Raw genomic sequence first — 144,179 nt, 5'->3', positions numbered from 1 at the left:
ATCTATTCTTAAACTATTGCTTTATATATATATATATGTATATTTATTTCAAGATTCATTTTTTTCTGATTTGTACTTCAGCAGTTGATTTTGAAATTCCAGAGTGGGATATTTTAAACAAAAATGTAACATGCAGACCAATTTAAAATCATAAGACACAGTTAGACTTTGTATAGGAGTATACAACCTCCACATGCATTGGAGCAATAAGCTATAAAATTATTGACACAGATTTCTATTATAGTATGCCTATTTTATTCCAAGTTCTACATCTTGGTTGGGGGGGGGGTCTTTGCATAAATTGAAGACCAATGATGTATTGTTTCCCTGACTGTTGTATTTTCTATGCCCCTTGTGTAAGTACTGGTCAAGTAAATCAATAAGCACAGAATACATTAACTACTGTATAACAAATGTGAATCTTGTAGCTATATGTGTAAAATCATTGAGGCTTCTCATGTAATCACTTAATCCCATTAGCTGTCTAAGACTGTACAGATGCTTTAACTCAGGAATATATTGGAGTTAAAAAAAAGTCTTTTCACTGAGTGTTCAGAAATACTTATTCACATTGCTGTTCTTTTTCAAATAAGATGCAAAAATAGTTGTCTCACAAATGTAGTTAAATATTAACATAAAAAAGAGGGAAGGTGGTGCTTGGAAATAAATTTTGAGAGTGATCTACAGAAATTTCTATTTCTGGCTATGATAGAGTTACTAGAATAGAATTTTCCCACTTATTGGAAACAAGTGAAACGCTGGACAAATAAATGAAACAAATGAAGCTCACTTTGAATGGACAGGCAACTCAGTACCTTGATCCCTGAGAGAAGGCGAAAAAAAGAGGTGAGGTCTGGATTTATACCTGGAGGCTCTTCCTCAAATTTGTGCAGAGAGAAGTGACCCAAATGGAACATAGTGATCTTGCTGAATTGAGGAGTAAAAGATCCAAGTTTGGGGAGACTGAAGAAACTAGACCCTGTAGAGCAGAGCATTGGAGAAGAGGATGGTAAAGAGAAAGAGCTCTAGAAATATGCAGAGTTCACACTGACTCTTTGGTGAATAACATAAAAAAATTGGATAATATGTGTCATGAGTAATTCTAGACTATAAGAATGCTAATTTTTTCCACATAGAAGGAAATATTAGCCAAAGGAATCTCAGATCACCCCCCACAGAAGAAAGAAAAAGAAACATGGTACAAATGTGAGTAATTATAGATTTTTGTTCTATCATTTAATGAGGTAGTAAAATATAACTGACTTTGTAAAACAAAATAATAATGTATTGAGAAGTTTATATTATATGGACAAGTATGACAATAGGACTAAGTATGGATAAAATGAAAATATACTTAATGAACTTCTTAGACTTTATGGGAAGTGAAATAATATTCATGGTAGACTGTAAAAAATTAGAGGTTTATTTTGTAGACCCAGAGAAACACATATACACAAAAAATATAATGAAAAAGAAATTCAAAAGCAACACTTATGATCTCACAGTTCTGTAGGTCAGAAGCCCAGGTGACTCACTAATTTTCTATAAAAAGCTTAATCAAGCTTTTTGGCAGGATTGTGTTCTTTTCTGGAGGATCAGAGGATGAATTCACTTGCAAGTGCATTTAAATTTCTGGAAGAATTCAGTCCTATGGATTTGTATATATCTACATACTTAATACCTATCATCCATTTTTCATTCTGTCTATGTATATCTACCTATCTATCCATCCATCCATCCAATCTATTGATTCTGGTTCTCTGAGGGATCATTTCTCTGAGGGATCATTATATTTTATATTTTCAGCATGTCTCAGTTCAACTAAATCTTCTGTTCCTTAGTTATACCAGCTGCATTTTATTTATTTATTTATTTTTAAATTTTATTTTATTTTTAAACTTTACATAACTGTATTAGTTTTGCCAAATATCAAAATGAATCCGCCACAGGTATACATGTGTTCCCCATCCTGAACGCTCCTCCCTCCTCCCTCCCCATTCCATCCCTCTGGGTCGTCCCAGTGCACCAGCCCCAAGCATCCAGTATCGTGCATCGAACCTGGACTGGCAACTCGTTTCATACATGATATTTTACATGTTTCAATGCCATTCTCCCAAATCTTCCCACCCTCTCCCTCTCTCTCAGAGTCCATAAGACTGTTCTATACATCAGTGTCTCTTTTGCTGTCTCGTACACAGGGTTATTGTTACCATCTTTCTAAATTCCATATATATGCGTTAGTATACTGTATTGGTGTTTTTCTTTCTGGCTTACTTCACTCTGTATAACAGGCTCCAGTTTCATCCACCTCATTAGAACTGATTCAAATGTATTCTTTTTAATGGCTGAGTAATACTCCATTGTGTATATGTACCAGCTGCATTTTAAATGCTCATTAGTTACAGGTGGCTAGTGGCTATCATGATGGTCTAGAGCTAGTGTTGGCAAACTATTTTCCGTATAGGGCCAGATAGTACATATTTTAGGCTTACTAGTTTGCATGATTTCTGTTGTAATTACTCAACCCTACTAGTGTAGCCAGGAAACAGCCACAGACAATATGTACAAATAGGTATGGCTGTGTTTCAATAAAACTTTATTTACCAAATCAGGCAGCAAACCAGATTTGTCCAGCCAGGTACAGGTGTCATTTACCTGCCCATGCTCTAAAGGAATCGAAGCAATTTTCTGTCTCTAGTATGCTATGATTAAAGAGAGCTTTTGCATTTCATTAAATGCTTCCTAGAAAAGTATCCTTTCAAATACCAAGGCAATTTTATTGACTTTATCTTTTTCTTAAATATCAAAGAGATCAAAAGTTTACAAAGACTAAAGAAGTTCAGTTTTATATTAATAATTTGGAATACTTAAAATATTAATGTAGTCATGATATTTAGAAAAAAATTAGAACATTTTAGTATATTTTCCTTCCTTTTAGGAGAATTTTCTATGAAGAATATTTACACAGTATCATGTCTGTTTTCTTATTGCTTTAGTCAAAGCATATAACAAATGCAGGGCTTCATAGATTCATAAATGGTTCTAAATGAAAGCATGGAAGAAGCGCAGGTATAAGTTCCTATGGACTTTGAAATCTTCATATAATCTGTAAGCACGTACTGCTTCGCATTCGGACTTGAAGACAAATTTTGACATTTTTGTTATGCTCCCAGTGAAGGTGTAGATGGGCATATGTAGGTATTGGAGTTTGTTCTAGTTGTATCAGCTCCTGTGTCAGAAAATTAGTAACCAGAATATTCTGTCCTAATGTTTTAAGATCAACCTAACTTTGGAAATTTTAGGCAGGAATTGTGCCCAATGTCAGTTGGGAAATGATGTGCCAAATGAGAGAAGTCCAAATGATTTTTTATCTTCAGAGCCACTGTGAACTCTGCAATGTGCAGTGAGAATTTGCTTTGGGATGACTTCCAGGCATTAACCTTGGCAAAATCAGGCAGTGTTTAGACAAAACTGTTACCAGGATTATTTTGTCTGAATGGATGGTTAGGTCAAGTAATTAACTAATTAATTAGACATTCAGTCAATCTTTAAGTCATTTAATTAGTTAACTTGATACTTAAAATGTGAGACATATTTGCTCCTAAGGGTAAGACATGGTCATAAAATGTAGTTACTGCCTTCTAAGAGCTCTTATTCTCTTACTCCTCGGCCCTCTCTCTCTCTCCCATTCTTTCTTTCCTCCTTCCTTCCTTCCTCCCCTTCAAATGTTCTGAACAGTGTTTGTGTATGTGTATGTGTGTTTTAATACAAGATATGATTAAGGTTCGCACCACTGTCTTTTGTGATTATGTTAAGGACCCTATATTTTGGGTCCTTCTTCAGTCTTGGGTCCTACGAGTTTGTGATAGATTTCTTGCATTCTTTCCTCTAGATCTGAGGCACTTTTCATATTCTTACATTTTCATATCCTTGGTAATGTAAATATTTTGATCTTTCTTCCAATTCTCTCAAAACTTATATGAAAGATTTCTAACCATTCTGGCTTTTCTTTTTCCCCCTTGTCTTATTGCTGATCATCTAAAATATGTCTGTTTAAAGTTTTAACACAATGTGGGATATACACAAGTCTCCCACTGTGTGAAATTATAAACTCTGACTGATAGGACCTGCTAAGCCATAATTTTCACTGAGCCTATAGCCCCATTTTTGATAGAGACTTAAACTTTATGTTATAAAGAGTATTTTTTATCCTATGTTGCCAGTGGGACGCTGAGCAAGATGAAGTTACTATGTTACTAGTTCTGAGTTTCAGTATCCAAAATATTATTTCTTCACCTCATCATCCATTCCTAACACTTTTGAGAAACTTCCTTTGATTAATTTCTTTGTGTATAACTGTTTTCTGTGATAATGCTGCCTCTCATGTTTAAACAAATCATCTTTCCTATAAAGAAGCTGTGGATCCCTCATTTCCCTGATCTCACCCCTGAATTCACTTACAGTGGAGGTGATAGTGTCTGTACAAGTGGACAGCCTCCTGTCAAGCCCTGTGTCTCTTTGAGGGCTTTGCTCTAGAGCTGTGAATGAATGACAGTCAATAATCATGGTTTTCCAGGAAGACAGAAATCTCACACTTCCAGAAGTGACTGTCAACAGATGATCAGTCTGTTCAGTTCAGTTCAGTCACTCAGTCATGTCCAGCTCTTTGCAACCCCATGGACTGCAGCATGCCAGGCCACCCTGTCCATCACCAACTCCTGGAATTTACTCAGACTCATATCCATTGAGTTGGTGATGCCATCCAGCTAGCTCGTCCCCTTCTTCTCCTGCCTTCAATCTTTCCCATCATCAGGGTCTTTTCCGATGAGTCAGTTTTTTGCATCAGATGGCCAAAGTATTTGAGTTTCAGCTTCAGCATCAGTCCTTCCAATGAATATTCAGGACTGAACTTCCTTTAGGATGGACTGGTTGGATCTCCTTGCAGTCCAAGGGACTCTTAAGAGTCTTCTCCAACATCACAGTTCAACATATGATAGACTGGAGTTAATAGATAAATGCTCTGCTGCTGCTGCTAAGTCGCTTCAGTCGTGTCTGACTCTATGCGACCCCATTGACGGCAGCCCACCAGGCTCCCCCGTCCCTGGGATTCTCCAGGCAAGAACACTGGAGTGGGTTGCCATTTCCTTCTCCAACTCATGGAAGTGAAAAGTGAAAGTGAAGTCGCTCAGTTGTGTCCGACTCTAGCAACCCCATGGACTGCAGCCCACCAGGCTCCTCCATCCATGGGATTTTCCAGGCAAGAGTACTGGAGTGGGGTGCCATTGCCTTCTCCAGATAAATGCCCTAGATTCCCATAACTCATATGAAGATATCAAAACACATTCTACAGACTCCTGCTGCTGCTAAGTCGCTTCAGTTTTGTCCAACTCCTAGGAGGGGCCCATTAGGAATGAGCCTTCATTGTCCACAATGGGGACTTGTTCAATAGCCCATCCACTATTGAATACACTATTGATTTTTTTCCTTCCTTGGTTCATTTTCCCTATTCCCTTACTTGTGCTTTCTGAGATTACATCCCAAATAAACCACCTAACATCCAAGACAATTTATCAGGTTAGGTTTGGGAAGAATTCTACCTAAGACCTTTTCTTTAATAGCACAGAAGAACACATGTGTCCCTGACACTGTACACTCTCTGACTACAGGGCTGAATGAGTCATCCAGGAGAGCACCTGACTAAGATTCAGCTACTGTTTACTTGTCTTTTCACATCTCTCACTGTATAAGGCACTGTACAAGGTACACACAGAGGGGGATTTCTCTTCAGTTTTCTGAGGCAAGGTTGAAATTACCTAATGACATGATCATTTGCATTGGGTAAAATACATTCACATGCTTATCTCATTGATTCTTCACAACACCTTGCAAGGTCAGCATATTTATCCCCATTTACAGATGGAAATAATGAGAGTTGGATTAGAGGACTATAAAAGCCCAAGTATGACATACACTACAAAAGACCATGTCAGTAAGAAAAGAATCTTTGAGGTTAAACTTCAAAGTCAATGGATGCTTCTAGATACCATTCAGGGTATGAAGCGGTTACTTAGAAACTGAAAGTCCTAGGGAACACTTTATTTTTATTAGTATGACCACTTTATGGGCTTCCCTAGTGGCTCAGACAGTAAAGAATCTGCCTGTAATGCAGGAGATCTGGGTTAGATCCTCAGGTAGGGAAGATCCCCTGGAGAAGGGAATGGCAACCCACTCCAGTATTCTTGCCTAGAGAATTCTATAGACAGAGGAGCCTAGCAGGCTAAGGTCCATGGGGTCACAAAGAATCAGACACAAGTTAGCAACTAAACAACAACAGATATACTATTGAGACATGAAATTAATCTTTTTTTCTATCACCCACTCTCTCACTCATGACCACTTTATGTCATCCCATCATAAGGAAAAGCAAAACATCTTTTTCCCTGAAGTTCAATAAGGTAGTGATCATACAACCTCCCTCATCTTCAATCTTAAAAAAACAAGAGGTGGAGGGAAAGGAGGAAAGACCCTGAGGTAGATGTAAGTAGCCATGTTTCAAGCACCAAAAGTAGGCTCACTTCCAACTATGAACAACTCTTCACTCAGAATATTACTTCTATCTTTAAGATATTTTACCAGTTTTGTTTACTGCTTCAGATCTTCACTGTTTTCCCTGGCTTTTGAAATTATCTTAAACATATTCCCTCCTACCTGTCAGGACTTTTCTTGTTATCATTTGGTCTCAACACATGTTGTTTTTAAAGTGAGACCAATTCTCTCACCATCACTTTTTTTCTGCTCATCCAATGCCTGTATCCTTTCATTCAAATTCTACCCAACTTCCTGCTCCTGCAGTCATTCACCTTGCTCTGCTCCCAAAGAACCCACTACCCCATCCTCCTGGGACCATCTTCCTTACCTAAATTGTTACCAACATGTATTGGTTTTCAATCCATAATAGAAAAGAATAGGTTTTCCAAGCCCTTATCTGCTCACTCACTATAGTGTAATTGCACAATATAGGCAAAGCAATAAGGAGAAACTCCAAAGTGGAGAGATAACCTGCTATAATTCTGAGACTTTTTTTCTTCAACCAGGAGATCATTAATCAACTCTGTTAATTGTTTTAGGCCTTAAATGAAGGAGAGAAACAGAAGAAAATTCCTTTGAAGGCCCCAATTTCAAACATATTTTCAGTCACAGAATAGATGAGAACTCACCTTCAAAGTGTATAATACTCATTCTTCACCAGCATTGTGGAAAAATCACCTATATATGTCTAGGATTAGGTTTTATATCTTCCCTTGAGAGGGATTCTATGGAAGAACTTTGAGGCTTTATGAAATAAAGAATGTTGTGATTGTTTTATCAGCACTTGAGGCCAAAGAAAAGATTAAGCATTTTGTGTGGTTGGAATGCAAATAAGGGAACTTTCCCTGAAACTGTTCAGGTTGTGAATCTGGTCCAGTTTTAAGAGAGCTTCTGCAGCATCTCCAATGAGCTGATCTAGAGAGTTGTCTTGAAATAAGTTGGAAGCAGTTCAGAGTTTTGGTTCAGAAGCAGTTCAGAGCTCTGTCAGGAAGAGAGAAAGAGAATCAGCCATTGAGCTGAGCAGATTATTGAATCAGGCATTTGGAAAGGAGCTAAGGGTGGAGCAAGACAGAAAAAAGGGCTGCTTCTTAAAAGAAGGAGCAGAAGTGCTCCCTCTTTTTTTGCAGCAGGGCCAAAGATGCCCTTTCTGCCAGGGCTACTGGATAAATGCTGGCTTCTTTTCTTATGGAAAGTGAAAGTGAAGTTGCTCAGTCGTGTCCGACTCTTTGCGACCCCATGGATGGTAGCCTACCAGGCTCCGCAATCCATGGGATTTTCCAGGCAAGATTACTGGAGTGGGCTGCCCTTTCCTTGTCCAGGGGATCTTCCCAACCCAGAGATTGAACTTGGGTCTCCTGCATTGCAGACAGACGCTTTATCGTCTGAGCCACTAGGGAAGCCGCTTGCTTATGGAAGGATTGCCATTACTAAGGTTATCTTGGGTATTGCAAACAAAACCAAAAACAACTGCGCTCCTCATAGCTCAGGAAAGGCCTGAGGGTAAGCTACATGGTTGGTAAGGAACATGATTACCAGATGAAAGCCAAGAACTGTCAAATGAGGAAGAGGCTTAAAAAGGACAAAACAAGACTTCACTCTGTAAAGGTAAAGATTACAGGAGAATGGCCAGCCAAAGAACGAATTATAATTTGCAACTAACGTGTCCCAGGCAGGGTTTGTCAGATGCTGGGACAAACATGGTGAGTTGGTCAGACCATGAGATCCTGCTGTCCCAGGGATTCGTGTTCAAAGAATACCTGAGTAGGAAAGGATTAAGAGGTTACTTAGTCTAGAGGCAAAACCCAACAAGAAGACTGAAGATATGCACTGTTTGTTTCTAAAACTTGAATGTGAATGCTAAGTGCCTTTACACTAGGCATGCATAACACAGTTGCCCTTGTTCTAAGCCCTTCTTGTGTTCTTGAGCCTTTGAGCCTCCCAAAATGCTTTCTTGGCACTGAAAGCATTTGAGTTTGCAACTCCTGCACATCTCCTCATTTTACAGATGGGAAAACTGAGGATGAGAGAGATGAAAGGATTTACCTTTGTTTTCACTGCTGAATGGGAACAGAGGCAAGACTAGGACCTGGGCTTCCTTACTCTCATCTAACTCACTCACACCAGAGCTGGTAGCTTTCTGTGTAATCACAGACAGTGAGTCAAGTCCCCAGTATCTCTCTTGGGTTATTCAGATTATCAGTTTCAGAACAGTACATGACCACTATCTTTTGCTTTAGCCATTCAGTGCCCCTCCTACCCCTTCTGTTGCTTTTGTGTTTTCCTTTTCCCAGGTGAGTAAGACAATGAAGCAATCTCAGACAGGCTTTAGAATGTTTGGAGCAAACTGAGATGGACTGCTCCAAAAATCAGTTACTGTTTCAGCTCCACTGAAAAGCAGCAACATGATAGTGACAGCTGTTCAGATCTGTTCCTTCTCCCCACCCCTGCACTAAATTCCTCATCCTAGCCTCTTTTCTACTCTGTAGGCTCAGGTCCCACCAGCTTTTCAGCCTTAACGTTTGGATAATCACCCTGATGTAGACTAGGGATTGCAGCCACCCTTCCTCCTCACAGCATCACCCAGAAGCCTTCAGCACATAACGATTTTCAGTTGCAACTGACCGGGATGAGAGTATCGTTTTAATTGTTATTGAATAACTGTAAATTAAGCAGGGCAACAGAGAAGACAGGAGGCAATGGGGATGGGAATTGTACTTCTGTTCGGTGGCATAAATTTAGGACTACTGCAATTGTACTGTGACTCCAAACACCAAGAATTTATGATTTCTTTTTTATATATACTGGGACAACTTCTAGAGTCGATTGCATTTTCTTTCTAATAGTAGGTTTAGTTTGTTCTCTATAGAAAAATGACAGGGCAATAAAAGAGGTCCTTGCTTTACAGCACAATAATCTTTTAGATAAGACCCAGTCCTGAGATTTAATTGCTTTTATGCTGGTAGAGAGCAACAGCCAAGCAGAGGGAAGACATAGAGTGGTTGCATCACAGCCTCCAGCCAACTTGCTCAGAGTCTGAGAAACAAAGGAGGGAGGAAACTAACACTTTAGGTACTAGAAAAATCCACAGGCTTTTCACCCATTCATTGTCAGCCAAGTGCCCATTGTTGGGCAAGGTTCTTTCGGATACTAAGTAAAATGAGAACAAAACAGGAAAACAAACAAACAAACAACACTGGTCTTGCATTGTATGTAATTTAGTTTGAAAAGCAGAAAAGATGTCTAGAATCAAAGACTAGGTTGTGTGGTTCAACCAAATTGATGTTTCTGAAGAAGGGAAAGGAGGTATGAGTTAGAGGAATCTAGGAATTTCTTATACAAGTCGGGTATAGAGAGAAGATGTGAGCAGATGGAAAGGAGCAGGGAAGGAGCAGGTCTCAGAAGGTGAGCCGGTGTGATACAGGTGAGGCTGGAAGGATGGAAGGAACATTGAAGGGACTCACTAGTCTGAAGCAAGGGTCTGTGTCACAATGTTGCTGATAGTTGGCTATAAATGGCAGTCACTCAAAGAGCAGCTAAAGGCTTTCTGCAGGTCCTCAGCCTGATTTATCAACAAAAAAAATAGCCCCCTTTCAGGGACACAAAATAGGTCTTGTTGTCTGGCTGAAGAAGAGAGCTAGTGAGGTGGAATATTGACACTTGGCCACCAATCTGTGCTTTAATCTGCTTGATGACCTCTGAAGTCATCTATCCAGGTGCAAAGCCTTTCCTTTAACCATGAGAAATGTGGTTTGAAATGCCAAGGGGCTTGACAGAGGAGACATAGAGATGAACAGTCACTGAATGTGACTGATGGCCAAGGCTTTTCTGAGAAGACAGAAAAAAAGACATGATGAGTGGAGAGGGGAAGAGGGTGGAGGTGGCAGAGAAAGTGGTACTTTTGCTGGTGGGGTGGTAAACAGTAGGAAAAGACGTCCAGAGAGGCCTCCTGGTGTGATAGGAAGAACAAGGGTCTGAGGTTCTGATTGATCCGAGTTTAAATCCTGTCAACTTCTGGGGATCAGCAAGTTCCTAGCTTTCCAATAAAGATGGCAAAATTCATGCTAAATTGGAGAATTAGAGAGCATGTAAGTAAAGCATCTGGCACAATGCCTGGCTCCAATAGGCACTGAATAAATGGTAGTAATTATTAATTTAAAGAAAAATACAGTAACATCACAAAGGAGCTTAACCAGCTTGACAATGTTGACAGCTTTAGTGCTGATGAAAGAGGAGCTGAGGCTCAGTTGTGAAATTATTGAAAGTCTCTTCTTGTTCTTCATCCAGTGATTCCCAACCAGTTTAAAATCATGTCAGGGTTTCCTTCTCAGGGCTATGTGATACATCTGTAGTTTTTAATCTGCCTAGAATCTATTTTTTATTGTTATCACTCTTTAATTATTCTTAGAGAAAGCATCTCACTCTACACTTAGTCTATAGAGTTTGTGGAGAGTGGAACCTAACTCACAGCCGCAGGACAAGCATTTGATTTCTGCGTAACTAGTCAGAATTGTCTGTCCTCTGTCATCACCCCTCCAACTATACTCCTTGCCCTTAGAAATTAACTGTAACTCACCAATCAATCCAATCAGAGTAAGTCAAATGTCTTGTTAACTATTTGGAAAACAAGCCTTCTACTGGGGTAGCTGTGAGGCCAGACAGAAAATGGAGAGCTGCCTGCCTAATGAGAAGAATGTGCCAGAACAAAGCCACCTAGAGACAAGCAGGGAGGAGACACGAGAAAGAGTCTAGATATTACTTTAGACTTCTTCCCTAGTAATATAAGTGAGCATGGGATCAAAGATGTCAATGGATTTAGAAGAGGTATTTAGCTCTGCTGTAGGCTTGAGAGATCATTAATAAGCAACAAAGAGGAAATTTTTGTAGAAGAGGAATGGAGGTAAGATCCAAATACAGGTTTGTACCAGAACGTGGAGGACTCTGAATCAAAGTCTATACATGAACACAGCAAATGTGCCAGGCACTGTTATAAGTGCTTTGGGTATCAAAATTACCTTCAAAAACTCTTTGATAAAGTTTTTAATACCATCTCCATATTAAAGAAAAGAGAACATTGATTCACTGAGAGGCTAAGTAAGTAGTTTCGAATTACATAGCAAATAGATACTTGTGTTGGGATTTAATCCTAGGCCATCTGGATTCTGAGTGCTTGCCTTAAACAGGGTGTTGAGCTGTCTTTTCAAAGGATCTTTCAGATTTTGGGCTCCCTGTGGTTTTGAGTTATATGAATGAACACATTTCCTTCTTGCCTTCAGCCAGTTAGAGCTTGGATTTTGCCACTGGCATGCAAAGGAGTCCCCAGTAATTCACTTGCACACCCAGTGTTCTCTCTGCCTTTCTCAGAGTCCCAGTCTTAGCCCAGACCCTCCTCTTCACCTGCTGAGGTCAGAGCCCAGATGTATAGACTTGCATTCAGAGTTCACCACATTCTGATACAAACCTGTATTTGGATCCTATTTCCACTCCTCCTCTACAAAAATTTCCTCTTTGTTGCTTATTAATGAGCTCTCAAACCTACAGATAAATACATCCTCTAAGTCCATTGACATCTCTGTTTCTGTGCTCACTCATGTTACTATGGAAGAAATCTGAAGTAATATCTCACAGTCTCTGAAAAATCGATCTCTCTTTTAGTTCAATAAAGAAAACATGTCAACAACAACAACAACAAAAAAAATCGATCTCTCATTCAATAAATTTAGTCACTTCCCCACCCCTTTTTCTCCTTTGCAAACAGGAATGAGAGACTGCGGTCCATGCCCCACACCCCTATGTTCCTTGTTAGCTTTCAAGTAGTATTGAAACATTTTAAACACATTTCCTCCTTGCTTGTATATTCCCTCCTTGTTCCCAGCTGTGTGGAGTTGTTGGTATGCTGGTCTCTAGTGAAAGAATGACAATAATAGTTGGTTAACACAAGGACAGAAGGAAGGAGTCTAATATGAAAAGTAGCTAATCTTTGATGAGAGAAAGCTGATGTTTCTAACTGCTGTTAGAAAAGGCTGCATTTTCAAATCAAAATCCCTAGGATCAAGACAGATTTCTTGAGCATGTTCATGGTCCTCTGCTTGACCACTTTGTTGGAACTTTGCCTTACCTCAAAGGTGTTCAGGAAAGGAATCTGTTAGCCATACATTTGAATTGCCTTCCCACCCTCCTGTGTCCTAAAATGACCCCAATCCTGAAGTAGGCTGAGTTTTTCCCCTAAGGTGCTGGCTCATAAACTTCATTCTCGGTTCATAAACTTCATTCTTAGCTTCCTCATTTTCTGCTTTCCCCATTCCCTGATCTTCCCAAACCTATCTGCCAGCATACAAATTTCAACCACAAACTGCTTACAGCTCCAAAAGAATGAACAACAGGCTAGGGAATAAAAAAAATACAATTCAAGACATTGTCCTAGGGAAGATATGCTGTCCTCACAGCCTATTTCCAGAGAGAAACAGTTGTTGTTTCAGATGATTGAGGAGGAAAGACCTTGGATTATCACAGTGCTGAAATGGAATTTCTGCATGAGGCAGAATAAAAATCCATCTTAAACACAGTCTGCCTTCCTGATAATCAATTATGGCAAGATCCCTGTATCACAGCAGTGTTGACAGTCTCCTTGGGAAATTCAATATTGGTGAAAAACACAATGGACAAACTTCAGAATCTGACCTTTAGGACTGCTGACTGGACTGCAGTGACTCAGTTCTATAGCAGCTTGAGACGGTGGCCAAAAAGACCAGGGGAAGCTGCTCAGTTTCCAACTCTAGAGCTTATAAAGTGTTTGGAATTCTTGGGAAAGATGTATAGAGTTATGAAAATATTTTATACTTTCCCCTAGCATACCCAGAGTATACATAACTAATTTCTCCTGTGGTTTTCTGTAACAGAGTGAATGCACCTTTATGAATCATTTGAACAACTCTAATACATTGATGTGACTGTCTTGAACTCATATCACAAGATTGGGAAGAGAACTTATGTATCTTGAACATTACCATTCTATCCTGAATCCTAAGCCTTTAAAAGTATATATGTCTTTTTAATTTCAAAGGTTTCTGTTGACCTAGCCAATTACATTCTGTTGATTGTGAATTATTTAATTGAATTTTCTAGTTCTCTGGTTCCATCACGATTAGAAAAGTGATTTTTTTCTTTCCAGTTCACTTGGTGGGTAAATGTCGAATCACTTTCTGGAGACATCACTGCTTACTGCCATTTGGAGATTTTGCCTCCAGGCTCCACTTTAGTTTCCTGTTCAGTTATCCCATTTACCAGTAGTTTGGCCGTGTAAGGCTGCTAGGACACAATGTCATCTCCAGGTACAGAGTTGCAGGTAAAAAATGATGCATGTGGTTACTATTTCAGTTAATAATGAGGATGTCATATACACTCCACTCATCTTGGCTATTACTTCTTTGATCCAAACATCCTAGTGGGATCTTTTACTTATATGGTAATTCATCTTACATCCAAATTCCCAGTACTTAATAACAAGTCAGTCATTTTGTTCTCCAAAGAAAGAAGACCATCACCTATCACCTATTTCTGGGAATTAGATAATTAAGTAATATCTTTCTGGGAACACCTTACTAAACCTCTTTATTTATTCCCCACTCCTCCTGAATTACAATCTAAATCTAACTCTGTGAAATAATTTTAATTGCTTGGAAAGAAATAAAGTGTAATTCCTGGGCTATTTTAAATAGCAATTTGCTATATGAGAACCATAATAAATTATACTACTTACACACTTTACCCCATTAGAAAATAGAATGAAGAGAATGGAAAACTTACATGGAAATCTAGATGAGAGTATATATAATATCATTGAGTTTATGATTTCCACTATAGAAACAAAGTTAATAATTGGGAGTAATTCCTACTGTCTTCTAGTGGGTGCTATAACCAAGGTTAGACTTATTCAGGTCAAGAATAACTTTGAAAAAACAAGGGTGTCATCCTTAAAATCCTCATTCTTGGAATTTATTGAAGAACATTAAAAAAAATACAAAACATAGGTGAGTTAGCTTCACTTTCCATCAGTTTGTTATAGTGTTAAGCAGCAATTATATGACTCATTTATAGAGTACACTTATCTAAACATCTTTATCTATATTTTTATTATGATGGGTTATCCTAGGCAATTTTCAGTGCTTTGGGAGGGGGCTCCTTTTTCAACCCAAAACTACTTGCAACTTCAAAGGAAGGAACAATAGTTGAAGGCAAAAATAAACATACATAACAACAGCAACAATATACAACCCAACAAGATACACTCTGTAAAGTAAGTGCGCTCAAGTTCATTGAAAGACTTTCAACATAACCTTTTTTTTTTTTTTTTTTAAATCACTATGTTCTAAGGCCAGGGACCTGAGTTTATCTTCTCAGTAAATCTTTACCTCATGAGACTATATTCTTTTGTTCTCAGTGCTTCAGAAGGATATTTTCAACTGGCTTCTCTTCTGGCTCATTAATCCTTTCTTTAGCTGTATCCAACCTGTTATTAAGCCAATTTATTGAATTCTTCGGAGAAGGCAATGGCACCCCACTCCAGTACTCTTGCCTGGAAAATCCCATGGATGGAGGAGCCTGGAAGGCTGCAGTCCATGGGGTCGCTAGGAGTCAGACACGAATGAGCGACTTCACTTTCACTTTTCACTTTCATGCACTGGAGAAGGAAATGGCAACCCACTCCAGTGCTCTTGCCTGGAGAATCCCAGGGACAGGGGAGCCTGGTGGGCTGCCGTCTCTGGGGTTGCACAGAGTCGGACACGACTGAAGTGACTTAGCAGTAGCAGCAGTATTGAATTCTTAATTTAAACTGCTGTGTTCTTCAGTTGTAGAATCAATTTCCAATTCATTCAATTTTTAAAAAATAAATTTTGATTCTTAGAAAAAAGTATAAATTATGGTCATGTATTATTTTGAACATATTAATCAAAATTAATTTAAAGTCCATGTCTAATAACACTACTATCTAGGTCAATTATAGCTCAGTTTCTATTATTTATTTGGTTTTGTAAGCCTGGTCTGTTTCGGGTAATTACTTTTAATTGAATGTTGAATTATACATGTAAAAAATGTAGTGTCTCTGATGATGTTAGTTTTTTTCTTTTTTTTCCAGAGAGGACAAAGAAGCAGCAGAGGGATGGATAACCTTAATGTAGTTAGGGACTTCAGGCTGCTTTGCAGTGTCTGTAAGTCTTATTATAATACTGGCTCTAAGGCATTTCTAAGGGATAGCCCTGCAGAGATACAAACTGGGAGCCTGTGTTATTATCCAAGGTTCTCCTTCTTTGTGAGTTCTGAACTTCATTTTTGTCTTCCTGCTTCCCTGGTGGTTTAGCAGTAAAGAATCCGCCTGCAATGCAGGAGCCACAGGAGGGATTCTGATCCCTGGGTCGAGAAGATTCCCTGGAGCAGGGCATGGCAACCCATTCCAATATTCTTGCCTGGATAATCCCCATGGACAGAAGATCCTGGCAGGCTACAGTCCATAGGATTGCAAAGAGTCAGACACAACTGAAGCAATTTAGCATGCATGGGACTAAAATAGGATAAGAATTTCTGCTCTGATATTCAGCCACTTTCTTCTTGGCTTCTGCTAAGCTCTACATGCAAATTTGTTGAGGGGAAACTTATGCCAATGTGAGGCTCTCTTGTTTGTGTTTTCCTCCTTTTGGGACCTGGATCCTTCAGTCTTGCCTGCCTTGGCTACCTTGAACATCAGTCTTCTCTGCTCAGCCCTATGAGTTTTCCTAAAGCTTTTTTAGCTTTTTTGTATTTTATAACTATTAAGCAATACTTTCTGCCTGGTGGTAAACGTCTTTCCTCATTCATAAATGAGAGAAGCCCTGAAGAAAAGAGCAACACCTAAAAAGTTAGGCTCACCTTGATAACATTTCCTTCTCTCCAGGTCCTAGTCCCTCAAGTCCTGGCTGTCTCTGAGGCCTTTGATCAGGTTTCTTTTTCCTTTAATCTGGCTTATATGATTGGATAACTGCTGCAAGCTTTTCCATTATAGCCAGCACAGAAGCCTCTTCATGCAATTTGGAAATACAGTTTTCAAAAGGAGTTAGGAAACAAGTGTTCACTTCCCAGGTGTCCAATTATTTTGACCAAGGCTGTGTCTTTCAATTACAAGTTAAAATACCCTGGCTTCTTTAGCATATTCTCACATACTTTTTGCATAACTGTGATACCATAAAACAGGAATTTCTCTTGTGCCATGTCTCCTGTCTCTTTATGTTTCCCAGCCTCACATCTCTTTCGATGTATGCTGGAGACTTCAAGTAATAAAGTGAAAGAATAGGCATCTATCCAAGTGTGTTTTGCAGAACTCCAGGATATTAATAATAACTATGTGTAAAATTCATTTAGGATCATAATAAAGTTTATTACTCAAATTTTCCTACATATAACAAATTTCCCTGGCAGAGTTTTTCAGAGCTTTAAAAATACTATTTTGAATCATGATAAAGAGTGTTTACTGTTTCTCAAACTTCTATGATCAAGTAATATGTTCCCATAAGTTGTCCTGAAGGATAAACATCCAAGGGAAAAGCTTTGGAAAACATATTCTTAAACACAGTCTGTACTATTAGTTTAAGATAAGGTTACCTTGAAAACTATCAAAGGCTGAAATATCCCTTAACTATGTAAAGTGCCACTTTTAGTTTGCAGAAATTTAGGCAGTCAGAGTCTTTAGTGTTGAGTGAATTTTTGTAGTTCATTATTATTTTTAAATTGAATAACTTTTGTTAACATGTATGGATGCTACTTCTCAAATAGTAAAAATTCAAAAGATGCTTATTTCCTTTAGTTCATAACTTCCCTTAAACCAAACAATTTCTGTGAAATAAATGATATCCACACTTTAAATATTAACAGATTCAGGCTATAAATTTTAAATAACTTTTCAGGATGTTAGAAACGTCGCGTGGTAATGTTGGGTTTGACTTAATATTATCTAATTCTAAAGTAAATGCCTGAATACTCTGACTTGCACACTGACAGACTGAGAAGTTCTGGAAATGGACAAAGAGAAATTGTGGGATAGATTTGGGAAACAAACATTGAGAATATCAATATTATATGTTAGAGGTAAAATGTGTTGGTGATTGGATCTTTCCCAACTAGCATTTTTAGTTACCCATGAGGTAGAAAATTCCAGGAAACAAGAATGTATATCTTGATGTTAAAAATGATGAAATATGAGAGCTAATAGTTCCATGGTGCTTATTTTATAGGCAAGACACTAAGTGATTTATGCATACATATTAACTCAATCTTTGAGATCACTCAGATGATGTTAGTAATAATTGTGATGTACAGAAATTGCTATCAATTATTGGAAATTTATTTTGTGGTAAGCAAGGAATTTTATATGCAGTGCTTCTTTTAATCCTAACAATGCATCAATAGACACAAACTATTTTTCCCAAGATGATACTAAGGCATAGAGAGTTAAATGGGAAGTCTCAGTATCAGCTGATTAGTGATCCAATCCAAAATGTATAAAACAAACTAGTATTTACAATCATCATACTATATTTGAGTTAAACCTTGAAGACTGTGTTAATGGGGAAAATAATCTGTGAAACACCACTTAAATTCTATGCCTTTTTATGTTTTCTCATTTAAAGTTCCATAAAAGATTGATGACCAGCACCTACCTAAGCAATTATATTGGTTTGTATGATTGTTATGGTTAAATAATAAATGTTATGAGATCCAGATAGAATTAATCATAAGGAAATAGTAAAGACATGTCCCAAAGGCAGATTTTGCAATTTTTAACTGACAAAATTACAACTAAACTCCCCAAAGATAATAAATGTAATTAATTTCCAACATTGGTAGGCATAGGATTCAACTGAGAATGGCAAACTTGAGAGTAGAAAAATAAGTTTATAGTGGTAGAAATGACAGTACCGTGTTCCCTGTATTTAAATTGCACTGTTCTCTCATCACCAAACTCTACCACTTCTAGCCAGCTTAGAAAAGAGGATAATACTTTAAGAATTTTAAGAATTTAAGTAATCCCTAAGAAGTGTTCAGGACAATGCTTCCTCTGGATCTTTGTGAAGCTAAGGGTGGAAGCTAAGAAACTCCATTAATGAATAAACCCAAGGCATGGTTGCTCCTCAAAAACAGTGCTCAGACAAGTTTCTGTTAGATTTTTGTCTTGATCCCAGTTATCTGCTGCCCTCCCTAGGAGAAAATTATATATCCCCACCAACTGCTATGTGACTTGCAATGCTTTTCTGAAGGATGAGTGTATGTGTATGTCCCCATCCTAATGGTGTGGAGCATGGTGATCTGACTTGCTTTGATCAATGAAACGTAAGTGGTTTGACTGTACAACACTAAGTGAAAGAGTTAAAGCTTAGGCAGGCAGTCCAAGGCCTTTTAAGAAGGACGTGAACCTTCTAGCTCATGCTTTTCTTAAGCCTTGGGCTCAGTGATCAACGCAAAGAAATAGAGGAAAACAATAGAATGGGAAAGACTAGAGATCTCTTCAAGAAAATTAGAGATACCAAGGGAATGCTACATGCAAAGATGGACACAATAAAGGACAGAAATAGTATGGACCTAAGAGAAGTAGAAGATATTAAGAAGAGGTGGCAAGAATACACAGAAGAACTATACAAAAAAGATCTTCACGACCAAGATAACCATGATGGTGGTTACTCACCTAGAGCCAGACATTATGGAATGCGACATCAAGTGGGCCTTAGGAAACATCATTATGAACAAAGCAAGTGGAGGTGATAGAATTACAGTTGAGCTATTTAAAATCCTAAAAGATGATGCTGTGAAAGTGCTGCAGCCAATATGCCAACAAATTTGGAAAACTCAGCAGTGGCCACAGGACTGGAAAAGATCAGTTTTCATTCCAATCCCTAAGAAAGGCAATGCCAAAGAATGCTGAAACTACTGCACAATTGCACTCATCTCACACGTTAGCAAAGTAATGCTCAACATTTTCCAAGCCAGGTTTCAACAGCATGTGAACTGTGAACTTCCAGATGTTAAAGCTGGATTTAGAAAAGGCAGAGGAACCAGAGATCAAATTGCCAACATCCACTGGATCATTGAAAAAGCAAGAGAGTTCCAGAAAAACATCTACTTCTGCTTTACTGACTATGCCAAAGCCTCTGTCTGTGTGGATCACAACAAACTGTGGAAAATTCTTTAAGAGATGGAAATACCAGACTGCCTGACCTGCTTCCTGAGAAATCTGTATGCAGGTCAAGAAGCAACAATTAGAACTGGACATGAAACAACAGACTGGTTCCAAATAGGAAAAGGAGTACGTCAAGGCTGTATATTGTCTCCCTGCTTATTTAACTTATATGCAGAGTACATCATGCAAAATGCAGGGCTGGAAGAAACACAAGCTGGAATCAAGATTTCTGGGGAGAAATATCAATAACCTCAGATAAGCAGATGACACCACCCTTATGGCAGAAAGTAAAGAAGAACTAAATAGCCACTTGATGAAAACGAAAGAGGACAGTGAAAAAGTTAGCTTAAAACTTAACATTCAGAAAACTAAGATCATGGCATTTGGTCCCATCACTGCATGGAAAATAGATGGGGAAACTATGGAAACAGTGACAGACTTTATTTTGGGGGGCTCAAAAATCACTGCAAATGGTGACTTCAGCCATGAAATTAAAAGATGCCTGCTCCTTGGAAGAAAAGCTATGACCAACCTAGACAGCATATTAAAAAGCAGAGACATTACTTTGCCGAAAAAGGTCTGTCTAGTCAAAGCTATGGTTTTTCCAGTAGTCATGTATGGATGTGAGACTTGGACTATAAAGAAAGCTGAGCGCTGAAGAATTGATGCTTTTGAACTGTGGTGTTGGAGAAGATTCTTGAGAGTCCGTTGGGCTGCAAGGAGATCCAACCTGTCAATCCTAAAGGTAATCAGTCCTGAATTTTCATTAGATGGACTGATGCTGAAGCTGAAACTCCAATACTTTGGCCACCTGATGGAAAGAACTGACTCATATGAAAAGACCCTGATGCTGGGAAAGATTGAAGGTGGAAGGAGAGGGGACGACAGAGGATGAGTTGGTTGGATGGCATCACTGACTTGATGGACATGAATTTGAGTAAGCTCTAGAAGTTGGTGATGGACAGGCAAGCCTGGTGTGCTGCAGTCCTTGGGGTCAGAAAGAGTTGGACATGACTGAGTGAGTGAACAGAACTGAACTGGGTGAGCATGTATCTTACCCAAGAACTGGCCTTTCTTTAGTTCCGGAGCTAATGATCACACAGCACAATGTCTTGCTCATGGAAATGCTTTTCTTAGGCTCTATATTAATGATTATAATTGTAACAAATCTTGCCTGGGAACCTGTTTCTCAAGACTTGTACCCCTTATTACACAACAATAGTGTATCTTGCCCAGAAACATTGCCTGGAACCTTGTTCTCCCTGGCTAATCTTGTGCCAAAGTTATCTCAGGATGTATGCCTTGGGAAAGGCTCTTGTGGAACTCTTAGAACCTTGAGGTATTATTTTTATCTATTCTCAGCAGATAGTTTAAAAGTATATAAGGCCCTGCTTAAATTAGTGAGATGGGTATGTTCCTGCCCTCTTCTGATATCTTTGTCAGAAGCTTTTCCTGTCATTTTCACTTTAAATAAAATCTACACAAAGCTGTAAGTGATTGAGACTCTCTTTGGTTGCGGAATTAAATCTTCTCCTTCATAGATCACGAATCCTGCGGTACTTTTCACCATAAGCTATCATAAATGAGACCTCTAAGTGCTATTTGGACAATTTATCTGTGAGAATACATTCCATTGGTAGGGCCTACTTCTGCTTGAATCTAAGGTAAAGGTGATACATGAAAGAGAATGGCAGGGAACTGACATGTAATGTGAATAATAAATAAACTCTGTTGTTGTAAGATATTAGGATCATAATGTTGTTTCAGGACAGAAAATAGCGAAAGTTGACTGCTGTAAAATTACTACATATGGAAATCCTTATGACTTTTCTCATTTAGTTCAGTTCAGTTCAGTCACTCAGTTGTGTTCGACTCTTTGCGATCCCATGAACCACAGCACGCCAAGCCTCCCTGTCCATCACCAACTCCCGGAGTCCACCCAAACCCATGTCCATTGTGTCGGTGATACCATCCAACCATCTCATCCTCTGTCGTTCCCTTCTCCTCCTGCCCTCAATCTTACTTAAATTATTTAACTTGAAAGAACAGACACTATTTGGTAAAAATAAAAAATCATACGTCTAATTTTGAATGTCTCTAGGGTTATCTTTAGGGAAATGATTAAAAAGAAAATGTATAAACTTAACACAAACTTAGCAATTATTCCTAAGGATAAGAATTCACAATTGTAAATGTTGGATATCATTGTAATTTGGTGTTTTGAAAGATTCTAATGACCACTATAAACAGGAATATATTAGTGATGTCTCTGGAAAAAAAAACACACACACAAAATTAATAGGATAAATAGAAACAACTGTATATCATTAAGCAATTACTTCTTACTTAGAGCAATAAATTTATTGGAAAAAAAACTCCAGCTCAGATTTTAAAAAGTGCTGTACATATCTAAAATAACTTAAAAAGCAGGAGATATGTTATATTCTGGAGATTTGTGTTAGGTGACTCAAAACTTGACACTATAACTGTACTAACATTGAAGACACACATGAAAACTTAAATATTTTTCATGGAAATAAGAATAAAAACTATTCCTAAATTAATATCTTATTATTTGTAATATGTATAAATATGTATGCATAATACATTAATAAGTTAAATATTGTAATAGACATTGGATGTAAGGTTTTAAACCATTTTGAGCAGATAACCTGTAAGAGATATGAATGAAAAAATTTTACTTGGGAAAGTAAGAAATAAGCTAATATCGGGGGTAAAATTATATCCAAGAGAAGGATCATACTGCTCAGATAAAGGGATATTTTATTCTTGGTATCATGGAATCTATAATAATGCTAGTCCTGTATTTCACCATGCAATAATTAGCCCTATTAAAAGTATTTTTTGCATGAGGAATGAAATTATCTTATTCTCTATAAAACACACTCCCTGTTTCTCAGACTGGGTCATCTGGATCTTTATATTTGTTTCCTCAGTCTTTAATGCCATTCAAATTATCATCTGTAGCTTAGATTATACCAGTTTTAAAAAATGATGTTTTCCCTTGGGTAGTGGGAGATGCATATGTATTATGCATATGTGGAGAAAGTAGATGAGGGTGAATGGGCATGAATTAAGAGTTTTTTCTTGTCAAATCAGCAATTCCATGCTGATGAAGACATTTTGAAATGATCTCCTTCTACAGAACTTGGAATATCAACACCCACCCTAGATTGTCTTGCTGGAGCTACTGAGAATTTATATTAGAGTGGGTGACTTGGACTAAGGGAAATGTACTTTTTGGAAAATATGATGGATCATAGGACAAAACTAACACTTTGGGTAAGGAATAGGATTTTCAAAAGAGTGGTTAAATATTTGCCTGTGAAAATTTGCAGACGTGAGGACAGAGTGAAATATTTAGGAACCAAATTGAGCTCATTTTTACATACTTTATGAATGGCTTACATTACTGGCTCTTGGACAGATGAAATATTGCCACAAATTCTTTAATTCTCCCAGGAATATATGAATCTCCTCTTGAATCTAGTAACATCTGTGGCTGCTTTGACCTATTGAATCTGGTGGACATGGTCTTGTATCAAGTGCTAAATGTAGGACATAAGATACTGGTGGCTTCCACTTTGTCCTTTGGAATGCTTGAAACAGAAGCAGACAACTGCCTTGCGAAAAAAAAAAAATAATAATATTTTGAGTTGTCAGGCTGTGAAGAAGCTCAATCTATGCATGAGTAGAAATGCCAGAATAGACTTCAGCTGTTCCAGCCATGCTAGAGCTGATGTCAAACATGATTGAAGAACATATGCTCATGTGACTCCAGTCTCAGCCCCCATCTTACTGAGATGAGGGACCTATGAGGGACCCCAAGCAAGAATCCCCCTGCTGAACTCAGCGTGGTGCTTTCTGATGACCTTGGGGAGTGGCATGGGGGGGATGGGTGGAAGGGAGGCTCAAGAAAGAGGGGATATATGTATACATATAGCTGGTTCATGCTGCTATACAGCAGAAACTAACATAACATTGTAAAGCAATTATACTTCAATTAAAAAAAATAGCTCTGCTGAATGCATCAACTCTAGAAATCTGTGTTGTAATTAAAAAAATATTCAATAACTAATGCAAATCATCACTATGCTGCTTAATTCAGAAACTTGGGAATCATACTTGACACCTCCCTCATTCATACTGCTCACAATGTATTCAAATCTCAATGTATTCCTGAGCATAACAATATATACATTTATATTTATACTTAGATATATTTTATATACATATACACACATACAGACATACATACATATACACATATTTGTGTATATATAATGAATAAATGGAATTTTGAAGTATATCTCAAGAAAACAGATGCTATATTTTCACACTTTTGGAAATCATTTATGTTGCTTAGATTAAACCAGAATCTAGGATGTATCTTATAAATACATTCTGCATTCAAAGGGTATTTCTGAAGCTCAGAATTTCACCATTAAAAGCCAAAATCAATTTTTAATAAATACATAAGAAACCAGATACATTCAAAGATAATAAGAGGTTTAGGGTAACCTGTTATGCATAATCAGACAAACCAAATAGGACTTATTTTTACCTAAGGCTATAGTAAGAGTCATAATTAGCATATAAACGAAAGTATATTTTCTTTTTTGTTTTCTTTTAGTTTTTCCTAAAACTTTTGTAGTTACACAAATGAAATTTGGGTGATAGTGTTGTAAGGAGAAGTGAGGTATGGGCTTTGCCCATAATTTGTTAAATTCTGAGTGGATGTTGTCACCAGTCAGCAAGCAAGGTAGAGAAACAAAGGGGTAGAGTATGTCACACGGATAGTAGCTGTGGTTAAGCAAGTGACCCTGCAACATGAAGAAAACAACCTCCCTACCTAGCCATCACTCTCTACAAGTATATTAGAAGGATATAATTTAAGGGAAAGGAAAGTTGACCTGAACACATTTGTGGAGCCCGCTTTCATACCATGTAAAGGGTCTATTACTCCAACAGTAGAGAAAAAGAAAAACAAAAAACAAAAACGCATCCAGTTATCTGCATGCTTCCACTCTGGTTTTGTATGTATTTCCTGAAATGTGATTTGGCTTCAACACTACACCAGAGAGCACAAACTGAATTTGTAGGCCTTGTTAATATTACATTTAAAAAGCAGTCCTAAAAGTATGATTATCCTAGATTATAGGAACAAATGTAATGATGAAATTCCAAGCTTCAGCATAATTCTTAAGTACACAAATATTTACAGGAAGTATCTTAGTGTGGCTGATTATGTGTTTTCATCTAAGCAACATGAAGGACCCCTGAGTTGTGAAACTGTATCATCTAGTCTCAAGATACAAATCAAAGTTTCATTTATTCACTATATATATATACATACAACATGTTCATCATGCACTGAGAATTGAAGAAATGCATGGTGGATGGGGAGGATAAGGGAGAAATCAAGTATGATTTCCAAATTTCTGTCTTAAGTAGCATGAGGATTATTTACACCATTGATAACAATTATAAAAAAACAGAGGATATTACATTCTGTGACTGGAGAGATGGTAGGTTCAGTTTGTACATATTAAATTTAAAGCTGCCCGCTATGCATCTAAAAGAAGAAGTCATGTAGTTAGTTTGCATAGTATGGATCTAGTTAACAGGGTAGATGTTTAGACTGTATAGATTTGGAAATTTTCAGTCATTAGCAAAAGATGGTAATTGAGGCCATGAGAAAGATGACATGCCTGGGATTATACAGAATTTCTAAGAGTCTCAGTGAGATTGAGTAGAAATGGGAAACCAGCCAAATAGTTAAGTATGCATTATTACAGAGGTGGGAAGAAAATCAGGAGTACTGGCTGTCAGAACAAGAGGGAGAAGAGTTTTTCTAGAAGGATGATGTGGTTGATAATGTCAGATATTGCTAAGTTAGGCAAGTAAGGAAAAACACCTGTTGGATTTAACTATGTAAATGTCATCAATGATTGGGAAGGCAACAGTTTTTGTAGAATAGTGGCACAAATCCAGATAAGAGCTAGTTGAAGAATGTATAGAATATACAGAATTTAAAGCAGAGATGATAGATAACTCTCTGGAATGGTGACTATGAAACAAATAAAAGTAGGGAAGGTATTTAATGGGGTGTATTAGGTTGAAGTGGTTTGCCATTCCCTTCTCCAGTGGACCACATTCTGTCAAATCTCTCCACCATGACTCCCCCGTCTTGGGTTGCCCCACGGGCATGGCTTAGTTTCATTAAGTTAGACAAGGCTGTGGTCCTAGTGTGATTAGATTGACTAGTTTTCTGTGAGTATGCTTTCAGTGTGTTTGCCCTCTGATGCCCTCTTGCAACACCTACTATCTTACTTGGGTTTCTCTTACCTTGGACATGGGGTATCTCTTCACGGCTGCTCCAGCAAAGCACAACCATTGCTCCTCACCTTGGATGAGGGGTATCTCCTCACCGCCACCCTTCCGGACCTTCAACGTGGGATAGCTCCTCTAGGCCCTCCTGCGCCTGCGCAGCCACGGCTCCTTGGACGTGGGGTTGCTCCTCCCCGCCACCGCCCTTGGCCTCAGGCTCAGGGGCATGGGGTAGCTCCTCCCGCCCACCGTCCCTGGCCTTGGGCTTGGGGCTTGGGGTATCTCCTCCCCACCTCCGCCCCTGACCTCAGACGCGGGGTAACTCCTCTTGTCGCGGCCCCTGACCTTGGACGCGGGGTATCTCCTCGCTGCCATTCCTGCGCCATCGCAGTCTGGTACTCTTGCCGCTGCCCCTGACCTCGGATGTGGGGTAACTCCTCCTGGCCGCCGCCCTTTGGGCATGGGGTCCTCCTGGCTTCTGCAACTGACCTCGGACGTGGAGTGGCACCTCTCGGCCGTGTTTGGCGCGCCCGTTGCAGCCGCCTGCACTTTGGCGCACCCGTATCAGCCACGGGGACTGGAATGCAAAAGTAGGAAGTCAAGAAACACCTGGAGTAACAGACAAATTTGGCCTTGGAATATGGAATGAAGCAGGGCAAAAACTAATAGAGTTTTGCCAAGAAAATGCACTGGTCATAACAAACACCCTTTTCCAACAACACAAGAGAAGACTCTATACGTGGACATCACCAGATGGTCAACACCAAAATCAGATTGATTATATTCTTTGCAGCCAAGATGGAGAAGCTATATACTGTCAACAAAAACAAGACCAGGAGCTGACTGTGGCTCAGACCATGAACTCCTTATTGCCAAATTCAGACTTAAATTGAAGAAAGTAGGGAAAACCACTAGACCATTCAGGTATGACCTAAATCAAATCCCTTATGATTATACAGTGGAAGTAAGAAATAGATTTAAGGGCCTAGATCTGATAGATAGAGTGCCTGATGAACTATGGAATGAGGTTTGTGACATTGTATAGGAGACAGGGATCAAGACCATCCCCATAGAAAAGAAATGTAAAAAGCAAAATGTCTGTCTGGGGAGGCCTTACAAATAGCTGTGAAAAGAAGAGAAGCGAAAAGCAAAGGAGAAAAGGAAAGATATAAACATCTGAAGGCAGAGTTCCAAAGAATAGCAAGAAGAGATAAGAAAGCCTTCTTCAGCGATCAATGCAAAGAAATAGAGGAAAACAACAGAATGGGAAAGACTAGGGATCTCTTCAAGAAAATCAGAGATACCAAAGGAATATTTCATGCAAAGATGGGCTCGATAAAGGACAGAAATGATATGGACCTAACAGAAGCAGAAGATATAAAGAAGAGATGGCAAGAATACACAGAAGAACTGTACAAAAAAGATCTTCATGACCCAGATAATCATGATGGTGTGATCACTGACCTAGAGCCAGACATCCTGGAATGTGAAGTCAAGTGGGCCTTAGAAAGCATCACTATGAACAAAGCTAGTGGAGTTGATAGAATTCCAGTTGAGCTATTCCAAATCCTGAAAGGTGATGCTGTGAAAGTGCTGCACTCAATATGCCAGCAAATTTGGAAAACTCAGCAGTGGCCACAGGACTCGAAAAGGTCAGTTTTCTTTCCAATCCTAAAGAAAGGCAATGCCAAAGAATGCTCAAACTACCGCACAATTGCACTCACCTCAAACGCTAGTAAGGTAATGCTCAAAATTCTCCAAGCCAGGGTTCAGCAATACGTGAACTGTGAACTTCCTGATGTTCAAGCTGGTTTTAAAAAAGTCAGAGGAACTAGAGATCAAACTGCCAACATCTGCTGGATCATGGAAAAAGGAAGAGAGTTCCAGAAAAACATCTATTTCTGCTTTATTGACTATGCTAAAGCCTTTGACTCTGTGGATCACAATAAACTGTGGAAAATTCTGAAAGAGATGGGAATACCAGACCACCTGACCTGCCTCTTGAGAAATCTGTATGCAGGTCAGGAAGCAACAGCTAGAACTGGACATGGAACAACAGACTGGTTCCAAATAGGAAAAGGAGTACTTCAAGGCTGTATATTGTCACCCTGCTTATTTAACTTATATGCAGAGTACATCATGAGAAATGCTGGGCTGGAAGAAGCACAAGCTGGAATCAAGATTGCCGGGAGAAATATCAATAACCTCAGATACGCAGATGACACCACCCTTATGGCAGAAAGTGAGGAGGAACTAAAAAGCCTCTTGATGAAAGTGAAAGAGGAGAGTCAAAAAGTTGGCTTAAAGCTCAACATTCAGAAAACGAAGATCATGGCATCTGGTCCCATCACTTCATGGCAAATAGATGGGGAAACAGTGCAAACAGTGTCAGACTTTATTTTCTGGGGCTCCAAAATCACTGCAGATGGTGACTGCATCCATGAAATTAAAAGATGCTTGCTCCTTGGAAGAAAAGCTATGACCAACCTAGACAGCATATTGAAAAGTAGAGACATTACTTTGCCAACAAAGGTCCATCTAATCAAAGCTATGGTTTTTCCAGTGGTCATGAATGGATGTGAGAGTTGGACTGTGAAGAAGGCTGAGCACCGAAGAATTGATGCTTTTGAACTGTGGTGTTGGAGAAGACTCTTGAGAGTCCCTTGGACTGCAAGGAGGTCCAACCAGTCCATTCTGAAGGAGATCAGCCCTGGGATTTCTTTGGAAGGAATGATGCTAAAGCTGAAACTCCAGTACTTTGGCCACCTCATGCGAAGTGTTGACTCATTGGAAAAGACTCTGATGCTGGGAGGGATTGGGGGCAGGAGGAGAAGCGGACGACAGAGGATGAGATGGCTGGATGGCATCACTGACTCGATGGATGTGAGTCTGAGTGAACTCCAGGAGTTGGTGATGGACAGGGAGGCCCGGCGTGCTGCGATTTATGGGGTCGCAAAGAGTTGGACATGACTGAGAGACTGATCTGATCTGATCTGATTAGGTTGAAAAGCCATTCTACTATTTTGCATTTGTTGGCTTTTTAATTATGAATCCTCTCTTAGATCTTCAGATCCAAGATGTTGAGTTTTATATAACATGCAAAACACCAAGTAGAGTTTGTTGGCACAAAAGAATAACCCAGTTCAGTTCAGTCACTCAGCCCAACTGGAATTCCATCACCTCCACTAGCTTTGTTTGTAGTGATGCTTTCTAAGGCCCACTTGACTTCACATTCCAGGATGTCTGGCTCTAAGTGAGTGATCACACCATCGTGATTATCTTGGTCGTGAATATCTTTTTTGTACAGTTCTTCTGTGTATTAGGGGTGGTGGTGAGGAGTTACCCCTCGTACAAGTAAGGAGCAGTGGCTGCACTTTGCTGGAGCAGCCCTGAAGAGACACCCCACGTCCAAGGTAAGAGAAACCCAAGTAAGACGGTAGGTGTTGCAAGAGGGCATCAGAGGGCAGGCACGTTGAAACCATAATCACAAAGAATAACTAATAGTGTTTTAAAAATTATGTGTTTGTCTCAACAAGAATGAAATATGCTTATGAACTGGAACTTACATTCACCCTCTTGAGTTTTTCCCCCATAGTTACTCACATGTTGTTGTTTAGTCTCTAGGTCGTGTCCAGCTCTTTGCGACCCCATAGGCTGTACTTCTCCAGGTCCTCTGTCCAGGAGATTGCCCAGGCAAGAATACTGGAGTAAGTTGCCATTTCATTCTCCAGGAGATCCTCCAGACCCAGGGATCAAACTCAGGTCTTCTTGGCAGATGGATTCTTTACCACTGAGCCATCAGAGATACCCAGTTACTTGCATACTTCTTGTTATACTCTGTCCATTCAACTACCTCCCTAGAACAGCTTCCAGACCTAGTTTAGTCTGGCAATTTGATGTGTCTGCTTATCTTGACCATGGTGATCAGGAATCTTATTCATATGATCTTCTTCCTCATTCTCTTGCCCTGTTTTAAATGGCTTCAGCTCTGCAGTAGTCTAGCAAATAGAATCTAATACAGACATGTGTGTGCATTTTAATTGTTACCTTTTACATTGTCAATTTCTGTCTTCAAAAAAGCTTTTCAGAAATTTGCTGTTAATTAATATCAATTGTATTGATTTATTATTTTCAGAAACTAAATTTATTGATCAAAATCAGGATACAAAATTTCTTTTTCAAAAAAAATTTTTTTTTAACTTTTTCAATATCCATGATACCTTAGAGACTGAGTGACGTGAATGACATCGCTCGGTCGTGTCCAACTCTTTGTGGCCCCATAGACTGTAGCCTACCATGCTCCTCCATCCATGGGATTTTCCAGGCAAGAGTACTGGAATGGGTTGCCATTTCCTTCTCTAGAGGATTTTCCTGACCCAGGGATTGAACCTGGGTCTTCCAGATTGTAGGCAAACGCTTTACCGTCTGTGCTACCAGGGAAGTCCATCTTAGAGATTACCAATAGTGATTTACTTTCTTTGTAACATAGGCAGAACACTTTTTTCTTTTTTGGCTGTGTGGGTCTTTGTTGTGGTGTGTGGGCTTTCTCTAGTTTAGGTGTGTGCTTAGTCGCCTGTGGGATCTTCATTCCCCAACCAGGGGTCGAACCTCGGTCCTCTGCATTGGAAGGCGGATTCCTAACCACTAGACTACCAGGGAAGTCCCCCAGTAGTGGCTTTAGATTTGACATTTGATTCAGTATTCAAACATAACTTTTCTGGAATTGAAAATGTAAATTAAATGAAAATGGGTGGATGCTTCCTTTGTATCTCATCACCTATTACAGATCTTGAATCTCTCATGAACACCAGTGACAATGTTTATTTTAAATTTACTCTTTATGATGTAGATATAAAATAAAAGCTATGTAATTTAATTCTTCTTAGTGTTATTAATCTCATAAAAAAAGCAGAAAGGGACTCAGTTTAGGAAAGCTTGTATTTTAATGGCACAGTTACAAAAAATATTTAGTACACTGCTTCCCACGTTAGAGCTTTTATAATCATGGTGTTTCACACTCTTACTATAAATTATGTTGATTATGTGTCTCCCTTCTTTTGTAAATCTATTGGTCACAAATTTTATTTTTTGGTTGCAATCATTTAATATAAAAATATTTTGTAGTGTGTTTATGGCATACTTATCAAATTAGCATTTAAATATTTGTTATAGTTTTATGATGCAAAATTGGACCTGTGATGATTTATTATACTATAATCCTACAAGAAAGTTTCAATCCTTTCTGGGTTTGTGACAGATAGTTCCCTGGAGTATATGCTGGAAAAATAATGATATTCATCAAACTTGAATAGAGAAGAGAAATTTTAGAAAATCCTCATGAGGAATGGTGCTAAATCAAATTATTCATAATGATTTCACTTAAATATGTATTTGCATTAAAGTCTTCAGCATGCATCCCTGTGACCATAAACTCAAAGCAAATGATAAAATTCAAAATAAATTGCAATCCTATCAAAATGTAAACACATATATTAATCTGATGGCTGAAATTATATTCCTGAAACTAATTTGGCAATCTTTAATTTGCTAATAAAAATGTATTTTCATATTCTGTATTTTGCTTGAGACTTGACTATTTTGATTTAGAGCATGGTGGACCACAAATTAAGTCATCTTCATTATTTTTATTCTTTTTTCATAAGTTATCAATTGTTTTATTTTTAACCAATATTCATCATTTTGATTGTCAATTTGCTGGTGTATAAAAATGTGGCATGATAATAAACACTATTTTTATATAAAATTTCATATTGTCCAATTACTACTAAATTTTTGCAAACTAAATTATTTTATTTGGAAAATAATTCCAAAAATTATATGTGGAAATAATTACAATAAGTATTATTATAGTGGAATATAATAATTGGAATATAATGGAATATAATAATATATAATAATTATTATTATAGTGGAAATAATTATAGTGGAAAAAGTCTGTTTTATCATTTGGGGTAAAACTTGTTATTGCTTTTCATTGGCCAGAATTATTCTAGTTAGCTACTTTCTTTACATTTTACTTGCTTAGAGTTTTTCTTAGAAGTGACTGTCAAATTTATCAAATGCCCTTGTAGCATCTAAAAATGGTGTTTGTGGATATGTGTTTCTAAGTAATTGTATCACATGTGTAAATTCAAATTCAGGCAGTCACCACCAGAATTAGGAAATAGAACTGCCTCATGACCGCAGAGATCTCTTTTCTGCCACCCCTCTACAGTTGATTCCATCCCACTCCTGTTACCCTGGAAAGTACCATTCTGTTTACTTCTCCATAATTTTGTCATTTAACTATGCTATATACAGGCACTTCTTATTTTATTGCAGTTCACTTTAATAGAATTTGCAGATACTGCTTTTTTTTTTTTTCAAACTGAAATTTTGTGGCAACCTTACATTGGTTTATTGGTGCCATTTTTCTAATGGCATTTGCTCACTTTGTGTCTCTGTATTACTTTGATAATTCTGCTGTTGCTAAGTCGCTTCAGTCATGTCCAACTCTGTGCGACCCCATAGATGGCAGCCCACCAGGTTCCCCCGTCCCTGGGATTCTCCAGGTAAGAACACTGGAGTGGGTTGCCATTTCCTTCTCCAATGCATGAAAGTGAAAAGTGAAAGTGAAGTCGTTCAGTAGTGTTTGACTCTTAGTAACCCCATGGACTGCTGCCTACCAGGCTCCTCCATCCATGGGATTCTCCAGGCAAGAGCACTGGAGTGGGGTGCCATTGCCTTCTCTGATTGATAATTCTAGCAGTATTTTAAACTTCTTCACTATTATTGTATTTGTTATGGTCATCTGTAATCAGTGATCTTTGATGTCACTATTGCAAAAAGATTACAACTTGCTGATGGCTCAAGGGATGGTTAGCAATTTTTAGCAATAAAATATTGTTAATTAAGCTATGTACTTTTCTTAGCCATATTGTTATTACACAGTAGCTTTACCATAGTAGTGTAAACATCACTTTTATATGCACTCGGAAACCAAACAATTCATGTGACTCACTTTATTTCAATATTTGCTTATTGTGGTGATTTGCCACTGAACCTGCCTTATTTCTGAGGTAAATACAATTATACAGTATATACTTTTACTGCCTGTAAATATAATTACACAGTATATAATTTTTTTCAGATTGGCTTTTTTTTCCCACTCAGCATAATGCTCTTGAGTTCCTTCCATGCAGTTAAAATACATCAATAATTTTTTTTTTTTTACTTTGCTACATACTATTCTATTTATTCCACTGTACAGATTTGCCACAGTTTAACTATTCCCCTACTGAGGGCAGTTGGACTGTTTCCACATTTTGACAATTTTACAAATAAAGCTTTACAAATAAACTGCAACGTTACAGGTTTTTGTATAGACATAACTTTTCATTACCTTCAATAAATGCCCATGGGATATGATCGCTGAGTTATATGGTAAATGTATGTTTTGTTTTACAAGCAATTTCCAGTTTCCTAGAGCAGTTGTATTGTTTTATATTCCCGCCAAGAATATATCAAAGATCCAGTCATTTTACATCTTCACTTCATCCTCACAGCATTTGGTATTGTTGCTATCTATTAGTTTATCAGTTTTAATAGATATATAGCAATAAATAGATATATAGCGATAAATCCTGAGAAGGCAATGGCACCCCACTCCAGTACTCTTGCCTGGAAAATACCATGGACGGAGGAGCCTGGTAGGCTGCTGTCCATGGGGTTGCTAAGAGTCGGGCACGACTGAGCGACTTCACGTTCACTTTTCTCTTTCCTGCTTTGGAGAAGGAAATGGCAACCCACTCCAGTGTTCTTGCCTGGAGAATCCCAGGGACGGCGGAGCCTGGTGGGCTGCCATCTATGGGGTCACACAGAGTCGGACACGACTGAAGCGACTTAGCAGCAGCAGCAGCAGCAATAAATGATCGTGATTTCAAGTTTGTATTCCCTGAATGGCAAAATATGTTAAGCATTGTATATTGTAACTTAAGTATATTGTTTCAACTTATTACATTTGTTGATATTGTTGAACTCACCAAAATGTCACAAGAAAACTTGATAAAGAAAAACCATTCATTTAAGCTCACTGGTGTAAGGGAGAAGACCACTTATTAAAGATTAAGCAGTGTTTCAGAAGATATTTGTCAGAAGTGAGATAATTATAAAACTTGATGTCTGATTTAATGTAAAGGTGTAATGATGATTGACATCAGTTATATCTTAAAATATAATAGTCATGGATTGATAGTCATAGAAAACTAAGGGCTTTAAGGTAAGTTTGGTAAGTAAAGTGTCATTTAATAAGTAACTGCCCAAGTCACCAAATCCTTTCTTTCATAATTATTTCTGAGGGAATTTTTTCAGGCAAATAGAGAAATAATTTATTGGTTTATAGTCTTGTATTTCCTGGGCCAAATTTTCTAGGAACAAATAGCTTAGTTATGTAGGTACAGATGGTCTGGTCTTACCTGAGTCATGGTGACACACAGGGTCTCAGTTCTCAGAAATGAAAGTGAAAGTGAAAGTCACTCAGTTGTGTCTGACTCTTTGCAACCCCATGGACTGTACAGTCCATGGAATTCTCCAGGCTAGAATACTGGAATCATTCATCTCAGAAATGAACAATATATAAATTTCCTGACATTTTGACTACTCTTTGAATCCATGAAATAAACTCTACTTGTCCATAAAGTATTTCACTTGTTATGAATTATTAGATAATATTTTTGAAAATATAATTGGATGTATTGCTTTGTTGTTCAGTCAAGTCATGTCCAACTCTTTTGCAACCCCATGGACTGTAGCCTGCCAAGCTCCAGTGTAGATGGGATTTCCCAGTCAAGAATACTGGAGTGGATTGTTGTTTCCTTCTCCAGGGAATCTTCCCATCCAGGGATTGAACCTGTGAATCCTGCATTGCAGGCGGATTCTTTACCGTTGAGCCACCCTGGAAGCCCAGATGTATTGCTTGCATATTCATAAATGCAATTGATCTACAGTTTCTTTTTTTTTGTGTACTGCTGTCATATTTCAATATTATGAGTGTGCTGACTTCAGAATATGAACTGAGCTCTTAAACTTTGGAAAATTATGGTAGATTTTAAAGAACCTTGAAATTATCCTGTCTTTAAAGGTTAGATGAACTTTATCTAAAAACCCATTTGCTTACTGTGCTTTTTCACACAGGAGATCTATATTCACCTCTCACTTTTTTTTTTTTTTTCCCAGTGTCAATGGCCTAGTCAATTTCCCACTTCTTCTAGGGTATATTTTTTGTTCTATCTCTCATTTGTTTTTAACATATCCTTTACTTTTATTGTAAAGGACATGTATTATCTGTTCTCAGGCTTGCTCCCTCTTGTCCCATCATACTTGATTTTAGGATGGGCACAGTGCCATCCTGAAGAGAATAAAGTCAATTTTTGATTCCCTGTGTCTATAAACTGTTGCCTGTGTAAAAATGGAGAATACGATTAAATTCTCTAAACCTCAATTTTTAGCATTAGTAAATGTAATATAGGATGTTGGGCAGCACCCAGGCCATACTTTCAGGACAGAGGCACTCCTTCCCCCATTTGACAATGATGCACAGCTTGTTGTAGCCATGATTTCCGGGAAACAAATCCACTCAGAGGACAATGCAGATAGTGGAGTGCAGTTTATTACACCACCCGGCCCAAGGCAGAGTCTCCTCATAGCCAAGGATCCCAACCAGTTTTTGTGAAAACCTTACATACCCTAAGTGTACATGTCCAAACCCACCTTCCTCTAATTCCCTGAAACTAGTCTGAACAAAGGAAAAGAAAGGTACAATCAAAGTTTACCCATGATTCATATGTCTTAAGCCTAGGTAGTTAACAGTGGACAATTATCAATAGGCCTGTGGTCATACCCCAATAAGCATAATAGAATGTATGATTCTATTCGGTTACACAGATAATTAACGTATTATTTTAGGCAGCAGAGAGTATAGGTACGAGCCCTGTGGCTCTTCTTTCAGGGGGCCTGGTTTTCCAGTTGGTATGTTGTTTCCATAGATACTGGGCATGTAGCTCAAAGTCCACAGTCCAGCCAAAGAAGGAGTCCTGCTTTCAAGGCAGAGCCTGTCCTGTCTGTTTCCTCCTTCAACCTGAGTCCCTTTGTAGGAACTGCCCTCAATCACAGGGAACTCACTGCCCTTGTGAGTGGTCACTGTGCAGATACAAAGTCCAGATAGCTTTGATTTAATTCAAGACAAATCTAAAGAGTAGCCTCACTCTGGAGCTCCCCCTGGAATTAGTGAGGCTTCTGTTGTAAATGCCTGAAAGTTCAACTTTTCTCCTAACCTGTCCTGCTAACCTCACTGACTCATAGATATTGTTCCTAGGAAAGTGCTCCAGGGAACCTACTGCAGGCAAATTTCCTTATCAGAATATGTCTCCTACCTTACTCTACCTAAACCAACTGCCTCTTAAAGTTGTTGTGAGTTTGCAGTGAGGTTTTAGATATGCAGTGTTTGTAACATGAACACTTAACAAATGCCCTTATTTTATAATGGGATGTTAAAAAGGGAACTTCTCTATATTCAGGATTTTAGTTAAAGCAACAAAGCTCAGGATTAGCTTTGTGAGCTGAGCAATTTATATTTTTAAAAGTAAGTGCTAGATATATCCATGCAGAACTTACAAAAAAATATCAGAACTGGTTCTGCCTTGCTCTGCCACAATAATAAAATTCTAGCCTATGGAAAACATTAGATTACAGGCTTTGATTTTTTGAAAGGAGTCTGTACACGTATAGATATATTTGATTTCCCTTCTTATCCACTAGTCCAAGGGCTTTTCCAGTGGTTCAGTGTTAAGGAATCTCCTACAATGCAGGAAATGCAGGATATATGGGTTCTATCCATGGGTGAGGAAGATCCCCTGGAGAAAGAAATAGTAACCCACTCAAGTACTCTTGCCAGGAAAATTTCATGGATGGAGGAGCCTGGTGGGCTACAGTCCAAGGCAAAGTGTTGTATAGAGTCAGACACGACTGACGCAATTTAGCATGTGTGCATGCGCTGCTGCTCCAAGCATGTACAAGAGACTCAGGGAACCATGGTGAAAGAAATTTGGGAAAAACTTACATGTGTCCCAACAGTTGTGAGTGTAGACCTGAACCCAGATCCTGGGACCCACTTTTCCCACAGAGAATACTGAAGGAGGGAAGTAGGCTGGAGCTGTCTGGAATGGCAAGCCAAGGAAAGAGCAGATAGTGTTGGGCAAGCATCACTTCTGCCATTTGCCAGGCAAAGAGGCATTTGTTACCAATGCAGAAGCAACTCCTACAGAGCACTTGTGTGCCTAGCTGATGCAGTGGCTTGCCTGTATGGGTAGAGATTTATAGTAGGAGCCTGTGGGCGTTGGTATGGATATAGTCAGGACATACAAAGGAAGCTTGCAATGGCTTAGCCCCAAACTGCAATGCTTCTTCAAGGAATTAGCAACAGAGAAGGTGACATCAGAAAATAATTTCCAAAGATAGTAAAAACATGCTCATAAAAGATGTTTGTTTCATGAAAAATGGATGTTAGCCATGGAAGAAATTATAAACAACCAGATTATACAGACTCTTATTTTCTCTAATCCCATCTTTCTATGATATAATCCTGGAAGAAGTAGTAACCAGACCATGAGAAAGAGTTTTTATTTTTATTTTTTTATTTTTTTTAAATTTTATTTTATTTTTAAACTTTACATAACTGTATTAGTTTTGCCAAATATCAAAATGAATCCGCCACAGGTATACATGTGTTCCCCATCCTGAACCCTCCTCCCTCCTCCCTCCCCATTCCATCCCTCTGGGTCATCCCAGTGCACCAGCCCCAAGCATCCAGTATCGTGCATGGAACCTGGACTGGCAACTCGTTTCATACATGATATTTTACATGTTTCAATGCCATTCTCCCAAATCTTCCCACCCTCTCCCTCTCTCACAGAATCCATAAGACTGTTCTATACATCAGTGTCTCTTTTGCTGTCTCGTACACAGGGTTATTGTTACCATCTTTCTAAATTCCATATATATGCGTTAGTATACTGTATTGGTGTTTTTCTTTCTAGCTTACTTCACTCTGTATAATAGGCTCCAGTTTCATCCACCTCATTAGAACTGATTCAAATGTATTCAAGAAAGAGTTTTTAAGGCTATCTGTAAATCATTTGATATTACTCCTGTCAAAAATGGCATCTAGTTGTTTAAGAGAACTGGGCTGGGGAGTGGGACTATTAGATCTCTGGGATCCTCCGTCTCTGAATCTTACATGAAGAAGATGTAAAGGCTCTGTGATGTCAGTGGTGATGCTCTCTGGGTTGTAGGCTATATGTTACTTTAATTTTCTTTTTTTCATTTATTTGCATTTTCTCAATTTCTATCTTGAATAAGTATTAACAGAAGTAAATAATAAATATATAAAATATGTAAGTATCTATAAAGATAATAAAATAAAACCACTTTTTATCTTAAAAAAGTGGTGTCTAATTTCCCCAGCCTTGAAACAACGAGCCAACCTTATTAAATGTGTTGCATTTTCTGTATCCATGTTTTAACTGTGATACAATGTAGATGGATCATTATTATCAGTTTTTCTTTAAATAAGAAGGTAATCACATTAAAGTTATTATCATAGTAAGCTTGTTACTATTATTTCAGCTACATTGTTTTGCTTTCTATTTTCTTGTTTCAATTTTCTTCCTATGCATTGTGTAAACCAGGAGTACTTTTCCTCTGGTAAAATGATACATCATAGATGAATTTTCATTCTTCTTATGGTTATATTTAATACTTTATAAAACATTTAATCTATATTTCTTAATTTATCACCACTGAGGATGAAATTATCATTTCACTATGTGGAAATGATGTACGTATTAGGCACACTAGTGTTTACTTTTAACTCCCATTCATAAGCTTCTTATCAACTTCGCTTCTCTCCAGTGTTGATTCTCTCTTTATTGCTAATGATATTACAATTTTGCTGTGGCAATTTTTTCCTTTCCTTAAAGTCTTTCTTTCACTAGGTCATGTTTATTTGTGATTGTAATGCATTCTCTTATCTTCTATTTTTCCTTGTTTTACATTAGCTATATTTCATTTTCATTTCTTTAAGATCACAAATAAATTGCTATGAGATGCACTGCTGAGAGATGGACTAAATCTTTTACAAATGAAGAATTCTCATATCTCTTTTATGCCTTGTTCAAATTTTTCTTTCATTCCATAGCCTCTTAAGTTTCAATTCCTTTGTTTTTTTGTAGCAAAAAGTTGTCTGAGACCATTCCTTTTGCCTTAAATTATAGCTGCAATAGATAGATAAGCACTAGCACATTCTAAATGGAGTTTTTAGACAAGTATCTAGAGGACTGGTGTAAATATTTTTGTGGACACACCCAAAGGTGATCCCCAATACGTTACACTATTTTATATTCCATACCCCAGGTTTGAGTGGAATCTGTGACTTGTTTCTCATGAAGACAAAATAGAATAGGTGATGGGATGTCACTCCCTTGGTTAGATTACATTATACATCAAAGGGAGTGAATGTCATCTACATATGTTATATAAAAGTATGTAAAATGCCATTTCTAAGGCTCCATCTTAGCCAACTGCAGAGAGACACTCTTATCTAGGCTATAACAAGGCAAATATTCATATTGAGAACTACCTATGAGAAGGGTCACACATCAGGGAGCTGTGGGTAGCCTGTAGCACTTGGTAACAGGCTCCAATCAGTAGCCAGTAAGTAGCTGGGGCACTCAGCTATAATTACAAGGAAGTGAATTCTGACAACTGTCTACAGAGCATGAAAGCTGATCGTTTTATAATTGAGCCTTCAGAGTAAAACACAGCTTATACAACACCTTGAGAGGTAATCTTGTAATACTCTGTGCCAAGAACCTGTTAGCCATATCTGGACACCTGACCTGTAGGGAATCGTGAGATAACTAATAGATATTGTTTTAAGCTATGAAATTTCTGATAATTTGTTACACAGTGATAGAAAACTGATATATCTATTAATAGTTCTTTGTCAGTTACTCAATTATCCATCTTCAGCCATTTTTATAAAGATGAAGAGACTAGAAACCAGCCAGAAGTACTGAGATAATGTGATGTAACAATACTTCATGGGTGTAAGCCTTGGGCTTTATCTTCCTCCTCTTTATGGTAAAGGAAAGAAAAATTATTCCAACTACAATCAATTCAAGTGAGGAGAACTTCCAAAAGACTACCTGTAGAAATTGGGAGTTTCAGAAAGAATTGAATACTGGAATCTCTTGTCCACACACACACTGAAGGACTGCAACTAACTGACTCAGGCTGTGATTAAAAAACTTACAAACAAAAAAATCCCAACAACTTCTTGAGAGAACCTTTCATATATCCTTGGAATTTAGAAAACTATAAAACAAAATGACTGCTTTTGCCCTCCCTTATAAAAGTATGGCTTCTGGCTACAACAGTTTAGGAAGAAAAGTTTTGGGAGAGGAGTCATTAGCATCATAAGGCTTGCTGATTATTTGGTAAGGCAAGAATCTCTTGAGTTTTCCATGGAGGTTATCCATTACTTAGTTATCTTGAAAGTTACTCAACCCAAAATGGTTACTCAAAATGAAAAGTGCTGAATGGTATGAGGTTATGGGCTATATTATTATGAGCAGCACTTATATGGGGACTGTGAGGGAGTCACTCAGAAAACTTACCCCCAAGTCAGGAAACTATATAGTTCAGAAATCTATGTGTTGCTTCTAAATAAATCCACAAATGCATAACACAAGATAGCTTAAGTCAGGTATTTAGCTTCTGCCCTAGGGCTTCCAGATGGCACTAGTAAAGAATTCACCTGCCAATGCAAGACACCCAAGAGATGCAGGTTCGATCCCTGGTTGGGAAGATCCCTTGGAGGAGGAAATGACAACCCATTCGAGTATTGTGGCCTGGAGAATCCCATGGACAAAAGAGCCTGGAGAGTTACAGTTCATGGGATCACAAAGAGTCAGACCAGACAGGACTGAGCACACAAGCACATAGATCACTGACAATGTTACATTAATACCAATGGATTTTTCTCTCTTTTCCTATGAAACCTCCTTCCACTAACTTGGCCCTGGAAGATTCAGAAGCAGAAAAAGAAGAAGGAAAGGCACATGACAGATTGTTTTCTTTTCCAAAGAAATTCCCTAAGTCCTGAGTTGGGCTTCCCAGGTCACTCAATAGTAAAGAATCCGCCTACAAATCAGAGAACATGCAGGTTCAATCCCTGGGTTGAGAAGATCCCCCAGAGAAAGAAAAATGGCAACCCACTTCAGTATTCTTTGTCCTGGGAAATCCCATGGACAAAGGAGTCTGGCAGACTACTGTCTATGGGGTCTCAAAAGAGTTGAATATGACTTAGAGACTAAATAGCAACAACAAACCCTGAGTCAAAGTGATAGATTTGGGGTAGAAAAGAAAAGTTTGCCTTTATGGGAGTTATCTTTTTTAAATTAAACTTTGCTAGACTTTAATTTTTTACCCTGAGAGTGAACAGTCAGAAATTAAATTTGTTTATAGTATTATTAAGGGACAGAGAAAGGAAATATAAAAGGACATTGTCAGGGGCAATAGCTAAAGATAAGTAGAAATAGTCTTTTCTGGTATGTTCCCCATCATGTACAGCCATTGCTGTAATCTTATGCTTCTTTCTCCCTCACTTATGTATCCCTGGATTAGGGTAGATCTCTTAGACTGCTATTACTAATCCCTACCTCTGATATCCTCCCCAACCCCTCCTCAATGTGGAGAGTTTCTTCTTTCATTCTTTCACTCCTGCATTTTTTTTTTTTTGACTCTTTCAAAGAGAAAATTGAACTGGGAGATGGTATAATTACCTGTCACCAATTCAGTTATTAATGTATCCTGAAGCAAGTAAAGAGGAACTATGATTATGAGCAATCCTAACTAGAGAGTATCTCCTCTGCATAATTATTTTCCCTTGTGTTTATTAGAAATTATAACACTAAGAACAAATTTTTAAGCTTTAGAGTTCTGTAAGTTTATCTTGTATTCAATGTATACTGTTGGGTAATTCTGATATTTTCCCTAGAATTTTGTCTGCTAGAGTTGGGGGCAATACTACATTCTGGGGATGATGTATAGTACTCCTAGAGTTTGGAGTTTTCTGGCTTTAGAATATACTGGTTACCTTAGTAAGCATTGGCTCAGTCAGTTCAGTTCAGTCGCTCAGTCGTGTCTGACTCTTTGCGACCCCATGAATCGCAGCATGCCAGGCCTCCCTGTCCATCACCAACTCCCGGAGTTCACTCAGACTCACGTCCATCAAGTCAGTGATGCCATCCAGCCATCTCATTCTCTGTTGTCCCCTTCTCCTCCTGCCCCCAATCCCTCCCAGCATCAGAGTCTTTTCCAATGAGTCAACGCTTCGCATGAGGTGGCCAAAGTACTGGAGTTTCAGCTTTAGCATCAGTCCTTCCAAAGAAATCCCAGGGCTGATCTCCATCAAAATGGACTGGTTGGATCTCCTTGCAGTCCAAGGGACTCTCAAGAGTCTTCTCCAACACCACAGTTCAAAAGCATCAATTCTTCGGTGCTCAGCCTTCTTCACAGTCCAACCCTCACATTCATTCATGACCACTGGAAAACCTATATCCTTGACTAGATGGACCTTTGTTGGCAAAGTAATGTCTCTGCTTTTCAATATGCTATCTAGGTTGGTCATAACTTTTCTTCCAAGGAGTAAGAGTCTTTTAATTTCATGGCTGCAGTCACCATCTGCAGTGATTTTGGAGCCCAAAAAAATAAAGTCTGACACTGTTTGCACTGTTTCCCCATCTATTTGCCATGAAGTGATTGGACCAGATGCCATGATCTTAGTTTTCTGAATGTTGAGCTTTAAGGCAAATTTTTCACTCTCCTCTTTTACTTTCATCAAGAGGCTTTTTAATTCCTCTTCACTTTCTGCCATAAAGGTGGTGTCATTTGCATATCTGAGGTTATTGATATTTCTCCTGGCAATCTTGATTCTAGCTTGTGCTTCTTCCAGCCCAGCATTTCTCATGATGTACTCTGCATGAAAGTTAAATAAGCAGGGTGACAATATACAGCCTTGACATACTCTTTTTCCTATTTGGAACCAGTCTGTTGATTCATGTCCAGTTCTAACTGTTGCTTCCTGACCTGCATATAGGTTTCTCAAGACGCAGGTCAGGTGGTCTGGTATTCCCATCTCTTGAAGAATTTCCCACAGTTTATTGTGATCCACACAGTCAAAGGCTTTGGCAGAGTCAATAAAGCAGAAATAGATGTTTTTCTGGAACTCTCTTGCTTTTTCCATGATCCAGTGGATGTTGGCAATTTGATCTCTGGTTCCTCTGCCTTTTCTAAAACCAGCTTGAACATCTGGAAGGTCACAGTTCACATATTGCTGAAGCCTTGCTTGGAGAATTTTGAGCATTACTTTAGTAGCGTGTGAGATGAGTGTAATTGTGCAGTAGTTTGAGCATTCTTTGGCATTGCCTTTCTTTGGGATTGTAATGAAAACTGACCTTTTCCAGTCCTGTGGCCACTGCTGACTTTTCCAAATTTGCTGGCATATTGAGTGCAGCACTTTCACAGCATCGTCTTTCAGGATTTGAAATAGCTCAACTGGATTTCCATCACCTCCACTAGCTTTGTTCGTAGTGATATTTTCTAAGGCCCACTTAACTTCACATTCCAAGATATCTGGCTCTAGGTGAGTGATCACACCATCGTGATTATCTGGGTCATTAAGATCTTTTTTGTATAGCTCTTCTGTGTATTCCTGGCACCTCTTCTTAATATCTTCTGCTTTGTTAGGTCCATAACATTTCTGTCCTTTATTGAGCCCATCTATGGGAGTGAATCTGGTAAGATCTTTCTATTGTTAGTTCTAATCCTGCCATCCTAAAATGTAAATTGTGGGAGTGGGTCTACTAAGATCTTTACAAACTTGAGACATTCTTTTGATTTATTGTAATAACCAATTAAAAAAGTATACGGCTCCCTTGCTAAGACTAGCAAGGGGGACACTCTCCGTTCCCCTTCTGATGTCTGTGTCAGAAGCTTTCTCTGTCCCTTTTTATACTTTAATAAAACTCTGCTACACAAAAGCTCCTGAATGATCAAGCCTGATCCCTGGTCCCGGAGTTAAATCTTCTTTGGAAGATAAATCTGACACCGTTCACCATAAGCTATCAGTAGGTTGCCATATCCTTGTCCGGGGGATTGTCCCTATCCAGGGGTTGAGCCCACCTCTCTTGCATTGCAGGCCAATCTTTTACTGCTGAGCCATTGGGGAAGCCCTTGTCCCAGGCTCTTGCTCCTCCAAATTAGGAAATTCTCCCTTAGACTTCACAAATAACCTCCCATGCTGAAGGAAAACCTTAGTATTATTGACAAGTGACTGAGCATAAGCATAAGCACTACTTTATTAATCAGAAGTAAGACCGACTGAACCTAGTTGGATACTCCTGGTTTATATTCATTTTCATGGTATAATAAATATGATAAAAAGTATAAATAAAGCTCCATTTATTTTCAAAAATAACTTGACTGCGGCTAGATAATTTATATAGTTACCCTATTGAGAAGTTAAGTCAAACATCATTCCAAGCTTTTTATTTCACAAGCTAGTCCTTATACTTAGAGGCTCATTGTTGCTGATTCAGAATGTTCTCGATTCTTGATGAATGAAAGGGCTCCAAATAGAGTGAGAATGATCTCATTTCCCATGCCCTGCTCTTATCTCCAGATGTTGCCCTCCATCACTTAATTTAGAAAATAATGTGTTAATTTTTTTAGGAAAAGCATTTGAAAGTTAGCCCATGGTGACTTCTTTTTCAATTTGTTTGCACCTACTCTATGGGTTGACAGAATCCTTGTTTTATGAAAGAAAGCTTCAATGAATATTTTCCCATCTCATTTTTCCCTCTAGATTTTACAGAATTTTCATTTTCTCTCTAGGAAAATAGATTCTGTGTACACAGTGAATGTAACTTATAGACCTTGGGGCTTGTAAGGGAATTTCAAGATCTTCTAGTTCACTGGTTTACCTGGTTAAAAATCAAAGTACCTAGGGCATATTCCACAAATTGGTATTTTCAGAGTCCTTTGGTGCTTTTGATGAATAGAAAATTTTGGAAATCTTTGGACTGGTCTTACTTTTCAGGCATTTGAATGGCTTGATTAGCTATATATACATATATATTCAATTATGCTTCAATCTGTAACAGAATCAAATAAACAAAATTTGGGGTTAGATTTAATCCTGTTTCTTACAGGATTCCATTCCTTTCTGCAATCTTTCTTTGAAACTTTATATGTATATAAAAAATGATGGCTGGAAGTGTTTTGTTTTAATTTGTACTCTGTCCTCATCTCTGGGCTGCAATCTAGATGGCTTAGAGTCAATTTTCTTTTCTTCTTTTAAGTGTCACCAAGCTTAAATTGTTTTCTGCCCTTCTAGAAGATTTCTCTCCCTTAATGCTATGGAGGAAGATGAACAACTCATTGAGCCAACAGGAGTAAGAGTAGTAGGATTAGCTGGGTTTTGGAAATGATATATGGTTGAAGGGTGTAAAATCAACAGAGATTCATATCCTGAAAGACTAGGTAGACTATTGTAGCTGCTGCCATTATTTTTTTTTTTTAGTTCACAAGTCTGCAAGAAAAGCATCAAGATCAGCTGTAACTATATTTGAATTCTCTGGTTTTGTTATCAGCAAAACTGATTAACATTGCTTTCCACTCTGTGTGGCATTTTTAAGGGAAGCAGAGGTAATTAGATAGCTATGCAGAATTATTTGAGGAGTCAAATGAAGTTAAGTGAAGCCAATGACTAACGAAAATATAACACTGATTATTTTCACCTAATTAACCTCTGAGATGCTCTGATGCCTGGCCAAAATATGAAATTGGTAAAAATATATATATGAAGTGAAGTGAAGTGGAGTCACTCAGTCATGTCCAACTCTTTGCAATCCCATGGACTGTAGCCTACCAGGCTTCATCCATGGGATTTTCCAGGCAAGAATACTGGAGTGGGTTGCCACTTCCTTCTCCAGGGGATCTTCCCGACCCAGGGATCAAACCCGGGTCTCCCGCATTGCAGGCAGACGTTTTACTGTCTGAGCAACCAGGGAAGCCCCCCACCCCCCGCCAAGAAGAAAAAAAAAAAAAAAAAATATATATATATATATATATATATATATATATTTCTTTTTAATCTTCTCTTCATTTCCTTTTTACGACCAAGCATTGGGGGATTGGTTCTATACTAGTCTTCTTTCCTCAGGTGTAAGCAAAAATCTATCTTACTGGTCATTTGATTCAAGGATGGCCTGCCCCTCAGTATCCGTTATTGGCAGTTGATTTTAGATATGAGTGTTTTGTAACTGTATATGAATTTTACCCCTGAGCCTATGGTGTATAGAGAATGGGGGAGCCATCCTGGCATTGGACAACTTTCAGAATTTAGAGTTGCACTGTGCCTAATCAAACATCAGACTATTTTGTTTATGCATTACTAAAATTCAGGCAAATAATTTATATCCTCCTCAAAGCATAAGTTTCCTCAAGAATTATAACTGAAACAGTGTCATTCTCATTCTAATGAATCAGTATAAACATAACACCCCGAAGGTTAATGGTAATTGCAAAATGGGTAGAAGTTTAAATAATTCAAAATGTTCTGAGTCAGATTCTAAAATGTCTGGATGGTTATTTGCTAATATGTTTATAGCTTTTTAAAGCTTACAAAGAGCTCTAGAATATAAACTCTTATTTAAGGCTCATCACAGACCATGAAGATGAGTTCTATGATCTTTATTTTATAGATGAATTAACAGAGCTGAAGATGATACCTTAGGTTCCTAACTCAAGACTTCTGGCTCCCAGTCTATTGATTTCTCCATTTCACAGATCATTCAATCACCCTGTTATTATGGTATGTATGCCACAATACATAATACATATTTCCAACACTGTAGTTGTTTAGGATGGCAAAGAATATATTTGACCATCAGTGAAGCACAGGTGATATTGAAGAAAAACTTCTGGACTAAGAATTAAAAATATATGCAACAATATCTGGGTTCTAACTTCTGCTATCTACATGTACTTGAGTAGGCTGTGTAAACACCTCTGAAATTCACTTCTCTTTTATTTGAAAGTGATTCTGAAGATTTCTAAAGAATCATGTTTTCAGGTTTCTATAGTGATTTTGTTCTTAAAAGAAAAGTTTAGTACTCATGATTGTGCCATAGGACTACAAGCAGAGTTCAACAGGACGGTTCTTCTGCCCCTCTAGGCATTGACTGGGGTCATTATCTTGGCTGCATTTAGTTAGAAGTGGGGTTGGGCTGAGAGATCCAGTAAAGTTTTCCTAACATGTTTGGTACTGAGTATTCTTCCATGTGGTCTCTACCTCTGTCTTTGGCTCTTTATGTGTAATGCGTCATCATTCAATCATCCTTCCTAGTCTTTTTATTATGTGCCTAACTTCCGAGGGAGAAGGAAAGGAAGATGTCATTTTCTTAAAGGTTAGGCCTAAACTTGGCACACATCACTTCCTCCGCATTCTGTTGGCCAAATCAAGTCTCAAGGCCAGCCCAGATTCAAGGAAGGGAAAATAAATGTTATCTCTTCATGGGGGAAGAGTAGGCATACATGAGAAAAGAAGATATACATGACACACTTTAGAAATCATACCACCATCAACCTTACATGGATATTGTAGCTATTCATTAAGAGACTGAATGTTGCATTTGTTTAAAACATGGGTAGTAATTGGGTACCTGTTACAGGAAAACTGTTCTATGCTGTGATTATACAGTTGTAGACAAAGCAGGTGTTTTTCCTTCCTTGTAATAGTATAAACAGTGGCTCTCAATCAAATAAATAGTCAGAAAAGCATTTAATTATAAACATAACAAGGAAAATTATAAAATGCTAAAGCACAATACCCTTAGACTGATAGGTCAGGAAAAGCCTCTGAGCAAGCAATATTTGTGTAGAGAGCTTCAGTCCAGGTTGGAGTTAGCCATGTGAAAACAAGGAAAAGAACATTTCAGGCAGAGCCCACAGCACCTGGGATGACTGAATGCTCAATGTGGCTGGAGTGTACAGGTCCAAAGAGCGGGGCATGCAAATGACCCTGGAGACACAGGCTAGGTCGCATTGCTATTACTGTATGAATGTTCCTCAATTTATTCAGATGTGGAAAGCCAATTCAGTCAAAGATGTATCCATGCAGCCACATTATAGCATGGCTGAATGTGACTGAATAAATGAATGCTCAAGGAGTCTCTAGCTTTCTCCTTTCTGTTAAGGATGTTCCCACAGTTATAGACAGGTATGTGTAGGCAGGAAGAAGAAAAGAAAAAAAAAAAATTCAAAGTTAGCAATTCAGTAACTTATTTTATAAAACAAGTTCATTTCTCCTTTCTGAGCATCTAGAATTCCTAATGTTACTCTTATGACTTCTACATCATTGAGTTTGTGATCTTACCTGTAAATTCAATCTGCACCAGGCCTGCAAACATAAAATTATACAAATTAATACCTTAATTGAGTTGACAAAGTCCAAATAAAAATGACTGCCACTTAAATTTTAATTATGTGAGCAAAACAGAAACCATGTTCTAAATGTAATATTTGTTCTCAAGAAAGCAAAGCTCAAAACTAAATAATAAATTCAAAATCAAGCAGTTAGAACAGGCTCTAAATCATCACACATCTTGGATATCTCTGCTTGGTACAGGAAGAATAAGCTTAAAAAGATACATTGCCTCCTGAAAGAGAAAAATAATCTGCTAGATAGCAGTTTGCACCAATTCACCACCTATTTACTGCATATTTATTGTGTGCTTAGCCCCATGCAGTGTATTTAAGGAAGATACAAAGAAATGTATGATGCTCTGAAACTCACAGCATTGTTGAATGCACAAAAGCAGTCTCATCAGAAAGTCAAAATGGCAGAATAATGTAGCATGAAGAATATCATTTGTCAATATAACCAGTTGTATTGACAAAGCATCCCTGAACTTTAGAGGCCAGTCCCCATGTGTAAAAACAAATAAGATCGACTAGATCCATTGAGGTATGAATAAATAGCCACTACAACCAGGCACTGTGATACTGTTATTGTCTTCCCAGCATTCATTCTCCTCATCTTCTTTCCACCTGTGGTTATGGATATATAACCCGGAAAAAAAACAGCCTGTGTCTTAGGTCTTTCGATTCAGTGATTGAGTGAGCTGGACATATGCTTGGAGTGAATCTCAGCTCTCACCCTGGGGTGCAGGGATGTATTCTCAATCTCATAATCCAAGAATTGCTGATGATTACTTGGGAGACACAGAAAGATATCTGCTTGAGTTGTTGTTATTGTTCAGATGCTAAGTCATGCCTGACTCTGCCACCTCATGGACTGTAATACACCAGGCTCCTCTGTCCTCCAGTATCTCCCAGATTTTGCTCAAATTCATGTCCATTGAGTCAGTGGTGCTATCTAACCACTTCATCCTCTGCTGCCCCCTTCTCTTTTTGCATTAAGGTCTTTTCCAATGAGTCAGCTCTTCACATCAAGTGGCCAAATTATTGGAGCTTCAGCTTCAGCATCCCCTCTTCCAATGAATATTTAAGGTTATCTGCTTGAGAATGACTGAGCGAATGTTGACCTAAGATTTGAGAGGTGGAAAAAGAATTGCTTGAAGCATTTGCATTGCTTTATTTTAAAAGTTTTATTTATCCTTAGTAATCTAACATAAGAAGACTACCACCTCTTGAATGATTCAACTAACCGAGGTCTCCCACATTGCAGGCAGATTCTTTACCATCTGAACTACCAGGGAAGCCCGAGAATACTGGAGTGGGTAGCCTGAGAATACTGGAATGGGTAGCCTATCCCTTCTTCAGGGGATCTTCCCAACCCAGGAACTGAACCTGGGTCTCCTGCACTGCAGGCGAATTCTTTACCAGCTGAGCTACCACATAAGCCCTGTTTAGTCAATGCTGCTGTTGTTGTTCCATCACCCAGTGGTGTTCAACTCTTTGAGACACTCTTTGTTCAGTCAATACCTACTTTCAATTATACTGGTGAGAGCAATGGTCAAATAACCCTAAAAATTCCTATCATGCTGAGAATTCATGACATTAATTGCTTCCAAGACTCACTTCTGGCATCAGACCTGACCAGTATCTCTAATTTGAAACCGATGATCATTTGATGAGTGGAGTAAGTTAATCGTATTAGCTGGAGTGGAAAGAAGAAAGAAAAGATAGAAGGAAGGAATGAAAAGATGTGAAAGAAAAGAAAGAAAAGCATGTTTAATTCCTAGCTACATAATAAAGAATACCATGGATATTACCCCTCAGTATACTTACATAGACCTAAACATCTAATCTGTAACCATAAGCAACACATATGGGTTGTTTAAACAGGATAGAATTACCTGTTTGTTAAACAACAATTACCCTGTTGTTAAAACGGAGTATAATTTTAACTGTATGGTATTAGTGTTTAAAGAGAGATTTCATGTGATATTCAACTGTGTATTGGTTGAACCTAGCACAGTATTGGGGTTTCTGGTTAAAGAGATTTCAAGTTTTTTTAACAAATATGTCAGTAATGAGCAAGGGCTGGCTGTCAGTACTTTGTATTGGCTTTAATGAGAGATCACAAGGGTTTGAAAACAAAACAAGAGAAACATGGTGAATCTAATACACACATACATATATGAATATATGTATATATATATTTGCCTGTGCAACAATAGATAAAATGCTGGAACTAAGATTACAGAAGTAAGTCTGGCTATTTCCAGGGAGAAAATTGGAAAATATTAAGCCTCTGTTCTATTTGGCATTCAACAATGCCCAGGAGTAATAGCTTTGTTGCTCTTGACACTTTCTATATTTTTTTCTTAATTAGTTATTTTTTTACACTTTCCATGGAAGGCAGGATCATATTATTAGAAGTTATTCACAATATACCAATGAGATGATCTGTCCAAACAAGGAGAGGCCCACGCAGCCCAGAAGATATGCGACCTTACTCTGAAGAGTGTCACATTGCAGTACATTTTTAAAATAACTTTTTAAAACAATTCAAGTGATACATGTATTGCTTGCAATGATAATATTCATATTTTTTTCTTGATGTAACACTTCATAGTTTCCAAAACACTATAGATGCTACTAATTGTTACCATAAGGAAATACCTCTATTGATGATCTCTGTGGATATAGGCATATGTTCTTCCAGTCAGGAACTGGGAGAATGTAGATTTGTTCTAGACAAATAAGAGTGATTGCCTGTGTCTCCCTACTCAGAACCAAAGAAAATATGGTGACAAAGGATTGTAATAGCATGTTTGAGTCACTGAGGATTCCCACTTCACAAAGGTAAGCTATTAAGAGCCTCAGCTCCCTGTCAGCCCCACTGACAAGCTAAGTCTTAGAGGCTACAAAAGTATGCCTTCAAGGCAAATGGTAAAGTTACTGTCTAAGAGTCAAATCACCAAGTATAAGCTCAGAATGGGAAGATCAATTAGATGGAAATATCTCTGTGGCTAAGAGACATGGAACATATCCAAGTCCAATTAATATAACCAGGTTATCTATTCAAGCTGAATACCACTAAAGCAAGTGGTGATCTAATCAATACCATTTAGGCCTTCCCTAAATCTATTCAAATTTTTTATTGATTACATTTTTTAAGTGGTAGGCATCACAATATTAAGAACTAGTGATGCAAAGGGATTTGTAATACATTAAGAGAGATATGTATATAAAAATATACATGTATATAAAGATATATGTATAATGACAGTGCCATGTAAGTGTGTTATAATAGAGACATTTGCAAAGTGTGTTGAACTAAGCAAAGGCAGCTAACACTTTCCTGAACCAAAGGTAGTCAAGAAAGAGCTTATGGAGAAGTCCATTTGAGCTGGTTCTTAAAGACTGAGTATTGCAGAGGTCATCATAATGGTAATAGGTATTGAAAATGTCTTACAATGCATACATTTTTTAACATAATAAAAATCATACATTTTCAGTAGGTTTGAAGAGAGAGGATTGTTAATATCTTATATACCTCTGTGTACCAAAGGGATCCTTTTGTGGAGAGTCTTTTAAATGTATCATTTGTTTTAAAGAGTTTTTTGTGATAAAATTATTTTTCTAAGGATTTTAGAAAAACCACTAATGTCTCCCACTGCACTGGGTATTAGAGCTGGAGAGGAGCTGAGAGACCTGCTGCTCAGAGACCTGCCTGGCAGCTGACACAGTGAGGATGGCAAAGCAGGAGTCCAGCTGAGACTGTGAGCTTCTCTCTCTTACTAAAGACAGAAGATGGTCTTGGGGACAAACTACCATCGAGATACATGGAGAGAAAGATGAACAGGTAGAGGGTGGCTGGGTAGAGAGATGGATAGGTGACTGATAGGTAGGTACCAAAGAAGATAACTGTAAGTAAGGGTTACTGCTCTAAAGAGTTGATACTGTAGTCCAAGTAGGCAGCAAGCCTCAGAGGTGTTGATTAGGTAGGAAAAGTACACACTCAGAAGTGACCATAGAAAAGTGAGTTTTGATTTAGGTCTGAAGAATGGTTGGGTGCACTGAAACTTGTGGCACAAAAGTAAGTTTAAAGAAAAATAAAAAGAACGTTGCCATGGCAAAACTTTAGTCTTAGTTTGAACATAAAGGTGCTATTTTTGCACAATGTTAATGAAATGTAGCAGGTGTCCTAGAAGTACCATTGATTAGGGAACATTCAAAGTTTGGAAAGTGGCAAGGGATATAAATGGTTCCGTACTGGGAGCTGTATAATACACTGTTGAATTTCATAATAGAATCCCTTTGGTGTACTGAGGTATGTAACACATTAACATTCCTTTCCCCACCAAATCTATTACACTTGAAGACCATGACAGTCTTTAAAAATCTGGGATTGACAGATTAATATAAAAAAAGCAATTAGTCCTTTTACAGGTGGGAAAAATAGGGAAAAGCAGTTTAAGAAAGAAGAGAATGTGCACAAAAGATTATGGAATGCTTTGGAGACACTGAAATCAACTGAGTGTGTAATTTGAGGGAAGAAATATTGCTTAGTACTTTGGCATGGTGGGAGAAAGTCTTTACCCATGAGGCAAAGATAGTAGTAAGGTTATAAGGTTATAAAGATTACAAAAAGAGGACTAATATGAGCAAATGGTGCAGATAAAAAACTCACTTCAGCATCTTCAATGGAAGCTTGGTTAAGGAGGAGAGATGGTTGAAAGAAAGCTATTTTAAGGCAGCAAATATTTATATATTTCAGATTAAGGGAATGGACAAGAGATGTTGAGGCACTCAGAGAGTACTATTGCTCACAAGAAGGAGAAGGAGAAAGAAATAATTATACAGGATCCTGATGAGAGATGGTGTCATAGGAGGAACGGCTCACGGTAGGAGTGGTGGTGGTGTGAGGTTTGGCACCAAAGCAGGGAGTGAACAGGCAGAACATACCCCGCCCTTTCTCTCCTCCCATACTCCTGTCTCCTGCTGATGCTTCCCACTGGTGAATTTAATTTTAAACTAACCAGAAGAGCTGCCCAGATGATTTATTCATGTTATCAGCCTCTTGGGACACAAACCAAGGTAGAAAGAAAGACCATGAAAGAAAAGGGCCAGTGGTAAATGGAAACTAGCAAGAACAACAGATTGGGAAGAAAAATTGTTGACTGGCTCTTCCAAAGACAAAGAGATATTTCATTCAAGATTTTCTAGTTCTTGTAGTTCTGATCTTTGGTTCTGATTTTTTTTTCTTCCAAGCATTATTTTAATAAATTAACCTGACTTTTGGGATTTCATGATAGCCAGATGTAAGATGTATAATTAGCCAATGCAAGCCTTCCTACTTCCTGTTGTCAATAAATGTATTTATAACTGGTTCATCTATTAGGCTTTTTCCAAGATCAGTTAGTATGAATTATTCCTTAAGAACTTGGTCTCCTCTGGGTACTGATTTTAGACATGACCCTTGAGTGAGTTGGCTTCACCAAATTAGTAAACATCTATAAGTAACTTGTAAAATTATAATTTGGCACAGTGTAAAATCAGGACTCTCATACAAGCATAAAATGAACACATGAAATTAATGAGGCAATCAGAAAGATATTGAGACTAGTTGAAATGAGAATTTGAGAAACTTGGTACTCACAAGCAATTTAATAAAGGGATATTAGGAAAAGACAGGAGAAGGCAATGGCATCCCACTCTAGTACCCTTGCCTGGAAAGTCCCATGAACAGAGGAGGCTTGTAGGCTGCAGTCCATGGGGTCGCTAAGAGTTGGACATGATTGAGTGACTTCACTTTCACTTTTCACTTTCATGCATTGGAGAAGGAAATGGCAACCCACTCCAGTGTTCTTGCCTGGAGAATCCCAGGGACATGGGAGCCTTGTGGGCTGCCGTCTATGGGGTTGCGCAGAGTCAGACACAACTGAAGTGACTTAGCAGCAGCAGCAGGAAAAGACACTTGGACCTGATACAAACAATGTAAGTCTTAGAGAATAAAAAACTTCAATATGAGAAGTTATTTTTACAAAGACAAAAATTATTTGTCTTTGTAAACCTTCCAATGAAGCTTTACTGAACTAAAAGTTGAAAGTTAATCTTGGCCTTACAGAATGGTGAATGTAGTCAAGAGAGCATCAATCAAAATGCAAGCCCACCACTGCAGTGAAAGAACATCCAATATTCTCTTTCGCCTAATTCCAAATTCCAGATACATTTTCTTAGAATATATTTAAGAATCTGTTAAGCTTCCTTCTCAGATTTCTTTATTTTTAGAAGCCTTTTTAGGAAAACCAAGTCATTACAGTTACATGGAAATTTCAGATTTACCTGAATGTGATGAATTCCAGGTTACTTTCTGGGCAAAAGAACTTGAGAAAATAGAGTGAGGAGATAAGGAAAAAGGGAGAGAGGGAGAGAGACAGGTTGTGGGGGGAGAGGAGAGATTATAGAAAGTTGATCCTTTATTTTATGTTAAAATGTGTTATTTTGTTTTTGAAATGATTATATTTATTTCAAATTTTAACTTATGCAGTGTCTCCAATTAAATTTCGCTGACTTTTATTTAAATACCTGAGTTCAGTTCAGTTTAGTCACTCAGTCGTGTCCGACTCTTTGTTACCCCATGGACTGCAGCACACCAGACCTCCCTGTCAATCACCAACTCCTGGAGGTTATTCACATTAATGTCCATTGAGTCAATGATGCCATCCAACCATCTCATCCTCTGTCGTCCCCTTCTCCTCCCACCTTCAACTTTCCCAGCATCAAGGTCTTTTCAAATGGGTCAGCTCATCGCATCAGGGGTTTCAGCTTCAGTATCAGTCCTTCCAATGAATATTCAGGACTGATTTCCTTTAGAATGGATTGGTTGGGTCTCCTTGCAGTCCAAGGGACTCTCAAGGACCTTCTCCAACACCACAGTTCAAAAGCATCAATTCTTCAGCGCTCAGCTTTCTTTGTAGTCCAACTCTCATATCCATACATGACTACTGGAAAAACCATAGCTTTCACTAGACAGACCTTTGCTGGCAAAGTTATGTCGCTGCTTTTTAATATGCTATCTAGGTTGGTCATAACTTTTCTTCCAAGGAACAAGTGTCTTCTAATTTCATGGCTGAAGTCACCATCTGCAGTGATTTTGGAGCCCCCCCAAAATAAAATCTGTCACTGTTTCCATTGCTTCCCCATCTTTTTGCCATGAAGTGATGGGACCAGATGCCATGATCTTAGTTTTCTGAATGTTGAGTTTTAAGCCAACTTTTCCACTCTTATCTTTCACTTTCATCAAGAGCTTCTTTAGTTTTTCTTTGCTTTCTGCCATAAGGTGGTGTCATCTGCATATCTGAGGTTATTGATATTTCTCCCAGCAATCTTGATTCCAGTTTGATTCTATGCTTCATCCAGCCCCATATTTCTCATGATGTACTCTGCATATAAATTAAATAAGCAGAGTGTCAATACACAGCCTTGAATCTAGGCTTCAGTTCAGTTCAGTTCAGTTGCTCAGTCGTGTCCAACTCTTTGCAACCCCATGAATCGCAGCACCCCAGGCCTCCCTGTCCATCACCAACTCCTGGAGTTCACTCAGATTCATGTCCATTGAGTCAGTGATGCCATCTAGCCATCTCATCCTCTGTCGTCCCCTTCTCCTCCTGCCCTTGATCCCTCCCAGCATCAGAGTCTTTTCCAATGAGTCAACTCTTTGCATGAGGTGGCCAAAGTATTGGAGTTTCAGCTTCAACATCAGTCCTCCCAATGAACACCCAGGACTGATCTCCTTCAGAATGGACTGGTTGGATCTCCTTGCCACTCCAAGGAACTCTCAAGAGTCTTCTCCAACACCACAGTTCAAAAGCATCAATTCTTTGGTGCTCAGCCTTCTTCACAGTCCAACTCTCACATCCATACATGACCACTGGAAAAACCATAGCCTTGACTAGATGAACCTTTGTTGGCAAAGTAATGTCTCTGCTTTTGAATATGCTAGCTATCTAGGTTGGTCATAACTTTCCTTCCAAGGAGTAAGCATCTTTTAATTTCATGGATGCAGTCACCATCTGCAGTGATTTTGGAGCCCAGAAAAATAAAGTCTGACACTGTTTCCACTGTTTGCCCATCTATTTCCCATAAAGTGATGGGACCAGATGCCATAATGTTAGTTTTCTGAATGTTGAGTTTTAAGCCAACTTTTTCACTCTCCACTTTCACTTTCATCAAGAGGCTTTTAAGTTCCTCTTCACTTTCTGCCATAAGGGTGGTGTCATCTGCATATCTGAGATTGTTGATATTTCTCCCGGCAATCTTGATTCCAGCTTGTGCTTCTTCCAGCCCAGCGTTTCTCATGATGTACTCTGCATATAAGTTAAATAAGCAGGGTGACAATATACAGCCTTGACGTACTCCTTTTCCAGTCTGTTGTTCCATGTCCAGTTCTCACTGTTGCTTCCTGACCTGCGTACAGATTTCTCAAGAGGCAGATCAGGTGGTCTGGTATTCCCATCTCTTGAAGAATTTTCCACAGTTTATTGTGATCCACACAGTCAAAGGCTTTGGCATAGTCAATAAAGCAGAAATAGATGTTTTCATGGGACTCTCTTGCTTTTTCAATGATCCAGCAGATGTTGGCAATTTGATCTCTGGTTCCTCTGCCTTTTCTAAAACCAGCTTGAACATCTGGAAGTTCATGGTTCACATATTGCTGAAGCCTGACTTGGAGAATTTTGAGCATGACTTTACTAGTGTGTGAGATGAGTGCAATTGTGTGTTAGTTTGATCATTCTTTGACATTGCCCTCTTTGGGATCACAGTAGTTAATCTATAACCCAGGTGGCTAAATGACTAATGTGTGGGATATGCTGGACAAGAGGATGATTCACATCCCAGGCAGGGTAAGGTTGATAGCATGGCATGACAGAATGGCATGTTATACAAAATTTATAATTTTTTTATTTCTGGAATTTCATTTAATATTTTTGGACCATAAACCATAAAACATTTTGGACCTAAAACCATAAATTAGGGGGAACTACTATGCTACTGTTTTTAAGACGTTGTCTCTAGTAGGTAGTGAAGAGTTTAAACTATTAAAAATCTTCTAGCTGCCCCACAGGATGCTATATTTGTGATACCTCATGTGAGATTATTTCTGTATCTGTGGATGACACACTGTGGGATTGGATTGTGTTGAGTATGGGGCACTAGAAATCTTTATTTGAAGTCATTGATAATGAAAATTAACTGTTAGATAACTTTTAGTCCTTTGAAATGCTGATCAAAAATATTTTCTTTAGAATTTTTTAAAATTTTAGTTTTACTGTCTATTTAGCTATCAACATATGTGTATATAGACAGAAATCATTTTATTTTTCTTCCCTTGAATTTTAAAATTATTTTATCACCCCATGCATGTAGTTTTTTTTTTTTTTTTTTAATGAGTTGTATTACTGCACAATACCTCATTTTTTCCTGTGATATTTCTTTTCTTCTCCTTGGTGAAGTCCTGTAAGTCATAACATTAAATTAATGGAACACTCTACTTTGGTTCCAGACTTTTATCAGTTCAGTGGTCAGCTACTAAAATTCTGGAGCTAAATTTTTAGCAGCACCCGTATCCAAGTGTATCAAACCAAATTTAGAACCGGGTTTCTCCTTCTGATAGCATTTGGCCTTTAATCTCCTGAGTATATGTGAAAACCAACATGTTACTTGGAATCAGAATACATGTTTGTGAGTTGGCCTACTTACTATAATTTGTTCATAACCTCAAAATGAATACTACTGGGGTTTACCCAGTCATTTGTGAAGACATGCACAGAGTGGTAAAAAATTTAAGTTGTCTGACACATAGGCTCTTAGCTAACACTAAATAAGGCAAAGTTTTGCCTTTCATTTGATTTTCATTCAAAATGACCACTTATGGAGACTGTAGCAAACATTGCAGTATAGTGCAGGAAACGCTAGTTCTGGGCCAGTTGAATACCAATTCTGGCCACCTGTTAGAGGATGACCTCTAGTAAGTCACTAAACATTTCTGAACCTCATTTTCTCTTATAAAAATAAAGAAAATAGAGTGTACTTAGATAATCGTTTTTAGGATTTAAAATTATAATCCGTTACAGATGTAGATGTAAATGTAGATGTAGCTACAGATGTAAATACAGGAAAAAAAAATCCCCTTTAGTATTCACTAATTCATTGTTAACACTGACTTCATGGAGAGTAGCTACTGCAAATAATGAGAATCAACAGTATCAGACTAAATTCAATCAAAGTAGTTAAAGAAAAATTTTAATAGGGATTCCAGTGTCATCTGAGAGCAACAGAGACTAGAAAACCCAAGAGAAAAACTTAAATCTATTATAGATGCTAAGAGAATTTAGTAAGGAGGCTGGGTCAAAAAAGTATAAAGATCAATATCCTTCACATACACTAATAGTTTTAGGATCTAAAACTATTTTATTTTCCAGTAAGTGTTAGATTATTTCAGGAAATAGCAGGAGCCTGTAATCATTAGAAGTAGTTAGAGGTTTGACCTCCATTCCCCTGACTCCTGCCCAGCAAGTCTGACAGATTTTTTTAAATTTATTTTTTTATTGAAGGATAATTGCTTTACAGAATTTTGTTGTTTTCTGTCAAACCTTAACACTGACAGATTTTGATGGTAAAGAACAATAAGTCCTTTTCAAATTTAGATGTTTTACTGCTTATACGGACAATAAAAACACAGAAAACAAAAGTAACAGCTACCTATGTCTCCTGCCCCATAGGACACCACCAAAACTAAAGGAAATAGATGACAATACAACTTGAGTGCTAGCTGCAACCTGTTGCTGACTGACTGCTACCCAGTTTTATAGTTTGCAGCTGTACTGTGAGGGTGAAGGCAAGACAGAACTCTTCATATGTCATCAGAACCTGGGAGAGGATGAGAAACTATCTCATAGATTGATTCCATAATAAAACACAGGTAGTGAGAAACGTTGCTTCTCATGTGACTCTAGAGGTAAAGAACCTGCCTTCCAATATGGAATATGTAAAAGGCAATGGTTCGATCCTTGGGTGGGGAAGATCCCCTGGAGGTGGATGGCAACCCATTCCAGTGTTCTTGCTTGAAGAATCCCATGGACAAGGAAACCTGGCAGGCTATAGTCCATAGGGTCGCAAAGAGTCAGACACGAATGAAGCGAATTCACACACACAAACACATACACACACACACACACACACACAGAGGTGAGAAATGGCCTTGTAGCAGTTCCTCACGAGATCCGGATGCTCTCACGTTCCAGAAGGATCACAGGACATTCTGCCAAGATAAGCTGTAGTTAGGCCCTTCATCACATGGCTTTTGTGGATTTATCCAGAGTTATCAGGTCACTAGCCTGGATCAGTTCCTGTTACCTCATGATTTTTGACAGTGAACTTAAGTCTTAGATCAAGTTCTGACAAAGATATAAACAGTTACTAGCAATAAGTCAAAAAGTTGTCATGGTACTAGTATTGTATCTCAAAGCAAGAAGCAGTCTGACAAATATCTACTTCAGAAGGCTCACTGTGAGGTGGACAGGATGGCGTTCTAGTGGGAGGGCCAGTCAATGGAGTCACTCCATGGAAAGGTACATTAAGGAAAGGAACATGAGGTGAATAATACCCTATATTTCAGGGACGACAGCAAAATTTTGGGAAACTGGGCTCACTTTTCTTGGGATTCTCTTATCTTATTTGTGCTAAGGCAGTAGGATTCCTTAAAGGCTTTACAGACCTATCATATTTCTTAAACACCATTTATCTAATTAGGTAATACATATTTCTGACATCTCTTTTACTAATCCATAAAACTTTAGACTATTTAAATAATAATATTCAAAATGATCAATTAACATCTTTTGAATACATATGTCTGACTATATATCAGTATTAATATTATCAAGTACTGTATAGTGGAGATTATTATCAAGTATCCTATGGTGGAGATTAACTTACACGCACAAAGGCATGCACAAACATAACTCAAGTACATCACTTGAGTACACTATATCTACTTGAGTATACTAAAGGAAAACTATCAAACTATGTAAAAGATAGAAACACCTAGATAAACTAAATGCAATGGAAGAAAATACCGCCCCTCCCCCAATAAAAGACTACTCAGGAATTTACTTGCCAAGAGGTAGACAAAGGAAGAAACTCAAATGTTGCTGAAGGATGTAAAAAGTCTTGAAAATAGAAAGATATATTATACTTTTGATTAAGAATGTTAATTATCATAAAAATGTCAGCTCTCTCTAAATCAGTCCATAAAATTAACATGATTTCAATAGAAATACCAATAGCAATTAGACAAGATGACTTTAAATTTATATATGAAAAAGCAAAAAAAAAAAGTTAAACCCAGGATAATTTTCAAAAGGAAGTGTAATAGGGGATAGTCCTATTAGATATTATGCTATATCTTTTGATTAAAGCAGTGATTCATCAGTACTTTTAAGAGACAGATCAATGGAGTACCCTTCAAATTTAAGAAAGTGAAAAAATGTAGGAATTTTTTATATGATAAAGTTAATATAGAAATCATAGGTGGAAAATGGGTGATTAATTTAACTAGAAATATGCTTTTTTAATAATTTATACAAAAAATAAATGTTCAGGTGCTTTAAAGACTTAAATGTGAAAAGTAAAGCAAGGTACAAGAAGAAACATCAGAAAATTTTTGTCTTACATTGGATTGGGAAAGTTCTATCTTTTTGGAAATTTCTTTTTAATTATGGAGTAAAATAGAGGTCATAAAAAAAAATCATAAATATAGTTCTAAAATTATCCTCTATAGCAAAACACTAAAAAGAAAGAAACAAAAATTCTAGTTCATATAAAAGAAAATAGAGTAGCTTTCTTAATAAGTAAAATTTTTTTCTATAAAAGAATAAGAACCAATAACAGCAACCCAAGTTAAAATGGGCAAAAGACTTTGGTCAGTGAAATGTAAAATCAATGGTCCTTAAGAATGTAAATATGAAAAAAAAAAAAAAGAATGCAAATATGCTCAAACTCATTCATAATATGATGAATATGTTAAAACTACATTGTTTTTCTATTAGCAAATATTAAAATATTTGCAAACACATGGTGTTGGTGAGGATATAGAAGATAGGCACTTTTGTATATTTTCCTGGGAATATAAAATGGTACTATATTTATAGAAATGATTTGGCAGTATCTATGAAAATTTGATGCAAAAGCAGCAATTCCACTTCTAGGAATTTGTTCTATGTGCATAGACGCATAAATATGTGCATATATTCATTGCCACATTGTCTGTAATGGCACAACATTAAAAAAAACCTAAATACTAGGATTGATTAAATAGGTTATGGAATGTCTATGTAATGGTAGTGACTGCTTTAAATAAAAAAGAAGAGGGAATTCATCAAATATGGATTTAGAAAAATCTTCAGAATGTATGCTAAGTTCAAAAGCAAAGTACAGAAAGGAATATTGTACATTTGCTAAAAAAGGGGGAAAATATACATGTTCACTAGGGTAATGCAAAGAATGTCTGCACAAAGATTTGAGAATTTGACTCTGGTGGTGACTCCTGGAAATGGAAATGTAGTTGCTGGGAGATTCGGTTGAAGGGACATTTGCATTTTTATTTTATACCTTCTTGTACCTTTTGCTATCATGGTGTATATCTGTTCAAAAAATATATTTCTTTTAAGCATTTAAAAAGCATGTGTGAAGATGTGTCAGTCTGTCTGTCATGGAAGCAAGCCACCAAGGGAAAGAGTCATATTTAAAGTTTAGAGAAACAAGGTGTCTAGCTAGGTAACTACCAATCAGGAGTAGGGCCAGAAAACTGAACAAAAAGGAAGTTTAAGAGCTAAATCAAGGAATGCCAACTGTCTGCTCCAGCATCAGCCAACCTTATTTTAAGCAACATATATGGCTGTCTCCAGGCTGTGACTCAGCCTGTCTTGGCAATTTGAAAATCATTTTAATAATCCCCTCAAACTTTAAGGCACTAAAATCAATAGCATTTACTGCATCTGATTAATTCATTCCCACTCACCATCTACTAGCACAGATGTTTTTCAACTAATTTTAGTATCAGATTTTTTTAATTAAAATGTTTTACAGCTTCTCAATATCTACATAAATAAAATGAAGTTGTTCTGCTTCAGTGAGAGAAGTGTCGTGGAGGCACACTGGTCCATCTCCTCAAAATTCCTTGCTCAAATACCCTTCTTTTCAGCCCATTAACCTTTAGCCTCATTAAGTAAAGCTAGAAAGTCTTTGTTTCAAGGAGAAAAAAAGAAGTAAAGATAAAGTTAAATAGACATTTGGTGTTGGTGACATAAGTGTTCACCTACAGGTAGCAAGACAAGTAGTGAGATGTTCTTTTTTTGTGGGCAGAGCTGAGGTCAATAGGGATAAACCTTTAGAAACCTGGAAGTTTTACAGGGAACTTATCCTATCTTGGAATGTCCAGATTTTATATCCACTTAATATGCAGCCATGACCTATACCATGAAGAACAATAGAATCGGATCATCCTTCCCATCTTTCTTTTGGTGGCTCAGATGATAAAGAATCTGCCTACAATTCAGGAGACCCAGGTTTGATCCCTGGGTTGGGAAGATCTCCTGGAGGAAGGCATGGCAACCCACTCCAGTATTCTTGCCTGGAGAATTCCACGGACAGAGGAGCCTGACAGGCTACAGGCTACTCTTCCATGGAGTTGCAAAGAGTCAGACATGACTGAGCAACTAACACTTCCGCTTGTCAGAATGATGGCCCAAGGTTGAGGAGCTTTTCTTTTCCATCTTATTTGCTTCATAGGTTCATGTTGCCCATATTCTTTATACTCTCTCAATATTGACAAAATATTTTATTTAATAGTACAAGATTTCAAAGATCTCTGTAAATGCTTGTACAGACTACCAACCTATGTGCGTTTGTGTATGTATATACATGTGTGTATGCACCCATGCACACAAGCACAAAAGATTTCCTGCCCTTCAGTCTTCACATTATTATATTCACACCCATAAGCAATATTTCTTTTTTTATAAATAATATTTCTATTGTACTCCTGAACCAGAGGTTTCAGTTCAGTTCAGTTCAGTCTCTCAGACATGTCTGACTCTTTGCGACACCATGAATTGCAGCACGCCAGGCCTCCTTGTCCATCAACAACTCCCGGAGTTCACCCAAACTCATGTCCATCGAGTCAGTGATGCCATCCAGCCATCTCATCCTCTGTCGTCCCCTTTTCCTCCTGCCTCCAACCCCTCCCAGCATCAGAGTCTTTTCCAATGACTCAAATCTTTGCATGAGGTGGCCAAAGTATAGGAGTTTCAGCTTTAGCAACAAACTTTCAAAGAACACCCAGGACTGATCTCCTTTAGAATGGACTGGTTGGATCTCCTTGCAGTCCAAGGGACTCTCAAGAGTCTTCTCGAACACCACAGTTCAAAAGCATCAACTCTTTGGTGCTCAGCTTTCTTCACAGTCCAACTCTCACATCCATACATGACCACAGGAAAAACCATAGCCTTGACTAGACAGACCTTGTTGCCAAAGTAATGTCTCTGCTTTTGAATATGCTATCTAGGTTGGTCATAACTTTCCTTCCAAGGAGTAAGCATCTTTTAATTTCATGGCTGCAATCACCATCTGCAGTGATTTTGGAGCCCAGAAAAATAAAGTCTGACACTGTTTCCATGGTTTGCCCATCTATTTCCCATAAAGTGATGGGACCAGATGCCATGATCTTAGTTTTCTGAATGTGGAGCTTTAAGGCAAATTTTTTACTCTCCTCTTTCACTTTCATCAAGAGGCTTTTAAGTTCCTCTTCACTTTCTGCCATAAGGGTGGTGTCATCTGCATATCTGAGGTTGTTGATATTTCTCCTGGCAATCTTGATTCCAGCTTGTGCTTCTTCCAGCCCAGCGTTTCTCATGATGTACTCTGCATATAAGTTAAATAAGCAGGGTGACAATATACAGCCTTGACGTACTCCTTTTCTTACTTGGAACCAGTCTGTTATTCCATGTCCATTTCTAACTGTTGCTTCCTGACCTGCATATAGGTTTCTCAAGAAGCAGGTCAGGTAGTTTGGTATGCCCATCTCTTTCAGAATTTTCCACAGTTTATTGTGATCCACACAGTCAAATGTTTTGACATAGTCAATAAAGCAGAATAGATGTTTTTCTGGAACTCTCTTCCATTTTCGATTATCCAGCAGATGTTGGCAATTTGATTTCTGGTTCCTCTTCCTTTTCTAAAACCAGCTTGAACATCTGGAAGTTCATGATTCATGTACTGTTGAAGCCTGTCTTGGAGAATTTTGAGCATTACTTTACTAGCATGTGAGATGAGTGCAATTGTGCGGTAGTTTGAGCATTCTTTGGCATTGCCTTTCTTGGGGATTGGAAAGAAAACTGACCTTTTCCAGTCCTGTGGCCACTGCTGAGTTTTCCAAATTTGCTGGCATATTGAGTGCAGCACTTTCACCAGATTAACCAGAGGCTTAATCACTATGAAATGTCATGATTAGTTGGAGTATGGAGGCTCAAGAATCTGATACTTTCTCCAAACTGTTTTCTGTCCCACTATGCAAAGTTGAGCAAGATATTTGAAGTTTGAAGCTGTTTCAAAAAGGGGACTGTGCATGTATTTACTTAGTAGAGTTTCTAAATATGATATGTGACAAGTCTAACATGTGGCATTGTTCAATAAATTGTTAATCTATTTGTTGTTAATCACCTTTCCAACAAAGGTTCACATAGTCAAATCTATGGTTTTTTCAGTAGACATGTACAGATGTGAGTGTTGGACCATAAAGAAGGCTGAACTTCAAATAATTGATGCTTTCAAATTGTGATGCTGGAGAAGACTCTTGAGAGTCCATTGGTCCGGGAGATCAAACCAGTCAATCCTAAAGGCCAATCCAGTCTGAACTTTCCATGTCTCTTCTCACCTCCAGGATTTTGATTAAACTTTGCCTCTGCCTAAAATTCCATCAGCCTTTCTTCATTGTCATATACTTAGTGTCTCTCAACTTCTAAGTTGATTCAAACCCCCTTTAATGAATCTGGGAAGATGGATGTGGGGGGAGATGAAGAGGAATGATGAGAGGGTTAATTACTTCCCACTACCTACATCTCCCTTTCATGTAGAGTCCTGATAGCTCTTTAGCTCATTTGATACATGAGCATTGATGTATTTAAGTCTAATAGTTTTAGGATTGTTAGTTTTATGCAGGAATTGAGATTGACACTTTTTTTATGACCCTCCTTAGAAAGTGTGAAGAGTGTCTAGACTAAATCTTCTTGCTAAATTGATTTGGGTTTAATGTATTTAAATAACTGCTTGTTTCATATTAGTTTTTACTAATTAGATTAACATTTTAAAATGATTGAGAGTTAGTTTTTATCTTTCTGTTTGAATTCCTGCTACTTATGAGGCATTTAGTAACAAACTTTATGAGGTTTAGTCCAGTGACTTTTGAATTTTTATATATACAGATTTTTCCTGAGGTCACTTTTACAAAGCACAAGCTGGTTTCTGTTTTCCACAGTATAGTGTAATCAGTTCAGTTCAGTTGCTCAGTCGTGTCCAACTCTCTGGGACCCCATGAACTGCAGCACGCCAGGCCTCCCTGTCCATCACCAACTCCTGAAGTTCACTTGAACTCATGTCCATTGAGTCAGTGATGCCATCCAACCATATCCTCTGTCGTCCCCTTCTCCTCCTGCCCTCAATCTTTCCCAGCATCAGGGTCTTTTCAAAATGAGTCAGCTCTTTGCATCAGGTGGCCAAAGTATTGGAGTTTCAGCTTCAACATCAGTCCTTCCAATGAACACCCAGGACTGATCTCCTTTAGGATGGACTGGTTGGATCTCCTTGCAGTCCAAGGGACACTCAAGAGTCTTCTCCAACACCACAGTTCAAAAGCATCAATTCTTCAGTGCTCAGCTTTCTTCACAGTCCAACTCTTACATCCTACATGACCACTGGAAAAACCGTAGCCTTGACTAGATGGACCTTTGTTACCAAAGTAATGCCTCTGCTTTAATATGATGTCTATGTTGGTCATAACTTTCCTTCCAAGGAGTAAGTGTCTTTTAATTTCATGGCTGCAATCACCATCTGCAGTGATTTTGGAGCCCAGAAAAATAAAGTCTGACACTGTTTGCACTGTTTCCCCCTCTATCTGCCATGAAGTGGTGGGACTGGATGCCATGATCTTATTTTTCTAAATGATGAGTTTTAAGCCAACTTTTTCATTCTCCTTTTTCACTTTCATCAAGAGACTCTTTAGTTCTTTTTCACTTTCTGCCATAAGGGTGGTGTCATCTCCATATCTGAGGTTATTGATATTTCTCCCGGCAATCTTGATTCTAGCTTATGCTTCCTCTAGCCCAGCATTTCTCATGATGTACTCTGCGTATAAGTTAAATAAGCACTCTGAATGATACTCTTGATTACAATGAACCATGAAGACTGGTCAAGTTTTAAAACAATACTTTTAAATTTATCACTGAATGAGGTGATGAGAATGTAAGATTTTTGTAGAGGCCAAGATGAAGTGAAAGGCAGGAATCAAGGAAGTGAAAAGTCAAGGGAACAGTATAAAAGACAGTACAATTACTTACACAATGATATCATATATTTAATGTAATTAATGGAGACTCTCAAGAATGTGTGTGTGTGTGTGTGTGTGTGTGTGTTAGTCCCTCAGTCATGTCTGACTTTGCTACCCCATGGACTGTAGCCTGCCAGGCTCCTCTGTCTGTGGAATTTTCCAGGCATGAATACTGGAGTAATTTGCCATTTCTTCCTCCAGGAGATCTTCCCAACCAGGGATCAAATCCATGTCTGTTACCTCTCCTGCATTGGCAAGCAGTTTCTTTACCACAGCATCACTTGGGAAATCCTGATGGGAAATACATTAATCCATAAAACCAATATTTGTACTCCTTTGTTTATGACAGTAATGTACCTATACATAAAATGATAGTAGATTTGGACAAATGCAGCATAGCACATGAATACATATGAATGAATACAGCACAACAGAAACACAGGAAGAAGCAATTTACTCTGTGAAATGTAGAAGCAATGGGGGTTGGGAGAAGGCTTGCTTTAGATCAGCTTCCATCTAGAGCCGAATTCATTGCAACAATGCAGTTGAAATGTATTTAAGTTTCACCAGACCCATAAGAGTCCTAATGACAGCTTCTTTTATTCTGCATTAGTATGTCTTTGCTTTCTCGAATATCAGTTATAGCCACTTCATTTTCATTTTACAGGCAGACACTCTGCTAGAAAATTTCCAAGTGGCAATTTATGGTAATGATATCTGGTTGCAATGCTTAGCATATGGTGAATTTTCCATAGTACAGTACTTTCTCTGGTCCTTGCTATGTAATAGTCATGAAACTATACACAATGTTACTTGACCAGGTGGACCACAATGAGAGCAGGGAGGGGAGAATGGACTCTTTGTATTTTTTTTTTTTTCCTTGCCAGGAAGTTAGAGTTATCATTCAACTTCCTTCTCCATTACGCATTTCTAAGCTTTTTTAGTGGTCTAGTTGCTAGCCAGCTGAATTTTCAAAACTCCTAATGAAACCACCAAGACATAGAACTCAAGACATTTGGATGATCTTTGAGTAAGAGTCATATGTGCATGCTACATTTCTGTTTCTCCATTGAACGTTCTGTTTTGCTTACATATTCACTACAGCAGCGTTTGCCTTAACTGAATTTTGTTTCGGACTCTAGCACACTGGAAATTTAATGTCTAGTAGCAAATTCACTATCACAAAATTATTATATAACAAACAATTTGCTTGTCTCATGGAGTTCATTATGAAGTGACTCTGTAAATTGTGCGAGAAATGAAGGTGGAGAATATGTGGTATTACTTTTTCAGAGAATATTTGTTTACAAGCATCTCCCTGGAAATAAATGATGATTTTAGACTTTCGTTAACTCTTTTGGGTCAGCAGGGTACTATTTAGTGCACCAAACAGTTACTTTCTAATTTTCTCACTGATGTATTTCCTTTCTGACCTAAATGTACTCATGCAGTCATCCAAAGTTTTTATTAACATGTATGTGGAAATTTTGTAATTTTTTTCAGCATGAAAATATTCTTCTTTTCTAAGACTGCTTCTTTTCCTCTGAAGAAAAGCTTTCTTTCCCTTCTCTACATCTTTGCTCTTCAATGTAACAGAGCTCCAAAGAAAAAATTCAAGCCACTTATTCCTGCCCATTAACATCTACAAAAAAAAAAAAAAAAAAAGATTGCCCTGTGATCAAATTCAGCAATGCAACGTTAATCAAGGATAGGTACTTCTCTTTCCTATGATGAAGGGCAATGGCAGAAAAGATATATGTGTTTGGTTCTTGTTTATAACTGGCCTGGGTTAGCACTGATTAACATTAAAACTGATAAAGGAAATCACCTGGGACAAGAGTTTCTAAAGAGATGATGCTTTTGCTTGGTTGTTCCTCTGTTTGAAATAATAAGATTTGACATGCCAATTCTGTATGCTGTATGCTGGGGGTCATGGGGTCATATCGTGTATGCTGGCAGGTCTCTGGGGTCATTGAAAAATAAGAGTTACTTTTCTTTCTATCTGCCTAGTCTTCTTCTATAATTTAGCAATAAGGCTGCTAGATACCTTTCTCAAATTACTTCTAATCACAGCAATGGCTTCCAATCTCTATTCCCCTTGTCATATGACCCCATGACAGGTTACTTGGGCCACTCTTATGTACACTTCCAAGGTTATCAGCAATCCTAGAGTTAAATTCTCCTGTTCTCTTAAGAAAGCTAGAAACTGAGCTGGATAACATAGGTATAACTGAAATCTGTCATTTCCATAAAAAAAGTACAAAGGGAATAATTTTTTTTTATTTTTTAACTTTCCTAAGTGAGACATTACTTGATAACTCCTTGCAACTGATAATATCATATCATTGTTTCAGAACCCAGTACTGGAGAAGAGAAGATTTGATTGATGGGATAGATATAAAATTTAAATTCCTCTGATTCAAAATTGTGGTGTTTCCTCAAGCCTGTGTATAGTCGCTGCCACTTAAATTGTTTAATGTAGTCTTTAATTGCCTAGTGTCCTCCTTGAAGTGTTTGCAATACCAAGTCCTTCATGAACCTATAATTTTTATACATTGAAGGACATGAAGGACATTGATTATAATTTACATATGTTGTAGGCACGCAGTGAACTTTAATTCTATTGATAAACTCACTTTACTCTGTTACCTGATTCCCTCTAATATCATATTAATTCCCTCTAATGTTATTAAATTGTATGTACAGGTCTTTAAATCCACTCTGACTAGTAATAGAAGCTTTATATTTTTAACCACAAGTCAAACTTAAGTTCCCCTTTGAAGCTTTTAATCATGTACCACATTTATTCCAAAGCAATGGCCTTCCTTAAAAGACATGAAATAATTCAGACAGAAAGAGGAAAATATGAAAAACTTTTGATTATTTTAAGAAATATTTTAAGAAGTATACACACACACACACACACACACACACACACGTATATCAGGGCTTCCCTGATAGCTCAGTTGATAAAGAATTTGCCTGCAATGCAGGAAACCCTGGTTCAATTCCTGGCTCAGGAAGATCCTCTGGAGAAGGGATAGGCTACCCACTCCAGTATTTTTGAGCTTCCCTGTGGCTCATCTGGTAAAGAATCTGCTTGCAATGCAGGAGACCTGGATTTGGTCCCTGCATTGGGAATATCCCCTGGAGTAAAGGCTACCCACTCCAGTATTCCAGCCTGGAGAATTCCATGGATTATATATTCCATGAGGTCAGAAAGAGTCGGACAAAACTGAGTGACTTTCACTTTCAAATATACATGTATATAAATATATATCTGACACACAATGTTATATTGATTTATGGTGCACAAAATAAGGATTTGCCATTAGTATACATTGTGAAATGTTCACCACAATATGTCATTACCATCTGTCACCATACAAAATTACAAAATTTTTTCTTGTGATTAAAAACTTTTATGATTTCTTTACTGCTAAGCTTTCACGTTGGCAATACCCTATTATTGACTGTAGTCACCATGCTATAGATTATAGCTCATGAATTATTTATTTTATAACTGTAAGTTTGTATCTCTTTATCCCCTTCACTCATTTCAGCCACCAGCCAACAATCCTCCACTCTGGCAACCACACATGTATTCTATGTATCTATGAATTTTGTTTTGATTTCTAATATTTGATTGGTTTATTTTTCAGATTACACTGTGTCAGTGATTATATGGCATTTGTCTTTCTCAGTCCAACTTGGGACTTCCTTAGTGGTCCAGTGGTTAAGACTCCACTCTTTGACTGCAGGAGGCAAGGGTTCAGTCCCTGATCAGGGGCCAAAAATCTCACATGCTGAACAGTATCACCAGTGACTCAGTATGACTTATTTTACTTGGCATGATACCCTCAAGGTTCATCCACATTGATATAAATGGAATAAGTTGATTCCTTTCTATAGCTGAGTAGTATTCCATTCCATCCTTATTCCATCCAAAAACTAAGATCATGGCATAAAGTCCCATCAGTTCATGGCAAATAGATGGGGAAACTATGGAAACAGTGACAGACTTCCTTTTCTTGGGCTCCAAAACCACTGCAGATGATGACTACAGCCATGAAATAAAAAGATGCTTGCTTCTTGGAAGAAAAGTTATGACCAACCTAGACAACATATTAAAAAGCAAAGACATTACTTTGTTGACTGAAGACTGTCTAGTCAAAGCTATGGTTTTTCCAGTAGTCATGTATGGATGTGAGAGCTGGACTATAAAGAAAGCTGAGTGCTGAAGAATCGATGCTTTTGAACTGTGGTGTTGGAGAAGACTATTGAGAGTCCCTTGGACTGCGAGGAGATCAAGCCAGTCAATCCTGAAGGAAATCAGTCCTGAATATTCGCTGGAGGGACTGATGCTGAAGCTGAAGCTCCAGTACGATGGCCACCTGATGCAAAGAACTGACTCATCAGAAAGACCCTAATGCTGGGAAAGATTGAAGGCAGGAGGAGAAGGGGACGACAGAGGATGAGATAGTTGAATGGCATCCCCAACATGAGTTTGAGCAAGCTCTGGGAGTTGGTGATGGCCAGGGAATCCAGGCGTGCTGCAGTTCATGGTGTCACAAAGAGTTGAATACAACTGAGCAACTGAACTAAACTGAACTGAGTATTCCATTGCATATATGTATCACATCATCTTTACCCATTCATTCATTGATGAACATTTAGATTGTTTCCATATCTGGACTACAGTAAATAATTCTGTGATGAAAATAGGGGCTGTTTATATTTTCAAATTAATGTTTTTCTTTTCTTCAGGTAAATACCAAGAAGTAAAATGCTGGATGATATAATACTCCTATATTATATTTTCAAGGAACATCAGTTATTATACACTAAAATTTTCTCATGGGAATAAGAAGCTGTAAACTGGTGAAGAATGTGAGGACCCTAGAGCCACCCCAGTAACTATGGATATTTGACTAAGGCAGAGAAAGTAGTTCCTGGACATGTTTTCTGAAAATGCTAAGTTCCTTTTGCTCTGTCCGATTGGGTGAGATTTGGCTGAAGGATGGGTGGAAGGTCCCTTTGTCCACCTACTCAAATCCTACTATGGTGAACAAATGTGGAGAGAACACAAAATGGCATTATCTATTCCAAAGTATTGTTGTGAGGTTGATAAAAATACTACATTTACTATTAACATAAAGCTCTCTACAAAATTAGCTATTGGTTTATATGAAATAACTCAGCAAGTAATTACTTGATGTTGCTTTTACCACTCCATTAATACTAATCAATGATTAGAATTAACATTAGACTTATATTCTTTTCTGATGGTGTCCAAAATGTCATTTGCCCAGATAAAGTGTATCAAAGGCATATTTACTTACAGAAGATTCAACTCAGGTAATGAGAAGTGATCCCTAAAAATACTGATATATTGAGGTTTAGGAAATTTACTCTGATTGTGTCATGATCCTGTTGATGGTCAGTACTGTCAGTTTTATTCTGCAATGCCAATGCTTATTCACTTTTCTCACGTATTTTTTGTTGAGTATTTTTGACTAGCTGCTGGTGGTGCTATGGAGAACTATACTCTGAAGAGTACAAATAATTTACAAATCACAGTGTATTCATTGGTTGCTATCTTAACTTCCTAACACCGCCACCTCATAGAGCTTGGGGAAATAGGGGGGAGATAGAACAAAATATATAAATTTTGCTTAGGCTTTCCTTCCATTAAATGATGTGTTCTGAAGAGAGCGGAAGGTAGGAGATAATATTGATCTTTAATTGTGAATGTTATAAACAAATACCATTTGTCACTCACAAGTGAATAGTTTCAGTAACTCATATTTTCCAGGGACAGAGAATAGAGATAATTATAAAGTCTTCATATGTTTGAATTCAACACGTACTTGTGAAAGTGAAGGTTGCTCAGTCATGTCCAACTCTTTGCGACCCCATGGACTATACAGTATAGTCCATGGAATTCTTCAGGCCAGAATACTGGAGTGGGTAGCCTTTCCCTTCTTCAGGGTATCTTCCCAACCCAGGAATTGAACCCAGTTCTCCTGCATTTCAGGCAGATTCTTTACCAGCTGAGCTATACATGTATGTATGCTTTCAAACATATTTAAATTTTATTATTATCTTCATTAGGCAAAGACTCACCCTCTTTTCTATAGTTATTTCTTATGATTTCTTTTGCTAGTTTCTTTTCTTTCTTTTTTTTTTTTTATAACTAAAGTGAGAGGATTCCATTATACTTCAGCATCCAGTTCAATCCTGGCTTTCTTAGAGAGGTAGAATAGAGTTTGGAGTTGTAGATAAACTTGGCATTATACATGAGAATATCTAAGTCACAGGAGTGTCATCACTAACATGTAACAAAAAGAGACAGAGGTTGGAATCCATTGCACTAATAGAGGGAATGTGAGGGAGCTGTCTTGTATCCAGCCTTATGGCTAAAGCACAAAGAATACCAGGAAGATGGGAAGAAAAAGAACACTTATGCTTTAGAAGGCTTGCCAGCATACAGGCCTCCTTCCAGAGGGACATGCCAAATCCCATGATTTCCAACAGGGATAACCAAGTACAAGTTCTGTCTCCTTAGAAGCTCTTACTCTAGGTAATTTCCATCATCAGGTACAATTTTAGTCAGTTCTAACCCAGGCCATCTATAAACAATGAGCCAACACATATTTCTTTCCAAACATGGCCCTTCCTCATGGGAAAGAGAAGTACCTGTCTTTAATAAACATTATATAACTGAATTTGATCATAAGGCAATCTCATTGTTCATAGACTCTAATAGGACAAAATAAAGGGCTTGAATTTTGATCTTAGAAGCTTTGTTACATTGATGGAAAATGAAGAAGAAAGAAAGCTTTTCTTCAGAGGGAAGAAAAGGAAAAGAAAACAACACTGTCAATAGAAAAAGCCATCAGCAGACCTAGATTCAGAAGCATCACAGATGTTGTTCAGTCACTCAGTCATGTCCAACTCTTTGAGGCTCCATGGCCTGTAACACATCATGCTTCCCTGACCTTGACTATCTTCTGGAGTTTGCTCAAACTCACATCCATTGAATCAATAGTGCTGTCCAACCATCTCATCCTCTGTTGCCCCCTTCTCCTCCAAAGATGTGGAACTGTCAAAAATAAAGCTTCATATACCTGTGATTAATATTTTTAAGGGCCAAATTGGAAAAAGATGATAACATTTATGAACACTCATGGGGAACTGAGCAGAGAGATGAAAACGCTAAGAAAAAAAATAAAATGGAAGTTCTAGAAATGAAAATTCAATAAAAAAAAATTGAAAAATGCTTTTCAAAGCCCATCAGTAGACTTGATGCAGCTGCAGAAAGTATCAATGAATTTGAAGTATATCAATAGAAATTTTACAAAACTGAAACTTGAAGAGAACACAAAGTGGGGAAGGGAACAAATCAGGGCTCTTAAGAGTCATGAGATGTAAGAAATGCCATACGACCCAGCAATCCCACTGTTGGGCATACACACTGAGGAAACCAGAATTGAAAGAGACATGTGTACCCCAATGTTCATTGCAGCACTGTTTACAATAGCTAGGACATGGAAACAACCTAGGTGTCCATTGACAGACGAATGGATAAGAAAGCTGTGGTACATATACACAATGGAATATTACTCAGCTATTAAAAAGAACACATTTAAATCAGTTCTAATGAGGTGGATGAAACTGGAGTCTATTATATGGAGTGAAATAAGTCAGAAAGAAAAACACCAATACAGTACATTAACGCATATATATGGAATTTAGAGAGATGGTAACAGTGACCCTATAAGCAAGACAGCAAAAGAGACACATATATAAAGAACAGACTTTTGGACTCTGTGGGAGAAGGCAAGGGTGGGATGATTTGAGAAAATAACATTGAAACATGTATATTGCCATATGTAAAAGAGATCACCAGCCCAAGTTTGATGCGTGAAACAGGACACTCAAAGCTGGTGCACTGGGACAACCCTGAGGGATGGGATGGGAGGGAGGTGGGAGAGAGATTCAGGATGGGAAACACATGTACACCCACGGCTGATTCACGTCAATGTATGGCAAAAACCACTACAGTATTGTAAAGTAATTAGCCTCCAATTAAAATAAATAAATAAATTAAAAAAAAAAGAGTCATGAGATAAAACTGCCAAATATATATATACTTGGAATACCATAAAAAGAAGAGAGAAAAGGGGGAAGAATATGCAAAGAGATAATGGCTGTGAATGTTCCAAAACTAAAGAAAGAATTCAAATCACAGATCCAGAAACATCTGAGAATACTGAACTGAATAAAACTTAGAAAAACTCATATAAAACTCGGAAACATACTCAGGAACATAATATTCAAATTGATAAAAATCAAAAATAAAGAAAAAAATCTTGAAATCAGAGAAAAATAAAAATGAATTATGATGCATTCTGTAATTTGCACAACCCTGAAATGCAGTATCCCAAGTGAATGAAATGGCTTTGCAACTGCGTGATTTTATTTATATGGCATTCTCAAATTTATGCCAAACTCTAAGCACAGAAAACATAAAAGTGGTTTCTAAGGGTTAGGGTGAAAAGTGATGAGAAAGGCTAGAGAGGGGTGGTAGGAAGATCTGTGGGTGATGGAAGTTGTGTATATCTTAATTATGGTGGTGACTGCATGACGGTACATACCTGTCAAACTTGCAGAATTGAGGAATGTAAATTGGAAAAGCCAGTATGGGAGTTCTTTAAAATACTAAAAGTAGGTTTCCATCTAATCCAACTATCCAAATCCTGGGCAAATATCTGGAAAAAATGAGAACTCTAATTCAAAAAGATACATGTACCCCTATGTGTATGGCAGCACTATATACAGTAGCCAAGACAAGGAAGCAATCAATATGTCCATCAACAAATGAATGGATGAAGAAAATACATAGGAGATGGAATATTATTCAGCCATAAAAAAGAATGAAATAATGCCACTTGCAGCAACATGGATGGGCTTAAAGATGAACATACTAAGTTATGTCAGACAAAGACAAATATCATATGATGCCAGTTATGTGTGAAATCTAAAAATAGTGTGCTTGACTGTGATATGGACAATCTAGCCTACAATCAAGGCGCTATCACTAAGGATGATGCAGTTCAAATTGTTTATTTTACTAGTTACAGAACTGAGTTTTGGAGAGATTAAATAACTTTCTTAATATGCAATATGAGTAGGGAGCTGGCTCTGAGAATCCATCCTGAAATTTCTGACTCTGTTATGTCATTAAGCAGTTAAATTTAAAATCAAAGCCATCTAAATTTTGATGGGGTCAAATTCCCTGGTACTTCTTTCTGGCCCTGTATTTGCCACCTACCACTCTGGGAATGCTATATTTCCTAATCCCCTAATGGTGTAGGGAGCCTTCATAGCAAGCACCGATGCTCTTTATTTTTGAGAGTCATGCTTGTAACAAACATTATGGTAATTAATGATATAAATGCAGATTTTTATGTCTTTGCTAAAATAGCTAGAGATAACACATTGTTAGTAGAAATCAGAGATTTTACCTTGTAAAACGTGGAACACTTTTTAGCATGCTATATCAAAAATCATTCTTTTCACCAATAAAAGAAAAAATAGTTGGCCGTATACATATGGTGATTTGAAAGAAACAGGGGGACATCCTAACGCCATAACAATGTTTCCTAAATAGTGGTCCAGTCTCTGTACTCCTGGAATGAGAATTCTGTGAATAAGAAGTTTCATTTCAGTGCTGCTAGTTTCTTTCTTACAGGAGGATAATGTTATATAATTTCTGTTGTATTATTTATTTTTAGTTTCTTTCCAGACTCTGTGTGTCCTAAGCATCTAAGCCATCCTGTGGATGTATAATTTTCAATCTAGTCTTAACTGCCAGATTCTTGCCTCTCTCTGAACCTAGCTTACTCCATTCCATTTGAAAGTCAGGGTGACATTAAAGCCTAATAAATTTTGGTTCTATCAGTGGCATAGCCCTGTAATGTGGGTAAGTTACTGAAATTGTGTAAAGTGAGTTAATAATATCTCATAAAACTTTCTTGAGAGTCTACTTAAATAAGAATGCCATCATCTAGAAGCTTTTCTCCCTGACTCTTTGTCTTAAATGTCTGTATTTTACACAGTTGGTGTTGCACTTCTGTGCTATCTGCTAGGCGTCTTCCATTTGCTTCTCCAAACCAGCTTCTATACTTCTCCAACCTGACGTTTTCCAACCTGGGGAATTCATTAATGGACTACTTTGCCATTTCACTATACGTGTAGAGTTTGTCCAATGAGAGGCTCCATAGAGTGGAGGTTGGGATGACTATGAGGTCAGTGTTTCTTTCTTCAGCTCCTTTGACAGGCTGAAGTGAACTGACTGTGTCTTTTACCAAAGATCAGAGCCTGTACTAGGAAGCCTTTTGCCTATTCCGTTTGTGTCTTAGATCTGGTAATGGCTCCTTCTCCTTGCCCCTTTAGAGCAAAGGTGGTCACCCTGCTGTAAGTAGCCTTGGAATACCACAGTATGTCATCTTGATGTCAGTTTTAATCTTGCCCATACTTTTGTAAACAGTACCTTTTAGGCATGATTGCTCCTGAATAACTCAAATATGGTATTATTCAAATAGTATTCAAATGCTCAAATTATCTTTCATCCCCACTGTCAGGCTCAGTTTCAGAAATACTCCAGGAACCTAAAAAATGGAGAAGAGAAAACTAGAGAGGAGGCACAGTGCTGTGATAACTCTGTCACTTCTCCATCAGGGATCAGCCCTCTATGGGGAACATGGCAAGAAAATAGATCAGAATAAAGATACATGCTTTCTTAACAAAAAAATAAATAAAGCCAATTTTTTTTCACATGGAAAAGTGTCTAAAAAAATGAAAACTAAATTACGTCACTTCAGCAAATTTGAAAGGTATAAAGAAAGGGAGATATTATTTATTGTAATGTAAACTGAACTGACAAAAAATTAAGAATAGTTACTTCTTAGGTGGTTCCTAGAATAGATTTATTAATGAAATCTTCCACCTGTATGGAGGGAGTGTGATGACTATATTTAAGGGGAAATATTCTCCTTAAATATACCAAAAATAATGTTTTTTTTTAAAATTATAACTAGCAGAAGATACAGGCCAGAAAATACCTTTTCAGTATTCCAATGAGAAACCCTCAATATTCAGGATGCATAAAATGTATAAAATAGAACACATCAATATTTTAGGTCACCAGATTTTTAAAAACTTCTTGATGTGATGTAACATTTGAATTGTTTATTCCTTTTAAGTGTCGGTATCCTAATCACAAGAATATGCAAAATAGGTCACTAACACCTACCACTCATGTCTGTTTTAAGAAATAACTAAATTCCATATGTACAGAGCTTGGCACAAAAAGGCATCACAAAAAAAGAGAAGAAAAAAAAAAAGATTTTCTTTCTCACTTTTTTGGACCAAAACATTTTGAGTTTGTTTGTCTCTCTCTTTACCACTACTTCCCTGGTGACTCAGTGGTAAAGAATCTGCCTGCAATACGAGAGACACAGATTTGATCCCAGGGTCAGAAAGATCTCCTGGGGAAAGAAATGGCAACCCACTCCAGTATTCTTGCCTGAGAAATCCCATGGACAGAGGAGCCTGGCGGGCTGCAACCCATGGGGTCACAGAGTCAGACACAACTTAGCAATTAAACAATGCTTACCGCTACATTTTGCCTCAGCTGTTTTCTTCTCCTAGACTGACCCCATTTCACATTTCAGTGTTTATCACAAATCTATATTCTACCAATCATTCTAGGAAGACATCCCAAAGACCACCTCACCCTTGAAGTCTTTCCAGATTCTCTTACCTGGATCCTTCCCTGCATTGTTTACTATTTGTTTGTAACACTGAAGATGTTACCAGTTACTAAATTAAACTAGAGTTGTTTTTAAATCGTTTATCTTCCAAAATACAAAATAAATTTTAGAGTTCTCACCAAGATGTTTCCTTGAGCATATGGAACTTAAAAGAATTATTTAGGTTGGGAATATAGATCTAATAAGAACAGAATAGGCCAAGATGTGGTATTAAAAATAACCTATATTTTTGAATGGGGAATGAGAAAATAATGCTGATAATCCATTACTGATAAGTATTCATCATCACCAATCACGGAGCAAATGAACCAGACACTTTAGAAGTAAGTATATAAAGTTGTGAAAGATGTGTGGTCTGTTTTGAAGAGGTTTATGTGATATGATTTTTTTTCTTATAGTAGAAGAGGATTTGCATTAATCCATCCACCTTCCCTTTCTGGAGATTGTCAGCATGTTTGCATATCAATTGCTTTGTGTTCTGAATACCATTTACAGCCATGAATTTTGTATTGATCACTGAACCACACAGAAGCAAACCCTAATCTCATCATCTTATTTGTAACAATCACTATCCCTTAAAAAAGAGAAACTTAATTCTCCTCCTTCCACTTCCAGGTACATATACCTCTGGGAGTATACTATATATACCAAAGTACCAGGGAATGACAGAGGATGAGATAGCTAGATAGCATCACTGACACAATGGACATGAATCTGAGCAAACTCTGGGAGATAATGAAGGATGGGGAGGCCTGGTGTGCTACAATTCATGGGGTCTCAAAGAGTCAGACATGACTTAGTGATGGAACAACAACAACCAGAGTAAAATGTTAATCCAAAAGACAAGCATAATTTATTTTCTAGAATGTTAGGTAATTTTAAATAGTAATTTTACATTAAAGTCTAGATACAGTATGGACTAGAAAGTTACAATAGTACATATCTTAAGACAAAATATCAGCGATCATGGAAATTGAACACTTATACTGGCTATCTCATCTTTTTTCTCAAGAGTCTTAGTTTACAAATAAATTCTCTGCTGCTCTTAGGAATTCTTCACTGGGAGAAAGTGAGTATACTTGCTTTAATTGATGATCAGATTATTAGGCCAGTGAGTGTTCAATTTGGACTTGCATCTGCCAGTCATCTGAAGGTCACATTAAAACATGGTTCCTCCACCAGCACAGAGTAGAGCGAGGAGAATATTCAGGTTTATTATTTGTGGATCTGGGATCGTGGGTTAAGGGATTTGGCTTCTATGTAGAGCTCTCAGAAGCTATGGAACATGTCATCCTAGGCAAGTTGAGTCAAGCCTGCTCACCCATTTCTAACTAACTTTTAAGACGTGCTTTTAGATTGACTAAGATGATATTTTCTAAAACGTCTGCACAAGGCACTGTGAAGGCATCCTCAGTGGCTTAGTCTTTCAGAAAATCAATGTCAGAAACTCAGACCTAGTCATCTTGTAATATCAAACTACATCACTGTCCATTTCCAAACCTACTTTGCGAGGATTTAATATTATTTTGATGATGTTCTATTATATAAATATTGTACAGAAACACCCCCCACCAAACTTGAGATGCAAACGGAATAAGCTGTATGCTCTTAATCTTGCCCATTTTATTTCATTATTTAGATGCTCTCTGCTTTCAGTTTTCTGAATTAAAGACCATTTCTTTTCTTTCACTCTGCTTCTCTGGACATTGCTGGGCCTTCCCCAGTTTGGACATTCAATGGGCTCTTACAAAAACCCTTACCATAAGCAGCAATCATAAAATTCAGAGCAAATGTAGAATTTGACATTGCCCCTACTTAGAAGACAAACTTCATGTATAGCAGAGGGTAACTGATAACTGCTTGAGGCAATCATAGTCATACCCCAGTTGTATATTTGGACATAGAGTTTATAGAATAGTGGTTAAACATGTGATCTTTAATATTAAACAGGGCCAGGCTTAACTTTACCCCGTGACATTTAATAAAAGTTTAATTTGGGGTGAATTATTTGAGTAAATCAAGTTTGCTAATCTGTAAAATGGGTACAATGGGAATGCTGATCTTATAAATTTGTCATGTTAATGAAATGGGACCATACTTGTATGACACAAATATAGTCTTTATTAATATGATGTTAGTGTTCTGTTTCCAAACATTCATCATTTTCTTTACTTTCTTCCTGTTTCTTCTTTGTAGGGCTAAATTTTGTGATGATTATCCTGAAAATTTTTCTTTCAGTTTCTAAAATTCTATTGTCCTACCTAGCGGGGACCTCTTCACACCTACTTTGACCAGCCTCTTTGGACACTAGACTCCCCTGTGCATTCTAGTTTGTTTAGATACTCTGATTTTGTTATCAGCTTCATTCCATAATCTATAATACACTTTTTTTCCATACAAATTGTTTTTTGTTTTACTCTCTCACCTGCACACCAGTCTAGTCACTTTGTTAATTGTGCATCTTGGCTCTTAGTAGTAGTGTTAGTTGCTCAATCGTGTCCAACTCTTTGCCATCCCATGGACTTTAGCCTGCCAGGCTCCTCTGTCCGTGGGATTCTCCAGACAAGAATCCTGGAGTGGGTTACCATGCCCTTCTCCAGGGGATCTTCCTGACCCAGGGATCAAACCTGGGTTTCCTTCACTGCAGGCAGATTCTTTATCATCTGAGTCACCAAGAAAGCCCAAAGTGTTAGCTGCTCAGTCGTGTCCAAATTTTTATGACCTCGTGGGCTGTAATAGAATACTGGAGTGGGTAACCATTCCTTTCTCCAGGAGATCGTCTGACCCAGGGATTGAACCCAGATCTCCAATGTTGCAGACAGGTTCTCTACTGTCTGAGCCACCAGAGAAGTCCATCTTGGCTCTTGGACTCTTCTTACATACTATCTGTAGCTGTATGCTACAAATGCCAACTCATGGACTGTGAAATCTGTCTAGCAATCCAGGGTTTCATGACTCCTTTATGCCTTCTTCTCTTTCTTGAGACTAAAGAGTGCTAGGGTTAGTCACTCAGTTATGTCTGACTCTTTGCAACCCCCATGGACTGTAGCCTGCCAGGAGTCTTCTGTCTATAGAATTCTCCATGCAAGGATATTGGAGTGAATAGCCATTCCCTTCTCTAGGGGATATTCCCAACCCAGGGATCGAACCCAGATCTCCTTCATAGCAGGCAGATTATCATCTAAGCCACCATGGAAGCCCAGAAGAGTCAGATATTATTTTTTCCTATAGAAGAGTGTAGTTCAATAGGAAAAAAAAAATCAGACTGAAAATCATTAGCTTTTCAACCTTCCTTAAAAGTCTTCAAGACAAAATTTTCATCTATCTTGGCACATGCCAAAATGATTTTATTCTTCACCTCGGTTAGAATACATAGGCTTTTCTTCTCTTCAAAGCTGACTGATTCAATATTAGTATTATGGATGACACCTAAGGCAAGAAATCAAGTTGTTTTATGCCATATTTGTTTGCTGATTTCTAAGAAGTCTTTATTCAGAAATTTATTTGAAAGCTTGAGAAAAACTTAGGGTAGATCTTAGGTGGATAAGAGCAGCACAGAGAAAGGAGTAATAGCCTCTATTCATAATGAGAAGCCAAGATAATTATTTTATAGTCTAGGCCTTGATAACTATCCAGAAAAAATATTTATTACAAACTTTCTGCTTTCAGAACCTGTTCTAGTACCTAAGGCATTGATGAAGAATATCAGCAATTAGATAAAGATCCCCTTAAGATGAAATGGTACTCAAGATTAATAAGAACTATAAGTAGAACAGTTTCATTCCTTGTGATCTGAGAGGTAGAAGGAACTTTCCTCATATTCCTAGTTAAAATATCGACCTACTCCACTTGGTCATATATCAGTTATTTATACCTCAGATTCAAATTATGGGAATATATTTCTTCCAAAAGGGGCTTTCCCCCTTTCAGATTACATATAATACTGAAAGGAGCGAGCATCGTATTTATACTATTCTTATGCTTTTCTGATGGGTTAATGAATTGCTATTGTGCTCTTCAGTCTGATGGACAATTCAAAGCAGATAAATATAGGCAAGGAGAGAAGAAAATAAGAGTATTGGACATCTACATGTGAGTAGAAAGGTGAGTAGAGAGGAAATAGGAAGGCACTGAAGGTAAACTAGGTTTATTTCATCATTTGGGTAGTACGTTTTTCTGCATCAGTTTAGTTCAGTTCAGTTGCTCAGCAATGTCTGACTCTTTGCAACCCCATGGACTGCAACATACCAGGCTTCCCTGTCCATCACCAATTGCCAGAGCTTGCTCAAACTCATGTCCATCACGTCAGTGATGCGATCCAACCATCTCATTCTCTGTCATCTGCTTCTTCTTCCTCCTTCAATCTTTCCCAGCATCAGGGTCTTTCCAGTGAGTCAGTTCTTTCCATCAGGTGGCCAAAGTATTGAAGTTTCAGCTTCAGCATCATTCCCTCCAATGGATATTCAGGAATGATTTCCTTTAGGATTGACTGGTTGTATCTCTTTGCAGTCCAAGGGACTCTCAAGAGTCTTCTCCAACACCACAGTTCAAAAGCATCAGTTCTTCAGTGCTCAGCTTTCTTTATAGTTTAGCTCTCACATCCATACATGACTACTGGAAAAACCATAGTTGGCAAAGTAACATTTCTGGGTTTTAACATGCTGTCTAGGTTTGTCCTAGTTTTTCCTCCAAGGAGCAAGCATCTTTTAATTTCATGACTGCAGTCACTATCTACAGTGATTTTGGAGTCCAAGAAAAGAAAGTCTGTCACTGTTTCCATTTTTTCCCTTTTATTTGCCATGAAGTGATGGGACTGGATGCCATGATCTTAGTTTTTTGAATGTTGATGTTTAAGCCAGCTTTTTCACTCTTTTCTTTCACTTTCATCAAGAGGTTCTTCAGTTCCTCTTTGCTTTCTGTCATAAAGGTGGTGTCATCCACATATCTGAGGTTATTGATATTTCTCCTGGCAATCTTGATTCCAGCTTGTACCCAGCCTGGCATTTCGCATGATGTACTCTGCGTATAAGTTAAATAAGCAGGGTGACAATATACACCTTGACGTACTTCTTTCCCAATTTGGAACCAGTCCATTGTTCCATGTCCAGTTCTAACTGTTGCTTCTTTATCTGCATACAGATTTCTCAGGAGGCAGGTAAGGTGGTCATGTGTTCCCGTCTCTTTAAGGATTTTCCATAATTTGTAGTGATCCACACAGTGAAAGACTTTGGTGCAGTCAATAAGGCAGAAGTAGATGCTTTTTCTGGAATTCTCTTGATTTTTCTATGATACAACAGATGTTGGCAATTTGATCTCTGATTCTTCTGCCTTTTCTAAATCCAGCTTTAATATCTGGAAGTTCTCGGTTCACATATTGTTGTAGGCTGGCTTGGAGAATTTTGAACGTTACTTTGCTGGCATGTGAGATGAGTGAAATTGTGAAGTAGTTTGAAAATTCTTTGGCACTGCTTTTCTTTGGGATTAGAATGAAAACTGACCTTTTCCAGTCCTATGGTCACTGCTGAGTTTTCCAAATTTGCTGGCATATTGAGTATAGCACTTTCACAGCGTCATCTTTTAGGATTTGAAATAGATCAGCTGGAATTCCATCACCTCCATTAGCTTTGTTCATAGTGATCCTTCCTAAGGCCCACTTGACTTTGCATTCCAGGATGTCTGGCTCTAGGTGAGTGATCACACCATCATGATTATCTGAATTGTGAAGATCTTTTTTTGTCTAGTTCTTCTGTGTATTCTTGCCACCTCTTCTTAATATCTTCTGCTTCTGTTAGGTCCATACCATTTCTGTCCTTTATCGAGCCTATCTTTGCATCAAATGTTCCCTTGGTATCTGTAATTTTCTTGAAGATATCTCTAGTCTTTTCCATTCTGTTGTTTTCCTCTATTTCTTTGCACTGATCACTAAGGAAAGCTTTCTTATCTCTCCTTGCTATTCTTTGGAACTTTGCATTCAAATGGGTATATCTTTCCTGTTCTCCTTTGCCTTTCACTTTTCTTTTTATAGCTATTTGAGGCCTCCTCAGACAACCATTTTGCCTTTTTGTGTTTCTTTTTCTTAGGGATTGTCTTGATCACTGCCTCCTGTAAAATGTCAGGAACCTCTGTCCATAGTTCTTTCAGGCACTCTGTCTATCAGATCTAATCTCTTGAATCTAATCCCTTGAATCTACAGTCAGTTCCACTGTATAATCCTAAGGGCTTTGATTTATATCATACCTGAATGATCTAATGGTTTTCCCTACTTTCTTCATTTTAAGTCTGAATTTGACAATAAGTAGTTCATGTATATCAAATAATCATATTAAACAAGTTTATTATATTCAATATTTTATTAAAATATATAAAAGTGAAAAGAATTCAAAGAAAGTCCCTGCAAACTGTACTCATTTTGTGATGGGGAGGAAGTACTGCTATTAGGGTGGCAAAACATTTTTGTGTTAAACTGACAGGGACTGAAGAAAAGAAGAATCAAACAAGAAGAAGGAAACGTCTTCTTCGGCTTCCAGCCCTGAACTTCCCTCTAACTACTCCTGTTGGCACAGCCTATCAAAGAGCCAGCTGTCAAAGCATAGATGTGGTTGCAAAATTCCAGATAAGAGATAACAAAGGTCATCTCTTATCATAATTGACTCACAGGATCAATTCCACAGCTTCCTATTTTATACAGTTCAGCTGACTAGGACTTGGTGCAAACACACAGCAGGCAAAAAGAGGATATGATTCTAATGAAGGCATAGTTTTATTTCAATATATTATTAACACCAGGTTCACATGTGCTCGTTCATTTTCCAAAATAAAATGTTATTCACAGTGCAAGTGAAATTCAAGACGAATTCAAGAAATAGCCATTTCTATGCACAAAAGATTAAAATTTACATAGTCCTACAACATCAAAATTACATTTATTAATTATGCACCATGATATAAATGTTCAAGAAGAAATACCTGGGAGAGAATATGTTGGATCAACACCATGAAAACAACCATGATGAGAAGTCAGGGTTCATTTCAAAGACATGCTGCACACAGTTGCTTTCACACTGTGTTTTATTGAATTTCTTTGTCTTTGTGATATAACCTGCCTAAGAGAAAAAGAATAGAGATAAGTAAACTTTTAGATTTTCTTTAAGCCCAATAATTATATTTCTGTACATTATGGCACATCTAGAAAATGCTCCCAAGTAATTCCTCTGTCTGGTTACCTCAAGTCATTATCAAATCTTTGAAATGGACTCTCAAGGTCTATTTCACTTTCTCTGCTTTGTTACTAAAACACAGAATGAAGCAGAACAATGCCTCAAACTGACAGATGGTCAGTAAATTTTGTTAACTGGCACTTGACTGGATGGCTAGACGGAGGAAGGGTAAATGAAAGAATGCATAAATATGGAGTTTTCATGATTTGTTGTGAGGTGTATGAGAACTGTTGCTATATCCTACTTAAAAATTGAAAGATTGTGTGATGGTTAATTTCATGTATAACTGACTGGGCCACAGATAGAGTGCTAGAATATTTGGCTGAACATTATTCTGGCTGTTTCTGCGGGAGTGTTTTTAGATGAGATTTAAATTTAAATCCATGGACTGAGTAAAGCTGATTGCCATCCCTAATGTGGATGGGCTTCACCCAATCAGTTGAAGGAAGGCCTATTAAAAGCAAAAAGACCCGCTCTTGAATAAGAGAGAATTCCTCCTGTCAGACTACCTTCGAATTGGGACATGGGCTTTTCCGTGCCTTTGAGCTTCACAGGAAATATTGGTTCCTCTTCTCTTGAGCTTGCTGACCTTCACATAAGAAATAAACTGGGTGCTTCCTATTTAATAAGTCTTTGAAATGAGCTTAGAACTATGTCACTGAATCTCTTGGGGCTTCATCTTGCCAATTCACACTACAGACTTTGGGACTTCTCAGCCTCTATAGTCTCGTGAGACAATTCCTTATAATCTCTCTGTCTCTGTCTCCATCTCTCCCATGACCTCACATGTAGCTATAGATATAGATACACATAAACCCACATATAGACACACTGCATTACTCATACTTATTGGTCTTGTTTCTCTGGAGAACTCTGACTAATATGAATAGTGATTCAAATAAATGAAGCAAAGAGACAAAATAGAGATTGAAGAACTCCTGGCTTTTCAATTTGAACTTGCAATTTATATGCTCCCTTTCTCCTTTGATGCCACTGTTATAATAATTACTAGTACCACTAGCTGGAGATCCAACCAGCCCATTCTGAAGGAGATCAGCACTGGGATTTCTTTGAAAGGAATGATGCTAAAGCTGAAACTCCAGTACTTTGGCCACCTCATGCGAAGAGTTGACTCATTGGAAAAGACTCTGATGCTGGGAGGGATTGTGGGCAGGAGGAGAAGGGGACGACAGAGGATGAGATGGCTGTATGGCATCACTGACTCTATGGACGTGGGTCTGGGTGAACTCCGGGAGTTGGTGATGGACAGGGAGTCCTGGCATGCTGTGATTCATGGGGTCACAAAGAGTCGGACACGACTGAGCGACTGAACTGAACTGAACTGATCAGCCAACCATGTGCTATCCATTTTCCCTACTTTATCTCATTCATTGCTTTTGAAAAAATTTTTGAGGAGAAAACCTAAAGCTGAATGAATAATAACTTGCCTAACCTTACAAAGCTGATAAAAGATAAATGCTATATTCCAATCCATAGTCTTCTGATTTTAAATTTTGCATTCTTAACCAGTTTGGGCTTGAATATTAACTTACTGGGTTCTCTGCAACAAACTTGTCCTTATTGTCCACGTGTGGTTTCCTTACTTATGTAAAAATGAGTCATTGCATGTGATAATCCTCTACTGCTCCTTCTAGCTTTGATGGTCTGTGATTAAGTAATCCTTAAGAAGTAGATAAAAAGAATAGAGTACCTCAGCCACAGCTGGAATGGGACCAAACAAGTGCCATGCAATCCCAAATTCAGCACCTGATTAACACCTCTGCAGTGATGTGGGAGGGTTGACAGAAGCTCTCACAGAGCAGGGTGGAGACCTTTTGATTACCCAAAAGTATTGTGTCTACTGTTCTGATGTAGTGGTTGTCCCCATCAGTTTTAAAGTATTAAACTAAATAAGTAGAAAATTATGAAGTTAAAAATTAGCTTTTCTTTTTCCTTTGCACTTTGTCTCACCTCTCTGAATATCCCATGGTTTATCCTTTTCATGCTCTGGGTCCTCTTGTCCTGATCCCATCACCACCCAAAAGTTATTGACTCCATATATTTCTCCCTCTGATTCCCCTCTTCTTCTCTGTTTCTTCTGAATCCACATTCTTCATCTCACTTATTATTCCCTCAGGACTCTGAGGTCAAATCTGATGGACTAACCAGGTTTTCCAGAGTATCTGGCATAGATTATTAAATTTCACCAAGAAACAGAAGGTTCTGACAACAGATAACTTTATAATTTTACTCAATTATTTATTTTTGACTACGGTGAGTTTTTGTTGCTGTATAAGCTTTCTCTAGTTGCCATGAGTGGGGGCTACTCTCTAGTTTTAGTGCATGGGATTATCATTGTGGTGGCTTCTCTTGCTGGGGAACACAAGCTCTAGGCTCTCAGGCTTGAGTAGCTGCAGCTCACAAGCTCCAGAACACAGGCTCGATGCTTGTGGCATATGGGCTTAGTTACTTTGTGGCAAGTGGTATCATCTCCTATCAGGGATCAACCCCATGTCTCCTGTATTGGCAGGCAGATTCTTAATCATGGGACCACCAGGGAAGCCCCACCAGATAACTTTAGACAGGACTAAATTAGACATCATTGCATTTGATTCTTTATTATAGAACTTCTCAAAGCCTTTAATGTGTGTAAGCATGCTTCCTCAGTTGCTTCAGTCTTGTCCAATTCTTTGCGACTCTATGGATTGCAGTCTGCCAGGTGCCTCTGTCCATGGAATTCTCCAGGCAAGGATACTGAAGTGGGTTGCCATGCTCTCCTCCAGGAGGTCGTCCCAACCTGGGGATCAAACCCACATCTCCTGCATCCCAGGTGGATTCTTTACCCACCAAGCCTTTTGGGAAGTCCTCTGTAATATGTAAATGTGTCCAATTAAACTTCCAGTTAAGGTAAGGTGAATGTGTCCAATCAAGATTTATGCAATAGATATCATATTTTATTTTACTTAGATGCACTTCTTTCTTGAAGTATTCTGAAGGATTAAAGTTCTATAGGATACATTCTGGAAAATAGAAAAATAAAGATTTCCCAACATGTAAATTGATGCTTTTGAACTGTGGTGTTGGAGAAGACTCTTGAGAATCCCTTGGACTGCAAGGAGATCAAACCAATGGATCCTAAAGAAATCAACCCTGAATATTAAGCTCCAATACTTTGGTCACCAGATTTGAAGAGCCAATTCATTAGAAAAGACCCTGATGCTGGGAAAGATTGAAGGCAGGAGGAGAAGGGGACAACAGAGGATGAGATGTTTGGATGGCATCACTGACTCAATGGACATGAGTTTGAGAAAGCTCCAGGAGATGGTGAAGGACAGGGAAACCTGTGTGCTGCAGTCCATGGGGTCCCAAAGAGTCAGACACGACTGAGCAACTGAGCGACAACAACATGTAAATAACTCAATGCATTCACCTTTGCATAACACGCAATTAAACAGAAACTAACTTTCTTCAGATCATGGGGATAGGTACTAATGACTTCTCGCAAAATAGCAGTCTGTGAGGTAAAACCTAATTTGAGAAGAGTCAGCGAGGCCTAAGTATCTTAATTTTGTTGCATTCCAAGGCAAGGTGTCCCCAAATGTCCCTCAATGGCATACTGATAAGAAAGAGTGAATGCAAGAGGAACACGTTGACACTTCTCTCTGTCTTCTTAAAAGCAGGGATAAGAGTCTGATGTAAAAGGTGCTCTGTCAGCTTTTGAAGGTAGAAGAACACATTTTTTTGCCAGAAAGAAGGAACTTGGGGGATGAGAAGTTGGTATAAACTAACCTTGTTATTTAATTTACTACCTCACTTAAACTCTGTTTAGATTCTTCACTAACTGGGTACCTCAAACCTAAGTTTTTGGAATTCCCTGTTGGTCCAGTGGTTAAGTATCTGCCTGCCATTTCAGGGGACACAGGTTTGATCCCTGTGGGGCAACTAAGCCCATGCACCACAACTGCCAAGCCCACACTCTAGACTCCATGCCCCACAACAAGAGAAGCCACAACAGTGAGAAGCCTGCCCACTCCCTCTCCACTCGCCGCAACTAGAGAAAGCCCACGCACAGCAAGGAAGACCTAGCACAGCCAAAAATAAAATAAATACATAAATAATAAAAAGTCAAAGACTAAGTTTCTTTGTCCTGTCAATTACTTACAAACTTACTGTTTGTCTAAAATGTATAAATGCTGCCTGCTTTGGCCACTTCTTAGGTCCTAAGCTTTATGCGATCGATCTCCACGTGCAAAACTTAAAATTTGTTTCTTTTTCCCCTGTTAATCTGTCTTGAGTCATTTTCATGTTTAGTACCTGCACAAAAACTCAATACAGATAGAAGAGGAAATTTCCCTCTCTCTGACAACTATCACATGATCTAAAGAAACACCCTGCTTCTCCACCAAGGTAAATGTTGAAAATATTAAAGCAAATTATAACTTATGTGCTTTTCACAAATATAATGCATTCATTTATTCTTTAGCAATTTGGGTTTATAGAACTTAGTCATACCATAAAAATGTCACCGAGTCCAACCTTTAGCATATATTGTCTTTTGATATTATGAGACAGATCATGATGAATAAGCTGATTCAAATGTTGATTATATATATTCTTTCTCCACATGACATAGTTGACCTATTATAAGACAAGGAGTTATAGATCAAATAATATGTGCATATTAATACCAATATATTGTTGAATCCCACTCATAAAAACAGAGATCTGAGGTGACTGAGAGGTTGGAGTTTGGTCTGGTTTGGGGTAGAAGGCTGTAATTAGGAAGCTTGAAATCTGAGGCTTGGGTTGGATTTCTTTCTGGGCTTGACATTTTACATGTTAAGTTTAGCTCTGAACATAGGTCTCTGCGGGCAGATGGGGCTTGCTACCTTGGATTAAGTTCGCTTGTACTGACTCTTTTCTACTCCTGTGCTGTCCTGAAGTGATGGGGACTGGGCTATAAATCATTATATTGTTGTTGCTAAAGAAAATAACATGAGTGGATTTTGTTTTCACTTTAACTCATGGCAAAGGTATGGAAACATTTTTTTCTGAGTGCATTTTATTTTTATCTTCATTTTGTGAGTGTGTTTTTTTCCCTCTCCTTCTCATGAATGTTAAGCATTTTGAACTTTGTCAATATAATAAGTGAAAAAAATCTCATCATAGATTTTAAGAGGTTAAACATATTTTATTTATGCTTTATTTGCTATGTTATATATGCATATTCTTTGTTTTTTATTATTGTTTTGTATTTTTTTGTTGTTGTTATTCATTAAACTCTAAGGTTTATCTAGATTTTATTTGGGTTTTAGATGTGAAGTAAGAATCCATTTTTTTCCAGATAACTACCAAATCATCCATATTATTATCCATATTATCTTTCACTAAAATCCAGCATACTTGGGGACATTGCTTCCAGATTTTCTAGTTGCATTGATTAGTACCAGGATTACATTGCTTTAATTATTTTAGATCTGATTATATTTTGATACATTAATTTTCTAAGTTATATTTATTTACTTTCATATGAACTTCAGGGTTACTTTTCCAGTTTCCAAAAAGTATTAGTGGTTTTGTTTGGATTACGTACATTTTAAGAATGACTTAGAGACTGACACTTCTGGACTATCAAGTCTTTATATTCAAGAAGATAGTATGTCAAGTAATGAAATTTTTATTAACATTTTTTTTAAATATAAGCTTTATTTGGCTTTCACATGAAATTTTTACAAATTGTAGTTTAGTTTCAAGCCTATTGGATAGGAGAAAGCGAAAGTGAAAGCGTTAGTTACTCAGTCCTGTCCAACTCTTCGTGACCCCATGGACTATAGCCCACCAGGCTACTCTTTCCATAGAATTCTCCAGGCAAAAATACTGGGATGCGTAGCCAGTATCTGGCTACTCCAGGGAATCTCCCTGATCCAGAGATGGAACCCAAGTGTCCCGCATTGCAGGCAGACTCTTTACTGCTGAGCCTGTGAATATTTGTACTTAAAATTCTTCTCATAATAGGAGTTACTGTTTCTATAATAATTTCTTGAATTATTTAGAGTTTACTTTTAACCTAGATTCTGCTTTCATCATTTCATTTTTAACATTACTGACCAAATACTTATAGATGATTTTGTATGGGTAGAAACTCACTTATAGAGAAAGGCATGTCTTTAATAAAAGGACCAATTCTGAAAAATTCATGTAAAGCATAAACTAAAATAATTAAAAACAAAACAGACAATTGAGAGACAGTTGATTATATCAAAAATATGACTTGTAAAAATGTGAATCCCTAAAAACAGAACATGTTTGAGGATTGCTATTAGATTTTAAAGCTTTATTTAATCTTAATTGATTTTGAATTAGAATAGAGGAAGTGAAACAAATTCTAAATAAAATAATGATTAATGTAAACTGCTTATCTCAAATTAGAGCTAAACTCTAATATTTAGCAATGGTTTTACAGTTTCCTGACATGCTCCAGGGTAGATCTTGTCATTAGCTGACAGATAAACTAGTTAGAAAATGAGTTATCTAAATTTTTTTCCCCTATAGGAGTCATGCCTTATGGAGGGTATCAAAGAAAATACCTAACTGTTGAGATGTTGGGAAATGAGATAATATGCACCAGAAGGGAACATAGTCTGTGGATTTAGCTCTTAGCAGCATCTATTTCCCATGCTTGGTCTATACATGCTTGTTGAGTCAAATGTATAAGACAATGCCCAAATAGAATTCCTTGATATTAATTTTATAACTTTAACTAGTATGGCACATCCATTGTTGAAGTTCAGAAAAAGTCTAGATTTTTTTTTCATTTTCCTTTCAATCAGAAGTATTCTGAACATGTTGAGAAGAAGAGCAAAGAGTGAAAGAGCTAAGATATTAAAGATCAGTTTTACTCTTTAGAAAGGTGAAGGATGAAATATCTTGATGCAAAAGACAAATGGGCCATTTATTTGAACCCCAGAATCAGACAGATTTATCAAAGGAAACAGAGGTACCCAAAGTCCATAGATGAGATTGGCCCTGGAGAAGCAGACAAAAACATTCCCTTTCTGAAGTTAACTCCTCCCAGTAAGAAGAGCTGAATTGCCGTTAGGATGCCAAATCGTATTGACCAATTTTACCAATCAGAAATATCCTCCACCCACACCTCCCTCCCCAATGGTGAAATGAGTACATGAGCAGAGATATATTTAGGAGAGTCCTTATTGAAAATGGAAGGAAAAAAGGCTTCTCTCCCTACTTCCATCCTGCTTTTATATTTAGAAATATGACCTAATTGGAACCCTGCCAAAAAAATCTTGCTCAAATAACTGAGCAAGGAAAAACAAGACGTATTTTCACCCTGAAATTTCTATGTCCTTTGATGATCTTAACTTTAGATGGAAATGCTTGCTTTGGGTATCTGTTGTTTAAAAGGCAGCAACCAGGTCTAGATTTTTCCTGAAGCTGGAAATTGATCAGTAGCAGAGCTGACCTCATTTTTCTTGTTTTCAAGTAATTAGAAGAGTAATCACTAATTTCATAGACATGAGTTTGAGCAAACTCCAAGAGATGGTGAAGGACAGGGAAGCCTGGCATGCTGCAGTCCATGGGGTTGCAGAGTCCAAGATGACTGAGTGAGTGAACAACAACAGAGAAGGAATTCTTCTACTTAGTTGAAAACAAGAAGTTAGATTTCTTTCTTTTCAGGTGACATTTTCTAGATTTACTAGATGACCCAAACAAAACAACTGTTAAAATCATCAAAGCCGAAGACTAGAGCTCCAAGGACTGTTTATTTGGTCCTTATCATAGAACCAGTTTAGAAATAACATAGATTTGTGTACATTCTGGATCAGAAGCAAGATTTATCTGCAACAAAATGACAAATGGAAGGAAGAGTGTGGATCATCAGAAGACATCACATTCTTGGGGGGAAAAAAAAATTTTTTTTGGCAGTCCAGTAACCAGCAGTTACAACTCTGTGCTCTTTCACTGCCTAGCACCCAGGTTTGATTCCTGGTTGGGGAACTAAGATCCTACAAGCCCCAGCACATACTTTTTGGGAAAAAGCACATTTTAGAGGGGTTAAGAATAATAAATTTCTTCTGTTTAGTTGTATATACAAGTAGTTATGGGTTGTTTTGCTTTCCAAAGCATATAAAAGTAGGGGTAAATACATGATTTGAAGGAAAGGAATCAATAAAATGATTAATTTGGACTCATTCTTTAGCCACCAGGCACTGATCCAAGTAAGGGGCAGATGTAGAGTGAGCATGCTGTTGCAATGGAAGCATGGGTATGGGATTAACATCCCCATGGATCAAGGTACACATATTCATAGTTTTCCTATTATCATATTGATAACTTTGATGCTGTTTCCTCTTTCTTTCACCACTGAGTAACTAAAGGTAATCTTCTAATTGTTTACATTACTTGTCCAATAGACACATTATTAAACGTGTGCATGCATGCTAAGTCACTTCACTCAAGTCCAGCTCTTTACAATGCTATGGACTGTGGCGCACCAGGCTCCTCTGTCCATGGAATTCTCCAGGCAAAAATACTGGAGTGGGTTACCATACCAAGATCCAGGGGATTTTCCTGACCCAGGGATTGAACCCAGATCTCCTGTGGCTCCTGTACTGCAGGCTGATTCTTTACCCCTGAACCACTGGAGAAGCCTGCATTATTAAACATCATAGAATAAAAAGCTAGAAATTATTGTACCTCTCATCACTTTTGTAGCAATAGGAATTTTGGGTAACTTAAAAGCTAGCATATCTCCTTAATGAGCAATATGATGCTTCTTAATCAACATGGTGGCAAAAACAGACAAGTATTAAGTGGAATGTTATCATGGCATATGCTCTGTGGGTGGGACACATTCTTCTGTTGATCTGTCAAAATCTGCTCAATCAGTAGGAATTCTTGGACATTACACAAACAAGTTTGGAAGCAAAAAAATTACGTATATATATATATATAATTATAAAGCATACATATATAAATCAGTATATTAATGACAAATACATGCCAGCTATAATATCTTTTCCTTATATGAAAATGTTTAAAAATGTGGACCAAATAACAACTATATCTTTTGCTTTCTAACACATTCCATCAAGGAATGGTTCCATATTACAAAAATTCACATATCCTTCAAATTAATTTATAAATTCAGTGCATTTCTCAACTATACTTTGATGTCAATATTTTGGAAATTGGAAAAATATTACAAACATTTCTAAATAACTAGACTAATAAGAATAATTAGTTGTAGACTTTTGGATCGCAGCCATTCTGACTGGTGTGAAATGGTACCTCATAGTGGTTTTGATTTGCATTTCTCTGATAATGAGTGATGTTGAGCATCTTTTCATGTGTTTGTTAGCCATCTGTATGTCTTCTTTGGAGAAATGTCTATTTAGTTCTTTGGCCCATTTTTTGATTGGGTCATTTATTTTTCTGGAGTTGAGCTGTAGGAGTTGCTTGTATATTCTCGAGATTAGTTGTTTGTCAGTTGCTTCATTTGCTATTATCTTCTCCCATTCTGAAGGCTGTCTTTTCACCTTGCTAATAGTTTCCTTTGATGTGCAGAAGCTTCCAGAGGGATGGAATGGGGAGGGAGGAGGGAGGAGGGTTCAGGATGGGGAACACATGTATACCTGTGGCGGATTCATTTTGATATTTGGCAAATCTAATACAGTTATGTAAAGTTTAAAAATAAAATAAAATTTAAAAAAAAAAAAAAAAAAGAATAATTAGGATTTTTTTTTTTTTAGGAGAAACAATGAGAAATAATTTGCCCTGTTTCTTTAAATGATTTCCTGTGAGAACTTAAAGTATAACATGCATATAAAACTATCTAAAAAATAGCTTTGTATCTAAAGAGAATAGGACATAGACAGGATATGTAACAAAATGTTAATGGTTATCTTTCAATAGGAGACTTATGAGTCATTTTCTTTAGTTATATTTTTACAGTTTTTCTATAATTAAAATGCTTTATTTAGTGCAAATGATAGAAATTTAAAAATCATAGACCAATGAAATAAAATGATTTTAATAGCAATAAAAATTCTAATAAAGTATCATAAGATTATCAAACTATTTTGTAAATTAAATCAACAAATAATTTTTAAGTACCTGGAGTGGCTCAGTGGTAAATAATACGCCTGCCGATGTAGGAAATGGAGGAAACACAGGTTCGATCCCTGGGTCAGGAAGATCCCCTGGAGGAGGAAATGGCAACCCACTCCAGTATTTCTGCCTGGAGAATCCCATGGAGAGAGGAGCCATGCAGTCCAGGGGTCGGAAAAGAGTTGGACACAACCGAATGACCAAGTACCAGCACACTATGTGCTAGATATACAGTAGCTCTCTACTTCTTTTTCTTAAATATAAGATCAACATTTTTTCCTGTTTCTACATGCTTGAGTCAGATTTTTTTTTTTTTTTAAGATTTATTTATGTATTTTATTTTTTGGCTGTAGTGGGTCTTTATTGCTGCAAGAGGGCTTTCTCTGGCTGCAGTGAATGTGGGCTATTCTTTGCTGAGGTGCATGAGCTTTTCATTGTGGCGGCTTCTCTTGTTGTAAAGCATGGACTATAGGTGTGGGGCTTCAGTAGTTGCAGCAGATGGGCTCTAGAGTGTGGACTCAGTAGTTGCAGCGAACAGGCTTACTTGCTTTGAGGCATGTGGGATCTTCCCAGACCAGGGATCAAACTGGTGTCCCTTGCATTAAAAGGCAGATTCTTAACCACTGGACCACCAGGAAAGCCCTTGAGTCAGGTCTTGGAAATTCCTGGCTGAGAAGGATTGTGTCTTGGGACATCAACGTACCACTGGAGCCATTCTTTTCCTTCATCTTCAATTGTACAGTTCCTCTCTAAATCAACACAGGCAATATTCTTTGCTCAAGCTTCCTTAACATTATTGTGTTCAGTATTGTGATGCTCTTGAGTAATTGCCCAAGTGTGAAGTTAAGTTGAGGGATTCATAACTTTGGCTAAAAGAAATAAAGCCCATCTGTCACAAATTCACAGGCAGCTTGATTTACTTTTGTGCCTCTCAAATCCATCCAGTTTGTCTGTTTTATCTCAGAAAACAGCAACAAAATTTCTCTAGTTTTCTTATATGAAAGTTGAACTCTTTATACTGAATTGTACTGTATACCTTTGTACAGTGAAAAGACTAAAGCAAGAAGACTTAGATAACTCCAATGTGAGTCCCAGCCTTGCTCAAGCTTTGCCACGTGTATTAGGTAACCCTGAGCCAATCAGGGCACCTTGCAGGGGCTAGTTTCCTCATCTATAACATGCAAGTGTTCAAAGAAAATCTTTATAATCACTTTTTTCCCACTGTTATTAATAATCAAGTTCTTCAAATAGAGCAAATATTTTGTTTTCTGGTTTGTTAATTTTTAATATAAAAATCATTTAAATGATTTCTCAATATTAAATGCAAAATGTGGTCCTTCAGCAAGAGAGAGAAAAAATTCTACTATAATTATTGTTTATAAGCCATGAGGGCCAGGGAGGAAGGCAAAACAATTGTATGAATACCAACTGAGTGACTGATTTTGTTTATGTGTTTTACTTTTCTTCCTCCTCCACCTCTGTTTCCATCTCCTCCTCCTCCTTGTTTGTATCTAAGAACCTGGAAGTGATATGAGATTTTCTCTATCTTTGAAATTTCTTACTTATAATGTATTTATTACATTCACTGAAGGCTTTACTATTTTGACAAAAGATATTTAGGCTACCTGCCAGAATCCATTTGGCAAATAATAATTTTAGGCAGGTTTACAACTTCCTAGGAGAATCCCAGGGACGGCGGAGCCTGGTGGGCTGCCATCTATGGGGTCGCACAGAGTCAGACACGACTGAAGCGACTTAGCAGCAGCAGCAGCAGCAGGGAAAGAATGCCATCTTTTGTTGGTACTTTCAGAAACAGAGGTTATGTTTCCACCATGGTCCTTAAATATGCTGGCAATGTGAAAGGGGCCATGGACAATTCAGTATGCCTAATCCTAGCATGTGCCACATTTGACTGTTTGGCTGAAGCAAGATCCATTAATTAGATGATGCCATTATTCTTGAGGTCTAGCTTTACAAAATATCTCATTTCAAGGCTTTATCTTTGAAGTTTGGGTTCTGGAAGAGAGGATGATCGAGCCAGGAAGTCATAATTACTTTAGAAATGTCTCTCCAGGTTGAGACATTAATCATGTACATTAGTGGCTATTTTGGCTTGACTTGGAGGACCTTGTCATTAACTCTAATGGAGAAGATGCTTTTAGATTCCAAGTGGACCTTTTTGAAAATTTAAAATAATCCCTATTTCTTTTATGATTGAGACAGTAGATGGAACCATATAGATCTCAGGAACAAGAACAAGGAAACTTCCTAATTGTGAATGAATGAAGTGCTCTCATTTCAACATTACTGCCAAACTAGCTTTAATATTCAGGGTCACTTTGCAGAATTCAGACAATGTAGCATCAGTTAACATGTTAACTTCATGGGTTGTTTATAAGCATCATTGTAGAGCTATGTAAGGAAGAGTCAAGTGCACAACTACAATTGTCAATACATGGAAGCAACCTAAATGTCCATCAACAGAGGAATGGATAAAGAAGATGGATATATACAATGGAATATTGGTGGTGTTCAGTTGCACAGTCGTGTCCAGCTCTTTGTGACCCCATGTACTGCAGCACTCCAGGCATCTCTGTCCCTCACCATTTCCTGAAGTTTGCCCAAGTTCATGTCCACTGGATCAGTGATGCCATCTAGCCATCTCATCCTCTGATGCCCTCTTCTCCTTCTGCTGTCAATCTTTCCCAGTGTCAGGGACTTTTCCAAAAAGTCAGCTGTTTGTATCAGGTGACCAAAATACTGGAGTCTCAGTTTCAGCATCAGTCCTTCCAAAAGGGTTGATTTCCCTTGAAATTGACTGGTTTGATCTCCTTTCTGTCCAAGAGACTCTCAGGAGTCTTCTCCAGCCCACAGTTGAAAAGTATCAATTCTTCAGGACCCTAACTTCATTAAGTCCAGCTCTCACGACCATATATAACTGCTGGTAAGACCATAGCCTTGACTATACAGATATTTGTCAGCATAGTAATGTCTCTGCTTTTCAAAACAATGTCTAGGTTTGAAGTTTTCCTGCCAAGAGACAAACATCTTCTGAGTTCATGGATGCAGTCACCATTCACAGGGATTTTAGGCCCAAGAAGAGGAAATCTGTCACCACTTCCACCCCTTTCCCCTATGTTTGCCATGAATTATGAGGCTGTATGCCATGAGCTTAATTTTTTCATATTTAGTTGTAAGCCAGCTCTACACTTCCTTCTGGTGGCTCAGATGGTAAAGAATTGGCTGCATTGTAGGAGACCCAGGTTCTGTCCCTGGGTTGGGAAGATACCCTGGAAAAGGGAATGGCAACCCACTCCAGTTTTCTTGACTATAGAATTCCATGGACAGAGGAGTCTGGTGGGTTACAGTCCATGGAGTCGCAAAGAATTGGACACAACTGAGCAACTAACACAATGGAATATCACTCAGCCATTTAAAATAATGAAATAATGCCATTTGCAGCAACATGGATGGACCTAGAGATTATCATACTGAGTGAAGTAAGTTAGACAGAGAAATACCATAGGACACCCCTTATATGTGGAATCTAAAAAGAATGCAAATGAACTTACTTCCAAAACAGACTCACAGACATAAAGAATGAACTTATGGTTGCCGGGTATGGACATGTACATCCAGTTATATTTAAAATTGCTAGCCAGCCAGGACTTACTGTACCGGAGAAGGAACTCTGCTCAATGTTATATGGCAGCTTGGATGGGAGGAGAGTTTGGGGGAGAATGGATATATGTATATGTATGCTTGGGTCCCTTTGCTGTTCACCTGAAAATATCACAGTGTTATTCGTTAATCAGCTATGCATGAATGCATGCTAAGTTGCTTCAATCGTGTCCAACTCTTTGTGACCCTATGGACTGTAGCCCACCAGGTTCCTCTGTCCATGGGATTCTCAGGGCAAGAATACTGGAGGGGATCTTCCAAACCCAGGAGATCTTCCAGACCCAGGGATAAAACCTGTGTCTCCTGTGGCTCCTTCATTGCAGGCAGATTCTGTACCTCTGAGCCACTGGGAAGCTCTAATCAGCTATATTCCAATAGAAAATAAAAAGTTTAAACAAATAAAAACAATGATGTCTAAGCTTTGCCATCTGCTTCTTATTTAAGTGGCAGGTTGTGTTTCCCAGCTTTGGGGGCAGAATTACTGTGGCCACCATCTCAGATCTAATTAATTCATGGATAAATTCACCAACTTCAGCTTATCCTAGGTTGGCATACATATCAGAGTTCCTTTCATAAAACAGATGGGTGGTATGGAGGGTGGTGGGTGAGAGGTCGAAGAGGGAGGTTCGGCCCCAAGACCTCTAATCATTCGCTTTACCGGATAAAACCGCGTGGGTTCTCCGACTGCCGGCGACGGCCGGGTATGGGCCCGATGCTGGAGGGGCTATATACAAATATATATAACATAAATATGAAATCTTTGTACTTCTGAAAAATAGAATTTAACTCAAAGTTACTATAGGTATAAGAGAGCTTAGAAACCACATTGGGGATGTGATAAAACTCAGACATTGTCATTGTCAAAAAGTTGCTGTTCATCCTAGAACAAGAGGAACAACAGGACAGGATCACCTGGTAAAAGATGGAGACTGTACAGGGGCTGAAGAAAAAGGCTGTGCAGCCAACACCAGACACATTACAGTAAACAGAGGATGTGAAGTACCCTGGCTTCTCCCTCTCCCAAGCTATTTAATCTTGCATCATTGCCTCCCATTTCATAATTAAACTTACCTGAAACTGGAAGAACGTGATAACTTGAAAGTATAGTTTCCAGTGATACATAGCTGAGCAGAGGAAAGAAAGTGTGGAGAGAACATCAGCCTTTGAAACAGGTGATCGATTTCTTGGCGAAATTGAAAGAAAGTACTTTGGCCATGTGATGCAAAAAGGCAACTCATTGGAAAAGACTCTGATACTGGGAAAAATTGAGGGCAGTAGGACTAGGGGGAGACAGACAATGAGATGGTTGGATGGCATCATCGACTCAATAGACATGAGCCAACAACCTGAGCAAAGATCAGCAACCACTGTGGCAAGCAAAATAATGGTTCCCCAAAGATGCTCCTTGTCCTATTCCCCAAAATGTATGTCACCTTAAATGGAAAAGGGATTTGTAGATCTGATATGGTTCAGGATCTTGAGATGGGAAGATTACCCTGGATTATCTGAATGGGCTCAGTAGAATCATGAGTCTTTTTAAGAGGAAGTACAGGAGGTTTGAGTCATGGAAAAGATTTGATGATGGAAACAGAGGTTGGAGTGATGGTTTAAAGACAGAGGAAGGGTCACAATCAGAGCAATGTAGGTAGCTTTCTCTTTTCAAGCAAGGACACAGATTTTGCCTTAGAACCTCCAGAAGGAATATAACTTTGCAAACACCTTGATTTTAGCTCATGAGACCCATTTAAGACTTCTAACCTGTAGAAATGTAAGATAAATTAGTATTGTTTTATGCCACATAATTTGTGAACAACAAATTATGTAACAACAGGAAAACTAGTATTTTAACAGTATGAAATTATTATTAAAATCCTAGAAATCAGAAGCAAAAAAAAAATAAGAAGAATAATGTGTGAAATCTAAGAGAAAGATGCATATTAACCTGGCAGGACTTGCTCATTCCATCCATTGGAAATGTGCTCTTTCCAAGACCACTGATCCCCCATTCCAGCCCCCAGGTATACATCTTTAACAGAGTCTGAACACCAGTCCCCTTTTCCTACTTTCCATTGCCCAGTAGGTATGAATGAGAGGTGCAGGGAACACAGCCTTGGTTATTTCATAAATGAATATTGAAATAGAGTATTAATTGACTTGACGATTTTTCTTTCACCCTATAATTGAAGTGCATTTATCCTTTCCCCCATCAATATAAAATAAAATAATTGCCCAATTAGCAAGAAATTATTTTGGGAACAACTAATTTGAGTATCTATTCAGTCTGTACCTAACACTTTGCTCTGTCAACTGGAATAAAAAAATTAAATGTCAGAAAAAGATGTGAGAAGGACTTGCCTTAACAAGGTCAGCATTTCCTATGGAGGTAAAAGCAGGAGGAAAAAAACATTCAGCTTTGTCAAGACTGGCATGATAAATGGAAAGGGACAAGGGTTCAACGTGGACAACACAGGATCTGAGATGAACCAAAGGACCATGACTGCCTTTCTCTCCCAAGCACTGCTCTGCAGCTATGTCTGCATCGTAAAGATGTAAAGCAGCTGTTGTCTCAAGTTTGGTCAGTATCAGGGGTCTCATCTTCCTTCCTCCAGTACTGCTGACTGTGATCACAAGTGACAGTACCAGCATTTTTTGCTGTTGGCCTGGGTGTGATGATTAAGTGCAGAAAGTGGAAACACTGTGCTCTTATTTCCTGCTGCCTTTGGGAAGAGGGCAGTGCCTAGGGCTCTTTATTACCAAAAAAAAAAAAAAAACAAAACCTAACAACAAAAAAAACCCAACCAAACAAAAGTCAATAAACAAACTGGAACTGAGTTCCCAAACTGGTATTAAAGGGAGCAGGGATTTCTGTACACCTTTTCATTCTTTTTTTTAAAATTTGTGTTATTGAAGTACAGTTAACTCACAATGTATTAATTTCTGCTATACAGCAAGGTAATTTGGTTACACATATATGTACATTATTTTTCATATTCTTTTCCATTATGGTTTATCACAGATTATGAATATAATTCCCTGTACTAGTCAGTAGGACCTTGTTGTTTATCTAGTTTATATGTAATAGTTTGCATCTGCTAATCCCAAACTCCCAATCCATCCCTTCCCCTCACTCCCCCTTGGTAATCACAAATCTGTTCTCTATTGTCTGTGAGTCTGTTTCATTCTCTTATATAATTGGCAAAGGGACTTTATTATTTTATTTAAAGTTTTGCTTAAGGGGTGAAAAAACCTCTTTGACTTCTTCTCTCCATCCTGAATCTTTCTATTCCATTGACTACCAGATCTCCCAAAATGAGAAAGTCCCTCCTTTGTTTTAGGTTTCTGAGTGTTGACTTTGCCTTCTCATTTAACTGTGGCTTTAAGATTTTGACTTCCAATCTCATGTCAGCGATGATCCTCTCAACTTCAGTGTGAATGAGATTTAGCTTGCTTTTCTGGAGATTTGGAAAGGAAACATGTTTAGAGATGACTTAGCTGGGAATAAGAGTATTTCAGATAAGAACAAGGCTCTTGGCTTTTAAATTGTGAGTCCACAGCTGCCAGTTTTCTCATTTATATAATACTGATGGTATTATTTGCACTTAATTCATAAGACTGGGCTGTGAAATAAATGCTTGATTGTATGGAAAATGTTTTAAATTTTGTCTGGCATATAATAAATTCTTCATGATTTCAGTTACATTCAATATTCTTATTCTTAAAGGAGCAAAAGCAATCAGAGAGGAGGAGATGTGGGTACCAATCATGTATTGACTTAACAAATTGATGAGAGGTGAGCATCTTGTGTTCTTTCATCATAATCTCTGTTCTTTATCTTTAATCAGCCATTGTTCAAGGCTCAGAGCTGTTAGCTTAGCTTGAAAGTAACTCACAACAGAAGTCAGGGTCAGTAGGGTTACTATTGTACACTATTACTATCTTCTGTACTCTGGAATATCAGTCTATAGCTGCTACCATTCATTATTCATTACACTTCTTACTATGGTTTTTGTTCTGTAAGATAGAATCAATTAATGCACACAGGAGCTAAACAAAAAGCAAATAGGACTGCATAAAGAAGGAAGCATAGCACAAAATAACATTCTCTCATCTATCCTCAGGAATGAAAGGTCCTCTATTGGTTTAACAGTCTAAGTGCTTAGGAAATGCTTCATAGTATTTCTTAACTTAGAGATGTCCAGTCACTTATTAAAGACTGTGTGGATCTCTATAAAAAGATTAAGTGTCTTTAATGCAGTGTTTTCCTAGGTAGTAGAATGGGCTTGGAATGGGTGTATGAGACTATAAGTCTAAGTAGTATGTACTATACTACCATTTAGGTGTATGACTTCTGGCAAATTCAATTTATTCATTATAAACAAATTCTAGCATTTTTTACTTCAGAAATATATTGTCTGGACAATATAAATCTAAACATGATTTTTTTTTAATCTTTACTTATTTTCCAAGCAAATACTTAAGGGGTTCAGCACTCAAAAATATAAACTATCAGGTCATGAGAAGCTATTAAGTCATGAGAAGATTTTATGTGTATTATTAAGTGAAAGAAGCCAATCTAAAAGGGGTACATTCTGTATGACTGGGCTTCTCTGGTAGTTCAGACAGTAAAGAATCTGCCTGCAATGTGGGAGACCTGGGTTTGATCCCTGGGTTCAGAAGATCCCCTGGAGGAAGGCATGGCAACTGGCAACCATTCCAATATTCTTACCTGGAGAATCCCCATAGACAGATGGGCCTGGTTGGTTACAGTCCATGGGGTTGCAAAGAGTCAGACATGACTGAGAGACTAAGCACACGCTATATGATTACAACAATATGGTAACCCATTCCAGTATTCTTGCCTGGAGAATTCCATGGACAGAGGAGCCTAGCAGGCTACAGTCCATAGTGTCCCAAAGAGTCAGACTCACTGGTAGCAACTGAGCATATGACCTGCTGGAAAAGGCAAAGGTATGGAAATTAACAATCTATGGTTACTACGGTAGGGGGATGAATAGTCAGAGCATAATGGGTTTCTAGGCAGTGAAAATGCTTTGTATGATATTATGATGTATGTCACTATATCTTTGTCCAAACCCATAGAATATACAATACCATGAATGAACCCTAATGTAAACTGTAGAATTTGGGTGATTATGTTATATCAGTGTAGATTCATCTTTGGTAAAAACTGTACCACTCTGGTGAGTGATATTGATACTGTCTATTAAAAGAGGCTTGCTCCTTGTGGGGGCGGGGGGCATGAAAAAAAACCATGACAAGTTTAGACAGTGTATTAAAAACCAGAGACATCACTTTGCCTACAAAGGTCCATATAGCCAAAGATATGGTTTTTCCAGCTGTCATATATGGATGTGAGAGTTGGACCATAAAAAAGGCTGAGTGCCAAAGAATTGAAGCTTTTGAATTGTGGTGCTGGAGAAGACTCTTGAGAGTCCCTTGGACAGCAAAGAGATCAAACCAGTTAATCCTAAAGGAAATCAACACTGAGTATTCATTGGAAGGACTGATGCTGAAGCTGAAGCTCTAATACTTTGGCTACCTGATGCAAAGAGCCGACTCATTGGAAAAAGATCGATGTTAGGAAAGATTGAGAGCAAAAGGAGAAGCGGGTGGAAGAGGATGAGATGGCTAGATAACATCACTGACTCAATGAACATGAGTTTGAGAAAACTCTGGGAGATGGTGAAGGACAGGGAAGCCTGGTGTGTTGCAGTCTATGGGGTTACAAAGAGCTGGACATAACTTAGCAACTGAACAACAACAACAATGCATACGTAGAGGCAGACAGTGTCTGAGAAGTCTATGTACTTCCCTTTCAATTTTGCTGTAAACACAAAATTACTCTATAAAATAAATTCTCAAAAAAGAAAAAAAAAAAAAAACAAACCACCCCATACGTTAGAGAGAATACAATTCCATGGGGAGCACATGTATACCTGTGGCGGATTCGTTTTGATGTTTGGCAAAACTAATACAGTGTTTGAGGTTTAAAAATAAAATAAAATTAAAAAAAAAAATATGGTTTGCTTTAAAAAATCTTTTTGGCCTCATTTCCTTGTTATATGTTTCCCTTCTTTGGCTACATCTATATGCTGACAACATTGTAGGAGTTCCCTATTGGTCCACACTCCCATATACTCTGGGACTTTCACAATCGTGCTCCTTCTGTTTAGAAGCCCACTCTCCTCTATAATTGCCAGACGCTCATGTTTCCAATCTAAAAGATTAGACACTGTTTCCTCTTAAATTCACTGAGTCGCTCTTTCCTTCTTTCTCTCTCTCCACTTTGTCTTATTCCTCCATTTCTGATGGAATTTATCATCTACCATACTTCTTTCTCCTCTGTTTTACTGTGAAAGGAACTCTGAAAAGTTTTAACATTTATTTATATTTAAAATAGAGAACTTGTTGAATAATTGCAAACTGTTAGCTATTTTTGTCTTGACACATAAATTCTACAATGGTGACCTAGGTCTGTGAATGGAGAACTGAAATCAAGGCTTTTCAGAGGCGGTTCTAGAAATGCGAACATAGTTTGTTTACATTAAAAACAGGCAGAGCTGTGGATAGGAAAAAAAAACAAAACAGATGCTTCAAAAATAACTATGCATTGTTAAGATTATACCTTTCTTGGCTACCTCATCTCATTCTTTCATTGTCTTTGAGTGGTTTTATAAACCTGTAAATTATAGCTGATAAAAATATAAAATAATTCTTGCTTACAAACATGATGATTCTGTCAGTAGATTTCCTCCCTCACTGTGGAAGAGGCCAGTTCGCCTCTATTTGTGCATTCATTTTATTATTAATATTGTAGATCTATAAATACATCTGTCAAACTGGTTGTGATATTTTACAAGTTTTCTCATTAATGATGTGTTACGTAAAACTTTTATCACATGTTTATTTTAATACCTGAATGAAAGTCATGATTTTACCCCTGTTTGAAAATGATTAGTTAACAACAGGATGCCTAGTGTGTCGTTAACTGGAGAGAGAAAAAGTTTTTAATTGCCTCTCAATTTGAAGTCATCACACTGCAACGTCCTTTGGGGTGAAGCTGTCTATGATATTGGCACAAACTCTTATAGTACTTTGTAGGGTAAGCAGACCTCCCATAAACAGAACTGCCTTCCTTCCCAGACCTCTCAGAAGCTCTTTTCCTGTTATTTCCCTTGGATCCTATGTAAGTTTTAATCTTCTTTCAGTGGATCCCCAAGTCTTGGTTCCTATGGTTGCCCTCTCATGAATTCCTGGCTGCTTCTTCTGGACAGAGACGAGTGCTCTTGTTTCCCTTAAGATTCAGCATACTCTCCTCATTGTCTGTGAAACCTTTGGGCATAATCTTTGACTAGGAAAGGTTCTTATTCCCAACTCATAAGGCATGCTGCTGCTGTAAGTCGCTTCAGTCCTGTCCAACTCTGTGCGACCCTATAGACGGCAGCCCACCAGGCTCCCTCGTCCCTGTCCCTGGGATTCTTCAGGCAAGAACACTGGAGTGGGTTGCCATTTCCTCCTCCAATGCATGAAAGTGAAAAGTGAAAGTGAAGTCACTCAGTCGTGTCTGACTCATAGCAACCCCATGGACTGCAGCCCACCAGGCTCCCTCATCCATTGGATTTTCCAGGCAAGAGTACTGGAGTGGGGTGCCATTGCCTTCTTGGCATAAGGCATGAAGGATCCATAATAACCGTTGAAGTCTTAGAATGCCCTGTAAGGAGATTCAGTATAGTAGAGCTAAATAGAAAATTAGAAATCATCTAGTTCAAAGCCCTCATTGTACAGAGGAGGACATTGCTATTTATTTCATTCACCTGCAGTTCCGTATTTGGGGAGCACTTGACTTATGAATGACTTGTTCTTAGGCATTGAATCCCCATACCCTCAAAGGGACAATCCTTTCTTTCCTTTTTTCTCTAGTTCTGAGCACCTGGGGAGTGATTGACCTTAGAGGTGTCATTCTTTATGCAAATGGAAAAATCTTCCTCTTATTCTTATGCAGAAAGGAAGTGAATAGGTCCCTGGGTTCCTGCAGTTTATAACTTACTCTCCCTCCTCTGCCAAGCAGCCCTTGTTCCTCCTATTTTCCAGTGAAGTGTTAACACATTGTAAGCCCTTAAACTTTATAGTTCTTAGGAATTTCATTCTAACATTTTCCTGAGCAACAGTTTTTATCCTGATTCAGTTCAGTTCAGTTCAGTTTAGTCGCTCAGTCGTGTCTGACTTTTTGCAACCCCATGAACCGCAGCATGCCAGGCCACCGTGTCTATCACCAACTCCTGTAGTTTACCCAAACTCATGTCCATTGAGTCTGTGATGCCATCCAACCATCTCATACTCTGTTGTCCCCTTCTCCTCCTGCCCTCAATCTTTCCTAGCATTTCCCAGTCTTTTCCAATGAGTCAGGGCTTTGAATCAGCAGGCCAAAGTATTGGAGTTTCAGCTTCAACATCAATCCTTCCAATGAACACCCAGGACTGGTCTCCTTTAGGATGGACTGGTTGGATCTCCTTGCAGTCCAAGGGACTCTCAAGAGTCTTCTCCAACATGACAGTTCAAAAGCATCAACTCTTAGGTGCTCAGCATTCTTTATAGCCCAACTCTCACATCCATACAGGACTACTGGAAAAACCATAGCCTTGACTAGCCTGACTTTGTTGACAAAATAATGTCTCCGCTTTTTAATATGCTATCTAGATTGGTCAGAACTTTCTTTCCAAGGAGTAAGCATCTTTTAATTTCATGGCTGCAGTCACCATCTGCAGTGATTTTGGAGCCCCCCAAAATACAGTCAACCACTGTTTCCACTGTTTGCTCATCTATTTGCCATGAAGTGATGGGACTGGATGCCATGATCTTAGTTTTCTGCATGTAGAATCTTAAGCCAACTTTTTCACTCTCTTCTTTCACTTTCATCAAGAGGCTCTTTAGTTCTTCTTCACTTTCTGCCATAAGTGTGGTGTCATCTGCATATCTGAGGTTATTGATATTTCTCCCAGCAATGTTGATTCCAGCTTGTGCTTCCTCCAGCCCAGCATTTCTCATGATGCATAAAAGTTAAATAAGCAGGGTGACAATATACAGCCTTGACGTACTCCTTTTCCTATTTGAAACCAGTCTATTGTTCCATGTCCAGTTCTAACTATTGCTTCCTGACCTGCATATAAGTTTCTCAAGAGGCAGGTCAGGTGGTCTGGTATTCCTGTCTCTTTTAGAATTTTCCACAGTTTATTGTGATCCACACAGTCAAATTCTTTGGCATAGTCAATAAGCAGAAATAGATGTTTTTATGGAACTCTCTTGCTTTTTGGATGATCCAGCAGATGTTGGCAATTTGGTCTCTGGTTCCTCTGCCTTTTCTAAAACCAGCTTGAACATCTGGAAGTTCATGGTTCATGTATTGCTGAAGCCTGGCTTGGAGAATTTTGAGAATTACATTACTAGCATGTGATGAGTGCAATTGCGCTGTAGTTTGAGCATTCTTTGGCATTGCTTTTCTTTGGGATTGGAAAGAAAACTGATTTATTCTGATTAGCTGTGTTTAAATTAATCCAGAGATGTTAGATGATAAGCATTTCATGTTTGCATAGAGTTTTTCTTTTCCACTGAGTTGCAAATATCATTAATAACATAGCTCTTGGACTCTTGGAGTTTTTTTTTGTTGTTGTTGTTTTTAAATGAGAGAAATTTCCTGAATACCATACAGTTGATTCTTTTAATAACCTTAGGGACTTCCCAGGGGTGCTAGTGGTAAAGAATATGCCTGCCAATGAAAGAGACACAAGGGACACTGGTTTGGTCCTTGGGTTGAGAAGATTCCCTGGAGAAAGAAATGCCAACCTACTCCAGTATTCTTGCCTGGGAAATTCCATGGGCAGAGGATCCTGGCAGGCTACAGTCCTTGGGGCCACAACTGAGAGACTGAGCACAAAATTCTTAGAGACATAACAGTTTTATAAGTTTCTGTCCTTTCAGTTCTATTCTGTTTAATTCTCCTAATTGTTTAATTTGTTTGTTCCTTAATTCCTTAACTAAACTTTGAGCTCCTTGAAATTAAGGTTGGAAGGTCATCTCAAATCAGACCTTGCTAGTGCCTAGTGCAGATTCTAATGGATAGAATGTACTGTGAAAGTGGTGTGAGAATCCAATATTTCCTTGACATCTAAGTGGAAAAGCTGTTCTGGTTAATTAGTAGATCACAGAGACAGGAGAAATTGCATCCAAACAAAGCTGACTTAAGTGCTGAACGTAAGTGTGAAAGGGCCAACGTAGGAAGGCATAGGAAGTCAGAGTTGAACTAGTACAGCCACTATGGAGAACAGTGTGGAGATTCCTTAAAAAACTGGAAATAGACCTGCCTTATGACCCAGCAATCCCACTGCTGGGCATACACACTGAGGAAACCAGAAGGGAAAGAGACACGAGTACCTCAATGTTCATCACAGCACTGTTTATAATAGCCAGGACATGGAAGCAACCTAGATGTCCATCAGCAGATGAATGGATAAGAAAGCTGTGGTACATATACACAATGGAGTATTATTCAGCCATTAAAAAGAATACATTTGAATCAGTTCTAATGAGGTGGATGAAACTGGAGCCTATTATACAGAGTGAAGTAAGCCAGAAAGAAAAACACCAATACAGTATACTAACGCATATATATGGAATTTAGAAAGATGGTAACAATAACCCTGTGTACGAGACAGCAAAAGAGACACTGATGTATAGAACAGTCTTATGGAATCTGTGGGAGAGGGAGAGGGTGGGAAGATTTGGGAGAATGGCATTGAAACATGTAAAATATCATGTATGAAATGAGTTGCCAGTCCAGGTTCGGTGCACGATGCTGGATGCTTGGGGCTGGTGCACTGGGACGACCCAGGGGGATGGAATGGGGAGGGAGGAGGGAGGAGGGTTCAGGATGGGGAACACATGTATACCTGTGGCGGATTCATTTTGATATTTGGCAAAACTAATACAGTTATGTAAAGTTTAAAAATAAAATAAAATTAAAAAAAAAAAAAAAGAAAGAAATTCAGAGACTGGTTCCCAGGTAACTGGAAAGACCTAGCATTGGACATAGAGGGTGGAAAAGCAAAAGGAATAAAATGAGATTTGGAAAGCAGAGAAGGTCAACTTTTACTGATTCAAAATTTATTTAAGAATTCACTGTGAATACAATTATTCTTGAGGCGTCATCAAGCAAAATTATTGTATACCTTTTTTTTTTCCTTGTCAGAAATGGTGCATCTAGAGAGATTGAATTTAACTCTCTATGGCCATGAAAAACCTTCCTATTGATCATAGGACTGTCTATGAGAGAATACTAATCAATTGTTAGACAAAGACTATTAATAATTATAATAATATAACAAAGATTTCCTTTATGGAATCTAAACAGTACTCAATCATGTCTGACCCTTTGTGACCACATGGACTGCACTACATCACACTTGCCTGGCCATAATCAATGCTCAGAACTTGCTCAAACTCAGGTTCATGATAGCCTCTGTCATCCCCTTCTTCTACTGCCTTCAATCTTTCCCAGCATCAGAGTCTTTTCCAATGAGTCAATTCTCTGCATCAGATGGCCTAAGCACTGGAGGTTCAGCTTCAGCATCAGTTCTTCCAATAAATATTCAGGACTGATTTCCTTTAGGGTTGACTGGTTTGATTTTAAGAGTCTCCTCCAAGACCACAGTTTGAAAGTGGCAATTTTTTGGCACTCAACTTTCTTTATGGTCCAAATCTCACATCCATACATGATTAATGGAAAAACCATAGCTTTGACTATATGGAACTTTGTCAGCAAAGTAATATCTCTGCTTTTTAATATGCTGTCTAGATTGGTCATAGCTTTTCTTCCAAGTAGCAAGCATCTTTTAATTTCATGGCTACAATATCATCTGCAGTGATTTTGGAGCCCAAGAAAATAAAGTCTGTTACTGTTTCCATTGTTTCCCCATCTATTTGTCATGAAATGATGGGAACAGATGCCATGATATTCATTTTTTGAAAGTTGAGTTGTAAGCCAGCTTTTTCATCCTCTTTCACTTTCATCAAGAGACTCTTTAGTTCTTCTTTACTTTCTGCCATAAGGCTGGTGTCATCTGCGTATCTGAGGTTATTGATATTTCTCCTGGCAATCTTGATTCCAGCTTGTGCTTAATCCAGCCTGGCATTTCACATGATGTACTCTGCTTAAATTAATTAAGCAAGGTGGCAATATACAGCTTTGATGTATTCCTTTCCCGATTTGGAACCAGTCCATTGTTCCATGTCTGGTTCTAACTGTTGCTTCTTGATCTGCATGCAGATTTCTCATGAGGCAGGTAAGGTGGTCTGGTTTTCCCATCTCTTTAAGAGTTTTCCACAGTTTGTTGTGATCTACTTGGCCAAAGACTTTAGCATAGTCAATGAGACAGAAATAGATGTTATTTTTCTTGAATTCTCTTGCTTTGTCTTTGATCCAATGGATGTTACCAATTTGATTTCTAGTCCTCTGCCATTTCTAAATTGAGCTTGAAGATCTGGAAGTTCGTGGTTCACATATTGTGGAAGCTACTTGGATAATTTTCAGCATTACTTTGCTAGAGTGTGAAATGTGTGCATTTGTGTGGTATTTGGACATTCTTTGACATTTCCTTTCTTTGGGGTTGGAATGAAAATTGACCTTTTCCAGTCTTGTGGCCACTACTGTTTCCCAAATTTGCTGACATATTGAGTGCAGCATTTTCACAGCATCATCTTTCAGGATTTGAAATAGCTCAACTGGAATTCCATCACCTCCACTAGCTTTGCCCATAGTGATGCTTTCTAAGGCCCACTTGACTTCACATTCCAGGATGTCTGGCTCTAGGTGAGTGATCACACCATCATGATTATCTGGGTCATGAAGATCTTTTTTGTACAGTTCTTCTGTGTATTCTTACCACCTCATCTTAATATCTTCTGCTTCTGTTAGGTCCATACCATTTCTGTCCTTTTTGAGCCCATCTTTGCATGAACTGTTCCCTTGGTATCTCTAATTTTCTTGAAGATATCTCTAGTCTTTCCCATTCTGTTGTTTTCCTCTATTTCTTTGCATTGATTGCTGAGGAAGACTTTCTTATCTCTCCTTGCTATTCTTTGGAACTCTGCATTCAAATGGGTATGTCTTTCCTTTTCTCCTTTGCTTTTTGCTTCCCTTCTTTTCACAGCTATTTGTAAGGCCTCTTCAGACAGCCATTTTGCTTTTTTGCATTTCTTTTTCTTGGGGATGGTCTTGATCCCTGTCTCCTGTACAATGTCACAAACCTCCATCCATAGTTCACCAGGCAGTCTGTCTATCAGATCTAGTCCCTTAAATCTATTTCTCACTTCCACTGTATAGTCATAAGGGATTTGATTTAGGTCATACCTGAATGGGCTAGTGGTTTTCTCCACTTTCTTCAATTTCAGTCTGAATTTGGCAATAAGGAGTTCATGATCTGAGCCATAGTCAGCTCCCAGTCTTGTTTTTGCTGACTGTATAGAGCTTCTCCATCTTTGTCTGCAAAGAATATAATCAATCTGATTTCAGTGTTGACCATCTGTGATGTCCATGTGTAGAGTCTTGTGTTGTTGAAAGAGGGTGTTTGCTATGACCAGTGTCTTCTCTTGGCAGAACCCTATTAGCCTTTGTCCTGCTTCATTCTGTACTCCAACACCAAATTTGCCTGTTACTCCAGGTGTTTCTTGACTTCCTACTTTTGCGTTTCAGTCCCTTATAAAGAATATTCACATTAATATAAATATGTATATTTATGTGTGTGTGTGTGTCAGGAGACACTGGTTCGATCCCTGAGTTGGAAAGATCCCCTGGAGGAGGGCATGGCAACTCACTCTAGTATTCTTGCCTGGAGAATTGCATGGGCAGAGAAGGCTGGTGGTCTTCAGTCCAAAGGTTCACAGTGACATGACTGAAACAACTTTGCATCCATGTATTAATTTAGTTTTCACAACCCTTTTGTGAGATAGGTACTAATAGTATACCCATTTTATAGGTGAACAAACTGGGTGCGGAGAGCTCACTAACTTGCTCCTGGTTTTAATGAGAGATATAGTTAATAGCTTGTCTCATTTGGTTACCACAGCAGGCTTTTGAGAAGGTTATTTAAGCCCCTTTTGTAGATGAGGAACTGCAATGAGTGTTATTCAGTAAAGCACTCATTTTTCACCAATCAGCATGAAACCAGGACATAAATTCTGCTTGTTCTGCCTATAAAACCAGTGTATTTCACCAGGTCTCAACAGACCAAAAGAAAAAATAAAATAAAATAAAAGGTTCTTTGTAAGTCCATCAGCTATTGCTAATATTTGAATTCTGTGGACTTGGGTAACATATATTCTGGGATAAAAATCAGGACAAATGGCCTGAAGTAATTCAAAGAATTAAGAACCTGAGGACACTGCTGGCATATTCAGGAACTAGAGTAGCCACGTTTGGCAAGAATTCCTTCACTGCACTGATTTTGTAGCTTGGTTCACTAGAAGGCCAAATGTCACTTCTAATTAATAACTTAAAATAGATTTCACAGCCACCTCCTGCTGAAAGACAGTTCCTCCCTTGTGAACTCCTACATTCCTGACCTGGAAAAATGAGGCTGATGTGTGTATACCCTTGACAGGTAAATCATGTTGCAAGAAGAATTTCATCATGTATTATAGGATGTTAAGCAACTTGCTGATTGCAAAGTTAAACACTGAAGATATACATCGTTTCTACAATGGATATGTCCATATTCTTTGGTTTAATGCAATTAAGGAAAAAAAAAATCCAGTCTGTTCAAAATAAAGACTGGAAATTAGCTAAAAGTGTCCAAAAATTATGTTGACTTGAAATAATTAGATAACTAAGAGTAGAAAATATATCTGATACATGTAACTAGATACTTGAATGATCTAGTTAACAACTTCAATTCCCCATCTCTCTTTTCTAATGTAGATATAATTCCACTGCACAAATTTCCTTACCATAATAAAATCCTATTTAACACTTTTCTTCTCTTAATAAGAAGCATCAGATGAGGAATTTCAATTTTTATATGACACTTTAGTTTGCCTGCTCTCATTGCAAACAGAAGGGCATTAACTCCAAGGGATTTAGTAATAAGATTAAAATAAGGAAAACTAAATAAAAGGATCATTCAGACCAAAGCCCTGTCTGCAGGCAGCTCCACACATAAACCACCCCAGGGAATGAGGATTTTGTTATATTTCATTATATTTAATGACCTCTAGAGCAGGAAATTTTTGTCATCTTTACAATAGCTTTATATTGTCATTGGCTAGAAGGATACATTGAAAGCTCCTTTTAGCTTCAGAATTGGAAGCCATATCTATAATGCCAGAGCTTAGGACACTTTCAGAGCTATCCTGAGAACTGGTATACAACCAGGAACATTTTAAGTTTATCAGCAAAATTTCATTTCTTGAATTGAATATCAGAACATAATTATTCTTTTTATTATTTTTAAGAATTTGTGTATGCTTAAAATATTGCCATTAAAAAAAAGCCTTTCACCCCACCCCCCGCTCTGTCCTCTACCCTCTCCAGATGCTCATCTTTAGCTCCCTGTGCCTCTCTGGAATTTGCTCAAAGTCCAGACACTCTTATTCTCCACTAGGCACATTCCTAGCACTTTTTCAAGGCTCAACACTAGCTTACAATCTTCAGAAAATTTGAAGATCTTCTTTTCTTGTCTAATCAACTACTGAGGTGAGCTAACATACATGCATCTCTTGGTTAGAACACTTGGCACATAGAAGGACATTAAAAATATTGGCTACTTATTTCCTCCTTTCCTTTCTCTTCTTGTCTTACCACCCAGCCCACTACTATTTTTTCCAGATTTATTTAATATACCATTTCTACATTGAAGGTAGGTTATGGTGTATACCTCTGTCTGCATGCCTCTTTATTCTCCATCCTCTCCTACTACTATTTGAGAACGGGGATGATGCTTTTTACCTGCATACAAACCTGGCACAGTACATGGAATAGTTAACTAAACTGAGAAAAGAAAACATGGTTAAGGACCAGTCCTGAAGCAAACTGAAGATGTTTTCATTTGGGGCAAAAGACTTGAGAAGGGGAAGAAAGGAACGGTAGACATTTCTAACACTTATTAACCATTTGCTTATGGGCTAGAAGTTAGCTAGATATTTCACATATGTCATTAACCACCACACCAGTCTATTACTGTTATTCCCATCTTTAGGACTGAAAAATAAATGGAGGTCAGAAAGGTTAGTTACTTTGTAGAAAATTATACAATGAATAGTAGAACTGAAATGTTAACCCATTCATGCCTTCTTCTCTACTGTAGTATTTCTTGGTATATCAGGAGAATCCTTCATATATAGAATGTAGAGATGTTCCTTTATATTTCCTACTTAAGACAACCTCTAAACCCTTTGGCAGTAGTAAGGGACAGCTGGGATAAGATGTCCCACCAGCCACTACAGTTCTCATCTATTGATCGCATACCTACAAGAGAATGCATCTCACCATCTCTCAGTCCAGCATTGAGTCCCAAAGCTGGAAAAGATAAGACTATGTGAGTCTGGTTAATTTTTTATTACAGTATCCATGAGAATAGGAAAAATGACATATATGCTCAGAACACACAAGTCTTCAAGCATGCAGTCTCAAAAACATGCATTTAGAGAATAAAACACCTTCCATTTCCCCCCTTCTCTTTATAGCATTTATATTCCTGACTTGCATCATTTTGCTTTTTGAGTTTGGCCTACTATATGGCCATATTAATCTAGTTTATCTAGTTTCTTTTAAGGCTTAAAGCAGGAGTCCACAAATTATGGCATGCAAGCTAGGAATGGTTTTTGTATTTTTCAATGCTTGAAAAAATAAAAAAGAAAATAATATTTCATAGCACATCCAAATAATATGGAATGGAACTTCAGTGTTCATGATTAATTTTATTGGAGAACAGCCCCACTCATTCATTACTATATTGTGTGTGGATGTTTTTGCTCCAGTGGCAGAGTTGGGTGGCTGTGACAGAGACCTTATAGTGGTTCAGAGACAAAGGACAAAAGACTTTATTACTCACAACAAAAGCAGCAGCTAGAGATTAATGTGGGTTTGTACAGGTTTGGGCAGGTTTACTATACCCTCCGCAGGGGTCACACAAAGATCTTATCATGGATGCATGCACATGCTGTTAGCTGTATTACAGGAAAGCCTGGGAGATTCACCACTTTTATAGTACATGGAAGTAAGTCTGCTGTTTGTCCAAGGGGAGACATTACCTCATCCCTCAAGTTTGCTCACTGCAAACACAACCTAAATAACGGCCCAGCTAAAGAGTTGTCAGGACCTTGCATGTTGTGCCCTACAAAAATATATGGGGATGCTCAGGGCCTGTGGCAGATACTCTCTCCCATCAAGAAACTGTTAAGTATCTGGGCATTTCAAATTTTCTTGTGCTCATCTTCAATACTCTTTGAATTGATGATGCTTGTTAACCCATGCATCATCACCATATTGTCATTGTGGTGGTTTATTTTTAGTCTTGTGATATTTTAGTGTTCTGTGTCAAATTAGCAGAAAATTTATATTTTTCTAATGTGTTCTTATGATTAAATCCTCATTAATTAGATTCCTAAAAATCCAAGAACCTATTATTGTTCCTATTTGAAATATAACACTTCTCAAAAAAATACTGCTTTGGCATGATCTGAAAAATCTTTTTGTTATAATTTAGATTTCTCTATGCTTCTAATGCGGGGGATACAGGTTCCATCTCTGGTCTGGGAACTAAGATTCTACAAGCCACATGATGTAGCCATAAAAAAGGTATAATTTGTATCTCAATTTTGTTGCAGTTGAAATCTCTATTGATTTTATTGATCATCTTTACAGCTTCTGTTTCATTTTCCATTATGTTTTGCCCAATATTTTTCCCAGTTAAAAAAATAGATATAATGATGACAAGAGAAAGAACCCATCTTGATTTGGTTTCTCTCAAAAGTAGACTTGAAATAAAGATTTCACTGTAAGTAGCTGAATTTGGGAGATGATTCTTGGAAGTATCAATAAGAAGTGCAAAGTGAGTCAGAGAATCATAGAGAACTGATAGGGTATATTATCAAGGAAAGAATCATTGTGGGTTGCTAAATCTATTTGGGGAGCTTGGAAGCAAGTGTATATGGTGCTTCAGATGTACCCAACCTGAACGATGAGGGTGATACTCAACATCTTCAGTCATTTTTAGATACTTTTTGGGTAAAGAGGTAGGTGTTTCTGTTCTCTGGTTCTGTTCTCTGGAATCAATGAGAGATTCCAGGAAAAAAAAGTAAAAATAATAATAGTTGAATGTCAGCGTCAGGCAACAGAGGGATAATAGGTATGGCCCCACAATGTCTGTTAATCTTAAAAATTATTTCTGATTTATTCACTGATTAAAAAAATGTTTCATAATGCTTTTCTAAATTGCAGTAATACTCCCAATTCAATTTTCCCTTAGTGATATCCTAAAGCTAACCATTCCATTCCCATGTCACCCCACAAGACTGAGAGAAGCATGAGGACAAGAACCACAGTGGAGGGGACAAATGACCTCGGCCAAATGTAGTTAAAATATTAGACAAATTTTAGTAAAGATTATTATCATGTAGATAGATGGCTTGTTTTTTAGTTGCTAAGTCGTGTCTGACTCTTTGTGACCCCAGGGACTGTAGCCTGCCAGGCTCATTTGTCCATGGGATTTTCTAGGCAAGAATAATGGAGTGGGCTACATTTCCTTCTCCAAGGCATTTCCCAACCCAGGGATCTAACCCACATCTCTTGTTTCCTGGACTGGCAGGCAGATTCTTTATCACTGAGCCACCTGGAAAGCCCTGGATAGCCCTGGATAGAAGACTAAGAATTTTTAAGTACATCTGTGAAGTACTGACAATTCTTAAAAAACTCCTAGATAAAGACTCTGAAGTGTTTTTCACCTAAGCTGAGTTCCATCAAGTTGCCCCACCTTCTGAGATTACCTTTGCTTTTGAGACAGGCTGTGACCTAGGACCGGAGACCCTTTGCTGCAAGTGCTGCAACACTTGCACCTGGACAAATATCTCCTCCAGCAACAAAATACAAAGAAACTATAAGGAACTAAAAACTGCATACATGCACAGTTGAGGTAAATTATGGACAACAATAGAGAAAGCCCCAAAGGACCAACTTCTACTTCTGAAGAGCAGGGAGCAAAAGCAGGGTACCATGCATTCCCTCACACCCAACACTGCCAAAGAAGTGGGCAAACCAAGTAAACCACCCCTCCAGCTGACCCCATATAAGGAACCAGCTCACCTCCCCCTGAGCAAGCGAGTAAGCCAGGGAAACTGCTGCTTGTCCTCACTTCCTCCTGCTGTAGAATGGGCCTCAATAAAGCCTTGCATGAATTTCTTGTCTGGCCTCTGATAAATTTCTATTGATTAAGGAAGTCAAGGACCAATTAGTAACACTTTAACTCCATGTTGTGATTGCAGGATGTTTAGTTTTCTTTCTGGGAAACCTCTAGTCCAAGAGAGTGCCTATGCTGTCACATGACCCTGTGATGTTCTAGGCGGAATTGAATTACCTCGTATTGACTTCTGGCTTCTCTGTGATGTGAAGTATCTACCCAAATATCTGCCACTAAAGTGACACTATTAACACAAACTTTTAGCAACTTGTAGATTTGACGGAAGCCTTGATAGCAACATGTGGATTTACTAATGGAGAATAAAATGAAAAAAAAAAAAAATTACTTAAAACTCAGTACCAGATAGAATTGTTCCTAGAGTTCATTAGACAAAAATCTACTCTCAGAAGAGCTTCCTGTGGATTAGTTTTTCTAGTTCTAAGGGCCTTCTACCATATTATTTATCGAATTCTCTTAAGTCTCTGCTTTCATACTTTTCCTACTTGTAAATAGATCTAAAATAAGAAAAAAAGAAAAGAAAAGAAAAAACAACAAAAAACAAACTTAAACTGTTTCCTTGCCCTGCTGGAGAAAGACAGTTAGCAAGATACCCTCTTTTCATTAAAGGAAGCCTTTTAACATTAAACGTGGCATTAATGAAGCCATCCTCGCAAAAAGATTTCTTCTAATCCAGGCTCTAGACTTTACTTCTGGGTAACCAAATAACTTTCATCCTCAAATAAGAGTATTACCCTATTCCCTGAAGTGAATTCTTTCTCTTGTTAACAGAACTAGACACAAATTGCTGTAAAATTCATAAATAGTCCACTTTTTCTATTTTGGATCCATCAAAAGTTTTGATATCTTGGAGTTCAGTTCAGCTCAGTTCAGTTGCTCAGTCATGTCCGACTCTTTGCGACCCCGTGAATCGCAGCACGCCAGGCCTCCCTGTCCATCACCAACTCCCGGAGTTCACTCAGACTCATGTCCATCGAGTCAGTGATGCAACCCAATCTCATCCTCTGTCGTCCCCTTCTCCTCCTGCCCCCAATCCCTCCCAGCATCAGAGTCTTTTCCAATGAGTCAATTCTTCGCATGAGGTGGCCAAAGTACTGGAGTTTCAGCTTTAGCATCATTCCCTCCAAAGAAATCCCAGGGCTGATCTCCTTCAGAATGGACTGGTTGGATCTCCTTGCAGTCCAGGGACTCTCAAGAGTCTTCTCCAACACCACAGTTCAAAAGCATCAATCCTTCGGCACTCAGCCTTCTTCACGGTCCAACTCTCACATCCATACATGACCACAGGAAAAACCATAGCCTTGACTAGATGGACCTTTGTTGGCAAAGTAATGTCTCTGCTTTTGAATATGCTATCTAGATTGGTCATAACTTTCCTTCCAAGGAGTAAGCGTCAGTAGATAGCCTCAGATCTCTCTGACTCACTTGTGTTTACTTGGTAGACATGCTGCAGCCTGATGAAGAAAGTAAGAACATCACTTTTCATTAGAGAACCCAAAAACGAAGCTCAGAGTATGTAGATGAGGTCAGCAACATTATGAACCCTAGGACCGCAGTCAGGCTAGTCCCATCTATCAGCTGTGGGAAAGGGACCAACATCTTGTATTATAGGACACATCTGCCTATGAATAAGCAATCTCCTAGAACTTCTTCAGAAAGAAGTTCTGTGTTTCTTTAGGGTTTCTCTTAGAAGGAAACTGTAACTGTATATGTCCAATACATACAGAGAGTATCCAACGCAGAGTTGAATGCAAATGTGAGATTATTTCTACTTCCTAAAATAAAGAAAAGCAGTTTTCTGAGTGAGCCCTGGGCTACTTCACATCAGGTGCCAAGTGTTGATTTCTCAGGCCAATGAAGAATAGACTTGAAAAAATAAATGCCTCATGTAGCAAGGAGAAAACAGTAGACACATCTGAATCCTTTAATTCCAAGTATCTTTAAAATGGCACTGATCATGTCAACGCTTATTAGTGTTTACACTTCAGTGGAGATCATAAGCTAAGGAATATTGATCATAAGTTTAAAGATGTGTGAAAAAATCAAGCCCCAGGAAAATGTTTTTAATTTTGCTTATGAAAATAAAACAATGGAAAAAATTCCTCTACTGGTCTTTTGACCCTAGAAGTAAAAAGACCCAATGGATTCTCTTCTCCTTCATTAGGCATTGGGATGACTCTGACCTTTTCTTGAAATCTTGTGTGAGTCTTTTACTACTAAGCTTGTGTATGTTTAATGCAAGTCTCCTCAATTTAATTATAAGCAAACCAGAGGCAGAGATCATGTTTAACTCTTCTGACAATTCAACATTTAATGTCCATATTTTGAGCAACTGAGGAGAAGGCAATGATGAGAATTCAGTGATGAGGAAGACAGTGCTCTTATGCTATTCTAGACCCTGAGCGTTGGGGCAGGGAGTACAGTAGACAAGATTCCTGCTCAAATGATGCTTCCATTCTGGTATTATTATGGAGAGCCTGGCAACTGGCATACACCAAAAATTAGAGAACTGTAAGTGCTATAGAGAGTAATAGAAGAGATTAGGATAGAGAAAGGGTGTGTATGTGTGTGGAGGTGTTATTTTCTTTTATTATTTACTTACTTATTTTGAGTGTGCCACACAGCTTGTGGGATCTTTGTTTCCTGACCAGGGAAGCCACACATGCCCACTGCATTGGAAGCACAGAGTCTTAACCACTGGATTGCCAGGGAAGTCCAAGTTGCCATTTTATATAAGCAGATCGGATAGGATTCTCTCAGAAGGTGAGATCAAAGTTCAAATCTGAACAATGGGTTCAAACTACCCACTGTTTGGAAATTTGGGCAAAGAACATTCCAAATACAGTATTCAGCAAAGAGTTAAAACAATGATCTTGACAATATCAAGGAAAAGAAACAAGCATGTTCTAGCCACAGTAAGCCTAGATGGAGAGTGGCATGAGAGGGGAAGCAGGAATCAGATACTCCTGGCTTTGTAGGCTTGCAAGGGGTATAAGTTAACCTCATCATATCTGTGGCCAAGTTTTTTTCCTCAACCCTCCTTCCCTGCCTTCTTTTTTTAAAAAAAGTACCAATATCAGTATTTTATCAGTCATACTTCTACAGTAGTAATAGTGACATATTGTACTTGCATATATCACATTTTATCCAGGGACTCCAAAATCATTGCATCAGGCACCGTAGTATTGGAAGCTCAATATTCCATAGCAGGTGAAGTCTACATAGTTATGGCATAGAAAATATAGATTGCCAGCAGTAGGCTCAAAGAGACAAGTCTCCATTTCTTGTGGTTTCTAATTTTCTGAATTTCCAAATTTTGCACTTGTATCTTATACCTACAACACTGCTGCATCGTACTGTACCCAGTCACTCAGTTGTGTCCAACTCTCTGTGATCCCATAGACTGCTTGCTGCCCACTAGGCTTCTCTGTCCGTGGGATTTTCCAGGCAAGAATACTGGAATGGGTTTCCATTTCCTTCTCCAGGGGATTTTCCTAACCCAGGGATCAGACATGTGTCTGCTTCATAGCAGATGGATTCTTTACTACTGCACCATCTGGGAAGCCCTATGCCTACAACATTGACTCCAGGTAAAAATCTTCCCTGTGTTGTTAATCCTACTTACCCATCACCCCGAACTCCCTTCACACTGAGAAACAAAGCAATGAAACAGGAGAGATAGAATAAACATGGTGATCAGATTGTCTGGTGCTGCTTACCTGTGTAAGGGTAATAGAGCATTTGTTTTTTTTTTTTTATGTCCTTTCTGGTTAAGAGCAAATACATATTAAAGAAAAATTTGGACTGGACTTGTGATGCAAGTCTGCCAATGTCCAAATCCAATGATTTTTCCACTGAACCTCTGGGAAGATCATGGTGCTTGTATTTAGATAATAAATTAGTAGAGCACAAAGGGAGCTCTGAGGACCTTGGCATTGGTCCTGGAGTGTATCACTCTAAAATAGAAGTCTTTCTGAAATGATATCTGGTTCAATATGACCTAGAGCCAGTTTTAACTGTACTCATGAGAGGATATGAAAACAAAAGCAGACACAGAGGTAGGCAGAGTCCAAAGGAGATTAAGTAAAAAGTGAATAAGCCATCCTCTTCCTTCTCTTCCTCCCATGTGTTCACTTGGCATAAGCTGATGTCCTCACATGGCCTTTGGATACAGAGAATGGAGGTTTTCTTTTGAGTGTTTGGTTTCATTTACATGTTTGAACTCTCAGCTGACACAATTTCGAGTGTGTGGGAAAAATGAAGTCACATTTCGTTAAGAATAATGAAAAGGGCATTTGAAGTCAGTATCTACTGTGGTTTGAGGTAGTTGTGCAGCATTTAATCACGGTGTCTGTCTTTCATATCTATGTGTTTTTTGCAAAGTGAAAGAAAAATAGAATTCATGTTTTCTAGGTATATTAGAATATAAGGTTATTTTTTCTGCCTTTTACACAACTGTTTTTAAAAAGTGGTATTTATAGTATTCCTAAAATAAAAAAAGAAGGAAGAGCATTTCCTTTTCTTATCAGATTCACATTGCTACAATACTAAAATCTTTTGCCAGTGGCCTTTCAAGGCACTTGCTTCTAATTCGATTTTTATTAATGTTTGGCAAAAATGAGAGTTGGAGGCTTATATCTTTTTATTACAAATATCCTTCAATTTAGGATATGCCCTGGGAACTCTAATGCTGCAGGTAGGAGATTGCTAAATAATCATCAAAATTGGATCCGACAAAACCATTTAGCAGTGCTCAGTCTACCAGGGCTCAATGGTATATTTTTTTCCTTTTTCTCAGAAAGTTCTTTGCATGTCTGGTCTGCTTTTCCTTGATGAGAGTAATTATGCTCTTATAGCTAAGTGAGGGAGCTAATTTCAGCCAACAATTCACAACTGTATTTTTGCAATACTGAAAGTTGCTCTTCAGAAGTAATTTGCAGTACATGCTATGGGCCTCCTACCATCCACGTAAATGACTTAAAATTATATTTTGGACTTTTGTCTCCATTGCTTTTATAATTTCCTGGAGTTGGGGACTATGAAGGAGAATCCCACAGGCAAATAGATTTAAAAAATTTACTGTTCTTTTCAGAGTTGACCATCACTTGGGGTCTCTCGCAGTATTTTTTGTGGCCACAAGCATGCTGGTCCCTAAATGTGTTTTTTTCCTTGAAAACTATCCAATGTTTATGCCAAATTCTTTTTTTTTTCTAACAGCCAGAGAAGGCTAAGATTTCACTAAAGACTTAAGCAAGAACACCAACAGAGAACAAAATATGAGAATAAAAAGGAAAATTCATGCAGTATCATGTTGCTGCTGCTGCTGCTAAGTCGCTTCAGTCGTGTCCGACTCTGTGCGACCCCAGAGATGGCAGCCCAACAGGCTCCCCCGTCCCTGGGATTCTCCAGGCAAGAACACTGGAGTAGGTTGCCATTTCCTTCTCCAATGCATGAAAGTGAAAAGTGAAAGTGAAGTCGCTCAGTCGCGTCCGACTCTTAGCGACCCCATGGACTGCAGCCTACCAGGCTCCTCCGTCCATGGGATTTTCCAGGCAAGAGAACTAGAGTGGGGTGCCATTATCATGTTGCTAGATCACTACAAATAGAACTCTGAATTTACCTCATACCACTATGACCCCACTCTACTTCCTGTTTGTAAGAGAAGTATTATCCAAGGGTGGCTCCTAGTTGTAATTCCTTTCTGGAAGCCATACCCCTTTGAGGGTTGTCTGACGCACATACTCAATTTTTTTTTGAATACACAGATATTAAGAGGAACAAATTTAACATTATCCACCCCCAACCAAAAACAGTCCTTGTTCTTCTTCTAGGGCCCATCAAAATATGAAGACTTTCTAGCCACAGATGTGATGTGTGTCTGCTCATAGGGAAATATCAAATATTAAATGATATTTGATATTTGGGGAAACAGGTTTCCCCAAATATTTGGGGATACAGGTTTTTCTTGGAAACCAGTTGGATTAGGTTGGGGTCCAGACCATGAGGATAATTGAGGTGAGTCTATTAACATTTTCTGAAAACATATGGATGCATATTTTATACATGGAAAATTAAAAATCAAGTGTGTGGTACCTGAATGCATGTGTGGGGTGTGTTTGTGTGTGTGTATGTGTTTGTGCAGATGGGAGTAGAATGTAGGGAATGAGTCTGGGATGGGAAAATGGAAGATAACTCAAAGATCATGTAACAGTAACACAGACAGAGATGTCAAATTTTGAGAATCACTGTGAAAATATTATCTAAGCCTGTGGTTTTGAAACTTTAGTGTACACTGGGGTCCCCTGGAGACCTTGTTCAAATACAGATTGCTGTTCCCTATTCCAGAATCTCTGATTCAGGATTCATCAAGTGGGGCCCAAGACCTGGCATTTCCAACAAGTTGCCAGATGATGGTGGTACTGCTGATCAGGGGACCACACTTTGAGAACCACATGGGTATGAGCCACATTTCCTTGCCTAGTTTATTAATTTATACATAGTATTGTGTGTTCAGTCACTTCAGTTCTGTCTACCTTTCTGAGACCCTATGGACTAAAGCCCAGTGGGTTCTATGATATTTTCTCACCAAGATTATTGGAATAGGTTTCCATTCCCTTCTCCAGGGGATCTTCCCGACCAAGGGATCGAACTGAAGTCTCCTGTGTCTCCTGTCTTGCAGATGAATTCTTTACTGCTGAGCCACCTTCAGTTCAGTTTAGTTCAGTCACTCAATTGTGTCCAACTCTTTGCGACCCCATCAATCGCAGCACGCCAGGCCTCCCTGTCCATCACCAACTCCCGGAGTTCACTCAGACTCATGTCCATCGAGTCAGTGATGCCATCCAGCCATCTCATCCTCTGTCGTCCCCTTCTCCTCCTGCCCCCAATCCCTCCCAACATCAGAGTCTTTTCCAATGAGTCAACTCTTCGCATGAGGTGGCCAAAGTATTGGAGTTTCAGCTTTAGCATCATTCCTTCCAAAGAAATCCCAGGGCTGATCTCCTTCAGAATGGACTGGTTGGATCTTCTTGCAGTCCAAGGGACTCTCAAGAGTCTTCTCCAACACCACAGTTCAAAAGCATCAATTCTTCGGTGCTCAGCTTTCTTCACAGTCCAACTCTCACATCCATACATGACCACGGGAAAAACTGTAGCTTTGACTAGACAGACCTTTGTTGGCAAAGTAATGTCTCTGCTTTTCTATATGCTATCTAGGTTGGTCATAACTTTCCTTCTAAGGAGTAGGCGTCTTTTAATTTCATGGCTGCAGTCACCATCTGGAGTGATTTTGGAGCCCCCAAAAGTAAAGTCTGACACTGTTTCCACTGTTTCCCCATCTATTTGCCATGAAGTGATGGGACCAGATGCCATGATCTTCGTTTTCTGAATGTTGAGCTTTAAGCCAACTTTTTCACTCTCCACTTTCACTTTCCTCAAGAGGCTTTTTAGTTCCTCTTCACTTTCTGCCATAAGGGTGGTGTCATCTGCATATCTGAGGTTATTGATATTTCTCCCGGAAATCTTGATTCCAGCTTGTGCTTCTTCCAGTCCAGCATTTGTCATGATGTACTCTGCATATAAGTTAAATAAGCAGGGTGACCTTTGAAACCCATACAAATAATATTGGATTTCAGCAAAAATGTGATGAGCATCCGTTTCTTCACCTGCTTTGTCTTACGTAATTATCTTACCTGTTTCTGCCCCTAGTAACAAATATCCTCATTCTTGCTTAACAAATGCAATTTGCCCCCTACAGTTTCACCAGGGTGTTCTCTGTTCTTAATATGTGCATTATACTGCCACTGGTCATATACTACTTCAAATACTTTGGGAAAATACTTCCAGTTTTAAGTACTTCAATTAATGAGTTTAAAATGAAAAAAAATGTTCTTGATTGAACATGGGCTGATACCCTCATCCTACTCAGTTGACAAAAGGCAGAATACTACAAGGTAGAAATGGAGATGAGAGTGAAGGAGCTAGTTGGGGACCACATTTCCCTTTCTGAAGTTTCCCAAATCCTCCCTGGTATCTGACTGTATCCTTTGCCTCCAAGTAATGATAGTCTTCATGCAGAGTGACAGAGATGGCTGGCAGTTAGTCCTGTTGTCATAAAGGTGGCCATTTAGAGTTTCTCTTATTGCCCTCATTTTTCATTTATTTATAGAGACAGTTAGTTTTGCTACAGCAATGCCCAGAGACATCCCAACTCACCCTTTCCTTCCTTGGAGGACCTCCCTCTGAAGCATGATGGAGGCAGCCATGGAGATGCTTCTCAGACGCCCTTCAAGAGAGAACCGGCTGTGAGCCATGCAGTTTGCTGACAGTGAGTACCAAACCCATGGGATCTGCCTGAGTGTTCCCACCTAGGGTGCATTCTCTCCCAGTGCTCCTAGCACATGGCTACATGGCTGAGCACAGGAGGGTACTTAGGCAGAGATATTTCTGCCTGCTGCTGCTGCTGCTGCTGCTAAGTAGCTTCAGTCGTGTCCGACTCTGTGCGACCCCATAGCCCACCAGGCTCCCCCGTCCCTGGGATTCTCCAGGCAAGAACACTGGAGGGGGTTGTCGTTTCCTTCTCCAATGCATGAAAGTGAAAAGTGAAAGTGAAGTCACTCAGTCGTGTCTGACTCTTAGCTACCCCATGGACTGTAGCCTGCCAGGCTCCTCCATCCATGGGATTTTCCAGGCAAGAGTACTGAAGTGGGATGCCATTGCCTTCTCCGCATTTCTGCCTGAGTATCTGCTAACTGTTCTAAGAGGTAGCTTCACTCTAGGCCCCCAACTGCCTGGTTTGCTGAGATTCTCAGAACTACTCTGTTGTCTGGGGCCCTTCCTCTTGGGTCTCCATCTCCCTTCACAGGTATTAAGACTTTTCATGGCAATCTGAAGGCTTCCCTGCCTACTCTTCTTTCTCCTCTAGTTTTAAAGGCATTTCCTCAAGAAATCTCTTCAGTCCATGTCTGTCTTGGTGTCTTGGACCTGCATTGATGCCCTTGTTGAGTCTGGTCCCACTTTCCAGAATCACATTCAAACTCCTTATCCAGGCCATCTATCCTGTCCAGAACTTTCTCTCTCCTCCTACTCCACTCATTTACCATAATCAGCCCTGAAATCTTGTTCCTCAGTCATACATACACTGAAAGTTCTGACCCCGGACTAGGTTTCAATTCTTTCACGTGACAAACTCTGACTATGTTAACACAAGAATGTAAGGAAGCTCTTAGCAGATATAGGCAGATTGTTGCATCAGCCAAAGCAGCCTGTAGTCCCAATTCTCAAACAGACGTTTTATGTCTGCCTCTCTCCTGACACTAATTCTAATGGGTGGCAAGTAAAAATGTTTGGAGGCATTTCTAGTTGTCAGATTAATTGGGGAGCACCAGTGCTGCTTCATATGCATGGTCAGAAACCCCACATGGGCTGCAAAGTCCAGGGCAGCCCCTGTATCAAAGAATTGATTTATTCATAGGGACTAGGAATGCATTACCTAAGAGATGTTGAAACTGGTTATTTTAGCTTATGGGTCTTAACATTTTTACCTATAAAAATGAAAATATTAAAAATATATTCCCCTATCATACTGCCTTAATCTTGTTGTGCTCAGTTGCTCAATCGGGTCTGACTCTTTGCGGTCCATAGGCTGAAGCCTGCCAGGCTTTACTCCAGGAGATCTTCTAGAGCCAGGGGTTGAATCAGTGTCTCTTGCATCTCTTGCATTGGCAGGTGGGTTCTTTACCATTAGCGCCACCTAGGAGGACCACTGCCTAGTACATATCTCAATTAATAATATTGTCTTGCATTTTTTTCTCCTTTTCTCTTATTGATCTCATAGGTTGTTTGGAGGATCAGATGAGATAATATATGTTAAACTATTGTGTAAATAATAATGCTTTACCTATGTGTATTGTATTTAAAATATGGATAGCAGGCTATTTAGTATAATCTTATTTTAGAGACGAGTTAGTCAAATCAACATACTTCTGGTACTTTTCTCCAACTCAAAATTTCACTTATAAAAGATCCTTCTAAAAACAAAATTCATTTATGAACCTCAGTATAGGCTGTCTAAGCCTCACTTGGACAAATTTTGCCCTGGATATCGATGGTATCTTCACTCCAAGCCCAGCCCTAGAATTCAAGGGCATGCCAAGGCTGTCCTGATGAATGTATTGTAAACAGAAAAGGTTAATGTATTCAGGTTCCTGTTTAATTGAAAATCCCCAAGGAACGAGTAGTCTTTTGTAGGAGGAGGGAAGAGAAATACAGGAAGCAGCTGGGTGAGGTGACTTCGTCCTATTCTCTCTTGCCCTCACCCTCTTTTATCCACTTAGGAATCTGTTTTTCAGTAACTTTCTTTCTCAGAATCACCTATTGTGTGTTGTACCTTGTATGGGAACGTTGGTCATGGTCACTATATGCTTTCAGACTCAGTGGACTTTTAAAGGTATCAGAACTATTGTGTCTTCAGTGTGATAATAAGATACTAAGTTGGACTATCAAGAGAATGCTTCCTGGAATATGCTGGATGCTCAGTAAATTTAGGAAAAATGTAATTGAAAGCCAGTGCTCTCTTCAGGGGTAATTTGACTTTGCAAATTTCCTTATTCTCTGTCACTCCCTTGCCAGATGAGAAGAAGTGTGTGTATGTGTGTGTGTGTGTGGGGGGGGGGTGGTGAGAGAGAGAGAGGAAGGAAGGGAGAGATGAGAAGGGTAATGTTTACACACTAAGGAGAAAATAAGCCTTTTAGAGATATTGCTATGGATGACTTACTGATTAAACATTTTGCCCACTATATATCAGACAACATAGTATTTCATGGTCAAGATCTGTCTGATCAATACAAAAGTTTCATTAATAAGGGCTTTTTGATGACAATGAAAAGACTACTTGAATATAACTAAACTCACCCCACAGAATATGAATGATAAACTATATATTTAAATTTGCCATATTACATAACTGTGAAACTATATCTACCAAGGAGCTACTCACCTGAACAATATTTGTTGTCATGGGTGGTTGGTGTAACTATAACCAAGTACAGCTAAGAAAGCGTGTTTACTTTGGCTTATATGAATGTTCTTTTTTGTCCCAGGCCATTAACTTTTCCTTGTCCTGTGCTGTTCTTGTTCCATGCACATGGTGGGGGTGGGTAGGGGTAGGGGAGAGCTGGTAAGTGTATCACCACATTTTAAGGAGATCATCTTCACCAGTGATTTGGTGCACTGGCTCTGGAGCCTGATACTTCTGTTTAAATTCCAGCTTTGTCATTAACAAGCTGTATGACCCTGGGGAAATTCCTTTACCTGTTTATGCTGAGGTTTCTTCACCTGCAAATAAAAAATGATAACAGGACCTATGTAGGGTCATCATAAAGATTAAACTGATTTAAAAATGACAAAGTGGGAGTAGTGTCTATCAAAAACTGAATGATCCATGAGTTTTACTAATTGTTTTATTGATTGCAATTTATGTTTGAAACCTATCTGTTTTATTCATTTGAATGATACATGAATCTTATAGCATGAATCCTCATTTGTCAGGTTCTGAAACTTTCTGGCTATCCTATGTATTACCCTGCAAGGGTCTTCTCTTAAGCTGTGTCCTCTATGTTCTCTGCCTCATCTGTTCTGATTCTCCCTCTCACTTTCTCTCTTCCTTCTCTTCTTTAGTCTGATTTGTGACAGAGTGGTGAGAAGAAGATTATATTCTCAGGATTTGGGTATGAAAGAAAACACATCTGAGTTTAGTCCAGCCAGAAAATATTCCCCTTTTTGCTTTGTCTCAAAATATAAAAAACAAAAGCCTACAACAAACAAACAAATGAACATACCCATTTATCATCTTTCCTAAATTTGACAAATAAAGGATTGCAGCCTGAGCACTTCCTGATCCTTTTTAGAGGTTTATATTAGTTTGCATAGAGTATCAAACCTAAGGCAAAGTGGTTGTCTGAGGAGGCTTTACAAATAGTTGAGGAAAGAAGAGAAGCAAAAAGTAATGGAGAAAGGAAAAGATATACCCAACTGAATGCAGAGTTTCAGAGAATAGCAAGGAGAGCTAAGAAGGCCTTCATAAATGAACAAACAAATAGAGAAAAACAATACAGTGGGAAAGACTAGAGATGTCTTCAAGAAAATTGAAGAGATCAAGGAAACATTTCATACAAGGATGGGCATGATGAAAGACAGAAGCAGTAAGGACCTAACAGAAGCAGAAGAGATTAAGAAGTGGTACAGAGAAGGCAATAGCAACCCACTCCAGTACTCTTGCCTGGAAAATCCCATGGACGGAGGAGCCTGGTGGGCTGCAGTTCATGGGGTCGCTAAGAGTCAGACACGACTGAATGACTTCACTTTCACTTTTCACTTTCATGCATTGGGGAAAGAAGTAGCAGCACACTCCAGGGTTCTTGCCTGGAGAATCCCAGGAACGGGGGAGCCTGGTGGGCTGCAGTCTATGGGGTCGCACAGAGTCGGACATGACTAAAGTGACTTAGCAACAGCAACAAGAATACACAGAAGACCTAGACAAAAAAAGCAATGATTGGGATAACCATGATGGTGAGATCCCTCACTAGAGCCATACATCCTGGAGTGTGAAGTCAAGCGGGCCTTAGGAAGCATTACTGCAAGCAAAGCTAGTGGAGCTGAGGGAATTCCAGCTGAGCAATTTAAAATCCTAAAAGATGATGCTGTTAAAGTGCTGAACTCAATATGTCAGCAAATTTGGAAAACTCAGCCATGGCCACAGGACTGGAAAATGTCAGTTTTCATTCCAATCCCAAAAAAAGTCAATGCCAAAGAATGTTCAAACTACTGGACAATTGTACTTATTTAATAGAAGGCAATGACACCCCACTCCAGTACTCCTGCCTGGAAAATCCCATGGACGGAGGAGCCTGGAAGGCTGCAGTCCATGGGGTCGCTGAGGGTCGGACACAACTGAGTGACTTCACTTTCACTTTTCACTTCATGCATTGGAGAAGGAAATGGCAACCCACTCCAGTGTTCTTGCCTGGAGAATCCCAGGAACGGGGGAGCCTGGTGGGCTGCTGTCTATGGGGTCACACAGAGTCGGATATGACTGAAGTGACTTAGCAGCAGCAGCAGCATGCTAGTAAGGTTATGTTAAAAATCCTTCAAGCTAGGCTTCAACAGTATGTGAACCAAGAACTTCCAGATGTACAACTGGGTTTAGAAAAGGCAGAGGAGCCAGAGTTCACATTGCCAACATTCATTGCATCATAAAGAAAGCAAAGAAATACCAGAAAAAAAAAATCTATTTCTGTTCCATAGACTATACTAAAGCCTTTGACTAAGTGGATCACAACAAATTGTAGAAAATGATTTAAAAAATGGGAGTAACCAGAAAGAACTGAGTCTCTTGGTCCTACAGACCATCTTATCTGTCTCCTGAGAAACCTATATGCAAGTTAAGAAGAAGCAGTTAGAACTGGACATGGAACAATGGACTGGTTCAAAATTTGGAAAGGGGCACAACAAGGCTATATGTTATCATCCTGTTTATTTAACTTATATAGAGAAAATATCATGTGAAATTGAAAGTCTGGATGAATCACAAGGTGGAACCAAGATTGTTGTAGAAATATCAACAATTTCACATATGCAGATGATACCACTCTAATGGTAGAAAGTGAAGAGGAACTAAAGAGCCTCTTGATGAAGGTGAAAGAGAAGAGTGAAAAAGCTGGCTTAAAACTCAACATTCAAAAACTAAGATCATGGCATCTGGTCCCATCACTTAATGGAAAATAGAAGGTGAAAAGTGGAAGAAGTGACAGATTTTATTTGCTTGGGCTCCAGAGTTACTGAGGATGGTGACTGCAGTCATGAAATTAAAAGATGGTTGCTTTTTGGAAGGAAAGCTAGGTAGGACAAACTTATACAGCATAATAAAAGGCAAAGAACTCTCTTTGCTGAAAAAGGTCTGTATAGTGAAAGCTATGGTTTTTCAAGTAGTCATGTATAGATGTGAGAGTTGGACCATGAAGAAGGCTGAGTGCCAAAGAATTGATGCTTTTGGATTGTGGTGACAGAGAAGACTTGAGAGTCCCTCCTTGGACTGTAAGGAGATCAAACCAGTCAATCCTAAAGAAAATCAGCCCTGAATATTCATTGGATGGATTGATGTTGAAGCTGAAGCTCCAATACTTTGGCTACCTGATGCAAAGCGCTGACTCATTGGAAAAGGCCATGATGCTGGGAAAAATTGAAGGCAAAGGAGAAGAGGGATACAGAGGATGAGATAGTTAGATAGCATCATTGCTGCTGCTGCTGCTAAGTCGCTTCAGTCGTGTCCGACTCTGTGTGACCCCATAGACAGCAGCCCACCACGGTCCCCCGTCCCTGGGATTCTCCAGGCAAGAATGCTGGAGTGGGTTGCCATTTCCTTCTCCAATGCATGAAAGTGAAAAGTGAAAGTGAAGTCGCCCAGTAGTGTCTGACTTCTAGTGACCCCATGGACTGTAGCCTACCAGGCTCCTCCATTCATGGGATTTTTCAGGCAAGAATACTGTAGTGGTTTGTCATTGCCTTCTCTGTAGATAGCATCACTGACTCAATGGAAATGAATTAGAGCAAACTCCGGGAGATAGTGAAGGACAGTGAAGCCTGGAGTGCTACAGTCCATAAGGTTGCAAAGAGTCGACAGAACAACAGTAACAGCACATGAATGAAGTCCCTTTTGTATTTGGTTGGGGTGGTCAGTCTCTAAAACAGTTTCCAGTAATACATACTCTGTAATTCTTACTGCTGTGAAACCCCTTCTCTGAAGGGGTGGATGTAGAGATTGAGTGTAGGCTGGATGTAGAGATTGATTCCAAAGAATAACATTTGATCAAAATAGGTGCCACATACAAGATTAGATTATGATAGACTCAGGCTTCTATTTCACCCATTCTTACTTGCTCTCCGCTTGCTCTGATGGAAGCCAGCTGCCATGTTGTAAAACACCTAATGAAGAGGCCCTTGGCCTCCAGCCAACAACCAGAAAGAACTGAGTCTCTTGGTCCTACAGACTTCAAAAAAGTGAATCCTGCTAACATCCCAAGAGTGAGCTTTGAAGCAAATTCTGCTCCAGTTGAAATGCAAGATGGCAATGGTCCTGGCTAAAAACATAATCGAAACCCTGTGAGAGATCATGAGCTTGAGGACAGATACATATACCACAGAGTTCATAATAGCACTGTTTACCAAGACATGGAAGCAACCTAAATGTTCATTGGCAGATAAATGGATAAAGAAGATGTAGTATAGTTATATGCAAAGGACTATTACTTGGACATTAAAAACGATAAAGTAATTCCATTTGAAACAACATGGACGGACCTAGGGATTATTATACTAAGTGAAGTAAGTCAGACAGAGAAAGACAAATATGATATTACTTCTATGTGGGATCTAAACAAATGCTACAAATGAATTTATTTACAAAGTAGAAACAGAGTCTCAGACAAAGAAGACATGGTTACTGAAAGGGAAAAATGGTAGAGGGAAGGGATAAATTAGAAGTTTGAAATTAACAGATATATACTACTATATATAAAATATAAAACCAACAAGGACTAGCACAGTGAACCATATTCAATATTTTGGAACAACCTATAATGGAAAAGAATCTTGGAAAATATTATACATATGCAATATATATATTAATACAGCACATATATACAAATCACTTTGCTGTACACCTGAAACTAACACAATATTGTAAATCAACTGTACTTCAATAAAATAAAGGAAGTGAAAGTGAAAGTGAAGTTGCTCAGTCATGTCCGACTCTTTGCAACCCCGTGGACTGTAGCCCACTAGGCTCCTCCATTCATGGGATTCTCCAGGCAAGAGTACTGGAGTGCGTTGCCATTTCCTTCTCCAGGGGATCTTCCCAACCCAGGGATCGAACCCGGGTCTCCCGCATTGCAGGCAGATGCTTTAGCCTTATCCAAATTCCTGACCCACAGAAACCATGAGATAATTAATGTGTACTGTTTTCAGATGCTAGATTTCAGGGTCATTTGTTGCACATAAATAGGTATCTAATATACTTTCACTAGTTAACATTTTAGGAATTGGGGAGAAGGTAGAAGAGATCTTAACAATTTATTTTTAACTAAAGTCTCACCTGAGAATCAGATTTTTTTCTGTGGTTCTTATTTTAATTTTGCTTTAAATATCTAACACCATTTTTTTTTTTTTTTAGTAATCTCAGTCTGTTTTGTTTTAGTAATCTCAGTCTAGTAAGTGTCATTAGATTTATATTTATGATGGAAAACCTTGGAAATGATCATTTTGAAGATAAATTCTCACTGTGGTATAATCTTTTCATCATCACCATCATCATCCCATGTCAAACATACTGCATGTCAGGACCTGTTTTAGGTATTTTACCATCATTAATCCTCAGAACAACCCAATGAAGTAAGCACATTTTTGTAATCTTCATTTTATAATATAGGAAACTGAGGCAAAGAAAATATGTAACTGGACCCAGGGCACCCTGATAGTCGGCAGCAGAATCAGGGTACAAATAAGGCCATTAGATTCCAGAGTATGAGATCCTGGCCAGTCTGTGAGTCTAAGTCTCTCTGGCTGTTCAAGATCAGAGAGAGAGGAAAGGTGTAGAGATTATAGTGATATTGCTCTCAAAACATTGAAAGAAGTTGAGTTTATTCTTTAGTAACTATTAATATTGACAGCTTATGGCTTTCTTGTGACTCACTTTTCTTTCTCTCTGAAATGTTGCAGAGTAGCAAAACATTAAAATTATATTCTATGATAAAATTTATTATTAATGTTATGATTATTTTACTCGGAATCAATAGATTAATACTATCTTTCTCCAGTGTCCAGGATTGTGTGTGTTCTGAGGAAGGAGATTGATAATCACTGTCGAATGATGAAATACCTGATAATGAAGAAAGTGATGAAGAAGATGATGATGGCTATTTCTCTATGACTAAGCCCTCTCTTTATGTTATATAATTTAATCTTTCTATGATTGAGAAAATAGGTATATCTTGGGGTGAGAATATAAACTGTAATTTTCTTGGGGCTAGATTTTAGAGAATTTTGACTACTAGACTGAAGAATTTAAATAATATTTTAAAGGTACTAGAAAAAAAATTGTGAGTTACTGTGTTGAGAAAAGTCATTATAGTAATCTGTATATCACATTCTGAAGTTAAATTTTGGAAAAATTAAAAGACAACAAGTCCATCTACTCACCTACTCTGAGCCTCTTGATTTAGAACAAAATCAAAATAAAGAACAAACAAAAAAAAGACAAACCTACTACTCACATGATTCAAACCTCCAGAGGTTTTTACCTTGCCTTCCTCCAGAGTAAAGTTTATCAAATCTTCTCTACTGCTAAGTCACTTCAGTCGTGTCCAACTCTGTGCGACCCCAGAGACGGCAGCCCATCAGGCTCCCCCGTCCCTGGGACTCTACGTATAGACAATATCCTACCTCAGAGATAATAATTTCACCTGGGTATTCATGTGTTTGCTGACCTACAACATGCATGCTTTGCTTGTGTTTGCTTAAAATTTTTGGAATATTTTACAAACATTATTCACCCCATCATATCTGACAAGTTCAAAAACAGCAGGAAGGCTGATACTTGAATAGGCATATTAGACAAATACACATTGGCTGACTCTATTGTGTGCTTATGAACCGATGCATTTTCCTCAGTGCTACCTGATTCTATTAAGAATTTATTTTAAATGGAAGACTCCTGGGGGTTAAGTAGGGGGATTTGCCAACAAGACTTGAAAGCCATCCAAGACAGCCCTTTGTCTTGTAACACTGCTCTGATTGTAAAAATTTATTACCAATATTTAACAGTCTTATATGGTTTTCAGATTCCAATTCAATATCCCTAATGTTATCTCATCAGTACAAGGTATAATAATAGTATTTCTTCTGAACCATGTACTTTATACTAACATGTTTTTGTTTTGTTATTGCTTTTTAAAATTTAAGTATAGCTGACTTACAATGTTGTATCAATCTCTGCTGTACAGCTAAGTGGCTCAGTTATATATAATATATATAACTTTTTCATTATGTTTTATCATAGGATACTAAATATAATTCCATGTACTATACATTAGGGCCTGGTTCTTTATCCATTCTAAATATAATAATTTGCATCTGCTAACCCCAAACTCTTCAGAGAAGGCAATGGCACCCCACTCCAGTACTCTTGCCTGGAAAATCCCATGGACGGAGGAGCCTGGAAGGCTGCAGTCCATGGGGTCGCTGAGGGTTGGACACGACTGAGTGACTACACTTTCATTTTTCACTTTCATGCATTGGAGAAGGAAATGGCAACCCACTCCAGTGTTCTTGCCTGGAGAATCCCAGGGATGGGGGAGCCTGGTGGGCTGCCATCTATGGGGTTGCACAGAGTCGGACACAACTGAAGTGACTTAGCAGCAGCAGCAACCCCAAACTCCCAGTCCATCACTCTCCTTCCCTTACTCTTGGCAACCCAACTCTCTTTCTGCTTTGTAGATAGGTTCATTTGTGGCATATTTTAGATTCCACATATAAGTGATATTATATGGTATTTGTCTGTCTGATTTATTTCACTTAGTATGATAATCTCTAGTTTAATTCATGTTGCAGCAAATGACATTATTTCTCCAAAGCATTTATACAGATGGCCAATAGGCACATGAAAAGATGCCCAATATAACTAGTTATTAGAGAAATGCAAATCAAAACTACAACAGGGTACTATGTCACATCAGTCAGAATGACCATAATTAAAAAGTCTACAAATAATAAATGCTGTAGAGGGTGTGGAGAAAAGGAAATCTTCCTACAATGTTGGTGGGAAAGTAAGTTGGTATAGTCACTATAGAAAACAGTACGGAGTTTCCTCAGAAAACTAAAAATACAACTACCATATGATCGAACAGTATCACTCCTGGGAATATATCCAGATGAAACTATAATTCAAAAAGATACATACATCCCTATGTTCATAGCAGCACTATTCACAATTGCCAAGACACAGAAACTAATCTAAATGTCCATCAACAAATGAGTGGATAAAGAAGATGTGTACATATGTACAGTGGACTACTATTCAGCTGTACTTATAATTTTAAAGAGTTAGACATATTTTGATTCCCATTGATTTGCCGTCAATACTTTGTGATTTTCCCAATGGTGTCCAAGGTATTCTAGTTCTGTATTTTATTATTGATATCCAATTGTTTTCTATGGATTTGAGTATAATTATAACCAAACATGTAGAATTATAAAATCAATAAAAATTTTAAAGTTGTATTTGGGCAACGGGATCATACTTATCAATAATTACCTTAAACATAAATGGGTTGAATGCCCCAACCAAAAGACAAAGACTGGCTGAATGGGTACAAAAACAAGACCCCTACATATGTTGCCTACAAGAGACCCACCTCAAACCAGGGGACACATACAGACTGAAAGTGAAGGGCTGGAAAAAGATTTTCCATGCAAATAGGGACCAAAAGAAAGCAGGAGTTGCAATACTCATATCAGATAAAATAGACTTTAAAACAAAGGCTGTGAAAAGAGACAAAGAAGGTCACTACATAATGATCAAAGGATCAATCCAAGAAGAAGATATAACAATTATAAATATATATGCACCCAACATAAGGAGCACCGCAATATGTAAGACAAATGCTAACAAATATGAAAGGAGAAATTAACAATAACACAATAATAGTGGGAGACTTTAATACCCCACTCACACCTATGGATAGATCAACTAAACAGAAAATTAACAAGGAAACACAAACTTTAAATGATACAATAGACCAGTTAGACCTAATTGATATCTATAGGACATTTCATCCCAAAACAATGAATTTCACCTTTTTCTCAAGTGCATACGGAACCTTCTCCAGGATAGATCACATCCTGGGCCATAAATCTAATCTTGGTGAATTCAAAAAAATTGAAATCATTCCAAGCATCTTTTCTGACCACAATGCAGTAAGATTAGATCTCAATTACAGGAGAAAAACTACTAAAAATTCCAACATATGGAGGCTGAACAACACGCTGCTGAATAACCAACAAATCACAGAAGAAATCAAAAAAGAAATCAAAATTTGCATAGAAACGAATGAAAATGAAAACACAACAACCCAAAACCTGTGGGACACTGTTAAAGCAGTCCTAAGGGAAAGTTCATAGCAATACAGGCATACCTCAAGAAACAAGAAAAAAGTCAAATAAATAATCTAACTCTACACCTAAAGCAACTAGAAAAGGAAGAAATGAAGAACCCCAGGGTTAGCAGAAGGAAAAAAAATCTTAAAAATTAGGGCAAAAATAAATGCAAAAGAAACAAAAGAGACCATAGTAAAAATCAACACAGCCAAAAGCTGGTTCTTTGAAAGGATAAATAAAATCGACAAACCATTAGCCAGACTCATCAAGAAACAAAGGGAGAAAAATCAAATCAATAAAATTAGAAATGAAAATGGAGAGATCACAACAGACAACACAGAAATACAAAGGATCATAAGAGACTACTATCAGCAATTATATGCCAATAAAATGGACAACGTGGAAGAAATGGACAAATTCTTAGAAAAATACAACTTTCCAAAAGTCGACCAGGAAGAAATAGAAAATCTTAACAGACCCATCACAAGCACGGAAATTGAAACTGTAATCAGAAATCTTCCAGCAAACAAAAGCCCAGGTCCAGACGGCTTCACAGCTGAATTCTACCAAAAATTTAGAGAAGAGCTAACACCTATCCTGCTCAAACTCTTCCAGAAAATTGCAGAGGAAGGTAAACTTGCAAACTCATTCTATGAGGCCACCATCACCCTAATACCAAAACCTGACAAAGATGCCACAAAAAAAGAAAACTACAGGCCAATATCACTGATGAACATAGATGCAAAAATCCTTAACAAAATTCTAGCAATCAGAATCCAACAACACATTAAAAAGATCATACACCATGACCAAGTGGGCTTTATCCCAGGGATGCAAGGATTCTTCAATACCACAAATCAATCAATGTAATACACCACACTAACAAATTGAAAAATAAAAACCATATGATATCTCAATAGATGCAGAAAAAGCCTTTGACAAAATTCAACATCCATTTATGATCAAAACTCTCCAGAAAGCAGGAATAGAAGGAACATACCTCAACATAATAAAAGCTATATATGACAAACCCACAGCAAACATTATCCTCAATGGTGAAAAATTGAAAGCATTTCCTCTAAAGTCAGGAACAAGACAAGGGTGCCCACTTTCACCATTACTATTCAACATAGTTTTGGAAGTTTTGGCCACAGCAATCAGAGCAGAAAAAGAAATAAAAGGAATCCAAATTGGAAAGGAGAAGTAAAACTCTCACTGTTTGCAGATGACATGATCCTCTACATAGAAAACCCTAAAGACTCCACCAGAAAATTACTAGAACTAATCAATGAATATAGTAAAGTTTCAGGATATAAAATCAACACACAGAAACCCCTTGCATTCCTATACACTAAAAACGAGAAAATAGAGAAATTAAGGAAACAATTCCACTCACCATTGCAATGAAAAGAATAAAATACTTAGGAATATATCTACCTAAAGAAACTAAAGACCTATATATAGAAAACTATAAAACACTGGTGAAAGAAATCAAAGAGGACACTAATAGATGGAGAAATATACCATGTTCATGGATTGGAAGAATCAATATAATGAAAATGAGTATACTACCCAAAGCAATTTATAGATTCAATGCAATTCCTATCAAGCTACCAATGGTATTCTTCACAGAGCTAGAACAAATAATTTCACAATTTGTATGGAAATACAAAAAACCTCAAACAGCCAAAGCTATCTTGAGAAAGAAGAATGGAACTGGAGGAATCAACCTGCCTGACTTCAGGCTCTACTACAAAGCCACAGTCATCAAGACAGTATGGTACTGGCACAAAGACAGAAATATAGATCAATGGAACAAAACAGAAAGCCCAGAGATAAATCCACGCACATATGGACACCTTATCTTTCACAAAGGAGGCAAGAATATACAATGGATTAAAGACAATCTCTTTAACAAGTGGTGCTGGGAAAACTGGTCAACCACTTGTAAAAGAATGAAACTAGAGCACTTTCTAACACCATACACAAATATAAACTCAAAATAGATTAAAGATCTAAACGTAAGACCAGAAACTATAAAACTCCAAGAGGATAACATAGGCAAAACACTCTCTGACATGCATCACAGCAGGATCCTCTATGACTCACCTCCCAGAATATTGGAAATAAAGGCAAAAATAAACAAATGGGACCTAATTAAACTTAAAAGCTTCTGCACAACAAAGGAAACTATATGCAAGGTGAAAAGTCAGCCTTCAGAATGGGAGAAAATAATAGCAAATGAAGCAACTGACAAGCAACTAATCTCAAAAATATACAAGCAACTCCCACAGCTCAATTCCAGAAAAATAAATGACCCAATCAAAAAATGGGCCAAAGAACTAAATAGATATTTCTCCAAAGAAGACATAAACATGGCTAACAAACACCTGAAAAGATGCTCAACATAACTCATTATCAGAGAAATGCAAATCAAAACCACTATGAGGTACCATTTCACGCCAGTCAGAATGGCTGCAATCCAAAAGTCTACAAGCAATAAATGCTGGAGAGGGTGTGGAGAAAGGGGAACCCTCTTGCACTGTTGGTGGGAATGCAAACTAGTACAGCCACTATGGAGAACAGTGTGGAGATTCCTTAAAAAACTGGAAATAGAACTGCCTTATGATCCAGCAGATAATCATGATGGTGTGATCACTGACCTAGAGCCAGACATCCTGGAATGTGAAGTCAAGTGGGCCTTAGAAAGCATCACTACGAACAAAGCTAGTGGAGGTGATGAAATTCCAGTTGAGCTATTTCAAATCCTGAAAGATGATGCTGTGAAAGTGCTGCACTCAATATGTCAGCAAATTTGGAAAACTCAGCAGTGGCCACAGGACTGGAAAAAATCAGTTTTCATTCCAATCCCAAAGAAAGGCAATGCCAAAGAATGTTCAAACTACCGCACAATTGCACTCATCTCACACGCTAGTAAAGTAATGCTCAAAATTCTCCAAGCCAGGCTTCAGCAATATATGAACCGTGAACTTCCTGATGTTCAAGCTGGTTTTAGAAAAGGCAGAGGAACCAGAGATCAAATTGCCAACATCCGTTGGATCATTGAAAAAGCAAGAGAGTTCCAGAAAAACATCTAGTTTTGCTTTATTGACTATGCCAAAGCCTTTGACTGTGTGGATCACAATAAACTGTGGAAAATTCTGAAAGAGATGGGCATACCAGACCACCTGATCTGCCTCTTGAGAATTTGTATGCAGGTCAGGAAGCAACAGTTAGAACTGGACATGGAACAACAGACTGGTTCCAAATAGGAAAAGGAGTACGTCAAGGCTGTATATTGTCACCCTGTTTATTTAACTTATATGCAGAGTACATCATGAGAAACGCTGGACTGGAAGACACACAAGCTGGAATCAAGATTGCCAGGAGAAATATCAATAACCTCAGATATGCAGATGACACCACCCTTATGGCAGAAAGTGAAGAGGAACTAAAAAGACTCTTGATGAAAGTGAAAGTGGAGAGTGAAAAAGTTGGCTTAAAGATCAACATTCAGAAAATGAAGATCATGGCATCCGGTCCCACCACTTCATGGGAAATAGATGGGGAAACAGTGGAAACAGTGTCAGACTTTATTTTTTTGGGCTACAAAATCACTGCAGATGGTGACTGCAGCCATGAAATGAAAAGACGCTTACTCCTTAGAAGGAATGTTATGACAAACCTAGATAGCATGTTCAAAAGCAGAGACATTACTTTGCCAACAAAGGTTCCTCTAGTCAAGGCTATGGTTTTTCCTGTGTTCATGTATAGATGTGAGAGTTGGACTGTGAAGAAGGCTGAGCGCCGAAGAATTGATGTTTTTGAACTGTGGTGTTGGAGAAGACTCTTGAGAGTCCTTTGGACTGCAAGGAGGTCCAACCAGTCCATTCTGAAGGAGATCAGCCCTGGGATTTCCTTGGATGGAATGAGCTAAAGCTGAAACTCTAGTACTTTGGCCACCTCATGCGAAGGGTTGACTCATTGGAAAAGACTCTGATGCTGGGAGGGATTGGGGGCAGGAGGAGAAGGGGACGACAGAAGATGAGATGGCTGGATGGCATCACTGACTCGTTGGACGTGAGTCTGGGTGAACTCCGGGAGTTGGTGATGGACAGGGAGGCCTGGTGTGCTGCGATTCATGGGGTCGCAAAGAGTCAGACACGACTGAGCGACTGATTTGATCTGATCTATGATCCAGCAATCCCACTGCTGGGCATACACACTGAGGAA

At 38.3% G+C, this 144,179-nt stretch overlaps 2 long non-coding RNA genes across 2 annotated transcripts; one reads left to right on the top strand and one right to left on the bottom strand.

Moving 5' to 3' along the window:
• Nucleotides 1–79,498: 79,498 nt before the first annotated feature.
• LOC129622454 (uncharacterized) lies at nt 79,499–128,032 on the top strand. Its single transcript, XR_008699988.1, has 3 exons — nt 79,499–79,557; nt 126,087–126,197; nt 127,909–128,032. It is a non-coding gene; the product is annotated as an uncharacterized LOC129622454 (long non-coding RNA).
• LOC129622453 (uncharacterized) lies at nt 86,027–88,075 on the bottom strand. Its single transcript, XR_008699987.1, has 3 exons — nt 88,005–88,075; nt 86,961–87,040; nt 86,027–86,337 (listed from the first exon to the last, which is right to left on the bottom strand). It is a non-coding gene; the product is annotated as an uncharacterized LOC129622453 (long non-coding RNA).
• Nucleotides 128,033–144,179: the final 16,147 nt, after the last annotated feature.

Source organism: Bubalus kerabau, chromosome 11 (assembly GCF_029407905.1).
Source record: "Bubalus kerabau isolate K-KA32 ecotype Philippines breed swamp buffalo chromosome 11, PCC_UOA_SB_1v2, whole genome shotgun sequence".
In the NCBI taxonomy this organism is placed as follows: Eukaryota; Metazoa; Chordata; class Mammalia; order Artiodactyla; family Bovidae; genus Bubalus; species Bubalus kerabau.
Note: the sequence above shows the minus strand (reverse complement) of the source record. Positions and strands in the feature narration are given on the sequence as shown.